The sequence below is a fragment of the Notolabrus celidotus genome, chromosome 12 (assembly GCF_009762535.1).
Source record: "Notolabrus celidotus isolate fNotCel1 chromosome 12, fNotCel1.pri, whole genome shotgun sequence".
Classification (NCBI taxonomy): domain Eukaryota; kingdom Metazoa; phylum Chordata; class Actinopteri; order Labriformes; family Labridae; genus Notolabrus; species Notolabrus celidotus.
In genome coordinates, this window is record NC_048283.1 from 32238422 (window position 1) to 32345439 (window position 107018).

A 107018-nucleotide genomic window follows, 5' to 3' on the forward strand; every position below is an offset into this window, starting at 1 on the left:
TTCAATTGTTGCCAAACAGGCTCCAGGGCGCCCAAGAAAGTCCAGCAAGCGCCAGGACCGTCTCCTGAAGGTGTTACAGCTGCGGGATCGGGCCACCACCAGTGCAGAGCTTGCTCAAGAATGGCAGCAGGCAGGTGTGAGTGCATCTGCACGCACAGTGAGGCGAAGACTTTTGGAGGAAGGCCTGGTGTCAAGGAGGGCAGCAAAGAAGCCACTTCTCTCCAGTAAAAACATCAGGGACAGACTGATATTCTGCAGAAGGTACAGGGACTGGACTGCTGAGGACTGGGGTAAAGTCCTTTTCTCTGATGAATCCCCTTTCCGATTGTTTGGGGCATCTGGAGGAAGGCTTGTTCGGAAAAGACGAGGTGAGCGCTACCATCAGTCCTGTCTCTTGCCAACAGTGAAGCATCCTGAGACCATTCATGTGTGGGGTTGCTTTTCGGTCAAGGGAGTGGGCTCTCTCACAATCTTGCCTAAAAACACAGCCATGAATAAAGAATGGTACCAGAACGTCCTCCGAGAGCAACTTCTCCCAACCATCCAAGGGCAGTTTGGTGATGAAGAATGCCTTTTCCAGCATGATGGAGGACCTTGCCATAAAGCAAAAGTCATAACAAAATGGCTCGGGGAACAAAACATTAAGATTTTGGGCCCTTGGCCAGGAAACTCCCCAGATCTTAATCCCATTGAGAACTTGTGGTCAATCCTCAAGAGGCGGGTGGACAATCAAAAACCCACAAATTCTGACAAACTCCAAGCATTGATTATGCAAGAATGGACTGCCATCAGTCAGGATTTGGTCCAGAAGTTGATTGACAGCATGCCAGGGAGAATTGCAGAGGTCTTGAAAAAGAAGGGTCAACACTGCAAATATTGACTTATTGCATGAATTCTGTGTAATTCTCAATAAAAGCTTTTGATACTTATGAAATGCTTCTAATTGTATTTCATTATACCATAGAAACATCTGACAAAAACACCTAAAAACCCTGAAGCAGCAGACTTTGTGAAAATGTAATATTTGTGTCATTCTCAAAACTTTTGGCCATGACTGTATATATGTTTCTGTAATTAATGTGTATAGTTGGTGAAGATCATCTGCACTTTTTACTCCTTTTTAATAAATAATTTACAGCTCTCTCTCATTATGTTCAGAGTTAGTGAAAATTATTTGCATCTTGTTTATTTGCACTAAGTGTATTTCAATTCATTTATGAACACAGTTTCCACTCTTTGTGACCATGTTTGCATGTGTTCATGATCAGAATGTATTCATCTCAAAAGTCACTTTTGCTTCTGTGTCCTAATTTATGATATAACATCTCTACTTACTCTCAGACCTTTTATGGACACATCTACAGGGTCAGTAAATGGTATATAAGAATACACCTTCTTTTTCCACTAAAAAACACCTTAGAAAATACTATAATGAATGTCTGTAGCTTGCTCAGTAAAGGTTTGATAGTGACAAAAATGTATTTGGAAGTGTAAAACACCTAAGTACAACTTTCTAACAAAACAAAACAAAACTTCCTGATGTTTTGTCTGAGTTCACAGTAAAAAAATTACCTACATTTCCAGACGATTTTTAAAAAACTTTATCATCACTTTCATCCATTATCAGACAAAACTAAAGTAAAACTTGTACTCTAAATGCAGCACAGTGAAAGGTAAGGTTCTCCTGAATAAAATGATGTATGGCACTTGATGCTGAGTGCTTCAATAGGTTAGAAAAACAAGATAAATACAGTAGAGTCTGGCGCCCCCGAAAATGGTCTAGGTCAGGGGTGTCAAACTCAAATACACAGAGGGCCAAAATAAAAAATTTGGAGCAAGTCAAGGGCCGGACTGGTTTAATGTTTATTGCAAAACTTATTGAAATGAACTTATTGTACTTATTGAACATTGAACTAGCAAAGCTTAAGTTTTTGCCTATGAACAAAATATGTTGCATTCATTTCTTATTGCTCAAAAATCCCCTGTGGTAGTGAGAAAAAGTGCAAAAAGGAAACATATCAAAGCTCAGTCTGCTGCTCTGTGATGCACACTAGTCTAAACCAGATACTCAGAATCTCATCTTGGATGTAAGTTTATCAATGTTTGGGGTCAGGCTCTGAGCTGAGGAAATCCTCAGGATTGAGTGAAGGTGTTCATCAGTAAGACGACTCCTGTGAGATGTTTTGTTTAACTTCTTCAAAGAGAACAGTTGTTCACACAGGTAGTTTGGCAACATGGAAAGTGGATCAAGTTTTTTTACAGCATCTGCGTCTCCCACAGGCGCAGCTTGGTTTTAAAAGCCCTCACTGCAGCGTACATGTCTGTGATCACACGGCCCCGCCCCTGAAGCTGCAGGTTCAGCGCGTTGAGATGGCTCGTGATGTCACACAGAAACGCCTCTTCACACAGAAACTTTGTATCACGGAGCTCTGTAGTGTCTTTCCCTTTGCTCTCCATAAACTGACAGATCTCCTCACGCAACTCGAAACACCTTTTCAGCACTTCTCCCTGGCTTAGCCATCGCACCTCTGTGTGATGGGGCAAGTCACCATATTCTGAACCCAACTCCTCCAGAAAAGACTGGAACTGGCGCTGATTTAAACCTATGGCTCTTATGAAGTTAACTGCTCGTGTTATGGTGCTCATCACATGGTCCATTTTCAAGGCTTTGCCACACAGCGATTCCTGATGTATGATGCAGTGATAAACTGTCAGCTCACATGCGCTGTTTTCCTCCCGCATCTTCTCCCGGATCCTGCCCACTAGTCCACTCTTTTGCATGCACTTCACGGGCGCTCCATCCATCATCAGTCCCACAGGTTTATCCAAAGGCAGCCTCATTTCATTTACACATCTGGATACCTCTTCAAAGAGATCTTTCCCCGTAGTTGTGCCATGCATTGATCTTAAACCTAAAAGTTCCTTTGTTACTCACATGCATATACTCTGCCTCCCACCTGTCTTGAACCGTTCAGGGTCCACCGTTTTAGGGTGAGAGTGATAGCTGAAAGTTGACTGCAGGTGACTAGCTTCATAAGGCTGATGATGAGAGGAGTCGGGTCACGGCTATCGCGTGCGGGCCCTTGATTGACATGCAGTGCATTGTGGGACTTGTAGTTTTGTGAGTTTGACATATATGGTCTAGGTCTTTAAGGGTTAAAACTCATGTAAGCCGTTGGTTAATAATACATGGGTCAGTTTTTCTCATATCTACTGTTGCTGACTATTGTTCTCTGTTTGAGTAATATCACTTGATCAAGCCTTTTCTAACATTTCATACTACAAAATAAGTATTAAAAGTATGTATGATTCATGCTGATAGTGTATCTGATCAATATCGGCCAATACTCAAGGCTGCAATATCGGTCTCATATCGGAAGTGAAAAGGTTGTATTGGTACACCCCTAGTTTACACTTGATGTTTCTAAAAGTGTCTTGAGATAACGTTTGTTGTGATTTGGCGCTAGATTGATTGATTGATGAAGTAATTGCATAATTCATGATGCGATCAGTCGATTAATCATTGATCAATGATTGATCACTTGTCAAATGTCTAAATAGTCAGTTGTAGCTCTACGATTGGTTCAAGTTAGTTTTGTCACTACTCAAATGATAAATTTGCAAAGTTTTATACAAACGTGGACCCAGTGTGTCCCAGATGTCAATTCTCTCCAGTCACCCTGGGCCACATGTTTTGGTCATGTCCATCATTAGCCAATTTTTGGACGTCAGTCTTCAGTTCACTCTCAGCAATTGGTGGAGAAGCTATTCACCCCAACTTTCTAACTGCGATTTTTGGTGTGGTGGAAGGAGGTATAAAGATCTTTCAGTCTTACAGAGATGCAATTGCTTTTGCATCTCTGATAGCCCGCCGTCTCATTCTGCTCAATTGGAAGAGTAAGACCTCCCCGGCCTTTTCTCGGTGGATTCATGACCTGATTATGTTCCTAAAGTTACAAAAAATGAGGCACTCCCTACGAGGGTCAGTTGAGAAATACAACAAAACTTGGTCACTATTTCTTTCACATGTCCAAAGCTTAGTGCTACCATAAGGGGTGTGGCTATTTTTGTTCTAATGTAGCTGTGTATTGCATCAGTAACAGTAAGAGACTGCGTGCTGTAACATTTTGCTCACCTTTTCATGACGTTGTGTTGACTCGACAGAAGTTTGTGTATAGCGGCCTCCCCTCCAATTGTGTTTGGTCAATTTTGTATTGTTGGTGTGTATTTTGACATGTGGGTCAATTTGTGCGCCCGTGTAGATGTATATGTATGTATACTTGTGTGTCTCTGCGGGCATGTATATGTGTGCACTTGTGTGGACGTGCCTGTGCTTGTGCATGTCTGTGCAGGCAGATATATGTTGACACGGATAAGGGGGTACCTGCCTCTAGATGAGGTTTTGGTCAACTAGGCAGTCTTTTCTTTTTTCAATGGTTGTGATAGGTTGGTACTGTTGTTTTTGATTTCAGTGATATATTTTGAACCCTGACTTTACATCCTGATGGGGGGGGGGGGGGGGGGACGACTAGGGAGGGGGGGGTGTCCAATTATTCCATGATCATTCAATTGAGTATATGTGAATAAGAATATGAGAAAAACAAATAAAGTCACATTAAAGTTAGTTTTGTCTATTAACAGAACAAGGGTCTTGCACGTACAGCTGTTTGTTGTCTCAAACACTACCTCAACACTTCAGGGATGTTTATTTAAAAGGGACTAAGGTAAAATAAAAATGAGGAACTCAATTAAAACACACAGCATTATAAGCATTTTGAACTTAAGAGGAACTGGTGCAGCTGGCTGTGACTTTTATATGACTGACAAACCAATTTGTTAATGAAAATCAGAGCTGTGAAAAAGTGTGTGTGTGATACGGTGTGCTGCTCGTTCGCTGTTCTGCCAGCCGTGTTTCTCTTATCAGTGAAAATGAACATGTGTTTCAGAAATGAGTCTGTAATTCAATTACTGAAGGAAGAGTGCAAACCCCCCCTCAGTGATGCTGAGCGGAAATGAAATGAAATGATGCCAATGTTTTATCAGCATCATTTTTAACTTCAGCTACAGGACACATGAGCACAGGGTGGGCCTGTTGAAATTACCTATCATATCTAAATATTCAATAGAGGTTAGATAAATTCAGTCATAGGAGTGCAATAAATGTGTAATGATGCTGTAAAACATGCCCTAACGACCATTCAAATGCTCAACAGGCCACATTACAGGCTAAGCGGTTCTATAATCATCAGTAATCTCTGGTTGTTCGGCTCGACATGCACCAGAGAATCCTCACCCCCCGTAGCTTCACGTCGTGACCTGCCACCCTGGGTTTGCGTTTCATGTAAATATAGTGTGTAATGACACACTGTCAGAGCATAGATGCTATTATGGCCTTCCTACCAAGCAGAGGTCATCTTTGCCACCGCGCCCAAAAGAGGGGCAGCTTCACCGCCGTGGTTCAGGCCCTGCTTTCACCCAGACCAAAATGACAGACGGGAGTTTATCTGTACATTCTGAGCAGGGTTTGTGGTGGAGAGTGCTGAGAATCCTATCTGAAACTTTACAAGGATTTAGCAGATACTCACTGATTAGTGGAAATGTTTCTATTTTTTTTTTTCACATTTGGTAAACCAGCTGAACCTTGTGTGTTTTTTAATTTTCCTCCCACCGCTCATTCAGGGTGCTCAACATCACCAAACATTGTGACAGTTGTCACAAAAGGCTCGGTGAGAGGGAGCCAAACATATCGTTTACACACCATTATGGGGAACGGAATTTGGCGCGGAGGCACGCATCCCTACATTCCAGCTTTGAGCCAATCAAAGAAGGCATCAACAAATGTGTCTTTCTGATGTCTCAGATGGTGATAGGCTGTGAATACGCTGCAGAGTGGGTCTGCTCATTGTTACAGTGAAACACAGCAGATCTCTTCTATCAAAACCATTCCAAATGCATTCATTTCAACAATTCATGATTCCAAATACACGGAAAAAGCAGGAAGTCTATATGGTGTAATGGTTGTGATTTTTTCGAGACATTTTCCGAATTGCTGTTACATAAAACCTTTGGCAATCTTTGGTGTCCAGATTGGATTTCAAACCATCCTTTCAAGATGTTTGCCTTGTAGTCCACTGTTATACAGATTGTGTCACAGGAAAAACATCACTCTGTTAATCGATTTGTCGTTCTTTGAAGTCTCCTTTCTCCCAAACTCCACTGAGGGGTCGAGTTCAGCTTTCGAGACACAAATTAAAAGCAAAGACCTGGAGGCGTGGGGCCATGTGGTCTAGAAGGTCTGCCTTAACTGTAAACGTTTCATTAGCAAGCTAAGTATTTTAACCCTCCAGGCTTAAAACTGTATGAGGAGTAAATGACCATGAGGCAGCAGTACTGTACAGTCATGGCCAAAAGTTTTGAGAATGACACAACTATTCATTTTCACAAAGTCTGCTGTTTCAGTTTTTATAATGGCAGTTTGCATATACTCCAGAATGTTATGAGGAGTGATCAGCTCAACTGCAATTCATTGCAAAGTCCCTCTTTGCCTTGAAAATGAACTTTATCACCAAAAACACATTTCCACTGCATTTCAGCCCTGCCACAAAAGGACCAGCTAACATCATTTCAATGACACACAGGTGTCACACACATTAACACAGGTGTGGGTGTTGATGAGGACAAGGCTGGCGATCAATCTGTCATGATTGAGTGACTGGACACTTTAAAAGGAAGATGGTGCATGACACCATTGTTCCTCATCTGTTAGCCAGGGTTACCTGCAAGGAATCACGTGCAGCCATCATTGCATTGCACAAAAAGGGCCTAACAGGGAAGTTTATAGCAGCGAGTAAGATTGCACCTCAGTCAACCGTCTATCCAATTATCAAGAACTTCAAGGAGAGAGGTTCAATTGTTGCCAAACAGGCTCCAGGGCGCCCAAGAAAGTCCAGCAAGTGCCAGGACCGTCTCCTGAAGGTGTTACAGCTGCGGGATCGGGAGTGCATCTGCACGCACAGTGAGGCGAAGACTTTTGGAGGAAGGCCTGGTGTCAAGGAGGGCAGCAAAGAAGCCACTTCTCTCCAGTAAAAACATCAGGGACAGACTGATATTCTGCAGAAGGTACAGGGACTGGACTGCTGAGGACTGGGGTAAAGTCATTTTCTCTGATGAATCCCCTTTCCCATTGTTTGGGGCATCTGGAGGAAGGCTTGTTCGGAGAAGACGAGGTGAGCGCTACCATCAGTCCTGTCTCTTGCCAACAGTGAAGCATCCTGAGACCATTCATGTGTGGGGTTGCTTTTCGGTCAGGGGAGTGGGCTCTCTCACAATCTTGCCTAAAAACACAGCCATGAATAAAGAATGGTACCAGAACGTCCTCCGAGAGCAACTTCTCCCAAACATCCAAGGGCAGTTTGGTGATGAAGAATGCCTTTTCCAGCATGATGGAGCACCTTGCCATAAAGCAAAAGTCATAACAAAATGGCTCGGGGAACAAAACATTAAGATTTTGGGCCCTTGGCCAGGAAACTCCCCAGATCTTAATCCCATTGAGAACTTGTGGTCAATCCTCAAGAGGCGGGTGGACAATCAAAAACCCACAAATTCTGACAAACTCCAAGCATTGATTATGCAAGAATGGACTGCCATCAGTCAGGATTTGGTCCAGAAGTTGATTGACAGCATGCCAGGGAGAATTGCAGAGGTCTTGAAAAAGAAGGGTCAACACTGCAAATATTGACTTATTGCATGAATTCTGTGTAATTCTCAATAAAAGCTTTTGATACTTATGAAATGCTTCTAATTGTATTTCATTATACCATAGAAACATCTGACAAAAACACCTAAAAACCCTGAAGCAGCAGACTTTGTGAAAATGTAATATTTGTGTCATTCTCAAAACTTTTGGCCATGACTGTACGCACACATTGAGGCCCCGGCATGAGAGAGCTTTCCAAAGTGAGCAACAGTGAGCAGTATGCTTGTTTGAGGATGGTCAACACACTGAAAAAACTGGCACATGGAGAAAATATATAACCCCACAACCAGGAATAAATAAGTCTTTTGTGTTGACATGAAAGAAGATGGCAGTTTCCACATGTTTGTGTGTTCTAAGTGTGTAGTTTGAATTGTGTTAGTCCCAAAAAACGACATGGTTTCAGTACTGAGTGTGATTGTGTTATTTAAGTTAAAGTCAGTTTATACCATAGACTGTATTAAAAATGGATGTAGTGTTTGTGACGTCACCCATCTGTTTCAGTTCGTCAGCGTGTGCCATATTGGAAATGCTGAACTCAACCAAACTTCGCCCGAGCTCTGGTGAGGTAAAGAGGCGGGCTTTGAGTCTTTTCGCCAACAGCTACAGGGTGTCGCCTGTCAGTCAAGTCAGCCATGCCCTTATTTGGGCAAAACTGAGAAGTTTAATACCTTCAAAAAAGACAGTTATCCAAAAAAAATCACCCCGTACAGTGTGTGCAGACAGAGAAATTAGCCATTCAGACCTGAACAGTTTTTTGAACCAGACTGTAAACATGTTTATTTCTACTGCAAAGATCGTCTTCTTTGATGGGTGTGTATGTGGTTTCCGGTGTTTTTGCAGCCAGCCTCAAGCGGATGCTCTGTGAACTGCAGTTTTTAGCACTTCCGCATGTGCTTCATGTTTTAAGACTAAGGTTGCTGCTTGGTTTATACATTAAATTCAGGAGGAAAACTGCCGATTGCAGTGATTGGTCAGGACACATAGCCGAGATGCTGATCAATCAAATGCCATGACGAAGGAAACAGAAAACTTTGATCCATTTCGGGGGAAGTCCAGTTGGAAATATCAATTGCTTGTTCTAACATTGTACAGCTATATATCCAACGGGTCCATTCCATTCAGTCAACCTGGAGTCTTTCCTTCAGCTTGGAAAAACACTGAAGGCTTCATTGAATAAAAGAGAATTACAGCTGCTTCACAGACAGTGAATAATTGAACACCTGTTATAAAATCACATCGCTTCCAGGACTTTGTGATTCAGAGTGTTAACATTCAAATAAACCTCATTTGGATGCATTATTCATTCAGCTTAATTTAACATCATAAAGCTGCTTTTATCAATCCTTTTAAATCAATGGCCATGCAAGTTATGAAAGGACAGCACTTGAATGTTTTAGCAGCTCTGTTCAACCTCCTCTTAGTTTGTCTTCATCAGTACCATTCCAGCTGCAGCAAACAGCCTCTTTGAACAAAGAAGCCCCTATAACCCCACAGTGGTACCTTTCCAGCACTAAATGGCAAACAGACAGAGTAAGCCAGTATCTGTTAAGTGCACTGAAGCATGAGGAAGCTACAAAGACAAAGCTACCCTCTGATTGTAAAAGAGTTCAAAAGAGAATGTATCTAACAAATAATGATGGTGTCCGATTGATTCTGCACGCTGTGTCTGCTAATGTTAGCCATAACAACCATTTAAAATATATAATGCAGCACAGTTGTTTAGCTAACCCAAGTAGTGCAAATGATTAAAACAAGCAGTGCTTTGAAGAATACTTTCTGTGTTCACATTAAGTTAAATGATTTCATGTTAAAAGAAAACCCGGCTTCACACAGCCTCTCATCTCACTGTCTAATGCTTTTTTTTTTTTAGCATCAATCAGCAACTCTGACATCCTCATACACAAAGTGCTGTACAGAGGCTCAGAGGATGCTTTATATAACCCTTGCTGCGTGTTCTTTTGGCAGAAAGGGTCGTAAATTCCATCACGTGTTGTTTAAAAGCCCCAGGAAACGTAAATGGAATATTCAAAAATCATATAGAATATCAAAATGTAATGCGTAATCAAGCTTCAGCAAAAATCTGAGAGAAAATAAACATCCACAACTGTGAAGAAGCTCTGTTCAAAAACATCTTATTTTACAGGTCAGAGCATTTCTCAGGACTGTGTGGGCGTGGCCTAACTCTTTGATTGACAGGTCAAGAGAGAGTTCACAGCCTGCATGTTTGAGCCGTCTGACTCTGGTCTCTGAGTGCTGAGTCACAAAATACTTCAGAATCAGGACTTCTATCGTTTATTAGTTTTATCACTCCGTAGTCTCCGGGGCATCAGGACCATGGGATGCCCGGAGCAGTGGAGGCTGAAGTGTAGTATGTGCACGCAGAGGAGCTCGGCTCCGGGTGAAAGACGGAGCTGTTTATCCAAACTCTGAGCTGTTTGGGGAAAGATAGTGAACTGGTCCTGAGGAAAGTTAGTGAACCAGTCCTGAGGAAAGTTAGTGAACCGGTCCTGAGGAAAGTTAGTGAACTGGTCCTGAGGAAAGTTAGTGAACCGGTCCTGGGGAAAGTTAGTGAACTGGTCCTGAGGTAAGTTAGTGAACCGGTCCTGGGGAAAGTTAGTGACCTGGTCCTGGGGAAAGTTAGTGAACCGGTCCTGGGGAAAGTTAGTGAACCGGTCCTGGGGAAAGTTAGTGAAGCGGTCCTTGGGAAAGTTTGTAAACCAGTCCTGGGGGAAATTAGTGAACCGGTCCTGGGGAAAGTTAGTGAACCGGTCCTGGGGAAAGTTAGTGACCTGGTCCTGGGGAAAGTTAGTGAACCAGTCCTGGGGAAAGTTAGTGAACCAGTCCTGGGGAAAGTCAGTGAACCGGTCCTTGGGAAAGTTAGTGAACTGGTCCTGGGGAGAGTTAGTGAACTGGTCCTGGGGAAAGTTAGTGAACCAGTCCTGGGGAAAGTTAGTGGACAGGTGTCTTGTTTTACTGCCCTCTACTGGTCTGGTGGTGTAGTGCATTTACTTTTTTTTTCTCTCCATACGTCACTGGCCTGATTTGCACAATCTACCCTGGACATCAGCCCGCGGTCGAAACGCAGACAACAATGGGGGCACAGGAACCTTTTAGTTCAGGGTAAAGTAGTTCTGGGGACTGGAAGACCCCAGAACTCTTGGTCGAAATGCACCTTTGGTAGTGTCTTGTAAGTCCATGCAGGCTGGCATATGTCCAATGCATGACACAATGATTAAAAATAAACTAAACTAAAATCTAAAACCATTATCATTCTTATCTGTCAAAGACGGAAAACATTCTGTTAAGGCAAGCCCTGTTTAACTCAAATATATTTTTTGGTATTCTTTGACTCCAGAGGATAAACCAAAAAGCATGTGAGTGACTCATTTGAAATGGCTGTTCATCGGCACAATTGTTGTTGTTGTGACATATTGTAGACAAAAAACTCCCTTTGTCACTTGCAAGGACATAATAGCTCCACAAGTTTTTGGATGCAGTGATCTTTTTCTCTCAAGTGATCCTGAAGTCAAACTTATCATTTTACGCTCTTAAAATACATTCCTCTTTTCTCCCATTCTCTTGAGTTCTGCCACAGTTTATCACATAAACCTCTGGAGGTTAGCATGGTTTAGACTTTCACTCTTGATTTACTTTATGTGTATTGGCATTTGTTGTTGCACACATTGGTATTGTTGTTGCACACAAATGATGTTAGAATTGTCAGTCAGTTAAGGACACTTGTTTCCAACCATGTCTCTCTTTATGGAGGAATGATCTAAGCCACCATTACCACAGTTTAAGCTGCTGTTACAGGAAAAGTTTACCCGAAGTTCAAGATGTAGAGAAGGAAACAGAATTCAAAAATGGTTCTGATTCATTCTGTGACTCTCTTTATGAATGAAATCAATAAAATGTGTAGACTTCATCAGAAGATCTGTCATATTTGCAGACTTGCTTTTTGCAAATGGCACCATCAAATCCCAACAGATTCAGACCAAAGAAAGTCACCAAAACATGGGTTTTCACCAAAGTCGGATTACTTTATTTCCATAAAAACCACAGATCCATTATATTAGTACAACAAGTTTAAGTTTGTCAAACTTAATAAAAGGTTAGAGCAGAGTATAACACATTCAATCAAAAGTAACAGCACAAAGACACAGATGGTCAAACAATGAAACCTACTAGTTCCCACAGAATCCCACTCTTCATGAGAAAATTAAAGGATGCTAAAGAGGAGTTTTACCAAACAGAGTGAAGGCATTTTTGTCTTGCAAAAGAATGAGGTTCTCTGATCCAGAGGTACGGTAACTGTCCTTTAACTGGAGGACACAGAAGGACGTGGAGCCCATCTGGATGCTGCTTCCCGATTGGATGGTCAACAAAGTGTCATTTCCTGGCTGCTTTCCACTGATTGGATGAGTGAAGAAGAAAAGAAGAGTGTTTTCGACCAGAAGTTGGCTGCGGAAGAGGAGAGAGGTTCATAAGTGAAAGGGAAAAACTTGGCGATCCACGATGAATGGCAGATGAGGAGGAAAAGTTGAGCTGCATGGAGAAGGTGAGCGGCGAGCTGACGTGTTTGGATTCAATCAAATACTTTATTAATGCTACTTCCACCTTTTTCAATCAAGGCCAACGTTCTCATGGCTGAAACTCAAGATGACACCGACAATTAAAAAGGGATTACGAAAGAGTCTGGCAGAGTGACGACTCCATCTCAAAAGATGACTCAACACTTCTGCTATCAATGAAAGACAATAACATACTCTTAGTGTGAGATAGCAGTATGAGGTAACACAACTTGATGGAGCGTATCCATTACATTCAGGCCCTGTTAACACTTGGCACTAAAAACAGCAGTGTGTGGTCTGATTACAAGTCTGCAGATCTAAATACAGGTGTGAATACAGCCAGAACAGATGCTGCAGACTGTTCTGCTTTTATAGAGGTAAATTAAAATCTTTGAGCAGAACATTTGGAAAGATTTAGTGTGAAATCTCAAAAGGGAAATTAAATGTAGTTCATTAAATATTGGATCCCTATCATCTAAATCTGTAGTAATAAATGAACTCGTATCAGGTCATCATTTTGATTTACTTTCTTTTACTGAAACCTGGCTGCATCAGGATGAATACGTCAGTCAGAATACGTCATCCGAGTCACCTTGATACTCATCCCTCATGACACTGCCCCAGGTGGTGGAGTGGAAGCTATTTTTAGTTCTCGTTTTCTAATCAACCCCTGACCCAAACTTAATTATAGCTCTTAAAAAGCTTGTTCTAAGATTCTCTCAACTAGTGCACAACGAGGTTTGTCATGGTTTACAGCCCTCCTTTAGTCCTCTGTCCAGATAAATATTGTCACACAGGGTGTAAACAAACCTTCCCACCGTTTTAACCACACTCCTGATCTTGTTTTGGCGTTATCAGTCTTCCCATAAATCCTCTTTTATCAGATCACTTTCTAGTTTCTATCAGACTTTACTCCACTCAGTAAAAACGTGCTAACTAGAAGCTTGTCTGATAGTGCCGTAGTTAAGTTCAAGGAAACAATCCTAGCTGCTTTAGCTTCAGTACTTTGTCCTACCTTTATTGAGAGCTTGTATGCTAACACCACTCCCTCTCACTTTGATCAGTTTGTTGATGATGCCACGCTTTGCTGCAAGTCTTGACTCAGTTACTCCTCTTGAACAGAGTACAATAAGATGTCGGAGATTAGCTCTGTGGTATAATGCTCAAACCTGTGAGCTCCACCAAAACAACCGGAACTTGTTTACTCTGGCAAGATAGTCTTCATAATTATAGAAAAGCCCTGCGGCATGCTTGAGCTGCCTACTACTCCTCCCTAATAGAAAGATTAAAAACAATCCCAGGTACCTTGTCAGCACTGTAGACGGGCTGATTGACAGTCGTAGCGCCATTGAGCCGTGTGTTTCTTTAGCCCTCAGCAGTGTTGACTTGGAGCTTATTTATTTATAAAATCTTAGTACAGACACCCGTTAAGGGAAAGAGGTGACTCATTTGTAGCCTCTCTAACCCTAAAATCATGGAAACAACTTGAAAAACCTTATATACCTAGACTATTTCCTACCTGTTGTGACCTTCCTGAACTGATTTCAACATTTTCTTCCACCAAACAATTAACCGGCCTTTTAGACCCCAACCCAACTCATCTGCTGAAAGAAGCCTTTCCCTTAGCAAGCACTTCTTTACTCAGTATGATCAATATGTGTTTATTGACAGGCTATGTGCCTCAATCATTTAAAGTAGCTGTAATTAAACCCCTACAAAAACCTAGTACCCAATATTCTATTTATGTCTTCAGACAGTGGTCTTCTCTCTGTGTTTGTTTTGTTAGATCTTAGTGCTGCATTCGATACGATTCACCATCAAATCCTGTTACAGAGACTAGAGCTAATAATTACAGTATTACAGTTACTGCTTTAGCTTGGTTTAAATCGTATCTGACAGATCCATCTTAATCTGAACATGTTAATGAATGAAAAGTCCTCTGATTACACAAAGGTCAGTCATGGAGTTCCACAAGGCTCAGTGCCTGGACCGATTCTGTTCATCTTTTGTATGCTTCCTCTGGGTAGTATCATGAGGAAACTCTCCATAAATCTTAATTGTTATGCAGATATATTTTTCAATGAAGCCGGAAGAAACCAAGCCGCAAGCCCTGTGATTGGTCTGCTCAGCGACATTGTATTTCCCATGTTTACAGTACTAGTATTTCATCTCCTCCTCTCTATTCTTCATGTAATCATGTCTGTATGATAAACAGCAACATGTATCAGCTGTAGATTAACAGAACACGCTCTGGATCTCTGTGGAAAAGTAAACAGAGATCGTAGCCAGCCCTGAAACAGGCGACCGGCTATCAGAGAGACCACACTGTCCTCAAGCGTATCAGTGGAGAATTGCTGCACGACACAGACACATCAACGCACAAGTATGTAGTGCCCATGTCCGCATCAGCCCCTACTGCGTAGGGTTGACGCAGAAGTATAGACCAGCCTTAAGTTACAGAGATGGTTGGGTTGGGGATTCAGTCCCATGTCTGCATTGTCTTTGGGGAAGACACCGAAGCCCAAACTTACCCTGGTGGCTGTGCCAGCAGTGTGTGAATTGGATTAGTTAATACTGATTGGTGCTTGAACAGGTGAATGCTACATGTAATGTAAAAGCACTTTTAGTAATCATAAGAATAGAGCAAGGGCTATAAAAATACAGTCCATTCACCTTTTATTGATGCTGGGACTTCATACGTAACTGAAGAAGCACATGACTCAACTGTCCTTGTTAAATGTATTAAAAGAACACAGCTAAGTTAGTTTATGAGCCACCCACTCTGTTCAGGACAAAAGTATCAGTTCACGAAGGAAGCACAACTCAACTTCAATGTGGTTTAAGACAGCAACATCATATTTAAAAGTTCCCCTTCTAAACCCCTAAACACTCGTGAAATTCAACCAAACTCACAGCCAGTGAAGTCTGCAACATGAAATAGATGAAATCGGTCACTAGTGGTCAGTCTGGAATAAACATGCTTACAAATTGGCTTGCCAGGCAACCAGGTCAGAGGAGTCTCCTGCCAACATGTGGACATGAGTTCAGTGTTTCCGTGTGGAACCATATTTTTGACCTTCTTTTGTCTCAGAGATGATGTTATTCTGTCATGGAGAGGACACTTGATATGAGTTTATTGCCCCTAATGGTAAGAATATGATGCTGATGCAAACAAAACTCTGGGGCCTCAGTGATGACGCAATTGGAATTACTACCACTCACTTCAGGTGTTGACCTTGGGTGTTGCCAAATTCATCAAGACTTCAATTCTAAGGGTAACAACTTCAAGGTTTGAAAGTTAAGCCCTATGACAAACTATCAGAGAGACCGCACTGCCCTCAAGTATTTTGGTGGAGAATTGCTACGCGACACGGACACATCAACGCACAAGTATGTGGTGCTCATGTCTGCGTCAGCGCCTGCTGACTAGGGGCAATGCAGGAGTATAAATCAGCCTTTAGAGTGACTCTTTCACCTTAGATGGCATCAGTATGGCATCTAGCACCAATGAAGGAAGGAAGGACGGATGGATGGATGGATGGATGGATGGATGGATGGATGGATTTATTGATTGTTAGAGGGGAGGTGGAGGGACTGATGATGGATTGAGGGACAGATGGATGAATGGAAAGATAATGAATGGATGGATGGATGGATAGATAGAGAGTGGGATGGATGGATGGAGTATGTGATGTCTGAATAATAAACAGTATATGTTCAGAGAAGTATAAACAAAATAATTAGAGCAATGTGGAGGAAAATGAAATATAAAGTGTAATTTTACTGTCTCTAATCATGGTTGAAAAGTTTCTTTTCGTGGCAGGTCATAGATTTAATGTCAAATATTGGTGGAGTATATAAGGCAGATTATAGGGCAGTTGTTGACATGTGATAACATCCAGTGCTTGAAACTGACATGATTTCTCCTCAACAATTTAAAGCAGTTAGATCTTTCTCACCTGACAGGGTTCAGTAGTTGATCATCCTCTTAATTGCATCAAAGCACTTCCACTTGTCTGGGATGTAGAAAGGCTCAAAGATGTGAGGGAAGGGGGTGTCGTAACCACAGACCCTACTGATGGGAGCCTCCAAGTTAAGGAAGCACTCCTCCTGCAAGCAAATAAAACAAAAAACAGATGAGGACAAATGGTCTCATGAAAGGAGGAATACTGTCAGTGTTTAAACATCCCTTATTCAGACAGGAGAGCCAATTGGACATGTTGAGACTGCAACAGCTCTTATCCTGAAGTATTTGATTCATGGGGTTAAAACTGACAGAAAGACGGGGCTTTTAAAGGCTGCTATATGGAACCAGTGCGTTCAGACAAGACAAAGGTCTACTTTATACCTTACCAGTGCAAGGGCATACCCCCAGTTTCACCTGAGTTTCTTATATTAATATATACATATTAAGGGGGTATATATAGAGAAAAACAAGCATAGTTTAGTCATGTTTGAACTTGTCAAAAAAACTTGACATCTTAAATTCATTTTATTGCTGCGTTAGATTTATGTGCGACAAACCAAAACATTCATTCAGGCTCCTCAGAGCAGGCCAGTGCAGGAAATTTGGCTGGAGCGCAAATCAAGCCATGACTCGTGTCTCCATATTGACTTTTGACCTCTTCCCATGGAGACAAAACAGAATGAAGCTGGTCAAAAACAATCCAAATGGGACAAACCCCCTGACGAGTTAAATGAACACACTGTTAAACACACTCTGACCAAGCACGCAGATTTACAGGAACAGACCTAAAGTACCCTCTTTCAGTTTCAACTGACCTGCAAGCAATTCAAGCAACCAAAACAAAATCATACCAGAGGACTCGGAGGAAGTTGCACAGCACCCTCTTTGTGTATTGCTTATTGGAAAAGCAGAGTCTGTTTCTGGCAAAAAAACGACAACAGATTTTTACCCGTTTCTAGAGACACTCACAACATTTTCTTCCATGTTATCCCAAATTACCAGCTCCCCTAACTGGCAGCCATTGAGCCATTACTGCCATTTAGCATGGCAGGAATTTAATGAGTCACCGTATGCATAATTTGTATTTCTTACAAACCATCTGGAATAGTCCAGGGGAATGTTAGACAAGATGAGTAGCCTTTTGTGCTTTGGTACTTTTATGGCCCATAACACAAATGGACAGTCAGAGAAAGAAAGAGAGGTTTGTAGCTCTGTTTACTGAAGGAGTCTTGATGGTGAGAGCCTTCCTGCTGACAGGTTCTGGTTTATTGTTACAAAAGATTGCCAGGTAAGTTGCCAAGTCTAGAATGATGAAGTCAGTGTGCACAAAGCAATTAATGAGAGGAACAGAGAAGAGTATTAAAGGCCTTTATGTGGAGATTGAATTTGTCATTTATTTCCACTGTAACCTAAAAAACCAAGAATCTTATTTGAAGTGGAGTTAATATATTTAACAGATAAAACACAGAACTGTAGTAAACCTCTCTGCAGCACATGCACAAGTGCAGCTCACCTGCCCTGTGCTGAGACTGCATGCTGTCATCAGCATAACAAGCTAACTGATGCATGTTTATGCAAAGCGTGAACACTGGCACTTAGTGCTGTCCATTTGTAACCCAATCATCTTGAAGGCATGTTAATACTAGGTGAGTCCAAAGGGTCTCTTATTTCAGTGCCAGTGAGAATTAAACCTCCCTAATTGGAGGGGCTCTGACGGAGGTGCTGTGTAGGGGTCTGAGCTGGACACCTGCTTCCAAGGACTTACAGTCTGCAAATGCACAGCAATGAAATGAATGAAAACAACTAGATTTACAAACCCTTTTTTTTTCCCACTGCTGTTTCTGCTTTTCTTGTGGACTTTAAAAACAACCTGATAATCATTCTTAAGAACAGGCTGTGGCAGATCCTGACAGCAGCCGCTGTATTACTGGTGAGGTGAAAGCCTACTCTTTCCAACAGTGTCTGTTCATGTGCTGACAAATGTCCATGGCCTTCGGCTTTGTGAAACGTATTCAAAGTCAGTTTGGCTTAAAAACATGGATGGAGAAAAAAAGGAGTAGTTTTGCACTTTGTATGGCTCTTTTTTTTTTTTACTTGAAGCAATAAAAACTGGTGCCTTTAAAAGGCTACAACATAACTCAGTCTTAGGTCTCTTTGGATCGTGATCTTCAGAAGCGGAGGTTAATTAAGTTCAGTCTGGTTTTAATGTTACGTTCACCATCATTAATGCATGTCAGAGCTGGAAGAAAGTTTACAGAGGTAATTGGAGTTGTCAGCCAAGGTTCAGTCTCGTGTACTGAAAACAGAAACTTTGGCATGTTGAAGCTGGACAGGAGTGTACTTGAACTGAGCGGGCCTGGAGCAAGGCTTGATGTTAATGGCAGGTGGGAGGCCCAGAACATTTGCACTCGTAAGGTTTGGCCTTGCTCCATAAATTGTCTTCTGTGGGGGCTTGACTGAGAATCTCATTTTTTAGATAATTTGACAGCCTGATTTGCTGTGACTGAGTCTTTGTCTAAGGTTTTTCCAGCAATATCTGCATATCTCCCTTAACCCAATGCACTGATGAAACTAATGATGTAATAATCTATGCCCATCCAGATTCCAAACTTAAGATCCATTCTACACCAAACTACAGACAAGCAGTCAGACAGTATGAAGGGAGTTTGCCCTTTTGTCTGGGTCACATCTGTAATCTCCTCTAAATATATTTACTGGAAGTGGGAGCAAAGTACAGTAGTCTGACTGGCTGCCACCACCGCTGGACAGAGAATGGCCACACAACTCAGATTTCATTCAAATCAGTGTTTATCTTTTGGGAAGTGCATCATTATATGTAATAAACTTAAATGTCAGAATAAAAATATGTCAACATCCTTGTCCCAAAAAGCTTGCATCCTGCAGTGGTGCAGAATTTAAAAATACCTCACAGTGGGAGCTTGGAGTTGCAGTGATGATATTATGTCTCCTGACACAAAAATCAGAGAAACACCCGAAGATTTGGGGTTATGGTCAGGCTTTGGTGGGAAAGTGCCAATATCACTTGCTAAATCAGCCAGGCCTCTTCCAAAGCTACTTGATCTGAACTAAGAGATGGCTGAAAGTACTCTAGTTTTCTTCAACTTGTTTCTAAAGTTACAGTCACACTTCAAACATCACATTACCCTGTACTCTGCAGCCCAAAGCAATAGTCAGCTAATAACTCTTCCCATCTAAAAACGACTAAACTGACATTCAAATGTCAAACACTCTAAAAAGTATATTCATTTTCATTCCATTCTGTCAGGGTCAGCTCAAACACAGAGCAGCCACAGTTCAGATGAGGCTGACTAAGTGCAGCTTATGAGGCTCATCTTAAAAGAAAGATAAGTAGTCTGTCTATGTAGAGTTCAACCTGAGCAGCTCAGTCCAAAATCTACCCCATCATCGGACAATGAAACCTATAAAGGGTACCATTAATATACCTTATCAGTAATAACACATACGAGCTAACGCCATCAGCAAAGTAAGATTAATGTAAAGGAACTTATTACATGGACAACTTTTAACTACCATTGATGATATCTAACACTTCTACATGACTTTTCATTCTAAGTCCCAAAACCTGCCTTCTCTGGTTTTAATATGGAAAAATACATCTGTTTTTTAAGTGTACTTTGCTCCATATAACTTAACAAAGATCAATATTAAGTAACATGTTTGGATGAATGCATGGTTAACTCAAGCGATTTTTAAGAAGAAACACTTGAACTCATTGAGTTTGAGTGTTTGAGTGTATTTCAACACATTTTACATAAACGCTTCAAAAAGATTTCACAGGAGGAATCATGTATCTTTCCAAACATCATAGTTTTTATCCATTTTGAGCATGACGGTAATGTAAATCCATTTTAGCATACACTAACTGGCACAACTCTCATTTAGAGGAAATAACATAGGGCATATTCATTGATTGGCAATACTTGAAAAAGGAACTACTGTAAAAGTATTAAAAAAGGGATAGTTTTTGTGAAAGTCTTCAAGATAAACTTCAGGGTTAGTAACTCAATAATATTTTCTGGTGTGCGCTTGCATTAAGCTTCTTGCTGTCCATTTTCAGCTTGCTTCACATACAGATGGAGCTCAAGGTTCTGAAATGCATTTGAAACACACTTTAATATTCAATTTGAGACATTTAGTGGATCAAAAGACATACGTTTGTGGATTTGATATTGAACAGCAATAATGAACTCACAGACTTGAACTGGAGATTTCACTTCCAGTGCAAGGAAGGTGAGAAAATATTTTTGCATTTAACAGCAGTTGCATAAAAATTGGAAATGACTTAAACTATCTTAAAGCTATCTCAGGACTCATCTGCAATCATTGTCCATCAGAAAGGTAAAGGTAATCAAAGATGTAACTCTGTTAATCTGGTAACAAAGATGTTAATTTCAGTAACAGTTTAACTGTTGATTCTATTTCAAATTGAATGGAAGTTAACATTAAAGCCTGAAGAAAAATCTGCTCCCTCCACTCCTGCTGCTCCAGAAAGGATCCCTACAATCCAAGTCCAGTGAAAGATTGAATCCAAAGCCATTAAATCTATGATTAAATCCAATCGAGAATGGCTTCAGTGTCAGTCAGTGGAACAGTGGTGCCACATGGTGGTGAGAAGTTTTAATATCTTTCACAAATTCTCTCATCTCCAGCCAGCATTATGTGATAAAGATGCGTCAGCAGTGTGATCCAAGAAAGCGAAAATTACGTTAGACAAAACTGAGTTTAGCAGAAGTTTAAGGTTGTGATTATCGTTTGTCAAATTAACGTCCATGTTAAAGTTACTAATAAAAGTAACACCAATAAGTAACGATTAACAGTCGTTTGCTCAGCTCTGTTGTCCATAGTCTTCTGACAGTGCCATGCAATAAAAACCTGGGAACAGATATCAGCTTTCAGTCAATTCAATGTAGCCAGCAGTCAGCATTCAGTCACTACCTTTTCCATTGCAACTGCAAAGTAAACGCCGTCATGTCTTGGTCCAGTGCATCCCCTGAAGCAGGGCCAGTTCATCTATTTCAAGTAGATGTCAGTAGACGGTAAGTTACATGAATGCCTCATTCTGGCTAACTTCAGCAGTATGAGACCAAAGAAATCTATTTTCTTGTGATATGTCTTGTGAAGACGACTGTTGAACTTGCAACTAAAAAAATGTCAAGAAGCAGTTTACCGACTTATTTCGTTGGAGGAATTGTAATGTGCAATAAGATGCTACCCAGCAGACCAATCAGAGCTAGCTGTCTATGTTGCTGTGATGCCTTGTCACATTTTTGAGGAGGTGTATGCCAGGCTACCTGGTAGGGATGGGTACCGAGTTCAGTACTTTTATAGGTACCGACCGAATTCCGTCGGTACTACCGAGTACCGCCTCACGTAAAATCAAACGGTACCATGTTTCAGGTCCTGAACGCATCCCTGTGACTGTGAGGGAGTGGAAGAGGAGGCAAGTTTCCATACTTTCGCCCTGTAATAAAGTCCAAGAATGAGAGGGTGGACGTCTCTGCTCTCTGCGCTCTGCATCTGCGCGTGAGTGCGCCAAACGGAGCCTGCAGCTGACAGGCGCGCGCACTCACCGTGAGGCAGAACTGCAGGATTAAGTTTATTTTCTACAGTCTATGGTTGAGACGGACTCTCTCGCTCCGACTACCTGCCCTGTTTATAACCGTTCCTGTGTGCGTGAATGCCCAACAAGTAAGTTGTGTGTCTTGTTACTATAAGAGGCGGAGAACTGACTTTTCCCCTTCCGCGGGCATTCACGTGTGTTCATTGATAAACTCCAGAAAGAGCAATTAGACGCCACGAGCACGTGTCAGCTAATATATCTAATCACCTATATAATCCTGTTTCTGTTCATTTCATGTTAAATTAAATAAATATGTTAAACTAAACAATTAAAAGATTTCATTTTTTTTAAATTAACATTTACTACCAGATAAACACAAAAGTACCGAAAATTGGTACCATCACGTACCGGTACCGATTCCCAGGTACCGGGTATCGGTACCGTATCGGTTCAAATGTGTAAGGTACCCATCCCTACTACCTGGGAAGGCTTCTGTGTAGGCTACAGCCTAGAGCCGACACAGATGTATAAGCAAGGCTTCAGGCTACAACGCAACCAAGCAGAAGTAGACATTATGTAACTGCCATAACCCCTCACCCAACATGCTGGTATCTGTATCCAATTCTCTAGTCTTATAAAGGAGCCTTCTTGAATAAACGAGGCTTTGAAGGAAGTTGAGTGGTCCTCTTTTTGTGGAAAGACACATGTGGGGGGGGACTGCCCTGACTTTCACATTATAGCCCGATGCCCCGGGCCTTAGTCTTCTGCTTCTCATTCAGACAGGCCTGACAGGCAACAAGTAGTCTGATTCTGATTCAAAAGGCATTTAATGCAGAAAGCTTTCATCTTTAACCAACACCAACCGGGCCAGAGAGGAGACAGCAGTCTGTGAACTTTATCCCAGAACAGAGCCTCAACTCAGTGGGATGTGTCGGGTTGAATGTTGGGACTCAACTAGCGGTGCTTTCCTTAATGTATGTCTAATTTAAACCAACAACCATGCAACCCAGGGCCCCACAAATACCTTTAAGACCCCAAGTGACACAGCTATATGATTTTGTCTACTGTGATATATCACTGTGTTGGGAAGAAACTGCAGTAAAGACAACTTTACCTTCAAATCTACAGCTGTGAATACATTTTCACTGATTTATAAGAAGTCAAAAGTTCCTAGGCAAATGTTTTGGGTTTCTGCCTGTTGTGGTTTGGCTGGTAAAGTGGAGGAGGGTGAGCGCATCTTCTTTAGCCAAATTATCCTGCCAGACTCTGTCCAATCAAATGTAGTCATTTTAAACACAAGAGAGGATCAAATATATAAATGGATGTTAAAGCAAGCGACCAAGTTGGAGAGGTGGTTGAAACCACTCTTAGCAAATGTCTTATAAACAGTATGTCTATTGGGGGACAGTTTATCTTTAACCCTCTCTTGATTGAGCCTGAGAGAGCTTCAATAGGCGTGTGTTATTAAAAATAGGACTGTTAACATCTGTAGAGATGAAAAAACCATTAACAATAAAAAAAAGTCATAAAAAATGAAGATGAATAATTAATAAACGTGAGTCTGGTCCTGCTGGAGGTTTCTGCCTGTTATAAGCAAGTTTGTCCTTGCCGCTGTAACTAACTAAATACTGCAAAGTGCTCTGCTCATGGTGGATGAAGATGAGATCAGACTGAGTCTTGTCTTTGTTAATAATATAACAGAGTGGTCTAGACCTGCTCTGTTTGTAAAAGCATCTTGAGATAACATTTGTTGAGATTTGGCGTTATTAATTGTAAAGTCAATGTAAAGACGCAAATACACCCAAGTAATTGTCTGGCGGCGCGAATGGCGTGAATTTGGTGATGTGAATGGCGTGAATGAAGCAAATTATTCGCATGGATATTTGACCGACAGAGCAGGGATGGTATGGATCTGTTCACCACTGACACACCCCCCCATGAACAGATCCATACCATCCCTGCTCTGTCGGTCAAACTCCATCATCTCATCCCGAACTCTCTCTTGACTGCTGCTGGCATTATAATGCATAATATACTGTATTATAATTATCTTGCCACATTATTATTATATTATGTTATATTACATTATTATTCTAACTACAACTCACGGTCATATTACATAACCCGATTATTTTTATTTATTGCTTAATTTGTCATTACCAACCATAATCACACCATGTCAACCTGTCACTACTGACATTTTTTAATACTGCCTGTAATTACTTCTATTTAATTTAAATTCCACTGTAACATTGTATATATCTAAAATGTATTCTAGCTTTATTTATCTATTTTTATTTTTACTTATTTTATTTTATTTGTACTTATTTTTACTTATTGAAACTTCTTTCTTGATTGTACTTATGTCTGGGTTGCTGTAACAACTGAATTCCCCCCCGGGGGATCAATAAAGTAATATCTTATCTTATCTTAATTTGAGAGTTCAAATATCTGAAGATCACCCGGTGACGTATGGACCAGCGGAGATTCATTCATCTGGAATATATGGGACACCTTGTTTCTATCTTCGTGCAGCTTCCCCAAACTCTGTGACTCTACCTGTTTTTAAGGGATCAGGAATAAACAGGAGCTCACTGTGAGGACAAAGAGGGAGGAGGATTGTGAAAAACTTTGTCTGTCACTTGAATCCAGCTATGGGTTGCAGCAGGAGGTTAGTTCTGCCCCCTTATGCATAACCGGCTTCCCCATTCAATGTCTACAAGCTAAACCTTGTTTAATAACAACAGGCTGATGTGGTGTGGGAAAATCGTGAAAATTTGCGTCTACACAGGCACTCGTGTACATGTGATTTTGACGCGTGTTTTGAGCGAGTAATTCGCTTCTGGTGTTAACGCATCATTAGTCTCGGACGTCACCTCATCCAAGTTGTTCTGCGACAAGTCATCTTAGTTGTGACTGCTCTGTGGGGAAGAGCTCTGTGTAACAGATGGTTTTAAATGCTTGATTTAGGTCAGCCCTGTGTTGATAGTTGTGTTTGCAGTCAGATTGGATTCAGAGTGGTTACAATTTTTTTTTTCTGGGCTGAGTTTCATTGTGTAGAAAAAAAATCAAGGGACCACTTCAGCTGTGAAGTCTGTACATCAATATCCTTGGTTTAAACCTATGTAAGACAAGCTTAGATTTGACTCTTGCTTTACTTGTTTGTAATTTACTTGCTGTGATTATTCCCTGTAGGAGTACCTACAACATAAGACAGGGTTTCACAGTGTTACAGCAGTTCAATCCAAATCTTCTACAACAAAACTACGAGCAGCTCCAGTGGAAGGCTTTCTGCTCAGGCACTGAATCAAACCGCCTGAGCCATGTGAAAACTCCAGATCAATGCAATCAGCGAACAAACTAACAACTTACATCACCCGTACACAATGTGAAAACATGGAAACATGGAAATTAGGGGGATGACTCATCAGCCATTTCAGCTCTCTCTGACATGGAAGAGAACAACAGCTGACGGACAGAAAACGAGGAAAGAACTGATTGATTTTACAGATTCAACTCAAACTAATGCACATTAACAAGAAAACATCTCCAGGTAACACACACAGGATCATGTGTGTTATTAATTTGTACAATTTTAAGGCTTTGAGAATGAAAAACAAAACAAACAGCTCACAGATATCAGAGTGATGTTCATCTTCAGAGATCCTCACAGGGAGAAAACACCCATCATGCTGAGAATGATCATCTCACCACACACAAATAGAGGTAATTAGGATGATGGGAAGGGAATGCCTTGTCATGAAGTCATGTCACACTTAGTTAAGAATTTGTCATCATCTGTCTCTGGTATGTGTTGGTTACAGTGTCCAAGACTTTTGTATTACCAGCAAGAAGCAATATTTCATAAACCTTATGTAGGCAGTTAGAACCCTGGTACCAACAATCACAGATGAGTAACATGAACTTACAAACACACTGTGTGCAACAGCAGCCACAACTCTTAACATGAAGCTGCCCTCTCACTAGCTCCTTTCACCCCTAGTGTTCAGAGTCAGCTCTAGTTTTACACTCTGGGCCCTGTTTTTAGACCTGTATATTTCAATATTTTGGCCTTTCACACTATTAAAGAGTCCTACAACCACTTGATAAGCTTTCCCCGTGAAGAACATTTCTAAATGGTCATGTTTTAAAGGAAGATGTAAAGTCACAAGGTGTGATTTTCCCCTCTGATCTTCACAAGCTACCGAAAGAGCTCCAGTAATATTTGGGTGATGAAAAAAAAGGTGTATTATTCAAATGGAGTTGATATATAAGTTAGTAATATAAATACTTATATATTTATTTTAGGGGTGTAACGATTCTTTTTAACTATGATTCGATTCGTATCATGATTCCTGGTTGCCGATACGATTCAAGGATGATATTGGTTCATTTAGAACGATACGATATGAAACGATTCAGTGACTTGAAATCAGTTCAGTAACTTTTTAGCCAAAATTCCACCAGTGTGACTGTGAAATAAATCCCTTGATACCGGACAGTCCTAGAGTCCTGTGTTGTTGTGATGTTTTTGGCCCGAGTCAAGTTTTGTCCTAGTCTCTGGCTAAACATGCTGGTGAGGCCTGAGGCTTCTGCAGAGCTGATGTTACCTTGATTAACGCTGTAAGAGACGCCTGGACGGTCGGCGTTGTGTGAAATCCCATGGCGCCTTAGTAGGTAGTTGGATAGATTAGTGGTGTTGCCGTGGTAACTTTACTTGACCTTTACATATCCTACAACCAGCGAGCGACTTATCTAGAACATCTCCGTCTTTGCAAAAGCCAAAGTGTTTCCACACGCTGGACCACAATGGTGGCTTGATCATTTCTGGCTCTCCGGCTTCTCCTCTGCCGTCCGCCATGCTATATTTTGTTGTCTGCTGGCGCGTGGTGATGACATCACAGACAGACAGTCTAAATTGAGTAACGTTTAATGTCTTTATCATTAAAAGTGTAAAAAAGACACATCCATATAAAGTCTGCTGTGCTTAAATCCAATGTTTTATTTCCTAGTATCCATACACTCCATTTATTACCTTTTAAAACGATGTTGGATCGATACATGTCGTGCAGAAGGCCAACTTGCCGAGCACAGATCAATGTAGTCGGATCATAGGAATATAAATCAATACACCCCTAAATTATTTACACACAAAAAATTAAGATTTTTTTAAAATATCATAACATTGTTCTCATTGTTCGAGATTTGTGCTGTATAATGATTATGCACTAGTGTGTAGTTGTTTTTATAGTGTAGTGCATGTATAGTGTAGCTTTTCATATTTTAATACTGTATTGTTAATTTCACTGTGAAGGTGCCTATGTGGTTGGATAGTAGTTATGTATTGGTTATGTTGTTAGAGACATTGTCTCTGTCTCCTGCCCAGGGACTACATATGTAAATTAGCTAATAGCTAACTCTAGTACAGCGAAATGGCTGTACACTGTCCCTGTTGAAATAAACAAATAGAAAATAATAATGTGAATAAAACGTGAAAAGAAGAAAACACATTCAATCAAATTAAATAAAACTTTAAAATTCAAACAAGCATTTTTTATTTTATTTGTATTTGTTTTTTAACCAGAAAAAGGAATAAATGACAATTCCTTTTAAAGGTGGTTACTGTTCCAGTGGATATGATTTTGACAGCAAATAATTTCTGAGTATTTTTTTATACACAATGACGTAAGCGATGAATTAATTTAACATACTCATTTCATGAGGTGTCTCTTTTATATTTCTATGAAAAATGTTGAAGGGAAGTTTTAAGCAAAGGAAGGAATCAATCAATCAATCAATCTTTATTTGTATACCGCTAAATCAAATCAAACGTTATCTCAAGACGCTTTCACAAACAGAGCAGGTCTGGACCACTCTATGTCAAATTATGAACAGAGACCCAATATCAAGACAGGATAATATCCAGTCCCCTCTTACTGATAGGACTCAGTCTGAACTCATCTTAATCCACCATGATCAGAGCACCTCGCAGTATTTAGCAAGTTACAGTGGCAAGGAAAGACTTCCTTTAACAGGCAGAAACCTCCAACAGGACCAGACTCATGTTAAACACACATCTGCCCTGACTGAAGATGAAGATTTCTGGCTTGTCTAGTTGGATTATTATGAAACTGAGAATTATTGACAAAAAAATCTTTAAAAATCAAAAGGTAAGTCTGAGTTATGATTCGTAACTTTGAAGACAAATGTTGAATATTTTTGACATTAATATTGTATTGCATGTTAAATAAGGATAAATTAAACTATACTATAAGGATAAAAAAACAACAACATACCCTTTATTTTGTTTGGGACTTTGTTTTTCTTAACACTGACGTTTGACTTTCCCTCTCACTTTATGCAGAACTTCCCCCTCACATCTCTTCCTCTGTGCTTCCCGTCATGGGGAGGCGTGCCTCATGGTTTAAAAACCACTGCTCTGGGGCATTCAGTGAAAGGCTATTTTAACTTTATTACAAAGTTGGGCTTTTATTGACAAAACCATTGCAGCCTATTAAGTTCAATACCTTTGAAGGCCTTCTCCCACCCCTGGGAGCTACAGATCCCAATAAAGAAAATCATCAAATACAGTATTTCCCCCTTACATTTCTGCACACACTCACCTGTACTGCAGAGCTGATTTCAGCAGCAAAGCCTCCGGTCAATGGTGCCTCATGACTGATGAGCAGACGTCCGGTTTTCACCACCGACTGTAAAACAAAACACACGTTCCCATGGTTTTAAAGGAGTCTTTTTTTTCACCACCTTTGCAGTTTCAAGCAAGAAATCCCTTTTAATGACGTGGTCAGTGTTATCAGCGATACTTACACAGGGCAAGACAGCCTATCAGGGTTTATGATAAAGGGGAGTGGCCCAATAATAATGTTCAGAGGTGAGACTGTAGCTACTAGAGGTGCCATGTTTAGGCTGCACTTGTGCAAAGAGATGGGTCTTACCAAGGAAGATTGGTTTGCACACTGCCTGTTGTGGTATTCTATATCTGGTTACTATTCTCTGGCTACATGTGTGTATGTGTGTGTGTTCGTGTGTGTATTCATGTACAAAATGGTTGCGACAACTGTATGAGCTGCAGAGGGTTGATTTAGGCTGGTATACAGGGCCAGCAGGACAATCATGGACATTAGAGGTCTTGGACTCCCAGGCATTTGCGTTTGGGTTTTCTGTAACCTGACATTACTGCAGGAGGATGCCTCTGCTCCACCCGTTATCTAGCACAGCATAAAACCGATACTATACTATAATCTCATGGACTGGCCGCTGGTCCAGACCAGAGCTATGTCTGTTCTCTGCAACTTCAGCAAAGCGCTCCTCTCCACTACACAGTTTTTGCAGGTCTCTTTTACATCTGTGAGTGGAGTGGAATCCCTTTGCATTGCTTTTCCATGGAATATTAGCACTGAGCTATAAACGCTTAATTTAAACACAGGGGGGTAAATAGCAGATACCTCTCTCTCAAAGCCACAGACCAAGTCAGACAGCTGCCATAACTAAGCCATAAACCAGCTAAAATTAAGCCTCACATGTTCCTATCGTACTATAATGACGCCCGATGTCTTTTTCCTTTTAAACCACATAGTATCAAACACATGGACATTCTGGGGCTGCACGCTGATGCTAAACAAGCAAATGTTTGCATTACTGAGGTCCTGGGTTTTGGCCGTGAGGGCTGAATAACTGTGGCAAACTGTGCCACTATCACACGCTAATGGTGGCTTACTGAATCAGCACTGTCCTTCAGGATACTAGAAGGCTATACCTAGACGCCTCTCCGTGGTGGTGCACATTTGAAGAACTTGGGCTATTTAGAAGCTGGAATGCAAATTTTATTTATCAAACATTCTTTTAGAAAAGCTAAATTCAACACTTAATCCAGCCTACAGCTGACACATATTCAGCAATGCTAATCCAGTTGAGGTGAATGAGTTTAGGGTGCAAAAATCACTGATTATATGACACTTTGTTCAGGAATGTGGAAGTTAATAGCAACACTCGAAGACAATAACAACAGCTGGCAATCTGCACAGTGAGAAGGAATCAAGCGAGGGGTTGAGAGGAGGGCGATGTCTTGATGTGACATGTTGCTGTGAGGTTCGTCTTAGCGTGATGACTCATACAGGTGCGGTGCTGTCCAATCTTCTACCCCGCCCTGATGCTGAACCCATTCCTCATTTTACAAACACACTCCACACAAACATACTCAGGCTGTGTTAACATAACCTCCAATTTGCACTGTGACACAGACATCATCCAATATCCCTGCTGGTCATCTCCCTGCGGGGACGACCATCACAGCATTGGCTGCATGGGGAGTGCATTCCTCAGATGCTTTCGACACAAAAGAAGTCTGCCACTGTTTTTACAATATCGTGGGATAGAATTTCAGAGTCTGGAGCCTGGGGAAAACTTCTGACCCAGTTAATAGTCTCGTCCCAGAACCCTGTAGCGTAAACACAAGTGACAGCCTCTGGCAAAGTGTCCACTGGATGCCATAAACTTGTCCAGTAGGCTATTACAGAAGTAGTGTTGTATGCCAGTGCATAATATGACAGAGTGCTCAAAAGATGGCAAAATGCTGTAATGTCTGGGACAGCCGAGTGGCACTGCATGCACTGGTGATGCCGAAGAGATGAGGTTGTTGTATTCAGTCAGAGAGGGGAAAAGAATCATTGAGTTCAAACCATGACGTTTTTCTCACTGTACTGCTGCTTTAAATATACTGCCACCGTACTTCAGTGAGTTCCTACATGTTAGAATTTTACTATGCTGCACTTGCTATACATAAAATCTATGTCTAGTTAGTGTTCTAAGTGTTTACAGCAGTTTATAGGCCACCATAAAGGGTAGCTGTGACTCTGTGGTAGGTTGTCTCAGTGGTAGGGATGTAAGGATACACTCAACCCACAATTTGATTCGAATCCTGATTTCTGGTTCACTATACGATTCACTCATGATTCTCTAACGATTTTCAAGAAAACTGGATTGAACTCAAAATTTAAATAACTATTTTATTTCAATTCTCAGATATGGACAGTTGGATATATATTTGTTCTCTTATATTTCTTTGTAAACAAAGTAATCCTTTTTCATTTTTAAGGTGTGTTGCAACTCAAATAAAACCACTGCACACTTTTTTCCGCTACACCGTGTGGATTTACTGCAACAGGACAACTGAACAGAATCATATTTTGGACTCAGTGTCCAGTTTTCTCCTTCTTATTGAGAAAAATAATCATTTAAATGTGGTCAGGTGTCAGCCGGGAGCGCAACCGGGTCAGAATCAGTCCGGCGGCGGAGAAAAAAAGCGCTCGTGGAGACCTGTCACTCAGCTGCAGCCCCCAGCTCTGCCAACTACAGAGCATGGGCTACAGCTACAATGCTTTTTATGAAGGTACGGAGCCATATGAGGCTCTCATTAGAAATAGTGCAGTCTTTCTTTGGAATGGTAATCAAGCCAGAATGCGCCTTCAAAAGCTCAGAATATGGTAGATCAGGAAGGTCTACGGGTACCAATCCTACTCTTACCATTATGCCTCTTGCTAAAGACATTTGGCATAATGGTTTCTTCCTCCTGAGTGGGCACCCCCATGGTTCAGTGTCACTCCTGTTCTTTGGTAGAGCCCAAGAGTCCAGGAGAGGTCAGAGAGTCACTTTCTGCACACAACTATTTGTGCTGGAGAACTCATCCACCCTGAAAGACACAGTTTCTTATTGATGGGGTGGCGGCATAGGAACAGGTCTCCTTTTCATTTCTAGACAAGTAGTTTGCTAGTGTTTAAAACCAACACAGTCTGTTTAATGATTTATAAGTTAAATGGTTTTTGTTTTTTTCTTAGTGTCCTTGTTTATCGGTGAAGGCAGATGGCTGTCTAACATGAGTCTGGTTCTGCTCAAGGTTTCTTCTTGTTGTAAGTTTTTCCTTGTTGTTGTAACTTTCTAAATGCTGCAAAGTGCTCTACTCATGGTGGATTAAGATGAGATAATACTGAGTCCTGCCTGTAAGATGGGACTGGTACTTATCCTGTCTTGGTGTTAGGTCTTTGTTAATAATAGAAAATGGAGTATGGTCTAGACCTGCTATGTTTGTAAAGCATCTTTAGATAACATTTGTTGTGATGAGGCGCTTTATAAATAAAGATTGATTGATTTTTGTGTGTCCATACTTAAACGTTGGTTAAAACCAATACAACTGGTAAATAAAAAACAACAGTGTGGTCCTGCTCTAGTAATATGTGTGATAGCATTGGCAATGTCCCAGAATGCAGCATGCTCACACTCCCGTTTATTTAAGGGCAACTCTGATATTTGAGTAAACCAGTCCAGTCTATAGAAATCCACCCAACAGCTGGAGAGACACACAACCACAAATGTCAAACTCATTGTGGGGCTAGAGCTGAAGGCAGGCTATAACCAAATTCATTAGGATTCATCCTCTGAAAACAAATCAATGTCTTGAAAATAGAAGTTGAGTTAGAACAAGATGTGTTAGTTTTGTTGCCTACATGGATGGTTAGAACCTAAAATCCCCAACTTCTTTTCTATAACCCAAATTACTGAGATTTTGTGACACAGTTTAAAAAAGACACTCACACAGAGTCGTTTTTACATCCCTGACTGTGACAGCACACTAAAGCCTACATAGTAATTGTGGCTGTAGCCTTTAACCCAGCAGCTTCCGGTTGCTGGATTGGTTTTCAGGAGACGGTACTGTTCTCTCTCATGAGTGGTTTGACCCTTTTCTCAAATGTCATTCTGTCATCTAATCTGCCCATGACAGCCACCTTTAACTCAGTAAAACTTGGACATGGATCAGGAGCAAAGCAGTTCCTTTAAGGATAGCGGTGAGGGCACAGGAAGTTAATCAGACTCTACAGGGAGATGACCAGTTACACGTATCCAAGGAGAGAAATTATATGATGTTTCAGTGTAACCTCAGGAGGACAGGCGTGCAGGTGGATGTCTCCGTAACGCTTTCACACCGTGAACTCGTGCCTGATGAGTTTATTACTGACCCGCTGTGAATAAAACCGCCCCCCTCTTTCCAAAATTAGAGCTGTGAGAAGAGGTTGTAGAGAGTAAAGGGCAGACGAAGCACCACTTTAAGGTAGAAGGAGAGAGAGGAAAAGGGTTGACTGTGCGAAAAAGGACACTAGTGGCAAAACAAAAAAGAGGAGACAAGACATTTTAGGTGGTGAGGCTAGACAGGCCTTGGATGTGGATTTAGTTTGAAATAGATTCAGTTCTGCTAGGGAGAGCTCTGTCAGAGGGAGTTCTATCACCTTAAAACAATGAGCGCACAGTGATGGGTTATAGCTACGGATGAAAACACTGAGATTTGGAAATCATGAAGTGGAGAACTTGTCTGTGACGTGCAACTTCAATAAATAGAGAAACTGTTGTGTATTGTCACAATCTATTCACTCTGTGGGTTTCCTATTTTTCATTTGATTTTCACATTCGAGTTGCTCAGCGTTCCTCTGCTTCACAGCCCCACTTTCTTCAATTTTATCAAGTCAAGCATCAATTTGAAATGTTTCCTGACACCGTTGGGCATCTGAGAAAAAAATCAACAATCTCAGAGTAAGTCAGGATATTAATTAGTCAACTTGTCATTTACTACTTAAAGCTGCTGTTGGTAAGAAGGGTTTAAAAAACATTACTTTTTTCTGCTGGGTTTGGAGAAAAGGTCATAATACCCATCGGTACTAAGTAATTTGAGATTATGGTGAAATCTCTGTGTTCTCCAATGCCTTTGTATCGAGCAATGTTATTATTCCCCTAGTTCCCGTTATCACGGACCAATCAGAGCTACTCCCCAACCCTCTGTCGCCCTGATTGGCTGGGAAGCCATTACTTCCTCATTGAACTCGCACAACAATCTTTTGTGGGTGGGGTTACAGGAGCAGAGAGGGGAGGGGGAGGTGAATGATAGGAAATCTGGTGGGAAGGGGTAGTGTTGACTTTCAAAATCTATCTCTGAACTGATGTTTATATCACGACTACCAACAGCAGCTTTAATTTTTTCCCAGACAATAATTACATGACAAAACACGGATACACCCCAGGGCTGTGCTCCATTTAAGTGCCAGCTAGGACACCGTGGCATCACCTCAATGCCACCAGTTTCATTCCAGTGGAGGGTGGACATGTGCCAAGGTAAATCTCAGAAGATACGGTTGTAATTACTCCATGCAGCATTTAAATTAGAGATGAGATGTCAGAATCTTCATTTCTGATGAACGTTAGAGATTTAATGATTGTACCATGTTCCTAAAAGCTGGGATACTCTTCTGTGATACATCCCCCTCCCTGCCTCAGCCGTGCTGAGTGAAAATTAGGCTCCTGTTGGTGGCTGCTGCTGGTGGTAGTTTGGCTAGGCAACAGCTCTGGTGGCTGCAGCTTTACTGCTCATTGTGCAGCAGGGCTGTCATTAGACGCCGAAGTCGTTCCACTGGCTGCAACAGAAATGTCATGTTTACCACCATTCCCATACACACCCAAACCTAATGAGCAGCATGAAGCTGGTCCTCCTGCGTTCACCCCATTCCTCACAACTTTAATCCCTCTCTCCCCCACGAGGCTCCTTCCATCCTGACTCCATCCTGCGGTTTCTCATGCTTGTAAATCAGTATTCTCATCGCTTCTCCATCCCTGAAATCTTCCATTTTTCCTCCTTCGCCGTCATGAAGACTGAGCTCTCGGTCGCAGCGCTTCCCACTATGCGGCCTCACTACTCAGTGGCTGGCGGCCAATGACCTGGCGTGGCCTCAGAGGCTAAGGTCAGGGCTGTCACTCTCCCATGGCATATAAATTTGGATGCACACAGCTATATCTGCACTAGATGTAGTGCACATGGAACACCCACATGTGCATGAACACACACTGACTGATTTACATTTTCTGACACAAACAGAGAGTTAGGTTTGCTGCTGATGCTGCTGCAATATTTTGGCATTTACGTGTCCAATAGAAAAAGGAGACACCTGCAAATAAGAAGAACTAATTTAGAAAAGCAATCACGTATCAAATAAGTATACACTTATCACTCAGCATTAACTCCCTCTGAATGGACAGCTTATAGAGAGGTAATTAAAATAGACCATACTTGAAGCTAAACTAGGCTGTGGTCTGACGGCTGCAGAATCACAAACTGTGCCTTCAAACTTTTCAAAACAAATCTTTCCAGAGTAAGTTGCCAACACTTGTTTGTCAGATCTGTATTTTTATGCAGCTGAATTGGCAGAGATTATTCAAAATAGAGGTGATGACAAAAATCTAAATCTGCTGTTCCTTTATATGCACACACACACAAACACTAAACTGTAAGAAACTCCCCACTCTATATTATGCCTCCTCTCTCCTCAGGCTATCCATCAAAACGCGACAGGAAGGGAAAGTTCAATTCAGTGCCGCCACCGAGGAGTCGTCCTTGCCGCTGGATCCGCTGGCTTCACTCCCTTCTGCCGACCCTGTAATTGCGCGGCCACCGCAGGGTCCTAACTCATGCGCCACCATGTGATCTTTGTGACAAATGAGAGCTGAGACAAGGCTCAACTACTCGCTGGGGCCTTTAAAGTGGCAGTCTGCGATTAGCGGAGAGGGGTGAGTGCTGGGCGAACCGGAGGCCTTGTTAAATCGCAGCACTGAGAAGGAGGCAGGCAGGCAGGGGGGGAGGAAACACAAACATTCACTCATTCTGCCGGTGCCATACAATCACTCGCTCTCTCTCACGACAGAGAGAGAGAGGGAAAGTGAGAACCAGAAGGGAGAGCGAGAGAGAGTGAAAAGGGAGAAAGTGTAGAACAGCCTCGGTGCTGGGCGGAGAGCCAAGCCATCCTCCACAGCAGCCAGGACGCCAGAGGAGACCTCAGACAGAAATAACTCCAAACATCCCATAAAGACCCATTAAAACCAATTCATCTCAATTACTCCCTGACACACACACACACTCACACACACACACAACCTTTCTGCCCTGCAACCACACAGTACCGCCACATGTGCATCAGTGTGTACAAACAGACCCACAACTACTACTGTACACACTCCGACCTGATGACAGCTCTTTGTGAACTTCCCACAGCGTGTATGAGCACACAGAGGTAGTAAAAATCAATCAATCACTTTTAATGGCTCCATAAAACTGTGTGTAACATGACAAAGGGGTAGGCTTCTGTGAATGTAACGTCCAGACTATATGTGGTAAGGAGGACTTTTACTCAGCAGGATAACTTGTGTAAAGTCAAATGATATAGAATTTAAAGTTAATGGTGTGAAATTTTAGACTAGGTGCTGTCAAAATGTTAAACGCTCAAAGTAAGTCACTGGGGAGGTACAGTCAAAATCAGCAGTGACCTTTTACGGTGAGGAACCTGACTTGTGTCTTATTACGACTGAAAATAAAACCACATGAGATTGACAGAGCAACATAAACATATGCTTGAAACATAGACTGTATAATAAATGGACGTAGTATCCGTGATGTCACCCATCTGTTTCTGAATATTGGAAACACTGAACTCAACCTAACGTTGTACGAGCTAGTGAGGTAAAGAGGCAGGCCTAGGGATGTAAGGATATATTGCAAGACAGTAAAAAATCGATATAAATAAGGGTGGATTAAAATCCATTCAACATAATTTGTAGCTGATATTATATTTAAACAGTAGAAGGCGCTATCTGTATTATACGCTGCTTGTTCAACATCATGAAGTCTCTTGTGCTGCTCTCTCGTCACTCGCTGAGTGGAGGTGTTTTAAGTTTAATGCATGTTTCAGAATCAGCTGACTGAAGGTGTTGCTCACAGTGGAGACGCTCAGCTGGGGGCTGCAGCTGAGTGACAGGTCTCCATGAGCGCTTTTTTCTCCGCCGCCAGACTGATTCTGACCCGGTTGCACTTCCGGCTGACACCTGACCACGTTCACATGCTTATTTTTCTAAGTAAGAAGGAGAAAACTGGACACTGAGTCTGAAATCTGATTCTGTTCAGTTGTCCTGTTGCAGTAAATCCACATGTTGTAGTCTGAGTCTTCACTCTATGACCATGAGTCCACAGAGATTATTTATAAGCCTGCTCCTCACGTTGATATTCAGCGTGTTAACATTTTGAACACATTAATATGATCTGTAGCTGTTTAATACTGTCAGTAATATACACTGTGTCGGGAAGGAACATTTGATTCAGGGGAAAAAAAATTGACATAATTGATCGTTAACATTTCTAAAGATCAATCACAGAAAATACTTGAAATTTTCATCCCTAATTTTAAGAGATTTACCTTATTTGTTTTAATATTTAATATTTTCATTTCGGAATTGTTCAAATTACATTTCTCTATTATTCTGAAATTTTCCAACAAGGTATTTTTGTACGGTGATTTTAGTTTTTTGCAAGTTGCTGAAAAAAAGTGTGCAGTGGTTTAATTTGAGTTACAACACACCTTAAAAATGAAAAAGGATGACTTTGTTCACAGAGAAATATAAGAGAACAAAATATATATCCAACTGTCCATATCTGAGAATTGAAATAAAATAATAGTTATTTAAATTTTGAGTTCAATCCAGTTTTCTTGAAAATCGTTAGAGAATCGGAAAAAAAATCAGGATTCGAATTGAATAGTGGTTTGAGTGTATCCTTACATCCCTAACATGAACACATCATTGACCACGCCACCGGGAGCAATTGGGGGTTCAGTGTGTTGGAAGAACACTGCAGCATGTGACTGCAGGAGCTGGGAACGAACCACCAACCTGCTGATGTATAGGCAACCAACTCTACCCACTGACCCACAGCCGCCCAAGTACATACTAACATATAGATATATTTCAGTCTCTTTTATTAACTGACTACATCCACCAAGTCTAGAGTTGCATTTTTCCATGACTGAATGAACTGTTGACTATATATGTTTGTTTTTTTTTGTTTTGAGTAAACGATGACACTCAAAAAATATCTCATGGGCAAACCAATTATTGGCTTTATTTTCTAAGTTATATTAGCAGTACTGCTGGGCACATTTCCATTATGATGACAAGTCCTCTTCATATTGTACAACTTGTATGTCAAGCAAACAGTATTGGAGGGAACATAAATGTTACTACATTCAAATATGAGTTGAACTCTCCTTGTGCATACATGCCTCCAACAGAAACGCCTCTTACTTACACAACACTGACAAAGTGTCACACTATGTGAAAAATACTTCATTTCATTGTGTTGACGATTTATGGAAATAAAGACAACAGCAATAATGAAGAACATCGACTCTGCAACATGTGGTGCATTACAGCTGTAGTAACATCACAAGACATGACCAGAATTTCATTAAAGTCACCACAAGATGCAAAACAATATGAAGAAGCTCTGAAGAAGAGAACTAACACAACCCCCCTGCTGCAGCACTTCACAAAGCTCCACCACAGGAAGCTTGTTTAATGTGTCCCAGTACCCGCGACATTCCAACAGCAGCACACGGGCGACTGCAGCTGGCTCCTATCATAAAGTGCAAAGGGAAATTTGGAGAAGAATTCCTCTGGTGGATAAGTCAGAGTGACGGTCACTCACCAGGAAGCATAACTTGATGTGACAATTTGGTTATTAGAGTTTCTGTTGTGGGTAAAAATCAGAGGGTGTATATATGTGTTAATCATTTCCAGAAGCTGAAGGGCAAAAAAGTGATCCTTTATCCTGACAGTGTGCCTACAGTCACTAATGTTTGTAGTGATTCACTTCAATGCCTGTTTCTCTGAGTTTTGACAGTCTGTGCCCTCACCACAGCTGGATCCATGAGAACAGAAAGAGTGAAATCACTGTTGACAATATATTTTCATGTTTGAGAGTGTTAGCAAAATACTGCAAGCTTCAGCTTCACCACATTCAATGTGCAGGGGGTTGCTGCGAACTTGTGTGATGAAATAACATGAATAAAATTAACATCTGAAGGAAATCAGTGCCAGACTTAGTAGCTAGCGAACTAGCTGTGCAAGTGGAAAATACAAATAAATCAATTATGCAATTGTTGTCTCCATGTTGTTGTGGTCATTAATTGTCTTGTAGAAACGAAGAGGTCTATACTTAGGAGCGAGTTCAATGTATCCCAGACATCCCTTCCTGATCCAGGTTCTCTTAACCTGCCAAAGGGGATCGGGCTAACTATCACGCGAAGCTGCTTATCAACACGATGAGTCTAACTAGAGTTAACCTGAGCGTGTTCAAAGGAATGGGGTAGAGTAAGCAACCAATCATGACCAACATGGACAGTCTGCAGTCAGCACATATTTTTCAAACTCAGAGCACTGATATTAGAAAAATGTGCAGATGTTAAACACATAATCCAGACTAACATCAACACAGCTGTGTTTGAAACATGAAGGAAGAACTGGCAGATAAGACAAAAACACTAAGTGAATTCGTAAATTCAACTTATTTCCCATCATTATTGCGCAATAGATCTGATTATAAGACCTTCTGTTTATTCCCTGACAGTGATCTCTCTCTCTGATTTAGTCTTGTGTCGTGTGACAGTTTTAGACTGGATACTCCAGCTGCCTTTAGACTCTGTTTAAATATGATGTAAAAGGAAGAACTGTCATCAGCAGGCTAGTTTTCATGGTAAAATCATACAGGTCTTGCCCGTCTCTCTCCCCTCAAGATCAGTTAACAGATATGGAGTGATGGAGTGAGCTGATTGGTCAGTGGGCGGAGTTTTCTACAAACTGATCTTTTATTATGATTATACCATAAACTGCCCCAGAGCAGGTTAGGAGTTCACCATAAGTAACCACACTATAAAGAAGGATTTTTGTGGGTAGTAAATATAATCCATACAAATTGTCTAAATGATATTAAAAACATTAAAAGGTGACATATCACGCTTTTTTCATCAATATATATTGGTCTAAGAGGTCCCCAAAACATGTCTTTAAAGTTTATGCTCAAAAAAACACTTTGAAATCAGATTTTGGTCTGCCTGAAAAGCCCTCTTCTTCAGTCCTCCTCAGAACACTCTGTTTTCCCTCTGACCACGCCCCCTCAGGAAGTGGATGTGCCTCGGCTGTCCAGCACGTTGATCTAATGTTTACATGTTGGCTGAATATACACGGCTGCTCAGAGATCGCGTTACTTCAACCCTCTGAATCTGATCCAGAATCTGAACCTGACGGAGAGGCGCCTGTAGCAGGACCTTTCTGAAGGATTAGTCACAGATTTAGTGTTTCTTGTTGTTTTATTTATCAGTATGTCGACGTGTGTCTTGGTACACAGCTATGAACATGTAGCTATGTGGCTATGCTAACTAGCGCTAGCACTTATCCATGATAAATAAAAATCATCCACTAGATCTTCAAATCTGCAGACGTGGGGAGTAAAACCGACCTCTACCAGAAAGGCAGCGGGACCTTTTCTGAAGGATTGGTCACAGATTCTGTGTTTCTTGTTGTTTTATTTGTCAGTATGTCGACGTGTGTCTTGGTACACAGCTACAGCTACAGCTATGAACATGTAACTATGTGGCTATGCTAACTAGCACTAGCGCTTATCCATGACAAATAAAAATCATCCACTAGATCTTCAAATCTGCAGACGTGGGGAGTAAAACCAACCTCTGCCAGAAAGGCAGCGGGACCTTTTCTGAAGGATTGGTCACAGATTCTGTGTTTCTTGTTTTATTTGTCAGTATGTTGACGTGTGTCTTGGTACACTGCTACAGCTACGACATGTAGCTATGTAGCTATGCTAACTAGCACTAAATCATAATAGTCATCAACTTATTTTTAAGTTGTGAAATGTATTAAAAAAATATGAGTAGCTTTTACCTAAATAATTGTAGTATTTCATCATAGTATAACATAGGTAGTCTTCACTTGGTAACACTAGGTAAAATTTACACTAGTGCAAACTGTAACCTCAATTTTAGAGTAGAATCTATAGGTTGTTTTTTATAGTGCATGGTGATCTACCCGAGTAAAAAATTAACCACCTTCATAAAACAGGAAATCCAGAGTTAACCCTGAAGTTACCTCCATAACTGCAAATCCTGTTTGGTAGTATACCCCTCTGGTGTGGCTCAGTCAGACCACCATCACCAGTGTTTACAGTACACCTGAATGTATCAACTTACTCAGAGGTTAATGAACTCTAATGAACTCTTTCAGCCTCTTTAGTATAAATAACATCAGTGCTGGCCGGACTGTGAGTAATCTAATTAAAATATGTTTGAAAGGTATTTTCAAAATAATCCAGGAAAAAAAAACACATTAATAAATGTGTTATCTGTTAATCTTAAGATCTGATGTCAGTACAAAAACATTCAAACTTCAGATATATATTTTTCTTTGTTGAACTTTCTGGTTTTGTTTCAGCTTACATAACCGACTTCATGATTCATGACTTACTTTTACAAGGACCTGGCGAGTCCTGGGGTGACAGATTATCTGGTGGTGGTGTGTGTTATGTCTGAGAAGACCTCTTGGATGTCTCTGTGCCCTGGTGACTTCAAACGCCGCGCCTTTTCCACTCCTTTCCAGTCTGCTATCGGCCTACAGGCAGACCTCGATGATCTCAATCTGCCCACACCTCTGGCCAAGTGGAAAACTGGCGACCTGGCCCAAATAAGCTCCAACCAATCCAGGCTCTTATGCTTTTAGGGGCTTATTACATAACAGAAAACTGTCACTGCTATCATTATTAGTGTGATTATTGTATGGTAATAAAATCATGTTGAGCCTATTTCTAAGCATCTATCAGAGCTGGGGGATTCCATCATTTTCAATGTGGTTACCGTGGATCTGGCTACATTTCTCCAGTGAGTGACACCAGGAAGAATTTGAGAAATCTCCACTGCCTAGCTGTGGAATTTTAGGGCTAGCTACTGCCAGGAGGAAGACTGGAAAATAAGTCAGTAGCAGAAAGTCGAGCAGGGGGTGGGAGGGTTGGACAGGACACAGAGGCGGGACTACTATACATTAACAAAACACACACATTGAATCTATTTATATAACTCAAGTGCAAGTTCAGGGCTCTTCTTTCTGCAGTTTTGCATTACACCATACTTTCACCAGCAACACCGAGAGAGAGAGAGAGAGAGACAGAGAGAAAGACACGCTGGACACATCACCAAAAAGCAACCATGAGTAATTTTCCACTGATTCAGCTGCAGCACGACATGACTGACTTATGACACACACACACACGCACACGCGCACACACACACACACACACACACACACACACACACACACACACACACACACACACACACACACACACCCGCAAAGACAAATGTAAGGCACCCCGTCTCCCTTAATTCCCCCTCAATAGATTCCAATCTTCATCCATCTCTCCTTTGCCCCACATGTTTTCTTTCTTTTCTAAGGCTCAGTCCGCAGACTGCAGTGTTAACATTGTAATTATAGACCTGGGCTACAATAATAAGAAAGTGGGGATTGGGGTCCAAACCTCTGGCCACTTTCTTCCTGTGCCATTTTCTTCTTCTTTTATTGTTTCCAGTGTGTGTGTGTGTGTGTGTGTGCGTGCGTGTGTGTGTGTTTGCGTGCGCGTAACGGCAGGCCAAAGATATTAGGATTGATGTGGTGGGCCAGTGAGCAGATACTGGCTGAGACCCTTCATTTGAAAGGGAAACACAAGCATGAGCCCGGTCCGTCTGCGTGCTAATTGCCAGCAGGCTGCCTGCCTGCCTCATCCCTGGCCTAGCTCCAGACCGCAGATCCAGATAAAGGCTGAGTCTGCTCAACACTGCGCTGGTGGGTGTTGAATCTTCTCAGGTCTCGCTAAGGCAGCGGCCAAAACAGAGGCCTCACAATCCCTCTGACTGTGGAGGTTTTAGGCAGGAGGTGTCAGAAAAGGAACAGTTTTTCCTAAAAAAAACAACAAAAGTATATTTAAGCGCTCAAGAATTTCTAATTTCAATCCAGTTTGGAATCTCCTCTCAGTTGACAAAAAAAGGATTGAATGTACAACCAGTTCATCCAAGGCTTTACATCTGCTTTTCTCTTACGCCCAGCATCTGGTGTGTTTTTGCTAGGAACCACTATCCTTTAAACGGAGGAGATAATTATCCAGCCCATTGCCAGTGCTACAGATTAATGCTGCTCTCAATGTGTCTTTCAATTGGTGAATTTTCAAGCATTTGACATGCTAACAGATCACTTAGAGAACTGCTGTTAGACGCTTTGATATAATAGCCAAATGCTAATGGTACCCTGAGATCCTAGACAGGCACAGGCCCAGGTATCAGGACACGTAATGCCTGTCTTTTGCACTGCTTTGCATATTTTGCACAGAATAACTGTACGTTTTGATCACTTTGCATTACATTAGACAGATAACGAGAATGTCTTCAGAATTGCCAGACTAAGAACACAAAAACAAATGGGTATATGTTAAAAAAAGCATGAGTCAATCAAATCAATGATGGGCTATTGAACTATGGAAGCATATGTGTACCAAAATAAAATGAAAAAGCTAATTTGAAAATTAAATTGCATTAACAGAATGCTTTTTGATTTTCTAAATATATGTGCATTATTTGATTTAAATAAAATTAATATTCAATAATCATATTTGCATTTTAATTTTCATCTTCAACAATGCTAATTATCTCACACAATTAAAATGTAAAAGACAATGACATTTGCTTTTTCATTTTCAAAAAATGCCCCTCCTACATTATTATCATAATTCAAATTAAAAAGCAAAAATTAAAATGCATTCACAGAAATGCTTTTTAATTTTCAGAGTGAAAATTTTTTTTTTACTCAAAAATAAAATGAAAAGGCAATCCTTCCGTTCACTTTTCTGCACCGTGCACATTGTGATTTCATTTTGGAGTTGGTTTGAATATTGTGACAGAATTAGCGGGGCAGATTTGAAAACGAAAAAGCAATGTCCTTTCCGTCTTCATTTCAATTGTGTTACAAAATGTGCAAGATTGAACATGAGAGGTGAAATGAAAAAGGAAGGATTCTGTGAATGCATTTTAATTTTCGAATTTTCTTTTTAATTTGAATTATGATAATGATTTAGAAGGGGCTTTTTTTGAAAATTAAAAAGAAAATGTCTTTTACTTTTTAATTGTGTGAGATAATTAGCATTGTTTCTGATGAAAATTAAAATGCAAGCTTTTATGTACAAATGTGCGGCGGGGCTGTGTGGGTGGGCACAGGCTGGGGTGCCCGCACACACGTGTGCCCCAGAAACGTACATGTAACATATTATTTGTGTTATTTATTTCTGTCTATCAACACATGACCTATATATTTTATTTTGCTTTGAATCTGGTTACTTGCCTATCAAGTAAATCCTTTATTTTCATTGTTTTTGAGACCCTAGGGAAGGGGGAAAAAAAAGGGAGCACTGCACTGGAGATGGACGATGAAAGGAGGGACAGATATGGACACTGGCAGTCTGAACTGATTGAAAATTATATGTCATGATGATTGAGAATGATGTAAAACTGTTGGAGTCTGTCTGAAGGTGGTGCTCTGAAAATAAAAAATAAAAAAATAAATAAAATTAAAATGCAAATAGGCTTATTGAATATTAATTTTATTTATGAGTCAAATAATGCGCACATTTAGAAAATTAAAAAGCATTTCTGTTAATGCAATTTAATTTTCAAATTTGCCTTTTCATTTCATTTTGGTACATATATGCTTCCATAATGAACTACTCACTGACGTAGCTTGACTGTGTGTAGGTAAAGAGCATATCTGCATACTGAAAAAAACAGACTATGACCTTTTTAACATCACACCATCACAGTGGTGTCTTGAAATACTCCTTGGAGACATTTATACTTGGCCATAAAAAAAAATCCGGCTGTGATTTGATCTGTCCAGGACACATTCAGGTAGGAAAGAGTAAATGGGATCTTTGTCTACCAGATCCCCAAAGTCCCATCACAGCAGCTCGAGTACCTCTTCATGAACACCAAACGTGATGTTCCAAGTACTTTGGCTTGAATGGATTTAAAGTCAGACACCATCTTATGCCAATTCTGAATTTTTCATATAAGAATTTGGAACTGTGGAACTTAGGTTTAAGCTCTTCCCTTTTGTTCCTCCACAATAAGTTTGGACGCGTTGACATTGGGGCTGCTAAGACTTCAAATGGATTAAAATGTGAACATTTGTATTTTGAGAGGTATTAATAGGAATGCTCTCTGCAGTTAACAAGTCAAGTTGGTGGTTTTATTAGTCAATGTAAAAAATAGAGAAAATCACCCTATATTATAAATTTAGTATTGATGCCAAAATAGAAATGTGTACACCAATCAGCCATATCAATAAGACCTACTTCCTAATGTTGCGTAAGGCTGTTTTGGCCCTGACCTGATGAGACATGTACACCACTAGAACTGTGAAGGTGTGCTGTGCTGGCGCCAAATGTTAGCAGCATGCCTCTCATGTCTGTAAGTTGTGAGGTGGGGCCTCCATGGATCAGACTTGGTTGTCTAGCACAGGGGTTCCCAAACTTTTCAGACCGCGACCCCCAAAATAAAGGTGCCAAAGTGATGTGACCCCCACTGTCCCTCAAAGTGATTTAATGTGGCTTCATTTAGCTGGTCTGCAGAAAATTAGCTTACCTATATGAGCATGTGTCTGTGTTTCCTGTGCTGTTATGAATTAACCTGCTGCTACTGATGCTTTTGATAATTAACTGTTCACTAACACTAAACTTCGGAGTCATCTGGTAAAAAGAAAGGCAGAAAACTCATTACATTTTTTATGTTCAATGTTTTATTTCAAGTTCAGCTACTATTTTTGTCAATACTTTTTACTATAATGGGTAAATGTACTATTTTTAGATAATTAAAAAAAACATCTCATGACACCCCATTTGTGTTTCGCGACCCCCCATGGGATCACGACTCACATTTTGGGAACCCCGGTCTAGCACATCACACAGATCCTTGATTGGATTGAAATCTAGACCACTGGGGGTCCGTAAAGTCCTTGAATTTATTGAGATCCTTCAGGCATTCCTCCATTGCTCTTTGGCCGAGTTCTGGTGCTCAAATGCTGCTTTTGGCAGTGGACAGGGGTAAGCAACGGCCCCCTGACAGGTCTACGGCTAAGCAAACCCATATGCAACCAACTATGATGCACTGTGTATTCTCAGAAGTGTTAACTTTTTTGCAATGAGAACTCCCTTAGCTCTTTTGTTCAGTTGGACCAAACAGCAACAAGTCTTTGCTCTCCATGTACATCGATGAGCCTTTACAGCCAATGATCTGGTCACCAGCTTCCTTTCCTTGGACCACTTTTGGTAGATACTGTCCACTGCAGAACAGATACACCTCACAGGAGCTGCAGTTTTGGAGATGCCCCCACCCAGTTGTCTAGCCATCTCAATTTGGTCCTTGTTAAAGTTGCTCACATCCTCAGGCACATCGGCTTCAAGGACACAATGCTCACTTGCTGCCCTACATACCCCACCCTCTGACGGGTGCCATTGTAATAAGAAGATTAAAGCTATTCACTTCACCTGTCAGTGGCCATAATGGTATAACTGAGCAGTATTTTTCAAGTCAACTGAAAGACAAAAAAATTTTCCATGTAAGGCAGATGTGGCAAACGCTCAGAGGTAACACTGGTTGGGAACCACTGGTGTACAAATTCACAAGCCTCTTATTGGACCAGTTACATCTGCAACTGAAGAAGCGTGATTTATATTTTTGTATTGCATCCACATTGTGGCTAAAATGTACTGCTTTTGATAGAGACTGTCTTATGTTGTATTATACTCTTCAAAGTGTTTGACTGACTTGATTTTTTTAAGGAATTACCAATAAGTTATCAGAAACTCATGAGGTTACAATTTCAGTGCTGCTGGTTTACTCACTCTGCTAACAGTCAGTACCATTGCTACTGTAACAGAAAGTTTTAAAGCCAGTTTTTACCACAGCCCTGCTCACATCTGAAAGTGGAAACAAGCCCTGCTAGATAATATCACAGGAGCAGGAAGCAGGTCATCATCTGGAGGACACCTGTTGGAAGCTATGATTTGTTGTTCTATATCATCTTAACTATGACAAGTCTGAAGCTCGTCTTTCTTTTTGGGAAATGAAGTAAAGAGAATGGGTCATAATTTTCATGTACCTTCGTTGAATTTCGTGGAAATGCAGAGCTTGTTAGAAGCTGCAGCTGGATCTAAGATGAGAAGAGATGTTGCCAGATCCATAAGCTACCATATGCAACAGGAATACTAGGATGAGGTAAGCGTGCTCTGCAGAAGCAGACTTGTTTCAACAAATTTCCAAGCAGCCGCTCAAAAAGCTGGCTTTTTTGGATGTGTTCCAGACATTTTCATAACTCAACATGATTGTAGCTGAAACACTAGGATAATGAGGCTGCTCTCTGCGAGAGATGTCAAAGCAGGCTTCTTAATTGGTGCCATAAGGAAAGCATCCAGTCCTCGTAAAATGTTAATGTGTCGCTTTGCTCTGGCTTCTGCACAACTCAAAATTTGAAGAAGTCTGTTGATTTCTTCCACCAAGCATCTACAAAAAAAAAAAAAAGGCTTGAAGTTATGGAATTGTTAATAAGCTGACATCATTTACTCTGTAGCTGAGCTCAGGGTCTCCTGTGAATGGAGCAGAACTCTTGATGTTTATTATGAGGTTATTAAAAGCACTACTGCCAGATGTGGCAGATCAGCCCTGTCTTACTGGGGAAATGTAAAAACCTTTGGCAGATTCTTGCCTCAAGGAAAAATGATCAACAAATTGAAAGCTCATTTTACCACAATAATCCTGACACTCCAAAATTTCAAAATCAGATCAAATTTTCCAAAACATGTTCAGGGAAGGAGGAGCGGGCCTGAGGGTAAAGCTCAGTGCATGGTTATCCATTGTTTGGTTTTTCAACTGGAATCATCAGCCAGAAGCAGTCTTTGGTCATGAATACTAAACTTAGGGTTGAGGCCTCAATATGTAAAGAAAAGAAACTGTTGGAGGGTCTGTTTTTAATCATAATCAAGAGACTGTTTCCATCAAAGTCAGCCAGGATCAGTTCTGCATAAATACAGACGATTAAATGTTTTTTAACTCTCATCCTTTTAATGATTATGTTCCAGATTATCGTGTGGCTGTAATTTTTTCCATCACTCACTTGTGCACTGCTCTGCTAAAGTCTCTTTATGGCAACTGCAAATGACAGATCATTTACTCTGTATAATTACTGTAGGTGGCATTTAGAACAATAACCACCACAGCTGTCAAGACCAGAACTACACGTTGGACTTGACACTGAGCAGAAAACACTGCTGGCTCCCTCGGGCCGTCTGCTTTAATGTCTTCTTCCACCTCAGTGGAAGACAAACAAACATATCTGAGTGTCCTGTGTCCTGCCTGACTGACTGCCGCCTGCTTCCGTAAGCTGTGTTTACCTGGTGTCTTTTGGCTGTGGACACACATTACAGTTTGAAACCATTAAAAGAGAGTAGGAGGTGCAAACAGAGCCTTGATAAGGAGGTCATATCTGTGCAGTGAGTCAACATACACAAGAGCACTCAGAACATGAAGACACTACCACCTGCATCACTTCCAAGAAACAGAACAGATGCTGCGGCACAATCTCTTTTAGCCCCCCCACCACCCTCCCCTACATCTCCTCCTCCTCCTATATCAACAGTCTATCTAACACAGCCTGTGTCCTGCCTCGGTCATTTATTTTCATGCTGGAAGATACTCGTGCACTTGAGCAGTGCTTGTCCTTAACTGACTCCTCCTGCATGTGTTTTTTGGAGGGTTGAACAGGTTCAGCCAAATTAGTTGCATCACCAAAAGGGCTGGGATCCAGGCATCACAGAGACTTCAGAGGGACAAGAGACATTATCAAGGGAAGACAATGTGCTGAAGAAAAACTTTTACCAGGCCCACCAGGGACCCAAAAGCCATCCCACGTCCATGGATAGGAGCATGAAGTTGGTTTGGTTCGGTCTGGTTGAACGAATCAAGATGTCCTGATATCAAAAATGTCTTTCCATTTGGAAAGATTTTTAATAGCCTTTCTCACGATGTAAAATACTGCTTTGACATGTCATATTCTGACAGTTTTGAACAATAGCTGAAGCCACAGGGAGGCAGCTGTTGTTAAAAACATTAAACTCTGTAAGGCTTAATAAACTCTGGATTGGTCATAAGGACTTTTTGGATTGCTGATGTTACCGGTATTTTAAAACAGAGAACAGATCCAGTGTTTGAGGATTTCACCACAGCAGCAAAGGTCTACATGTGTCACAAATATCAAAATTTACAAGCTGTCTTAATGCTGCCAGAGGAGGTATTCTGGTAAACAAGCCATTACCGCTGGGCCATTATGTGGATAGTAGAGGCAAACAAATTCAATCTAATCATTGCTCTACCTCATAAAAGGACCAAATGAGAACTTTGTACATCCCCCCCTTCAAGCCCATGGGGTTCAAGCCCTCATAAGGCAGATCTTGGAGATGGGTTATGACGTTTATAGGAGCAGATGGGACTCTCTTGCTAGCACAGACCTGCAATGAAGACATGCCTTAACGTAGCTACTCCCCCGTGCTTGAAATGAGCAAAAAATCTGCAGGGTGAGTCAAAAATAGTATACGAGTGAGAGAGGCAGAAGTTATATGAAGACGAAAAGAGAGAATGACAGACAAGAGCTTTGTGCCCGGTGAGTAACTAAGAGATACCAACACAACAGAGGCTGTGAAAACACACACTCCTCACAGTGATAGCGTCTTGGCCGGGCACAACGTGTGGAGTTACCTTTTAGAGTTATTAGGGATGTAAGGTTCACCCTTTGCATACATCAATCAGAGGAAGAAGGAAGAACACTGGGCTTCTGACTCTTTTATGTAAGGCAGTGCACAGTAAGAAAGACATTAAATGTTCTTGTATCTTTACAACTTTAAACCGTATTAACAAAACTCTGCTATAAAACTTTGATCAGGAGGGATTAATGCTGTCACTTTTAATTAGAAATTGGAATGACCAATGAATTTAATTAAAGTTATACATGCCAAGCAGACGGTTTCAGACAGCTGCAAAACCTCGACTGACTGCTACACTCATCCTCACAACTTTCAGAACCCGATTAAAAAGGTTATGTTGCCATCAAGTGATTTGTTCATATGTATTTAATATATTTTTGTAGTTTAAAAAGTGACTATCCAAGGGTGTATTAAGGCTGAACAGGTCATTCTTTACACAAAAGTTCTCATGACATGATTTATATTCACTCAGGGGTAAGCATAAGCACATGGACTGTGGAGTCGCCCTGTGTGTGTGTGTGTGTGCGTGTGCGTGTGCGTGTGTGTGTGTCGTGGATACTACATGGTTTAAAACCGATGTCTGTTTCACAGATCGGCCTTGATGAGCCACTCTGATTTGTCACTGGCAGGATTCAGAATCTGGAAAAGTTGAGAATGAGGCTGAATCAGCAGCTATGGGCTAATAGAATAATGGGAGTGTAGTTTCTTTTTTTACTGCCGACTGGCAATGTCAAAGCCAAGTCAAGCAAGCAAATGTGGATTCATGTACGCGCGGATAGAAATATCAGCTAACTGGGCATCTGATGGTGAATAAAAGCCATCAAACAACAGGGGGTAGAGCAGACTAGTTAAAGAGGAGTCTAAACAGCTCCTTTGCAGTGTGTGCTTCTGGAATGAGCTTCTTACAAACTATATCTCCACATGTGCTCTGACCATTGCACAACTTCCCACAGCATATCATCAAAGCCGTTGGTCTGGCAGAGGTAAACCAGCCATTTTGTTTATCCCTTAAAGATCAACTGTTACATTTACTGGACCGCTCTCGGCAGCAGGATAAAACAAAATACACTTTTTCTCTACATTCACAGCAATTTCCGCCTATGATACCCTTTGTCAGAGAGACTGTTGAATAAATTTAGATCCAAGTATAGCTGGTGGCAGCCAGAATGAATCCCTCAGGAAACAGAGGGATGGCACATTCTGCTGCCTTAATGATCGCTCATGCTTAAATACATATCATTCTCCATTTATTTTAAATACACAGGCTCAAAAACAACATGCAGGCTGCATATAAATGTGCAAGCCACATAACACACACTCTCACACACACACACGTGTACACATCCTCGTCTGAAAGGTACGCGAGGCGAATGTGACTCACAGGAAAATTTTAATTGGCTGCCAGCAGCCGGATGTGTGTCTGCGGCCTATCTCTCCGTCTGCACACTCACCGCATCTGACGACCAGTTAATAAGAGGTACAAAAGGCCAGCTTTACTGAGATGTGTGCTTGCCGGAAAAGCTGGACACCAGGTGTACAATCTTTTGAATTAAGAAGTTGACACAGGGTCTGGGTTACTCCCTCTCTGGGGCTAGGAATAGCACTGGTCCAAAAAAAAAATTTATTCATCAAAGATGAGACGCTTCACAAAAAGAGTCCACCGTATCTCTATTGTTTATTTACTGAGCCAAAAACATGTCAGCTATGTTGAGGTTTTCATAGGACACCAGGTGTCTGGACTATGCAGTGAAGAAAATATTAATCATTGGAGATTTAAATTTGAGCTCATGTGATTGGTCAGTTCACTGATTAATCATTCTGCATACATTTTGGTCATTCTGAAGTATTTGACATTCACAATGACTAAGAGTGTTTATAGAGGACATTATGAGGACACCTTTCAACCTTTTGGATAAAGACATGTAATGAAATATTATAATTTTGTGTTACTTCTACTGTTAATTCTGTACTCCTTCAGATTGTAGTGCCAGCTGCTCCTGTCATGTTCTGGATGAGGCTACCCACCATTGGTTCATAAAAATTAACGACAGATGAATTTGTCATTTGCTTCTTTTTGCTTCATTGCTTCTGGCCCTATAAACTGATTCTCTATTTAAACTGGTGTTTATAAAATGATTGTGTTAAGCGGTGAGTTAGCAGTTTATGTCCAACAGTCAACTGCTCCCATCAGCTTCCTCTACAAAGCTCAGAGTAAAAACCTACAGTAGGTACAAAAGTCACTAAACTGTTTTCGTACTGTCTCTTTAAATCTGAAAAAATGTCTTGTTGAATCTCAAACTTGTCCCTTAAACTGGTTCTGTATCAGTTTGTGATGAATGTGATGACTGAACCATTAAGATGTCATGCCCGCCCACAAGCTGTTCAGCATCAAACAGTAAGGGTACAGTTCTGAGGGGTTAATGAGGACACAAAAGACCATGTTTCTCATTAGAAGCTTTTTTGTTAATCCACCGCTTCACTCAGCCTTAACCTCCAGGGTCTATCTTGTTGTTCTCAGATTGACACTCAATGTACAACCCCAATTACATAAGAGCTGAGAATTTGATAGTTTGCAAGTCATATTTAATAGAAAATAGTGGAAGAACCTACAAAATGATGACATTGAAAAATGTCATTGTTTACCATCGAGTTGTATCACCTCTTCTTTTAAAGGTGGCATATCACGCTTTTTTCATCAATATATATTGGTCTAAGAGGTCCCCAAAACATGTCTTTAAAGTTTGTGCTCAAAAAAACCCTTTGAGATCAGGTTTTGGCATGCCTGAAAAGTCCTCTTCTTCAGCCCTCCTCAGAACACTCTGTTTTCTCTCTGACCACGCCCCCTCAGGAAGTGGATGTGCCTCGGCTGTGCAGCACGTTGATCTAATGTTTACATGTTGGCTGAATATACACGGCTGCTCAGAGATCGCGTTACTTCAACCCTCTGAATCTGATCCAGAATCTGATCCTGACGGAGAGGCGCCTGTAGCAGGACCTTTCTGAAGGATTGTTCACAGATTTAGTGTTTCTTGTTGTTTTATTTATCAGTATGTCGACATGTGTCTTGGTGCACAGCTACGAACATGTAGCTATGTGGCTATGCTAACTAGCGCTAGCACTTATCCATGACAAATAAAAAATCATCCACTAGATCTTCAAATCTGCAGACGTGGGGAGTCAAACCGACCTTTGTGTTTATTAAGACAGCCTACAACTAGCATGCCTCCCTCCTAAGCTCCTTGTTAGCATACATTTGTGCAGGTAATGAAAAACGGAGGGGGGATTCAGTATTATTTAATACAGTCTATGGGCTGAACAAGCTCAGAGCTCTGACTCCGTGACAGACCGGATATTGTTGTTACGTAACAAAAACACTGAAGTCTGAAACGGCTCGTTTCACACACATTTACAGAAAGGTGGAGAAATCAGAACAGGGGCAGAATGGATTTTTTTCATTCTCTGGGGGTTTGTAGACATGCCAGGGACACATATTTCAGGTAGAGAACCATTAAAAAGTCCATTTTGCATGATATGTCACCTTTAACCAGAAACCATTTTCTGGAGTTTAAAAGTGAAATGTCTCATTTTTGCCTTATATGGGATTACAGGCAGGTCAGTTTAGACAAACTGTGTTCACAGGAAATGGTTTTTGCAGGTGATGTTGAGCCCATGCGTTGACTTCCACTACAGAGTTGTCTTTTTTTTAATGCAGCACTGCCTGAGGGCCCAGAGATCAAAGCCAATCAGTACAGATTTATATTTATCGCCCTTTTATACAGACATATTCTCAGATTCTCTGAATCTTTTAATTAAGGATGTTGAAAGTCCAAAGTTTTTAGCCATTTTAAGCCAAGTCACATTTGAAATTGCTGAACTGTTTGCTCACGTAGTCTGTCAGAGTGGTGAACACCTTCCAATATTTACTTCTGTTTTATATTATCTCTGTCCCAACTGTTCAAATTATTTTCAACATCTGATATCATGCCGTTGCACAATTCTAATTTAATTATTGGTTTTAACCAATAAACCATAAAACTATGTTTTATATTATCATTTTACATGTGTCCCAACTGTTTTGGAATTGGGGTGGTAATGACACTCAATGTAGGTAGAAGAAAAACATATTTCAATGTGCTGTTGAAAAATAATCTCATTTTTTTGGATGCTATATAATCAGTTCGGTTTTTCTTTCAAACCCATACATCACAGTTACACAATGTAATAGAAGCCTGCACTCATGTTGGTGTTTCAACTAACATTGCTTTGATCTCCTTTATTGAATCAATTGCACAGACATTTACCCTTGTCAAAATGTCTGTTAACTGACAAGCAGACTGATTAAATTATTGTTTTATACCAAAGAAACGATAAACTAGAGTTCATATAAAAAACTATCTCAAATCAAACCTTTGTAATGTAAGTGGAAATGTGTCTTTATCTATTTTTAATTACTTCCAAAGAATTATTAGAAAAACAGGCAAAATCAATGCAAATCACATTGGCAGTCATCCACACTTACCTCAGCATAATGTTCCAGCACCTTAAATGCATCATGGACACATAAATATTATACTGATGCCTTGTGCATCAAACCAGCACTGCGTCCTCAACCTTTTATTTATGATGATGACAAGCCTGAACACCACTGCTAGATTCACATTCATCTTTTATTGAGGCTGATGCACACCTGGATGTTTGCCTACATGAGCCAGATCAATTAAAAGATAGAATAATATGTCCTTTACGCTCATTCCCAATGCATTAGTCTGGATGATATGCATCATGATTTGGCACAGAGTTAATTCTGTGCCTTCAATGAGATATGTTAATAGCTCAATGATAAAAAAAAAAAAGTTTGTTTGTTCTGTGCTCAGCCAGCAAAACAGAGAAGTAGAAAATCACCAAAATGTAAGAGAAGTACTTAAGAGAAACCAGTGTATCAGTTTAATGCTGCATTGACTTTACTGCCAAATATGGGAGAGGGAACACGAGCTGTGTGTATCGGAGTTGAGGGGAAATTTGTTTATGGGTTTTTATAAAGGGACAGACATTCAAGAGGGCGTTTGTCTGGAGGACATGACAAGGGGAGATGTTGTTGACAAGCCTGAGGTGGCAGGCCAGGCTTCAGGCAACTAGGAAGCACATAAACACTCTTGTCAATTTCATGGCAGTTGTTTTAATGGGGCACTACATTGGGGAAAAAAAACTCCACGTTCATTTGTGAAGTCGTCCCTCTTTGAGCAAACCATCTGAAACAGACTTCAGCTCATTGGGAGTTGTGAGTCCTTCAGCGACAGCACAATACTTCAGTCACTGCCATCAGTTCCAATTGACTTCCTATTAAATTACTGCTCTCTCTCACACGCACACACACACACACCTATTTTTTCCCGTGCTGTAACTGTTGGTTAAAAGATTTGCTTGGCAGCAGGAGCAGCACGGCCCCCGCCGACAAAGTCAAATGTCTTACCAGAGGTGCATGAAAAATTGGATAATAAATGTGTCAAATTAAAATGTATTTGGTTATTCATCTGCATGCTGAAACAAGGAGACAGAATGTGTTGTGTGCAGGGGCCACGGAAAACAAGCGTCATGAGAATGGAGAGGATGCACTCACACTGTTTAATCTACCGTAACTTGCCAGTGGTTACCAGGAAAGAATCCGTCTATGCCACTACTTCCAAAACTGTTCATTGCGTGCTCCTTCTCCCATTTCAAAATAAATAAGGATGGAGTACCCATTGGAAAGCTTTTCCTTTCCCAAAGTTGTCCCAAACAAATATTTTGCTTTGGTGAGCACCATAGCCTTCATGAGAGCTGAGGCTCAACAAACCAGTGATCATGCCTTACCAGTTGTTGAAGGAATCCTGTTTATCCTGCACCGAAGAAAACCACACAGTCCAGAGAGGAACATTTCCTCTGAACCACAATAACAACATTTACAGTAGGATTAGGTACGGTCGGTTCCGATGGAATACAGCTCTTCAGTGGTGCTAGAATGATGGAATAGGAAATACTTATATATTGCTTTCTCTGGTCTTCCACCTACTCAAAGTTATTTTACATTACATGTCACATTCACCCATTCACACTACATTCATACACTGAAGGCAAGCTGTTCCATAAAGCTACAGTCGGCATTAACTGATCCCATTCATACACCACTTGCACAGCCACCAGGGAGCTTTTTGCAGTGTCTTATCCAAGAACACTTCAGCATGTGGAAAACCAGACCTGGGATTGAACCATCAACCTTCCAATTGCGAGACAACCCACTCTTCCACTGAGCCACAACTGCCTTCATATAATGTATGCCAGACTTTTAGGATCTACTTGTGTTGTTTAATTTCTACATATACATTTATTACATCTCTTTTCGGCCAACACGAACCTGGTTCTTGTTCAGGGCTGGTGCTCACGCTGGTTCGGAGCTGGATGAACTTGCGAACCAACACGGCTTCTGTTTGTTTTTCCACCCGCTCGAGCCCGTGGAAGAGGCACGTCATGACGTCAGATTTATGTAACCAGCAGCGCTAGTGTGAACTTTTCCTCACAACAACAACGATGGCGGACAACGGCAGCTTGTCTCCTCGGCTGACCACTGCTTTGCCTTGGAATCCATTAGTCTCTTATTTTTTCACTGCAGGACAATGACGGAAACGGTGTTTTTGATCACGGCAACCCTGCCCCCCAACCCTCGCCCCTGACGTAGGCAGTTCCCAGTTCTAGACCAGTAAAGAGTTGGAGTCGCCTGGAACCGGTTTTCCCAGCCGGGAGCCGGTTCACTCGCAGCCGAAACATGAAAAATTGGTTCTCAATGGAGCTCTGGCTCTGAACCAGCCCTTAAACTGCCTCGGTCGAAAAGGGGTACCCACTCTGCACCAGTTTGTTTTTCCGACTGCATGAGCCCGTAGAAGAGCCACGTCATGACGTCACTTCTCAATCAATCAATCAATCTTTATTTGTATAGCGCCAAATCACAACAAACGTTATCTCAAGACGCTTTTACAAACAGAGCAGGTCTAGACCACTCTATGTCAAATTATATCTAATCTATCAGAATATATATCAAAAAAAAAAAATGTTCATCAAAGTCGACAGCTTGGCCATAATCCTCCTGTCAGCCACCACCTCCACAGGGTCCAGGACTGAGCTGGCCTTCTTCCCCAGTTAGTTCAGTCTTGCTCTCCTGTATCCTGTCCGCCCACAGCAGCTGAAATCCTTCTAATGTGGCGTTCGTGTCCTGTGTTAGCTCTGTTAGCATGATGCTACTCTGGTGCTGGGTTAGCTTGTCCACCTCATCGTAGACAGATCCCACAGTCCCCATAACGGTGGGTGGAAGGACAGGTCCATGTCGTCTTTTCTTAGCTTGCACCTCAGTAGCAGCACGTCGTCCTTGCCTCCTTCTCCTCAGCTCACAGGGAACATCGGGCCTCGTATCGTTTAGCATCAACATGCTACGGGCAGCTAACAGCTGATCTCGTATGTGAACAATGTTACCATGGATACACGCAGGATCTCCGGACACACACAGGAACAGAAATAGCAAAAACACCACTGCAAATGTAGCCAGTTTGGTGTCTATGGCTAACAAATGAGTCATTAAAAGACATGACAGGCTCCAAATACAAAGAGAACTAAACAGATATGAACAAAAAGTTGAAAAAAGAACAACGAGAAGAGAGAGCTGCTGCAACAAGCAGCCACTCGAGCGGCGCCAAGTATAACTTCTACGTGACCGCTTTTCCCTGCAGCGCTAGCGTCAACTTTCCCTCACTATAACAACAATGGAGGAAAACGTAGCATGCTTGCTGGTGTTGCTCCAGCTTGTTTTGGATCTCCTGCAGACCAAACCACAAGGAACCACTGCTTAGCCTTGGAATCCATTGGCTTTGTCTTTGTTGTTTTTTCGCTGCAGGTAAATGGCAGAAACTCCTTTGGTGTGTCTTTTTGGTCACGGCAACTCCACCCCTTCCCCCTGCCCCCTCTCCCCTGACGTAAGCGGTTCTAGACCGGCAAAGAGTCAGTGTTGCTCTGGAACCTGTTTTCCTGGGCGGAAGCCGGTTCTCTCGCAGTCCATACACAAAAAACTGGTTCTGAATTGAGCACCGGCTCCCTGAAACTGCCTCGGTGGAAAAGGGGTAGAGGGAGTTTCTGCTCCAGGTGCTGTGTTTGTGATGGTGCACATGTGTCTCTTTTACCTTACAGATTGTTTCAGAGTCCCAGGGCACAATGGTCTGTAGATCAATGAGCTCACAGGACACCCCCAGTTTCTCTTGAGCCATTTCAGCTACTTCCCTCATCACTTGGACCTGAATGAAGAAAGAGAAGAGAAAAAAAATGCCCTTAGATCTAATGAGCCAGTGTAGTGTACAGACAGCTAGAGTGTCATGCTTGATACACATTAAATCTGTCATGCGTTTGTTTTGCATTATGTCTCTTTATTCTAACACAGTTAACCTAGAAATTCAAGGGCATACACACAGAAGTGTTGAATACATTTCCGAGCGGTTGTGTAAAGCCCTAAAACAAATCACAATATGGTTTGAATCCCAAAGAGTCATTCCAGGGTTCCCACTCTTTACCAGGGATCATTTTCCAGGACATTTCCAGGACATTTTCATTGATGATCAAGCTGGTAAGACAGTCTAAATTGAGTTCCTAATTTAGTTACTAAATAGTCTAATATGTTCCTCTCAGTGGAAGTCTACATTGAAAGACATGTAGTCTATGGCTATCAATGAAATCATCTCTTACATACTTAAAAATGATAGCAAATTGATAATAGAATACTGCAACCACAGATGTACAGCACTTCACTTTATTAGTGCAACCAAGTAACAATGATGGGCAACATCTCAGCTTTCTCTTTTCTCAAAAAATATAAAATGAGCTAAGAAAAAAGCAGGATCAGTGCATTAATGACATAAATAGATCTGAATGACAAAAATGGCCGCAAATGTTTCTCAACTCAACTCAAACTCAAAATATACCTTCTTAATCCTGATATTCATCCTGCTAAGTGGTCGATATAAAAAATGTCACGTTTTTTTATTTGAGTTACCGTAAACTCTGAAAAATCTCACCGGTGTAAAGACGCACTCTGTATTTGAAGATCTCTCAGAGAATTAAAAAATGTAAACTGTCTTCCTGCATGGCGATGTCTGTTATGATCAGGGATGTCTACAACGTGGAGTTTCTGTGCAGCTGTGTCGCTCTTTCTGTTCCGTTTGTTTTCACTATCAGGAGTTGCACTCCTACTAGCTAGAGCAGGGGTTCTGAAACTTTTTGGAGCCAGGGACCCCTTACAGGTGAGAAAATTGTCCAAGGCCCCCTCATAATTGTAACACTAAGTACATTAGTGATGTGTCATGATCAAAAGATGTGGCTCTGAGAGACAATGCTTTATAGTGAAACAGAAGAGCCGGCTCGCATCGAGAGAGAGCCGACTCCCAGTTTTTTCCTTTCGCTGCTTAGCTCTCACAGTGCTCAGCCCCAGCTCTGCTCACAGCAGAACTTTGTTTTGATTGGTCAGCATGGCGGCCATGCGGCCAATCACATGTGAGGATATAGGATACAGGTGATGGAGGGGAGGCTGTGTATCGTGGCTTCATCTGTTCCTTAAGAGAGAGTCTTCTTGAAGACCGGGCAAATACTCACTGAGAGGAGAAATCAGATCAGCCCATCACAAGCTGACGCATCAGATTTTTCTCAATGCCAACCTGAGGACATTATTAATGTTTGCTCCAGTTTGGTTCTGGTTCTGGTTCTGTTTGATTGAGTTTGGTTCTGGTTCTGATTCTGTTTGCTTGAGTTGGTTCTGGTTCTGGTTCTGTTTACTTGAGTTGGTTCTGGTTCTGATTCTGTTTGCTTGAGTTGGTTCTGGTTCTGGTTCTGTTTACTTGAGTTGGTTCTGGTTCTGTTTGCTTGAGTTTGGTTCTGGTTCTGTTTGCTTGAGTTAGGTTCTGGTATGGTTCTGTTTGCTTGAGTTCGCTTCAGATTCTGTTCTGTTCTGGTACGGTTCTAGTCAAGTTCGGTTCTGGTTCGGTTCTGGTACGGTTTTGGTTCGGTTCTGGTATGGTTCTGGTTCGGTTCTGGTTCAGTTCTGGTACATTCCTGGTTCGGTTCTGGTTGGGTTTGGTTGGGTTTGGTTCTGGTTCTGTTTGCTCGATTTTGGTTTTGTTTGCTTGAGTTTGGTTCTGGTTCTGTTTGCTTGAGTCCGGTTCTGGTTCGGTTCGGTTCTGGTACGGTTCTGGTTCGGTTCTGGTACAGTTCTGGTTCGGTTCAGGTATGGTTCTGATTTGGTTCGGTTCTGGTTCGGTTCGGGTTCAGTTCTGGTACGGTTCTGGTTCAATTCTCGTTCGGGTCTGCTTGGGTTTGGTTCTGGTTCTGTTTGCAAGAGTTTGGTACTGGTTCTGTTTGCTTAAGTTTAGTTCTGGTTCTAACCCTAACCCAAACCCTAATCCTAACCCTAACCCGAATCCTAAACCAAACCTTAATCACAACCCTAACCCTAACCCTTATCACAACCCTAATCCTAACCCTAACCCTAATCATAAGACTAATACTAAGCCTAACTCTAATCACAACAAATTGAGCTCTCAGCCTGCAGAGAAAGTTGTGAGGCACAGACCCCCAAGCTCTCTGCCCGACTCTACTGGTCACACTATAACTTAAATATAAGACTCTTTGAATCAAAAGAGCACTCTACAAGGTTCATGTACCATAAAACATAAATAATAGACCCCCGTTTTCTGTGAATGCATGATTATGAAGTGAAGGAGAAAAGATGTGAAAAAAGTTGCGCAGTGTCTCTGTCTTTTCCAGCACAGTGTGCACTCAACATTCAATGAATGGGGATGTGTTTAGTTAATAGGGTCAGGTCGCACGCAGCCATGTTGGAATCATTTTCCAGGACTATATGGGATTTTCCAGGACATTTGACTTTTTCTCCCATTTTCCAGGTGTTTTCCAGTACTGGAATTCACACACAACAATGATTGTTGTCACATTGGCCTTGATTTGGAAGTTTCTGGCATTTTATTAGTCAAATAAGTATACAAGTTGTATTTGTTGATTTTTAAAAATGAGAAGAAAAACAGTTGAACTTAAATGAAATATTTAGACAAATCTATAGCCCTACATATCTGAAATAAATGCTAAATTATATATTATATATATATACAGTTTTCAGGCAGGTATACTGTTCAGTTTAAGTATTAAGTTATACGAGGAACTGTTTCAGTCCTTAACATGAAGTTAAATAAACCGTTTTCAGAGAATAACTTATATCATGATTTTTGCTCCCACAGCCTCCCACAGATCAGTGCTGAATAAACAGAAAGTGAAAACAGTGATCTCAAACCAATATGTTTGAGTTATTCCCATTAATCCCATTAATCCCACTACCAATAGGCCTCTCCGATCTGTGGATGCACCAAGATCACCGGTCACCTTATAACAAAAGGTGACCGGGCTTTCTCCGTTAGAGCTCCAAGACTGTGGAACTCCTTGCCGTTATCAATAAGGCAGTCCACAACCTTAAAGCTGGGGTTGGCAGTCTCGGAAAACTAGCATGAATTTGAATGTAGCATTTCCTCATGACTCCGTCTAACCCCTCCCCTCCTCCCACTGATTTTGCAAGTTCTCTCACTTAGAAAGATGAGAGAGGTCTGTCATTTTCATCAGAGGTACACTTCAACTATGAGAGACACAATGAGAAAAAAAATTCAGGAAATCACATTGTAGGATTTTTAAATAATTTATTTGTAAATTATGGTGGAAAATAAGTATTTGGTCAATAACAAAAGTTCAACTCAATCCTTTGTAACATAACCTTTGTTGTCATTGACAGAGGTCAAACGTTTCCTGTAAGTCTTCACCAGGTTTGCACACACTGTAGCTGGTATTTTGGCCCATTCCTCCATGCAGATCTCCTCTAGAGCAGTGATGTTTTGGGGCTGTCGCTGAGCAACACGGACTTTCAACTCCCTCCACAAATTTTCTATGGGGTTGAGGTCTGGAGACTGGCTAGGCCACTCCAGGACCTTGAATTCTTTTTACGGAGCCACTCCTTCATTGCCCGAGCGGTGTGTTTGGGATCATTGTCATGCTGGAAGACCCAGCCACGTTCCATCTTCAATGCTCTCACTGATGGAAGGAGGTTTTGGCTTAAAATCTCACGATACATGGCCCCGTTCAGTCTTCCCTTAACACGGATCAGTCGTCCTGTCCCCTTTGCAGAAAAACAGCCCCAAAGCATGAGGTTCCCACCCCCATGCTTCACAGTAGGTATGGTGTTCTTGGGATGCAACTCAGCATTCTTCTTCCTCCAAACACGACGAGTTGAGTTTTTACCAAAAAGTTCTATTTTGGTTTCATCTGACAACATGATATTCTCCCAATCCTCTTCTGGATCATCCATATGCTCTCTGGCAAACTTCAGACGGGCCTGGACATGTACTGGCTTAAGCAGGGGGACACGCCTGGCACTGCAGGATTTGAGTCCCTCTTGGCGTAGTGTGTTACTGATGGTAGCCTTTGTTACTTTGGTCCCAGCTCTCTGCAGGTCATTCATCAGGTCCCTCCCTGTAGTTCTGGGATTTTTGCTCACCGTTCTCATGATCATTTTGACCCCACGGGATGAGATCTTGCGTGGGGCCCCAGATAGAGGGAGATTATCAATGGTCTTGTATGTCTTCCATTTTCTTACAATTGCTCCCACAGTTGATTTATTCAAACCAACCTGCTTGCCTATTGTAGATTCACTCTTCCCAGCCTGGTGCAGGTCCACAATTTTCTTCCTGGTGTCCTTGGACAGCTCTTTGGTCTTGGCCATGGTTGAGTTTGGAGTCTGAGTGTTTGAGGCTGTGGACAGGTGTCTTTTATACAGATAACAGGTTCTAACAGGTGCCATTAATACAGGTAACGAGTGGAGGACAGAAGAGCTTCTTAAAGAAGAAGTTACAGGTCTGTGAGAGACAGAAATCTTGCTTGTTTGTGGGTGACCAAATACTTTTTTTCCACCATAATTTACAAATAAATTCTTTAAAAATCCTACAATGTGATTTCCTGGATTTTTTTTTTCTCATTTTGTCTCTCATAGTGGAAGTGTACCTCAGAAAGATGAGAGAGGTCTGTCATTTTCATCAAAGTAGGAGAACTTGCAAAATCAGTGGCTGACTAAATACTGTTTTGCCCCACTGTAAATACAGTTTATTATTGTATATTATTATATAATATAATTTATTGAATGAAGTACTTCAGTTTGCTGAGTCCATGTTTACTGGCAGGCTTTATTAGTCGCTTCTCTTTTTATAAATTTATTTATTTTTATTTGTATTTTATTTTATTTGTATTTTATATGCAACAGTGCAAAGATATAAAAGTGCTCGATATTAAACAGAACATAAAAGAAAAAAAAGGTAGTTTTGAAAGCAATAATCAAATAAAGTCATCAGGTATAGACTTCATTACACAGAAAATGTTTTAAAAAAAAGGGTTGGACTATAAATGACAACCACAAAAAAAACATAACAAAACATAACAAAACAAAGGAAAAGTAATAAAATAAAATAAAATAAAAGTATAGACTTTTATGGTAGGGAATAAAACTATTACTCCATTAAATTGTCAAGAACGAGAAACCTAAAACAATAAAAGACAAACAAAAACTCATGTGATCAGTTGAGTCAGACGGAGGGATGAGGATTCAGGCCTTGATCCCCTTCTATGACAACATGATGCTATCTAACATGATGCTTTTATTAAAAGTGATGGCTCCATAGTGGATCTTATTGAAGTGGGATACATTAGAGCAGTGGTGTCCAAACTTTTTTCAAAGAGGGCCACATTTGATGTTGTCAGAATGCCTCGGGGCCAGCAGCTCCTACCGAGACTTAGGAATCCTAAAAGTTATATATGAAATTTCCATTTAATAACAATTATTTAAATTTTTTTCTCAATAAAACAGTAACTAGGTAGTCCTCACTTCTCCACAAACTGAAGTCATTATTTTCCTATGGCAGGATCACGATCTGGATTTCATCACACTTCTTTTTCATGTTGTTTTTAAGACTTTTCTGACCAGCAGACAACATTTTATAACAAAATGATTATTTTCCTGAGTTCTGTTTTAATTTTAGTTTTATGCACCAAATTTTGCCTTTTCTGCACAATTTCATAATTTTGATCTTGTCTTGTGTTCTCTTTTGTGTCTTCTGAACTTTTAGTGTTCATCAAGAACATTTTCACATCATGATAAAAACATTCATTTGAAAACCTGTCAGCTTTAAGAGTTCTTGTGTTTCTTCTTTATTGCCGTCTTGAACAATTGCCAGTGCTTTGGTTTTATACAAGTTGTCCATATGAAGCTTTTTGAGACATTTCTGGATTGACTTTAGTTTTTTTTTGTGCACTTGAAAGAAACTACAAATGTACAGATGATTCAGAATGGGATTAATTTCTGTGCTATAAATAACACAATTTAATATGGAAGCTTGGGGACATAAATAAATGGATCTTGGGCCGCGATTGGCCCCCGGGCCGTACTTTGGACACCCCTGCATTAGAGGTACTGTTAACGCTACTCTGCCTCTTAGTCTCTTGATAAGTCGACCAAAAGTTAGGTTGAGTCAGCACTCCCAATATGGCAACTTCCATCACTCTGTATCAAAACTCAGACTCAGAAACCAAAGGCTGATGTTACTGAGGATACATCCATGTTTTTTTCAGTTTATTGTGGGCACTCATTTTTTTTAATGATCATATGGGTCTCTATGAATAACATGCTGCTGAATCTGAAGTCTTAAAGCCTCAAAAATTGAGCTGTTGTCTCAGGGTTTAAATCATTGTCAGATGATAGCTGATGTGTTTGAAATGAACTCAGCACAGAGCTGGAAGGTACTTCAGTGAGAAATAAAGCTGTGTTTGAAAAGGACAGTAATACTTTCCACTATTTTACTGAACCTTCATTTTTCTCCATCCACCACTCAGCACTAACACGAGCTAGGATAGATTTGGGGTTTTCTTTGTAATGCCCTCAGGCCCCCTCCCATGCTGCAGGCACATTACAGCCAGGTTAAGCCTGTCAGAGTGGCTGTGTCCAATCAAAGCCCTGGATGACTCCTGGTGAGCCTGTGGCATCTTAATACTGAGCTGCAGAAATAAAACCTCTCGGAACAAAGAAAGGAAACAATGGAAAGTGTGCAGCATATATTTAATGTTACCACACAGAGAGCCAAGAACAGTGCTAATGTTGTGAAGATGTCTGGAAAGATAGAGCCACAGACTGCCAGCTATAAGACCCTGCTGGGAGAGAGGGGGCTTGTATCAGATTTAAAGTTAATCCACTGCTCGCGTCTGTGGCTTTAAGCATCACTTAGAGGAGAGGACACGGGGCTGCTTTTTTTCCTGTGGCCATGGAAAACGATCCAAACATAGATGAGGACTTGAAACTGCTCAGGTCACCCACTGAGAGTCTGTCAATGATTCACAGGATCACCTACCTGTGTCCCCCAGGCAACCAGAGTGACATCACTTCCTTCCAGTAGGACCTCGGCCTGCGAGAGAGGGGTGGTGTAGGCCTCCACGGGAACCTGCTCCACTGCGGAAACACAAACGTATCAATAACACATTAATAAACCCTCAGAGCTCACACACAATCACATTACATGCAAGCTCACGTAAAATAAAAGAGGGTCTGTAGTGTACGGAACACTCAATGATCTTTTCACTAAGTGCCCTGTGGTTTCATGTGAAATATTCAAATCCTAAACTGAGCAGACCTCGAAGTGAAAGACTAGAACACAAACTCTAAGTGCAGAACATTTTGTCTGGTTATTTTCAAATACTTCTACACGTTTTTTTTTTTCCAGAACCTCATCTCTTAAAAGACAGAGTGTACTTTTATCAGCAGAACCTAAAGTATGACCTCATGTTATCTCCTGCCAGCTGCAAGCCCAGAACCCTGATTCAAAATGACAACAACACATTGGTGGGATGGGACATGAATCAGAAAGGGGCCACAGAAACAGGACATCCATCCAAAGTGGAGAGTCCAGCAGCCAACATCTCTTTGAACCAAACTCCAACAGAGAGTGTGTGTAAGTATATGCTTTGAATAATAGTTAATAACCGCTTGGAAAGCTGAAGCAGCCATGGAAACCATTACAATGTAAGCTTATCATAAACCAAAACTGCCAACACCTTCAAACACACACGCTTATTATTAGCACTATTTATACTGCCAGGAAACAACATCGAATCATAACATGCATTATTAACTTTCTCTAAATGTTATTCACAATACTCAGAGCCGGGCTGTAACTCACACAGATCACAGGATCGTTACGTGTGAGGGGGATTCTAGGTAATCAAACTACCGAATGCTTTCCCACATGGCAGCAAATTAAGTCAGCATTACAATTAAGCTGTAATTATACTCTGCGGAGACACTAACATTAAGACCTCTCTGGAAACCTTGAATGACTCCCATGATCCTTTTAAGCCATTTAGGAAAGAAAAAGTAGCCGTCCATCCGTCCCCCACGACTCACTTTGTTGAAACAACATGGAGGATGAATCATCAGCAACTTTCAGAGCAGACAGAAAATAGGCCACTTGAGTGGAATAATAGCATTTTAAAGAATCTTAAAATTGAATTCTGAAAACTAGGTTATGGTTTAATAAGTAGAATCTCAGGCCTTAGCAGGCTCGATGAGACAAGTGTGTGGTTTCTATCAAAAGAGAGGCCACAGCAATTAAACACATGACTTCATAACCTAGGCAGAGATCATCAGAGGCATGTGGACCGGGGAGAGCTGGCTGCCTCCGTCACCCTACAATAGCTGAGGTGTTGGCACCCCTAGAGGAAATTTGGGAAACTGCACAAGGATTTGCTCATTGATTTTAGGATACTTAATAAAATGATAAAATAATTGAGTAATGCATGATTCTTAAAACACCTGAATTATACTTATACATTAATAATAAATGTGCTTTTTAGCTCATTTTAAGTTTTCAAAGTGAAGCCAAACATCAACATCCTAGGAAAAGACAGTTACCATCAAGTAAATGCTTGTTTTTGATTCAATTGTGAAACTGCCTTAGAGCACATATTAACACTGACTGTACCATCAAAAACTAACAACATTGACTTATGGTTGCAGTAGTAGAGGCTGAATGTATGGAAAGAAAAGTGAAGACAGCTCTTAGTTATGCTGCTATAGGCTTAGACTGCCGGGGGAACTGGTGCACTGACACACTGGGATCCTATCTCACCCCCTTCCCCCAAACCCCCTCATCACTTACTTTAACTCTACCTGTCCCATTAAAGTTACTAACCATAGACCTTTCTAGAGTCCCTGTGCTCCCTTGTCTCATAGGTTTTTCTGAGCTGCCGTAGACTACAGGTTCCCAAACTTTTCAGCCAGCAACCCCCAAAATATAAGTGCCAAAGACTTGCGACCCCCACTATCCCTTAAAGAACTTGTAGCTTCACACTTCGTTTTGCTGGTCTGCAGAAAATTAGCAACCTACATGCATATGTGGCTTTGTTTCCTGTGCTGCTATGTAGGGGTGACCCCAAATAGTTGAATATTTGACGATTCGTTCTAACGAGTCTTAGTCAACTGCCAATCTCATAGTCTAATATTTGCATATGAAACGTGGATCATTCCATTCAAACCATGGGGGTGCTCAATGTCTAATTTTACATTATTTTCCTGTTTCCCTTAAAAATAGTGTCTCATATATCCTATTTGGATATAAATATAGACTTATTTAATGTAATTCTGAGAACAGCTCTTGAAGTGTTAAATCTCCTTAAAGTGGTAATTAAATCTCCCCTGGTAATTAAAGGTGGACTCTCCCATTTAGCGGGAGCTGTGGAGCAGACGTACCTCAGCTGGTCTTTAAATCTTTCTACGTTCATGGTAGCTCAAAATGTCAGGAAATAAAACTTCAGTTGATCTAACAAACTAGTGATGAAGATGAGGAGCAGCTTCATGAAGAGGGCTGTGAGATCAAGGATTACCGGACCACACAAAAACTGTACGGGGCCAAAAGAACAAACAGGAATACCCAAAGCTGTCCGAAGCCTCAAAAACAATCCTCAGCATCCCATCCACCTCCACGCCATCAGAGAGGATATTCTCAAAGACAGGATTTACAGTCAACAAATCAAGGAGCGCACTTCTGCCCGTACACACGATGGTTTTCCTCACGCACAATGTGAAAAGACTCAAGCAGACAAAGACGTGATGAAAGACTGTTTTAAAAGGTTCTGTTAAGAGATTTAAAAACCCTTTAGCTGGTTCAGGTTTGATTTTGAACATTATACAAATGTTTAGTCTTAAGTTGGACAAACTACGCTCTGCAGTGCTGCTCTCTGCTGTGTGAACACTGTTTAAATATCTCCTGATTCCTTATTCTATAACGGCGTGTTGTTCAATGTTTAATGGATGGTGGCCTTATTTGAGTTTTCTCTCCTTCATCACCTCGTTGTTTTTGCAATATAGATTTAAAAAATCTAAGTTTTATACTTATAATATTCTGTTGTCCCTTTTACTTTAAGCTATGAGTCTCTTAATTGTAAAGGGTTATGTGTAATATTGTCATGCGGTCACCATCATGCAGACTTTGGGTCAATAAGGAAAAACAACAAACATTCAACTATTCATCCACTATGGGCAAAATCTGATGAATCAGATTCAACTAAGCAAATCCTTAGTCGGGCTCACCCCTACTGCTATGAATTAACCTCTGTTACTGATGCTTTTGTAACTAATTCTCCTAAACTTAGGAGTCATCTAGCAACAAAGAAAGGCAGAAAACTAATGATTTGCTAGGTTTTAATTTCAAATTTAATTACTTTTATAAAAATATATTTACAGTGATGGACAATCTACAAAATTATAGGTTACTTAAAAAAAAAAAAAAACACCTCACAACTCCAAATAAGTGTCTGGTGACCTCCACTTTGGGAACCCCTGCGGAAGACGTCCTCCTGCTGTGGACGTTCAAGACTCCAGCTGATACGGACGTGCTGGACTCCAGCGGCAACAGCTACTACTACTCGTCTCATCACTATCACCGCTCCCTCTCTCTCTTATTCTCCTCTATCCCTCTTTCCAGACCCAACTTGGTCGAGACAGAGGTCTGTCTAACATGAGTCTGGTTCTGCTCGAGGTTTCTGCCTGTTAAAGGAAGTTTTTCCACTATCACTTGCTAAATGCTGCAAAGTGCTCTACTCATGGTGGATTAAGATGAGATCAGAATGAGTCCTGCCTGTAAGAGGGGACTAGATCTTATCCTGTCTTGATATTGGATCTTAAATAATATAACATAATAAAGTCTACACCTGTTATCTTTGGAGAGCATCTTGAGATAGCATTGCTGTAATTTGGCACTAGATAAATAAAGATTGATTGACTAGTTGAGGTTATTTTTAAAAAGATCACTTTGATCATTATAAAACATCTTGAAGTGGGACAAATAGTTTTAGGTACACTGCTCCTACAGCCTGGAATCTGCTAACTTCCTGCTCTTGAGGAGTGCTGACGCTTTTTTGCTTGCTCTTGCTTATGCTTGCATTCTTTTCATTTTAACTATTTTTTCTTCACTGAGAGACTACAAGCAGTCACTCCAGGATACTTAGAAACCACTGGGACTATAATCTATTGTCAACAAAGTAAACTACTGCCTTATCTCGACATTTTATCGAAACTGCAAACGTGGCCTACTGATCGGCAAAAGCCTGTTAGCAGCTAAGCTAACTGGAACCAAAATGCCTCCTTTCACTGTGGACGATTTTCAGAAGATCCTTCAGAAAATTGCTGTGCTGGAAACAAAGATGCATCGGATAGAAGTGAATGTGGAAGTGAATGGACTATGCGGGAATGACACCACTCTTCCATGGGGTCAGAGCAGCAGACATGTACCTGCTAACACACGGCTAGTTAGCCCAAACAATGACACTCCAAAACAGGAGGACTGTGCAGTTGGGACCAGCTGGAACACTCTTGGCGCTAGGCCTAAAGATAAAACGTTTCCCACGGACATGAGAGAACGGGTCTGATGGAGCGGGTCTTTTAAAATGTTTTGAAAGCTTTGGAGGAAGATGCATCAGCTTTTAGATGCTTTGATTGATGACTTTCCGTTATGTGATCCAGGATAAGTTGACATGCTTATAAATTAAGTGTTGTGTTTCTGTAACTTTGTTGAAATGTGCTGCTGTTGATGTTGGCCAGGAAACTTGTGTAAAATATGTTTAATCTTAATGGAGGTTTTCCTGGTTAAATACAATTAAATACAATTATTTGATATTCTTATAAACACTACCTGGAAAAATGCCCAATTTGAGATGGACAAAAGTGTATTTTTGCATGATTTTGACATTGCTGAAGTTGTTGAACTCAGTGAGAAAAAAAAGGCAACATGTCCTGACCTGAGTTGATGCATAAGGTGATATATGTTAACCAAATCTTGACAAAAGCAGCTGGTTAGAAACATATCTTCTTTCAAATCTATGTTAACATATGTCAGGGTTCCCACTCTTTTCCAGAGATCATTTTCCAGGACATTTCCAGGACATTTTTAGTGATGATCAAGCTGGTATGACAGTCTAAATTGAGTTCCTAATTTAGTTACTAAATAGTCTAATATGTTCCTCTCAGTGGAAGTCTACATTGAAGACATGCAGTCTATGGCTATCCATGAAATCATCTCTTACATGCTTAAAAATATGGCAAATTGATTATAGAACAATGCAACCGCAGATGTACAGCACTTCACTTTATTAGTGCAACCAAGCAACAATGATGGGCAACTCTCATCTCAGCTTTCTCTTTTTGCAAAAAATATAAAATAAGCTAAGAAAAAAACAAAAGGATCAGAGCATAGATTGACCTAAATAGAACTGAATGACAAAAATGGCCACAAATGTTGAATAGAGATGTGTTTTTTTTTAACCTTGTCAGGTCGCACATAGTCATGTTGGAATAATTTTCCAGGACAATCTGTGATTTTCCAGGACATTTTACCTTTTCTCCCATTTTCCAGGTGTTTTCCAGTACTGGAAAACTGGTCAACTGTTTTCCAGGTTTTCCAGTTTTTCCAGGACACGTGGGAACCCTGATATGTGTTGAGCTGAGTAACTGTCCTATATCTCCTCAAAGGCTCTTGAAAATGGATCTCTTATAGATGGTATCAGTAGGGTTGCAAAATTCCTTGAATTTTCAAAGTTGGAAACTTTCCATAAGAATTAACGGGAATAAATGGGAATATACCAGGAATTTACTATATTGAAGGCTGGCTCTTAATAAGGAATGCATAAATATCTATGGTATTCCTCAATCACATGCACATAGCACACTGCTTACTACAGGGCTATTGAGACCACGCCCCCTACATGCACTGTGCATTCCTCCATCACATGCACAGATGATTTCTAGAATCCTGGACCACACTTTTGATGGAAAAAATGGAAAGTTTCCAAAATTCCCCAGCTTTACTTCCCATGGAAATTTACTGGAAACTTTACGGAAGTTTTCCACCCCTTTGCAACCCTAGGTATCAGTCGGGTCTTGAAATCCTGCAAGAACTTGCATGGCAAGCAAGACATCTCTAACATTCACCGTAGCATAGATACACGATCTCTTAACTTCTCATGATGCTAAGATCGGTATCAAAACCGACCCCTGGCAGTCTCTGTGTATCACCACTCTGTTTTCCCCTGATATTGTTGTTTCCAGATCTTCATCATCTCTTTGAACCAAACCTGGCTCTGGTGTAGTTTTTCCTACAACTACCCAAACCTTCTGGGAACACTTTCTCTTCTACTCCTGCATGTCATGTCCTTTTTGTTCCCCGCAGACATTTACAAACTGTCACATATGTTCGCACTTCCACTTGTTGATTGATCTTCATTCTTCTATTTTTTAGTTGGTTGTGCAAATAAACTAATTGTTGTCAGATTTCAAACTTGTTTGGTCTTACAACCTGTTGCAGGCTAGAAAAGCAGCAAACACCAACATTCAACATGCAGAAGAAAATCATTGCAACGTTTTTGTGCCCTGAATTTGTCATTTTCACGTGACGTCACACAGTCATGGAACGGCCCCCCTGTAGGGCAAAATAGGCCTCTTACTGCTACAAGCTACAGAGAAATAATCTGACTCTGCTGCCAAACTTTTTTTAAAAGCTTTTTCTAAATGCCGGACGCTGGTTAATTATATGCTGGCTCAATTTTATGCGCAAGCTGATGAGACAATCTCGGGTTCTGCTTCTTAATCTTAACATTCCCATTTGAGAAAGAAAATCCTGAGAGGAGGAGATGTGGATTCATTATGTTAGACGCTCCACTGTCCCTACTGAGGGAATAAAACAACAACAATGATAAAAGTCCACACGACTGTGAGTGAACATTTCATTCATTGTAAGTTGAAGTAAACACAGAGTACTTAATTATAGTAATAACGTCTCTGTGTTCACAGCCGGACACTTTTATCCTGACATTCTGGTGATAGAGTTCTTAGGTAAGTTGAGGAGAAGGTTAATATTTAGTGTAGAGTTACAAGCACTTAGACCCAAAATTCAAGCATTTTTCAATCCAATCCAAACACAACATTAAAGGTGACATATCATGCAAAATGGACTTTTTAATGGTTCTCTACCTGAAATACGTGTCCCTGGCATGTCTACAAACCCCCAGAGAATGAAAAAAATCCATTCTGCCCCTGTTCTGATTTCTCCACCTTTCTGTAAATGTGTGTGAAACGAGCCGTTTCAGACTTCAGTGTTTTTGTTACGTAACAACAATATCCGGTCTGTCACGGAGTCAGAGCTGGGAGCTTGTTCAGCCCATAGACTGTATAAAATAATACTGAATCCCCCCTCCGTTTTTCATTACCTGCACAAATGTGTGGTAACAAGGAGCTTAGGAGGGAGGCATGCTAGTTGTAGGCTGTCTTAATAAACACAAAGGTCGGTTTTACTCCCCACGTCTGCAGATTTGAAGATCTAGTGGATGATTTTTATTTGTCATGGATAAGTGCTAGCGCAAATTAGCATAGCCACATAGCTACATGTTCATAGCTGTAGCTGTAGCTGTGTACCAAGACACACGTCGACATACTGACAAATAAAACAACTAGAAACACTAAATCTGTGACCAATGGTTCAGAAAGGTCCTGCTGCCTTTCTGGTAGAGGTCCTTTTTACTCCCCACGTCTGCAGATTTGAAGATCTAGTGGATGATTTCTATTTATCATGGATAAGTGCTAGCGCTAGTTAGCATAGCCACATAGCTACATGTCCGTAGCTGTGTACCAAGACACACTTCGACATACTGATAAATAAAACAACAAGAAACACTAAATCTGTGACCAATGGTTCAGAAAGGTCCCTGCTACAGGCGCCTCTCCGTCAGGATCAGATTCTGGATCAGATTCAGAGGGTTGAAGTAACGCGATCTGTGGGCAGCCGTGTATATTCAGCCAACATGTAAACATTACATCAATGTGCTGGACAGCCGAGGCACATCCACTTCCTGAGGGGGCGTGGTCAGAGAGAAAACAGAGTGTTCTGAGGAGGACTAAAGAAGAGGGTTTTTCAGGCATGCCAAAATCTGATTTCAAAGTGTTTTTTTGAGCATAAACTTTTAATACATGTTTTGGGGACCTCTTAGACCAATATATATTGATGAAAAAAGCGTGATATGTCACCTTTAAAGTGCAAGCATTTTCAAGGATTTCAAGCACTTGTACATACCTGAGAATAGAAGAATGAATGGCAGAGGATACTTAATTTAGCTGAACTAGACGTAAAAGGGGAAACCAGGGAGGGGTGTCTTCAGGCACACTAGCTTGAGTCAATAGGAATAGGTTTAAAAAGTCTTTGCTTGTTCAGGGCACAACGTTTTAAATTTAATTATCAGGGAAAAAACACACAAGTGTGAGGGTCCATGAGGGTCAAAACTGGTTGGCATTTCTTTGGCTTGAAATGTCCATCCCTACACTATATTACAATACTACTGTCCTGGTCTGATAGTCATGATAGGTGGATAGTGAAGCTCAAGTTGTTTCCATTTTGGGTTTTGTTTTTTCCATGTTCTCTGAGAGTACTCAGGATGTTACTTATTGTCGACAACCAAATCCTTTTTCACAAACAGATGAATTTCGTTCTCGATGGTCCTTTGGCGTTTTACCTTTTGCTGCAAAGCTCAGGGAACAAAAGGGAGCTGTGAGTAATAGATCCATGTTCTTTATGCTGATGAGTGGTTTGAGTATCAGATGGCAATGCAACAAGAGAAATATTTTGGACAACGGTTACTAACATATTGACTTAATTGAAACAATTGAAGCAGTCAACGATAATATTTCACAGGCTCATCTGGCTCCTATCAAAGCGAGGAAACCAACAAAACTTGTGAAAATCAGAGGCGCCCATTCAAGGCTGGTAGTGCCAACCTGGGTCTGTCTTTCATTACTTTAATGAGCTCAAACATCTTATTTAAACTTCTGCTTTAATCACAGGTATCAGAATATTATTATTATGGAGCCAAGGCAGAGCTGTTTCCCCACAGTTGCCAACATATGCTAAATAGTTTATAACCGCAAGGCTCGACACCTTTGGCACAGCTGTCTGCACAAAGCAATGCCGTCCTCAAGTTTAATCAAGCTTCCCCGCACAACGATGGGGAGAGGATTCAGCTCCACACTGTCAACACTTCACAGCCCATTTGGAAGGTCTGCTTCACACTCGGGGTCATGCTGATCTCATATTGTTTGCAGAGATGGAACAGTGTTTGTTTGTCTTGCATGACTTCTCTAACAGGGGGAACATTTGCTTTCAATGAAAGAGACCGAGCGGACAGAACAAGAGCTAGTGAGGCACGATGCTGGAGGAAGGCTGCACGTCAGGGGGTGACAAATTAAACAAGTGAGCAGTTACAAGTAGACTTCAGATGTATTTTGCACGCTCCAGCTCACCTGCTGCTCTGTACAGGATCTTGGGTTCGAAGAATATGCAGGGGTTGTTGTCTGCGATGCAGGAGAGGAGCAGTCCTTTTGCTTGAACTGGGCCACGAGGTATGACGACCTGAGGAGCACAGGATGAACTGTATGAGACCCAAGATGTATCAAAACTGGATTCAATTCAAATTACAAATGTCTTTTTCCAAACTTAACCCTTGAGCTAATCTCTCTTTTCAAAGAGCAGCTATTTTTACATTGCCAATTCAAGTTGGGACCTTTACGCCTGTGAAGTCAAACTGTAAAAATAGAATAAAAACAGTAGAAAAATTAACTAATCATAATTAACTAGGCTTTAAGATATTAAAATATATATTTATATTATATATTTATAATATTAGAAATAAAATGTACTCTATCCTAGGTGAGTTTACAAAAATAAGTATCTATTTAGTATGACTAAAACGTATGCTGCTATGCAGAACACACAAATAAATAAATAAACAAAAGATATGTTACAATAATGTTGTCTTATTTATTCCTTTATTTAAAGGTTTTTCACCTAATTATTGGGAACTGTGTCTGAAAAACTCTGGGATGAAAGAAATCAAATAAAAGGAGGAAAATAAGATACACGTTGACTAATTTGAGTGGAGTCCAGTCACTTTTGGTCTGATTGTCTGTCTGTCCTTTCAAGTTGGGACGCTGCATAAAAATGAAAGAACTTGACAACGCCCCTAATACATCCCCATAAATGTCCCAGAGGCAGAAAGGTGGGACTGAGCCACTATCAGAGGTAGTGGCAGAGATGTAAGGGAGGACAGCGACACTGTAAATGTCGGAGCTAGCAGGGTGGAATAGCTCTCTGTGTGTGTGCCTCTCGTGACACTGCAACACCATGATGTGTCATAAAATCACACACGGGGACCTCGATATTACTCCGTCACAGATTCAGTGTAAAAGTGTAAAAAAAACATTTGTAGGATGAGCTGTGATTTGGCAGTGTTTATTTATTCAATTAAAGGGACAGTGCATATTAATGAACATTTCAGCATAGCATCCATGTTAATATTAGGGATGGGAATTTACAGTAATCCTTGTACTCAATTACTCAAATTTCCTAATGAACGATTACTTGAGTACTCGCAATTTTTTTTTTTTAACTGTAAACAAAAATAAATATTGTAGTAAGTTCTGCTGCCTTTTCTTCAGACATCTTTTACACTCTTGTAGCTGTTCTCTTTGATGGTAGCTCAACTAACGTGATCAGCTCTTTGAAGCCTTCTCCTTCCACAAAACTTAATGGGAGCATATCTCCAGTTACCATTTTGGTTATTAGCAGGCTAATCTTCTCCACTCTGGTTTCATCACACCGACGTGTGCTAACAGGGCGAGCAAAAGACGAGACTGCCTGTCATCTGTCTCCGCTGTTTTCTCCTTGTGCTTTAAGCGTATGTGGTTAAGCATCAAACTAGTATTTCTATGGTATGCAAGTTTAACACCACATATCTTGCACTGCACATTAACTTCATTGTTTTTTTCGAAGTACTTCCAGACATTACTTTTTTTAACTGACATGTCTCAGGTGTCGCAGACGGTTCTGTGTCTGTTATGCTTTTGGTGGAATAATATGTTCCTAGAGAGTTGCTGTAGTTGCTGTAAAACTGTTGTTTTTGCTGAAATCTGGCTCGGTGTGTTCTAAAGCTGAAGCCGTGGCCGGAGAAGTCATATGTTTATAACCCGTTAATTATTTGCCTACCTAGTATATTCAGTTAGGTGAAAACAAAAAGCACATGGTCACACATGTAATGCTGTATGAGTTCAAGTTATGCTGCCAGGTGGGCGAGTACCAAAATGCTATTCGAGTAATGGGGTCAATGGCGAGTACTTGAGTAATCGTACCCATCACTAGTTAATATACCAGAGTTAAGGTGTCTGATGAAGGGCAGCAGCCCGAAACAACACTCATGGTGATACTTTTTCAATAAATGCTATTTGGAACAGCTTCTGGTGTGTGGACTAGGGATGTCAACAATTTATCAATTATCGATTAATTGATTGTTAAGAACGTACTCGAACACATGTTTTCGTTTCGATTTTCTATCACGTGGAACAAACATCATGTGGTCTCATATTTGGTTCAGCTATCAGGGAGGTGTTTGAAGTTTAAAGCATGTTTGGATGTGATCAGCTGACTGAAGGTGTTGCGCACAGCGGAGACGCTCAGCTGGAGGCTGCAGCTGAGTGACAGGTCTCCACGAGCGCTTTTTTTCCCCACCATCGGACTGATTATGACCCGGTTGCGCTCCCGGCTGACACCTGACCACGTTCACATGCTTATTTTTCTCAATAAGAACGAGTAGACAGAAAACTGGACACTGAGTCTGAAACATGTTTCTGTTCAGTTCCCTTGTTGAAGTCTGAGCCTTCACTTTATGACTGTATGTCCACAGAGATTATGAGCCTGCTCCACACGTTGATATTCAGCGTGTTTAACATTTTCACCACCTCAATATGACCCGTAGATATTCAATACTGTCCGTTATATACATTGTGTCATGAAGGGAAATTTGATTCAGGGGGAAAACGATAGTCGATAATTGATCGTTAACATTTCCAAAGATTGATTACAGAAAATCCCTAGTGCGGACTCATCTACCTTCCACATCTGCTACTTCTGTCCAGCACCCAGTACTTCAGGACCTGGATGTGTGCGCCTACCTTTAATATACCAGAGTTAGCCACTAGGCTAATTCTCCTCTGTAGTCCCAGGCATAACAAAACTCTGCAGACTTGCACTGTGTAATGGGTTAGTAATAGAATAAAACTGACCAATAAGCTTTGACATGGTCCACCTAGTACACTAGTACAGTTTGCTGGGAGTTCAACACAGACCTCTTTCATCTACAGACCATAAAAAGTGCACATAACCCTTTGTTTGATTGACTACAATGCAACTGTATTGTTTATTTTAATTCTATGGCGTTTGAATGTGTCTAATATTTCCTCTCTAAATGATCTCTAGCTCAGAATCCAGGTATCATTTTAACATCAGACAGACTCTGAATCCAGCCGGTGTGTCTGGTCTGATAGAGCTAACTGTGAAAGCTGATAGTTTACACAACATTAACATTTATCAGTCTGACCTTTGCTAGCAGACAACATGTTTACTGCTCTCAGCAATAGACAGTCCATGTGGAAGCAGTGATTCCCAGTGTGTGGGGTGTGAGAAACTTTGATGATGATGATGATTATATGTACGCTCAGTGAGGGGAGGTTAAATCCTGACATTTTAAGACCCACTTGTTTACTTTGAGCACATGCTGTTATGTCCATGTCAGTCATATAAAAGCGTCATTTTCCTTTTTATGCCCTTTTCACACGTACAGAGTCGGAGTAGGAAGCTGTCTCTCGTCTTTCACAAGGCTGAAGCTTGTGTGTTTATCGTTAAGCAATGACATTTATATACAACTTAATTTATAGCACTGAGGAGTTGTCACAGCACTGAGGCACAATATGTTTGTGCATTTCCCAAGTCATCCATCTCTATACATAGACTGTCACAGTGCTATCATTGCAAATAGGGAAGCCTTCGACCACAACAAGAGCAGCTTTCTTCACATTGTGGTTTGTTTATGCTTCTGTGTTACAACACACTGTACAGTGACAGTATTGTTTTAAATGGCTGCTGTTTTTAGTGGAACTGTGTGTGGGATAGGGGGACCGATTTTGCAGGTTTCATCAGATATGTCTATATTTCAAACTTATCTTCGCCAATACAGATACTGATACCGGTACTGATAACAATACCCATACGATAATGATGCCTGTAGCGATAACGATATCGACACCGATACTGATAACGCTAACGATACCTACCGATAACAATACCAATATGATTATAAAGATGAGCGATAACAATTAGGGCTGGGTATCACCAGGTCCCTCGCGATACGATATTATCACGATATTTTGCCCACGATAGCGATACTATCACGATACAGCGATTCTGCGATAATCTATATATTGCAAGAAATATCATCCACGATACATCACGACATCTGTGTCACTGAAGAAATTCAGAATGTATTGACTGCACTGAATCCATTTCACAGGAATTACAAAACATTGTCAATCAATTTCACACGAACGACAGCCAAGTAAAACAAAGTATCTACTGTACACATGGGCAGCTTGCTTACAGGATTAGCATTAGCGTCGTGAACCGTCCTCTCCTCCACGCTAAGCTCTGCAAACTCTTTATCAAGTGTTGTTACATTGTCAGAATAGTAAAAGCCGAAGTGGACCCAGACTTAGATTTGAAATTGGACGGTGCATCTTTCAGGTGTTTTTCTCTGCTGCTAGTCCTCCGCCTTGCATCATTTTCTTTTTCTTCTTCTTTTTATTTCCTCTCAAAGAGTACTCTACCGCAGCACCCACTCTTGTTAAGCGCCATCATGTGGAGGCTTGAAATAGTGACTCTGTAAATCAAAACTGTAGCAGGCTTTTGTGAGAGAATCTGTTTAGAACATCTGTATGTTTATTCTTTAAATATCAATATTTGGTGCCAGTGTATCGATAACGTATGGCATGACGAAATAACGCGATATATCGTAGTATCGCTATTTTGGCAAACCCCTAATAACAATACAGACACCGGTACCGATAACAATAACGTTAACAATGCGGATAAGGATATCGATACCTCCAAAAACAATGCCGATAACGATAGTGATAAGAATACAGATACCGGTACCGATAACAGTAACGATAATAATGCCTATAGCGATAGGATGACGGTTCATGAGATGCACAATTAAACCGCTAGTGTTACAGAGAGTAACACTAGCTCGTGTTATAGAGTAATTTTGTTCCTCTTTTTATCAGCTGTGCTTTACAAGCATGTCTGTCTGTCTGTCTGTCTGTCTGTCTGACTGTCTGACTGACTGACACCGACACTTCAAAATACTTCCAGTCAACATGCTGTCATTGTGTGTGCAGAATTAATATGGCAACATGTCAGCCATAAATAGTATAGAACATTTTCATATCTGCCAATATCAATAGGATGGGAATAATATTGTGCATCCCTGGTGTGTGACAGAGTGAAGGCACAAGCATATGTACACAAGCTAGAGGCTCAATGTGATACATTGCACCTCCAGTTTTTCAGATTCATGTATTTTCTGCACGGCTCTGATGCAATCAAACCGAATAAACTGAACCAATATGTCTGCTGCGGATTTTTTGGCTGCTTTAAATGAACTATAAACTTATCATTTTCATCCCCAGGAATTTTTTTCTGCTACTGTTACTACGGTTAATAAAAGTGATATAATAACACACACCTGGAGACTTGTAACAAACACAACCCATCACATTTAAAAGTGAGCAGTCTTGGTTGGGATCAAATAAATGAAGTCAGTTTAGAGGAAACTGCCCTTCTAGATTCTGTAATAGCTCTGACCTTGATGCCAGGGCAGTGGGCGAAGAAGGCCTCGGGGCTTTGGGAGTGGTAAAGTGATCCGTGACCGACACACCCCCACGGAGCTCTGATGGTGAGGTTTCCACAGTCAAACAGGTTTCCAGAGCGGTAGCGGTACTTAGCTGCTTCATTGACGATCTGCAGAGATGCATGAGAGAGGGGGGAGACAGGTTAACACACATTGGTCTACATAGAAAGATGAAAACGCTAGGATATGAAGAAACTATCACAGCAATCTGATATAAGTACTAAGTAGTTGTTTAGGTGTGTCATGGTTCAACTAGATAAGAATGTGTCTAGCTCCCAAACAAAAGGTAAAAAAAGAGCTTTCTTTTGTTTTTCTGAAGAGACCACACCAGTGGACACTTGATTTAGGCATCATTTGTGAATCACCCTCTCTTCGGATTTCCTCCTGATGCTTTTAAAAACACTACTTAATTTTTAACGAGCACATTCACCTCAGGTGTTTGGTTTCTTCTAACTTCTTCTACAGTTTTCTTATTGTAGGCTTTCTCCAAAAAGGTGTCCCAAGTTTTCCTTCCTGAAACTCAGGTGGGCTGTTAATTCAGCTTTTATGTCTCTCTGGGGTCAGTTTGGACTGCACCATCTTAAGTGAGAGCACAGACAGTGTGAGAGTGAGAGAGAGAGAGAGGCAGCATACTCGAGGCCTAACAACAGATTTAATACCCTGTTTGTAGCGCCGCAGCAGGAGCTTCTAAGTAGCTGCCTCCATTGTCACATATTCTGTTTGACGTTGCCTTGACAAAGCAGGGACTCCCATTCATCATGAGCAGAGAGTACACAGAATGACACTCGAGTCAACATGGTAAAACAGCAGGGATGTTCCCTGCTCCGACCGTTCATGCTGTTTATCTTCCTGAGGAAAGAAGGGCTTGTTCTGTTGAAATGATATTACAAAGCTGGTTTGTAAAATACAAACTGATAGACAAATAGAGGTCTGTTTATTAAACGCCTGCATGAAACAAGCAACATGCTGAACAAATATGACAGAGGACAAGTCAGGGAAATAAATACAATCACTTATATTTGTATCTGCCAAGCTAGGAAAGGGAATGTATTTATTTTCCTTCCTTCTTCTGAGGGTAATGAATCTTGCGTCACATCTCTGTTACACAAATAAAGCTACACCAACTGTTTATCATTGTTGTAGTACAAGAAAAGTCCAATTGATACAAACCACACATACAGGTATGACACTAGTACACTGTCTCCTGTCAGGACGGATTCATCATTTGACTGACATAGAAACACAGACTGTATAATAAATGGATGTAATATCCGTGACGCCACCCATCTGTTTTGAAGCCCATCGTCGGCGGGTGCCATATTAGAAATGCTGACCTCAACCTTACTTATGTTGAGCTAGTGAGAGTTAAAGAGGCGGGTTGAGTCAGGCCTTTAACCTCTTTGCTATCAGGAAAACTACCTTTTAACAGGCAGAGACCTCGAGCAGAACCAGACTCATGTTAGACAGCCATCTGCCTCGAACGAGTTGGGGTTGGAAAGAGGGATGGAGGAGAGTAAGAGAGAGATAATAGTGGTGAGACGAGTAGTACAGTCATGGCCAAAAGTTTTGAGAATGACACAAATATTACATTTTCACAAAGTCTGCTGCTTCAGGGTTTTTAGGTGTTTTTGTCAGATGTTTCTGTGGTATAATGAAATACAATTAGAAGCATTTCATAAGTATCAAAAGCTTTTATTGAGAATTACACAGAATTCATGCAATAAGTCAATATTTGCAGTGTTGACCCTTCTTTTTCAAGACCTCTGCAATTCTCCCTGGCATGCTGTCAATCAACTTCTAGACCAAATCCTGACTGATGGCAGTCCATTTTTGCATAATCAATGCTTGGAGTTTGTCAGAATTTGTGGGTTTTTGATTGTCCACCCGCCTCTTGAGGATTGACCACAAGTTCTCAATGGGATTAAGATCTGGGGAGTTTCCTGGCCAAGGGCCCAAAATCTTAATGTTTTGTTCCCTGAGCCATTTGGTTATGACTTTTGCTTTATGGCAAGGTGCTCCATCATGCTGGAAAAGGCATTCTTCATCACCAAACTGCCCTTGGATGGTTGGGAGAAGTTGCTCTCGGAGGACGTTCTGGTACCATTCTTTATTCATGGCTGTGTTTTTAGGCAAGATTGTGAGAGAGCCCACTCCCTTGACCGAAAAGCAACCCCACACATATATGGTCTCAGGATGCTTCACTGTTGGCAAGAGACAGGACTGATGGTAGCGCTCACCTCGTCTTCTCCGAACAAGCCTTCCTCCAGATGCCCCAAACAATCGGAAAGGGGATTCATCAGAGAAAATGACTTTACCCCAGTCCTCAGCAGTCCAGTCCCTGTACCTTCTGCAGAATATCAGTCTGTCCCTGATGTTTTTACTGGAGAGAAGTGGCTTCTTTGCTGCCCTCCTTGACACCAGGCCTTCCTCCAAAAGTCTTCGCCTCACTGTGCGCGCAGATGCACTCACACCTGCCTGCTGCCACTCCTGAGCAAGCTCTGCACTGGTGGTGGCCCGATCCCGCAGCTGTAACACCTTCAGGAGACGGTCCTGGAGCTTGCTGGACTTTCTTGGGCGCCCTGGAGCCTGTTTGGCAACAATTGAACCTCTCTCCTTGAAGTTCTTGATAATTGGATAGACGGTTGACTGAGGTGCAATCTTACTCGCTGCTATAAACTTCCCTGTTAGGCCCTTTTTGTGCAATGCAATGATGGCTGCATGTGTTTCCTTGCAGGTAACCATGGCTAACAGATGAGGAACAATGGTGTCATGCACCATCTTCCTTTTAAAGTGTCCAGTCAATCAATCATGACAGATTGATCGCCAGCCTTGTCCTCATCAACACCCACACCTGTGTTAATGTGTGTGACACCTGTGTGTCATTGAAATGATGTTAGCTGGTCCTTTTGTGGCAGGGCTGAAATGCAGTGGAAATGTGTTTTTGGTGATAAAGTTCATTTTCAAGGCAAAGAGGGACTTTGCAATTAATTGCAGTTGAGCTGATCACTCCTCATAACATTCTGGAGTATATGCAAATTGCCACTATAAAAACTGAAACAGCAGACTTTGTGAAAATGTAATATTTGTGTCATTCTCAAAACTTTTGGCCATGACTGTAGAAACACAGACTGTATAATAAATGGATGTAATATCCGTGACGTCACCCATCTGTTTTGAAGCCTATCGTCGGCGGGTGCCATATTAGAAATGCTGACCTCAACCTTACTTATGTTGAGCTAGTGAGAGTTAAAGAGGCGGGGTTGAGTCAGGCCTTTAACCTCTTTGCTATCAGGAAAACTTCCTTTTAACAGGCAGAGACCTCGAGCAGAACCAGACTCATGTTAGACAGCCATCTGCCTCGAGCGAGTTGGGTTTGGAGAGAGGGATGGAGGAGAGTAAGAGAGAGATAATAGTGATGAGATGAGTAGTAGTAGCTGTTGCCACTGGAGTCCAGCGTGTCTGTATCAGCTGGAGTCTGGAACGTCCACAGCAGGAGGACGTCTACGGCAGCGACTAAGTACTGTCTGTGAGTGGTACTGCAACTTAAAACTGAAAGCATAGCCTCAGCATTACTACTACTAACAATAATATTAATAATAATATTATTATTATTAATAATAATAATAATAATAATAATAATAATAATAATAATAATAATAATAATAATAAAATTAGTAGTTATCATTATTATTATCATCATTACAATAAAGAATATTTCTTACTGTCTTTTCTTCCACTTCTGTTTATGATTATTATGCTCTGATTTTTCACAATACAGTTCTCATCATGCTTTTGGTGATGCAAACAGGACATACATAATGCTGCCATGGAGACAGCTACAGGACTCATTCAGCCTCTTTTGTGATTCAGATGAAAAGAAGGTTTTCATTTGATGATTGTAAGAGACGAGATGTCCTGAAGTCATCATCAGGATCGCCCCTGAAAAGAATTCCTTCCATGAGCTTGGAGAAAAAAAAAAGCAGCCATCACAGGGAGGAATGAGCGACCTGATTCCAGTAATAACTGTGTGATATCTTTGTGTCCCGGGGTTATGACACTGGATGGAAGGACTTTTGATGCTAAAAGCAGATTTTCAGATTTACGTGTGTGAGCTTTCGTCCAACCATTGTCTCTTTAACCTCATACCTACGGAGATATACCTTTCAAACAGAGGTTTCTCTTGGACCACATCGGTGCCATAACTGTAAATGACATTTGATTTCTAAGTGTTCATACTTTGAGGGACTTCTGGTCTCTACGGCATGAACACGTGGTGTCCTTAGGCACTGTGAGCTCAATGGAGGACAGTAGACTTTAACCTTGAAGCTGCAGCAACCAGTCAGACTTCTGATTTATTATAAAAGACAACATTTTAAGAAAGAGATTTGGCATGCTTAAAAAAATCCACAACGTTTTCACCTCTCTCACCGTCAATAAAAGAGGTTGTTAAGAGACATTTGCATATTCTACTGAGTGACCCCCTTGTGGGCCATGAGTTTGTCAACCCTCTAATTTTTGCTTCCAAAACACCCAGTAACTTATTGGTAAAGTCTGACTTCTATGTAAAACCTTCTCGCTTTCTCAGCTCTCCACCTGATGGCAATTTCACATGTTTTAACCGTGCAGAATGAGGAGTTGTCTTTCTCCTGTTTTCTGTAAAATTTGTAATTTTGTATTTTGGTAATCCATTTTCTGATCGCACAGTGGAGAAGTTGTCAAGGTTTATTTTAATATTTGTCTTTTGTTTGTGTATTTTGAGTGTTTGTTTTTTTTAACTATTTTTTTAATTATTTTTTATTTTTATTTCTGTTTTTAGTGACTTGTGTTAATTATTTTGTATCATTTTTTGAGTCACCTGGCAGCAATTGTGATAATTTGGACACACCCACCCAGTTGGTGAGACGCTGAAGAAAGCCTAGGGCTGACACGGGACTTCCACCAGATCCGTGTCCAGTCCGACTCTGATCTGCTGTGGTCCGGCTCCATCCTCTCTCATCCATCAACACCCACCGGTTGTGTTTTCGGAATGCAGCACGGAGCAGGACCGCCGGACAGCTGGAGACATGTGACGGAGGTTTACCCGCGGTAATCAATGAATCAAGGATTCTCCTCCTCCTCCTCTCCTCATCCATGTTGTCTTTCTGGTCCTCTGAAAACCTCTGACCTGTTGACTCCAGGCCTGGCTCCGCTCATCATGACGGTTTGTTGTTGTAGTTAAGTGAAATACGATCTGGTGATAACACAGAGTGTTTTATTCTGAAAATTAACCGGATGTTTCATTTTGTTTTGGTGCCTGACTTCCTGTCCCGCTCCATCTGCTCTGTTGAGATTGATGTGTCGTGCTCCGGCATCCGGCAAAAATAGAAGTCTAGCATATCTGATCCTGAGGGCTCCAACCTGCCAGATCAGAGACGCAGCCGGAACGCAACAGAGTGGATCCAGTGGAAGTTAACACATTGACTAGAATAGAAACCTATCAGATCCGGTGCCATGACAGATCGGAGACAAACCAGACACGGATCTGGTGGAATTTGGCCGTGAAACGTGTTTGTTTCTTTTCTTTTTGCTACTGTCAGATTTTGGACATTAAAAGTTTTTCAAATGAATTGCGAGTGCTGACATTTTTCAATCCTACAGAAAAAATTTCACCAGGTGAATGATTGAAGTAAGTCTCTTTTTAACCAAGAAAACCCTGGAATGGTTTGTTACATTGACCAATGCTCCTGCACGGCTGTGGCTCTCCTTACCTGGTCAAATGCAGGGTAGATGTAGTCAGCAAACTGGATCTCAGCGATGGCGGTAGCCCCAGCAGTAGCCACACCGATACCAAATCCCACGATCCCCTGCTCACATAGCGGAGTGTTAAAGACTCTGTCCTTGCCTGGGGAGACATTAGAAGAAGACAGGAGGGTCAAACAATGAAGATGGAGGCGAGCACTGGCTGCTGTGTGGGAAACAAAGCTCATTTTTGGATCTAATGAATAACAGCCCAGTGTGTATCTCATTGACTTAGGACCACTGACCACAATTGTAGAGGGTGTCATATGAATAACAGGGTTTCCTGATAACACAGTCAAGCCCACATCCCACACTTCAGAGATGAAATAGCAACTCATTCTCTCTCTTCAGATGCCATGCAGGCCTAAAATAAATGAAGTGACAAAATGACAACTCCTCCTCAGCTGTAACTAACCAACCCTGGGATGCTTACACAACCCCCACAGAGTCAAAACTGAAGATTTTTTTCTTCTTCTTTCCACCCTCCACCCTGTAATTTCAGAGAGCCGCAGGAGTGGGACTCTATATTTGGGGTAGAGTGTGTTATTTTTTGCTCTCATCTTTGTGTATTTGCCAGTCCGGTCTTTTTTCAGTTGTGCTGGGAAGTGCGCGTCTCTGCAGTAAAAGTTGCCCTCATTTGACCTTCTGCATGCTCCCGAAAGTTTAATAAGCCACCACAGTCCTTCAACCCCCTTTAGGGAATTAACAATGAAGGAGCAGAATGCCATGCTGTGCCGCTCAGAGTGAAGCCGACCTCAAATATGCAGCTTCATGAGAGTGTGACATATGTGACGAATAAAACCGACGGACGTATTTTAGTGTGTCATCAAAGCAGAGAGTAATAAGCAAAGTAATGACGAGAAAACTACAACCAAGCTTTGCCACATAAACATGCTGTGTGATTATCAGATTCTGGCTTGTGTTTATTTTTGCCACTCAGTAGTTCACACGGGTGAAGAATGCGTCTTTAAATAGACACCAAGTTTGGGTCACTTTTATAGTCAATTCTGTCTGACACAAACGCTGCCCTCCATGTAAAAGGCAGCACACTCAGACGCACACACACACACACACACGAGTGGTAGGGAGAGCCAGTCAGCGAGTGGGGTCAATGTGTGCTCCTGTTTTCAGGGAAACATCCATCAGATGTAGGCAGTAGCCGGTAGCCTGCAGCCAGCGACGGGAGGGCTGAATCACCAAGGTGAATGCATCCGCCCCCATTCATATAGTGTGTCCACTCTGCATTAACCTCTGCTCTGTATAATAGCAGCGGCTGGCAGAGGTGTGCAGCATCCCTTTCTGTGATGAGAGGGATAAAAACAGCTTAGTGCTCGTCACTGTACACAAGGATGAGATGGAAAATAATGATCCCTCTCCAAAAGGTCAACAATTCTGACGTCAATGAAAACAAAAAGCAGAGCTCGCTCCTGTGGGCTCCATTTCAGGCTCCTCGCAGATGAAAAGGAAAACACACAAATTAAACTCAAAATGAACGTCAAACAAACTTTCTCTTGATGCTGAATTATTCTGTCCTGTTTTTATACAATAATAAACAAGAAAAGAACATTTTGGTGGCGTCTCTGCGCTGTAATGTGTTGAGGCAAGCTGTTTTACGGGACGAGCTGAGGACACAATGAGCTGCTTAATGATATTAAAAAGAGGGAAAAATCCAAAAATTGGCTGTTCCCAGATTACCAAAACACACAGAAAACATTGTGTTCGAAAAGTTGCTAACTTTTCCTAAAAGTGGATTTTTTAAAGCCACAAAGATTTCTTCAACTCAGCATCAGTTTCCAAAAGCCACTCAGATAAAAACAAAACAGTTTGATGCTATTGTCAAGTCTTTTTTTCATTCCTGTCACCCTTGTGATTTATGTTTGTTGTCTGACTGTCGACTGCAGAATGAAACTGGACCTTCCAGATTCTCCTGAAGGGAAAATCCTCACTGCCCAATACCAAAAGGAATCTAAATGACTACATTAATTAACTGACGATGCATCGCTCTCTGTGGGTTCAAACTTCAGAAGGAAGCTGCATTAGAAGCTACATGTCAAAGTAGGGCTGGGTGATATTTCCATAACAATAATTATCGTGATATCATTTTTCTCAATATAAATTTTAAAAATGTTTGATAAAAATTTGATATAAATAAACATGTGACAACGCCCCCCCAACCACTGGAAAGGGAGGGGGCGCTAATGAGCCTTAAACGCTAATTGCCACCATAGACTGTAGAAATAATTGACATATAAGTCGGGAACTTCACACATATATTTTGGGAATGCCCAAAACTTAGTGATTTTTGGAAAAACATCCAAACAGAACTCCAACAAATCTTTGGGATCACATTTTCTTTAAATCCTTCTCTCTTCATACTCGGCATAACCCCTGATAACATTAAAGATGCAGACTTAATATCTTTACTAAGAATTTTGCTTTTAATTGCCAAAAAAACAATTACAATGTCCTGGTTGAATCCGCTTCCTCCCATCATTTCGCAATGGAGAGGCAGAGTTAAAGCTGTCCTTATAATGGAAAAAAATCACAGCAAGGTTACAGCTGAAGACAAACAAGTTTCTCAATACATGGGCACCAGTGATACAGGCGATGCCTGAGCTCTAGTCACCTCTTGTTTTATTTATTTATTTATTTACTTATTTATTTGATTTGATTTGATTTATTGATTCCAGTTCAGTTTTTCCCTAAATACACCTCTGTAAATGTAAACTATAAGTAATGAATCTATACTGTGAATTAAGATAAGAATGTAATGACGACGATTCTAGTTATAGGTCATTTTCTCATTAAGATGTAAATATTAAGTGCAAGGGAATACATCTCCTGTATGTATGTGTGCTTGTTGTGTGTCAATTGAAAAAAGTATATAAATAAAAAGTAAAAAAAAAAAAAAAAATTGACATACATAACGGACGTCACCCATCTGTTTCTGAGGCACTGTTTTGAAGCCAATAGTCAGCGGGGACCATATTGGAAATGTTGAACTCAACATAACTGCTGTCAAGCGATTGTGTAACGTAAAGAGGCGGGCTTTGAGCCTCCTCGCCAAAAGCTACAGTGTTCCCTCCTGTCAATCAAGTCAGCTGTGCCTCTCGTAATGGAAAACTCGTAATCTAAATATCTTTGAAATTGCAGCATTATGATCTATCCAGACTACACTCATTTTTTGAACCAGGCTGTAAACATGTTTATTTCTGCTGTAAAGATCGTCTCCTTTGAATTGGTGTGTATGTGGTTTCTGGTACTTCTGGACCCAGCCTCAAGTGGACACTAGAGAAACTGTAGTTTTTAAACACCTCTGCATTCGGCTTCAATTATCACACCTGGAGGTTGCCACTTGGTTGCCACCCAACATTAGACGGAAGAAGAAGACGGCATTGAACAGCCAATCATGTTGCAGGGTAGAGGTAGGCGGGGCTTAAAGACGTTTCGCGAGGAATATAAACACAGCTGAAACAAGCAACAGCACCGCGGAAGAAAACGCAAAACCTAGCAGCTCAAAGCAGATTTGTAAGTCTGACACTGTGTCGACTCTGAGTTAACTATTCACTTAAAACTAGGGATGAGCATTTCAAGACAAAACACTATCCGATAATCATTGGCATCTATTCGACGATTATTCGAATAGCGTGTGTTTATATTTTACAGCCATGCTCGGTCTCTGGAAATACGTGTGTACAGTCATGGCCAAAAGTTTTGAGAATGACACAAATATTACATTTTCACAAAGTCTGCTGCTTCAGGGTTTTTAGGTGTTTTTGTCAGAGGTTTCTATGGTATAATGAAATACAATTAGAAGCATTTCATAAGTATCAAAAGCTTTTATTGAGAATTACACAGAATTCATGCAATAAGTCAATATTTGCAGTGTTGACCCTTCTTTTTCAAGACCTCTGCAATTCTCCCTGGCATGCTGTCAATCAACTTCTGGACCAAATCCTGACTGATGGCAGTCCATTCTTGCATAATCAATGCTTGGAGTTTGTCAGAATTTGTGGGTTTTTGATTGTCCAGCCGCCTCTTGAGGATTGACCACAAGTTCTCAATGGGATTAAGATCTGGGGAGCTTCCTGGCCAAGGGCCAAAAAAATCTTAATGTTTTGTTCCCCGAGCCATTTTGTTATGACTTTTGCTTTATGGCAAGGTGCTCCATCATGCTGGAAAAGACATTCTTCATCACCAAACTGCCCTTGGATGGTTGGGAGAAGTTGCTCTCGGAGGACGTTCTGGTACCATTCTTTATTCATGGCTGTGTTTTTAGGCAAGATTGTGAGAGAGCCCACTCCCTTGACCGAAAAGCAACCCCACACATGAATGGTCTCAGGATGCTTCACTGTTGGCAAGAGACAGGAGTGATGGTAGCGCTCACCTCGTCTTCTCCGAACAAGCCTTCCTCCAGATGCCCCAAACAATCGGAAAGGGGATTCATCAGAGAAAATGACTTTACCCCAGTCCTCAGCAGTCCAGTCCCTGTACCTTCTGCAGAATATCAGTCTGTCCCTGATGTTTTTACTGGAGAGAAGTGGCTTCTTTGCTGCTCTCCTTGACACCAGGCCTTCCTCCAAAAGTCTTCGCCTCACTGTGCGTGCAGATGCACTCACACCTGCCTGCTGCCATTCCTGAGCAAGCTCTGCACTGGTGGTGGCCCGATCCCGCAGCTGTAACACCTTCAGGAGACGGTCCTGGCGCTTGCTGGACTTTCTTGGGCGCCCTGGAGCCTGTTTGGCAACAATTGAACCTCTCTCCTTGAAGTTCTTGATAATTCGATAGAAGGTTGACTGAGGTGCAATCTTACTCGCTGCTATAAACTTCCCTGTTAGGCCCTTTTCAGGCAATGATGGCTGCACGTGTTTCCTTGCAGGTAACCATGGCTAACAGATGAGGAACAATGGTGTCATGCACCATCTTCCTTTTAAAGTGCCCAGTCACTCAATCATGACAGATTGATCGCCAGCCTTGTCCTCATCAACACTCACACCTGTGTTAATGTGTGTGACACCTGTGTGTCATTGAAATGATGTTAGCTGGTCCTTTTGTGGCAGGGCTGAAATGCAGTGGAAATGTGTTTTTGGTGATAAAGTTCATTTTCAAGGCAAAGAGGGACTTTGCAATTAATTGCAGTTGAGCTGATCACTCCTCATAACATTCTGGAGTATATGCAAATTGCCATTAGAAAAACTGAAACAGCAGACTTTGTGAAAATTAATAGTTGTGTCATTCTCAAAACTTTTGGCCATGACTGTAGTAGTGTGAGATTCAGAAACGGAAAAAATCACCACGACTGTCACTACTGTTTTTCTTCTTCTTCTTTTGCTAATTAATGCAGTTAACATTCTTCTTCTTCTGTTTCCTAATGCGGTTAGCAAACAGCTTTAAGATGCTCTATAGCCACCGTCTGGCGGGAATATTGTATTACAACCAGACACCGGTAAAACAATGAAAAAATGTACTTTTAAAATGAGAAAATATCCGGAGTGTATTTGAATATTCGAAAATCATTGCCCATCCCTACTAAAATCAATACACTTCATTAAATATACTTTCAGGATGTGGGAAAAGGAAGTGCATTTCTAACAGCGACCTTAGTACAACTGAACAGTGAATAACCGTGATGCATTCACTGCACTGTGGGAAACAACATCACTCTGTCCATAACCCTTAGTAACCCTAAAGGGGAGTGCACTACTCAAAACAATACTCTAACTGATACCAGTATACAACACAGTATACAGTTTGACTGCAAACATTCATAAACAGATGCTTACGACACATCCTAGGAATCTACTGGCCTAACACCATCACAAACGAAGAGCTCTGGCAAACCACACAACAAGAACAAATAGAAACACAAATAAGACGCAGGAAATGGGGCTGGATCGGGCACACCTTGAGAAAACCATCCTCCAACACAACCAGGCAAGCCTTAACCTGGAACCCCCAGGGGAAAAGAAAGCCGGGAAGACCCAAAAACAGCTGGAAAAGGTCTGTCGAGGCAGAACTCAAGGAGAAAGGAACATCTTGGAAGGAAGCAGAGAAGATCGCTCAACGCCGAACCAGCTGGAAGAAGTTCATAAATGACCTATGCTCCCCCAAGAGCGAAAGGGTTTAAGTCAAGTAAGTCATACAGTTTGATATGCTTGTTAAGAACCTGTAAACTAAAACGTCACAAAAATCTGATCTTACATTAAAGACCTGCTTCCTGTTAGCAGCGTCAGAAATGATGGATTCAAGAAGTTCATCAGGAAACTAAATCAAGATACAAACTAACAAACTGTCTTCAACTTTCACTCAGGAGCAAAAATCTGCCTTCACGTTTAAATGAGATAATGATTTGATATTTATCATGATAATTATCGATATCGACTCATGAAATATTTTAGCATGATAACACAATCTTCCATATCGCCCAGCACTATGTCAAAGAGTATTTCTGTGTTTTTCATAGGAGGCTCTTTGGATCCATTAGAACAGAAACAGCTCAGGTTAAAATGAATGATGGCTTCAATCCATTCAGTTTCAGGGTCCTGGTTTTGTTTAGACTGGTGCACTGTCACAGTATCAAGACTTAGTAAGTAAGAAAAGAGCCACTGCGCTCTTCCTTGAATTGCAAGATAAAGAGTCTGTTGCTGATCAGTCATTTCACAGCACAGGAAAAAATCTGCTGCATTGATAGCTTTGCCAGTTGTTCGTGCCAATTTGGATAAATCTTTGAAAAGCTCAGATCTTCTGCTGTGACTGCATCCTGAAGAACAGAGCCGCATCAGTTCATCTATAATTCAGAGCCAATCTACTTCCCATCAAACACACTTTGAGAGCTTCTAAACATCTCCAGAAAGTGTATCCATTTTATTGGCATATCATTCAAACAACATCAGATAAAATCTCAGAGACCAAAACAATACCAACCATCACAAAGAGGCTTTTATGACATAATAAAAAGCTTAAAATAAACTGACAGTGATTAGCACCGACGAGCTACGTCAAAGAACTATTTCCAGTTTATGAAGCTGCTCTAAGTGCAAACAGATCCTCCTGGTCCTCTTGGTAAACAGTGAAAAGGGGAATGGAGATTCTCTACAGTCCTCTGCTGCCATCTAGTGGTGAGGTAATGTGAAGCAGACAAAGGAGCAGATTGCTGACAGTTTGACTTTGATTGCTCACTCAGCAGCTGAGGCAGTAATGGGAGAATCAGAGGAGGAAAGATCTTACCGTATTTGTCTCTCAGGCCCACCGTGCATCGGAATACTCCACCGAAGGCGACATCTTCTCCAAAGATCACTGCAGAAGAAAACACAGAACAGGGCTGAACAATACAACACTAACACTTCTCGACCTAACAGCAATAGTGGTAGAGGGAAAAATATATGCAATATAGTATCACCAGAGTTAACAATTGACTCTTAATGTCAGCCTGTTTGGCCAGAATTCCAGCCATACAGAACAACTCTCAGACATCCACTCTGAAAGCCTGATCTGCTTAATAACTTACATTTACCAGCAATACAACACTGAAAACACTGACATGGTAACCCAGAAAATCACATTTAAAATTTGAAATCAATCAATGAATAAATATCATCCTGTGAGCCCCACACTTTTACTCTAACCTGAGCCTCCTCTGGTCCATCATCCTGTGAGCCCTGCACTTTACTCTAACCTGAGCCTCCTCTGGTCCATCATCCTGTGAGCCCTGCACTTTACTCTAACCTGAGCCTCCTCTGGTCCATCATCCTGTGAGCCCCACACTTTAACTCTAACCTGAGCCTCCTCTATCCATCATCCTGTGAGCCCTGCACTTTTACTCTAACCTGAGCCTCCTCTGGTCCATCATCCTGTGAGCCCCACACTTTTACTCTAACCTGAGCCTCCTCTATCCATCATCCTGTGAGCCCTGCACTTTTACTCTAACCTGAGTCTCCTCTGTCCATCATCCTGTGAGCCCTGCACTTTACTCTAACCTGAGCCTCCTCTGGTCCATCATCCTGTGAGCCCCACACTTTAACTCTAACCTGAGCCTCCTCTGGTCCATCATCCTGTGAGCCCCACACTTTTACTCTAACCTGAGCCTCCTCTGGTCCTTCATCCTGTGAGCCCTGCACTTTTACTCTAACCTGAGCCTCCTCTGGTCCATCATCCTGTGAGCCCCACACTTTTACTCTAACCTGAGCCTCCTCTGGTCCATCATCCTGTGAGCCCCACACTTTTACTCTAACCTGAGCCTCCTCTGGTCCATCATCCTGTGAGCCCTGCACTTTTACTCTAACCTGAGCCTCCTCTGGTCCATCATCCTGTGAGCCCCACACTTTTTCTCTAACCTGAGCCTCCTCTGGTCCATCAACCTGTGAGCCCTGCACTTTAACTCTAACCTGAGCCTCCCCAGTCCATCATCCTGTGAGCCCCACACTTTTACTCTAACCTGAGCCTCCTCTGGTCCATCATCCTGTGAGCCCTGCACTTTAACTCTAACCTGAGCCTCCTCTGGTCCATCATCCTGTGAGCCCCACACTATACTCTAACCTGAGTCTCCTCTGTCCATCATCCTGTGAGCCCTGAACACTTACTCTAACCTGAGCCTCCTCTGGTCCATCAACCTGTGAGCCCCACACTTTCACTCTAACCTGAGCCTCCTCTGGTCCATCATCCTGTGAGCCCCACACTTTTACTCTAACCTGAGCCTCCTCTGGTCCATCATCCTGTGAGCCCCACACTTTTATTCTAACCTGAGCCTCCTCTGGTCCATCATCCTGTGAGCCCCACACTTTTACTCTAACCTGAGCCTCCTCTGGTCCATCATCCTGTGAGCCCCACACTTTTACTCTAACCTGAGCCTCCTCTGTCCATCATCCTGTGAGCCCTGCACTTTACTCTAACCTGAGCCTCCTCTGTCCATCATCCTGTGAGCCCTGCACTTTTACTCTAACCTGAGCCTCCTCTGGTCCATCATCCTGTGAGCCCCACACTTTTACTCTAACCTGAGCCTCCTCTGGTCCATCATCCTGTGAGCCCCACACTTTTACTCTAACCTGAGCCTCCTCTGGTCCATCATCCTGTGAGCCCTGCACTTTTACTCTAACCTGAGCCTCCTCTGGTCCATCATCCTGTGAGCCCTGCACTTTAACTCTAACCTGAGCCTCCTCTGGTCCATCATCCTGTGAGCCCTGCACTTTACTCTAACCTGAGCCTCCTCTGGTCCATCATCCTGTGAGCCCTGCACTTTTACTCTAACCTGAGCCTCCTCTGGTCCATCATCCTGTGAGCCCCACACTTTTTCTCTAACCTGAGCCTCCTCTGGTCCATCAACCTGTGAGCCCTGCACTTTAACTCTAACCTGAGCCTCCCCAGTCCATCATCCTGTGAGCCCCACACTTTTACTCTAACCTGAGCCTCCTCTGGTCCATCATCCTGTGAGCCCTGCACTTTTACTCTAACCTGAGCCTCCTCTGGTCCATCATCCTGTGAGCCCTGCACTTTAACTCTAACCTGAGCCTCCTCTGGTCCATCATCCTGTGAGCCCTGCACTTTAACTCTAACCTGAGCCTCCTCTGGTCCATCATCCTGTGAGCCCCACACTTAGACTCTAACCTGAGCCTCCTCTGGTCCATCATCCTGTGAGCCCTGCACTTTAACTCTAACCTGAGCCTCCTCTGGTCCATCATCCTGTGAGCCCCACACTTTTACTCTAACCTGAGCCTCCTCTATCCATCATCCTGTGAGCCCTGCACTTTTACTCTAACCTGAGCCTCCTCTGGTCCATCATCCTGTGAGCCCTGCACTTTTACTCTAACCTGAGCCTCCTCTGGTCCATCATCCCTTGAGCCCCACACTTTTCACTCTAACCTGAGCCTCCTCTGGTCCATCATCCTGTGAGCCCCACACTATACTCTAACCTGAGCCTCCTCTGTCCATCATCCTGTGAGCCCTGCACTTTAACTCTAACCTGAGCCTCCTCTGGTCCATCATCCTGTGAGCCCTAAACTTTTACTCTAACCTGAGCCTCCTCTGGTCCATCATCCTGTGAGCCCCACACTTTTACTCTAACCTGAGCCTCCTCTGGTCCATCATCCTGTGAGCCCCACACTTTTACTCTAACCTGAGCCTCCTCTGGTCCATCATCCTGTGAGCCCTGCACTTTTACTCTAACCTGAGCCTCCTCTGGTCCATCATCCTGTGAGCCCCACACTTTTACTCTAACCTGAGCCTCCTCTGGTCCATCATCCTGTGAGCCCCACACTTTTACTCTAACCTGAGCCACCTCTGTCCATCATCCTGTGAGCCCCACACTTTTACTGTAACCTGAGCCTCCTCTGGTCCATCATCCTGTGAGCCCCACACTTTACTCTAACCTGAGCCTCCTCTGGTCCATCATCCTGTGAGCCCTGCACTTTTACTCTAACCTGAGCCTCCTCTGGTCCATCATCCTGTGAGCCCTGCACTTTTACTCTAACCTGAGCCTCCTCTGGTCCATCATCCCTTGAGCCCCACACTTTTCACTCTAACCTGAGCCTCCTCTGGTCCATCATCCTGTGAGCCCCACACTATACTCTAACCTGAGCCTCCTCTGTCCATCATCCTGTGAGCCCTGCACTTTAACTCTAACCTGAGCCTCCTCTGGTCCATCATCCTGTGAGCCCTAAACTTTTACTCTAACCTGAGCCTCCTCTGGTCCATCATCCTGTGAGCCCCACACTTTTACTCTAACCTGAGCCTCCTCTGGTCCATCATCCTGTGAGCCCCACACTTTTACTCTAACCTGAGCCTCCTCTGGTCCATCATCCTGTGAGCCCTGCACTTTTACTCTAACCTGAGCCTCCTCTGGTCCATCATCCTGTGAGCCCCACACTTTTACTCTAACCTGAGCCTCCTCTGGTCCATCATCCTGTGAGCCCCACACTTTTACTCTAACCTGAGCCACCTCTGTCCATCATCCTGTGAGCCCCACACTTTTACTGTAACCTGAGCCTCCTCTGGTCCATCATCCTGTGAGCCCCACACTTTACTCTAACCTGAGCCTCCTCTGGTCCATCATCCTGTGAGCCCTGCACTTTTACTCTAACCTGAGCCTCCTCTGTCCATCATCCCGTGAGCCCTGCACTTTTACTCTAACCTGAGCCTCCTCTGGTCCATCATCCTGTGAGCCCTGCACTTTAACTCTAACCTGAGCCTCCTCTGGTCCATCATCCCGTGAGCCCTGCACTTTTACTCTAACCTGAGCCTCCTCTGGTCCATCATCCTGTGAGCCCTGCACTTTACTCTAACCTGAGCCTCCTCTGGTCCATCATCCTGTGAGCCCTGCACTTTAACTCTAACCTGACAATAAGTTGAATCTAATCTAATTAATTACTGATACTTTTTTTTGTTAATTGCAAATGTGAAATGAAGTCTTTTGTGACAATATAATAAACTGTTTTTTTCCTCCACTTGGTGGTGCTGTTGACTTTTTTTTACCAGCAGAGGTGACATTCACAAGGAAGTTCCATTTGATCGACTCAACATGGAGGCACCAGAGGAAGAAATAAGGAGAGCATTGTCTGCGTTAATCCAATGAGGACTTTTTTTTCTTTCCTACTTAATGTGCAAAGACTTGTAGCCATTCAACATTATGGAAAATGAGAGGCTATTTTTACATGACAAAGACAGTGGAACCCAGGAATTTGACTCGTGGCAATGTTATTTCACTGACACAGGTGTACTGAAGCTTATGGGTAAGGAAGTAAATCAGTTTCATTAGATTGTGAATTTAAAACGCCTCTGAATCTGAAATGATGCATCTGAATTAAACTCTTTGAATTGACGTTTGATCTAACGTTAGCCGGCTGGATCTTGGTTTGACTTAAGGCAGAATTGACTGCTGTTCCTCGGGTGTGCTGATGTTGAATCAGAAATTCAGTATTTTGTATCTGAATTTTGACCGTCAAATTTAAGCTACTTCAAAAAAAAAAAAATGCTAGAAATTCAACATTTTAAATTTCAAAATCCAATGAAACTTCCATTTATGGAGAAAAGCAGCTTTAAGTTGAGGAAAGTTTGGTCACAGCAGAAAGGGACTGATTAACTTGCGTGGAAGTGATAGCTCACTTTGTGACAGTTGACGTCTCACATTCTCCAGACCAAAGCAGGACATGAAAGTCACACAAGGGCAAAATATCCCTGTTGTAGACTGTAACACACACAGTTCAGTTTGTCAGATGTGTGTAGCCTGTGTCACAGAGCTTTGTCACAGTGGTGGTCAGCCTGTGTGCTTGATTGTGCAGAGGCTGAAATGACTGAAGTGACATAAACAGACTGAGAATTCTTTATCCTATAAAGACAGCTTCTGATCAAGTCTTCTTTTGTGGACATGATGTGCAGTTCAAAAAGGTAAGAAATCATGATAAATCAGAATACATAATGTCACAAAATGTTTAAAATCACTACCACATTGTTTCATTTCATGATTTAAACATCAATATGATGCTGCGTTGGAGAGCCACTAGTGACTCCCACCCCTAAAAAGACATGATTATCTTTGTCTTATAAAAATCACATTTATCCTTTTTCAGAAACTCAATGATTAGCGTTAAAAAAAAGTCTACATGGAGGATGCAGATTAAGGTTTGAAGTTTCTTTGGCCGGGCTTGGACTTCAGGAGTTTGGGGTCAGTTCATACCTGATTAAACCTTCACAGCAACCCACAGAGTAATCAGGCTTAGGCCTTTGGACAATACCAACAATCAGCCCACATTTTCATTAACTGTGAGAGGTTTACAGATCCAGTCTTCAATCACTCAAACTGCTTCAAAATAAACCTATCTTCACTTATTATATCAAACACAGTTAATAAGTAATCATTTGAATCATTTAATAAGTAGTTATTTAAATCTGGATGGTTATTGCAGTACTTCCTGAGCAGGATTAATGCTGGGTCAATCAGTATTTTCCATTGATGCCCCTAAATCATGAAATACCCTCCAACAGACTTTAAAGCTGATATCATCCCCTCTTTCACAGAGGTTAAAACTTTGATCTCAGACCACTGTGTCTCAAACTGGATCTGTTTTAATGAATCTCATGTTTTGTGAATGACTGTGTTTGTTTGTTGTCTCTAATGTGCCTGTGATCTCGACGACATTGGAAATGAGGGAAACCTTAATGTCTTATCAAGAATAGTTAAAGGTTTTGAATTGTATTGAATTATAACAGCCAATGAGACGAGGAAAGAAGGAGATATGATGTTTCCAAACAACATTACACATTCTAACCCTTAGACTTACTTTAGCCAGCTAGCATACGTTCTTATTTACTTATACAGTTCTTGTTAAATGAAGCCCTCTTTAATTTGTCATCCAGACTTGTTCGTCCTCTTGCATTTGTTTTTTCTCATAGCAAAGCGTCACTACAGTTGATCAGTAGGTAGGATAATCTTGACTATATTATATTACAATTGGTGCATAATTTGCACATAACAAAGTTTTTGAGTTGAACATAAGGTTACAATGTTACAATGTCATTTAGCAGACGCTTTTATCCAAAGCCACGTAGGTAATACTATTCTCCTACTGAGTTTAGCAGCCTATCACATGGCTCCTCGTGTCCCCCACAGCCTGAGATAGATAGGACAGATTGGCAGTGAGAGCCAGCACATCACTGGGGTTTACAAGTGGGCACCTCCCTTCACTGAAGTTTCACTAAGGTAGGCCCACGACATCCCTGAGAGGCTTTGCAGTTAGCTCCAGAATCCAGCAGCTACCCCTTTCAATGCCAGCTTCCACCCATAGACTGTGTAAATAATGGATGTAGCATCCGTGATGTCACCCGTCTGTTTCTGAAGCACTGTTTTGAGGCCAATCGTCGGTGGCAGCCATATTGGAGATGCTGAATGCAACCTAACTGCTGTCGAGCGATTGTGAGGTAAAGAGGCGGGGTTTTAGCCTCCTAGCCAACACAAAGTGTTCCCGCCTGTCAATCAAGTCAGCTGTGCCTCTCATAATGGAAGACTGGTAATCTTAATATCTTCAAAATTGCTGTGTTGTGAAAAAATGTACCCCCCGTACAGTGTGTGCCGATCGAGAAATGAGCTGTCCAGACTACACTTGTTTTTTGAACCAGGCTGTAAACATGTTTATTTCTGATGTAAAGATCAGCTTCTTTGAATTGGTGTGAATGTGGTTTCTGGTACTTCCAGAGCCAGCCTCAAGTGGACACTTGAAGAACTGCAGTTTTTAACACTTCCTCATTGGCTTCAGTTCTTGCTTCCACCGTGCATCATATCCACAAGCAGGACACCCCAATTTAACCACCCAGCCCGTACAGTGTTGGGGTAACAAAGTGAAGAATGTCAGTGAAGTTTCTCCTTGTAAATGTGATGCATCCTGAGTTTTGGTCATTTGGGGATTCTTCAACAAAGATCCTCCTTGTTACATCCACTTAAAACTGTTTCCAGTGTAAAACCTTATGTTACATTAATAGTCCTTTTTATATAAAGAGGTAATCTGCTTGGGTGTTGTTCACAGAGTTTTAGTTTTAAAAAACATATAAAAACAGTCATACATTTCCTGTTTCCTGTTTAGCATACCTGCAGTTGGATCGCTTGCAAGAGTGTTGTCCAAGGCACTTGTCACTGACTGGAACAAGTTCATCTTCTGGGTAGGACCTGTAAGATGTGAAATGAGGTCAAACGTTTTTAAAAAGAGCTGGACTCAAACAAGTTCTTAACAAAAGTTAAGTTTTAACTGAAAACAAAAATATATTAACCATCTAACAATGTGCTCTGTTCATTCAACTTAAATCATTCACCTCCCATCCAGTCCCCGTCACCCCAGGTGAGCCCTGGGGCCCCTGCTCTTCATCATCTACCTCCTCCCCCTTGGTCACATCTTCAGCAAACATCATATTCATTTCCACTGCTATGCGGATGACACCCAGCTCTACCTCTCCACCAAACCCGACTCCTCACTTCCTCCTTCTTCCCTAACCAACTGCCTCCTTGAAATAAAATCCTGGTTCACCTCAAACTTCCTCAAATTAAACAGCAATAAAACTGAACTTCTTCTAATTGGCACAAAATCTACATTAAACAAACTCCATAACTTCTCTATTCCCATCGACAACTCTCCCCTCTTCCCCTCACCTCAGGTTAAGAGTCTGGGTGTCATCCTCAACAGCACCCTCTCCTTCACCACCCTTATCAACCACGTCACCCGGTCCACCCACTTCCACCTACGTAATATTAACCGTCTCTGTCCTTCACTCACTCCCCACTCCACAGCCTCGTCACCTCCCATTTGGACTATTGTAACTCTTCTGTTTGGCCTCCCACACAAACCCCTGATCTACAACTGGTTCAAAATTCAGCCGTCATCACATGCACCACCTCCATCCACCACATCACATTCTATAACAGCTCCACTGGCTCCCCATCACAGACCGGATCAACTACAAAATACTTCTCCTCACCTTCAAATCCATACACAACCTCGCCCCTCCACATCTCTCTGACCTCCTCCATACTGCCACACCCGTCCACACCCTCAGATCCTCCTCCTCCATCGACCTCACTGTCCCCCCCTGCTCACCTTGTTACCTTCAGCCGCTCTGCTCCCCAGCTCTGGAACTCTCTCTCCCACCTGACCTCTGTAATACTGACACACTCCTACATTTTAAATCCAAACTCATCTGTTTAAACTGGCTTACTCCATCTGACCAGAACTCCACTGTGCATTCACTTAAAACGATTTAAACTGTATTTAATTTACTGTTTATTATTTAAACTATGTTTGTTTTAATGTTGTATGGTGACCTTGAGTGTCAAGAAAGGCGCCTATAAATAAAATGCATTATTATTGTTATCATTATAATGTAGCTGACGTCACTAGGAGTGGTGGCGTTGGCACAGATTTTAGTGTTACCCAATGTTGCAGAAAATATGTTGATTACAAATCACCTGGCTTAGCTTTAAAGCCCTCCTCCAATCAGGAGTGTGTTTGCTTTGCTGACTTGGATGCTTGAGCTTCAGTGTTTAGAATGATGTTCAGGATGTAGAGTTTTTAAACCCATCCACATCCACCTGCTGCAGAGTCAAGGGGCTTCATTACCCAGACTTAACCCACATGTGATGTAGAAACTTTAACATCCAATGCTCAAACATAGGCATGTGTCTTTGGAAAGTAAGAAGTGTTTCCGTATAAAGAAGGGAGGAGGTGAAAAGTGATGATTACGTTATTTGACTGTATAGTCTAAAAACATAATATAAACAAAGTCGTGTTCAAAGCCATCATGTTCATGTGTGTTTAAAGTGTTGTCCAAACAGGAGCTTTAAGAGCTCCAGAAGAACCCACTCTGCCCTTCCATGGCTGAACTATGACAGCCAGGCAAACACATAAAACACCTTCCATACCTCCTGTCCACCCCTTGTTCACCATGCTGGAGGATAACTGGTTGTTTTGAAACCTAACTTGTGTGAACTTCTAAGTGTTCTCTGTCCGGTTATCGAACGTTAGCCGGTTAGCCGTCACTCACCGTGTTGTGTCGGGACGGGGTCAGGGTGGTAGGTGAAGTGGGCTGCATTTCTCCGTTGTGTTTTAGTTCTGGAGCTGCAGTTTGGAGACAACTTCAGCAATGTGGCTCCAAACGAGGTCTGAGACCCGGTGCCAGCGCCGGAGAGAGAGAGTTTGGAGCGGACGAGGAACCGTGCTGCTGCCGCCATCACTGTTGTTACTGCTGAGCAGGAAGGGCACGATGAATCAAAGAGTGGAGATCGTCTATTAAAGAGAGGATGTCGTCAGCGGTGGAAAGAGGCTGGTAGTCGGCTGAAGACCTGCCTGACTTCTGGGCGGCCTGATCACATTTTAGTCATTACAAAATGTGTCCTTATTGTTTTCGGTATTTCTTACACCTCCCCATTGATCCAGGCGTTTTGAAACAGATTTAAAAACTATTTCCCTGCAGTACTTTTTTAAAGAAACCGGTGATGATGAACCATTTACGTCTTAGGACAATGGGATTGTGTCTTCGTGTTTGTGATTTAAAAGTTTTTAGAATATGTTGAAGTCAGGTTTATGATCTTATGATGAAAGTTGTATTGTAAAACAAGATTTTCACATAATTAAACAGACAAGTTCAATAAAGGCAAAGAACATTGGCTTTCTATGGTATCTGGGGAAAGTGTCGGAGTGGGAGCTCTTATCTTTCCCTCTCCTTGCCAGCCTCCAGAGCAGATGAGCCCTGTGATTGGTCAGAAAGGAGGGTGGTGTTCGTGGTACACTTTTGACAGTCCGTGCATATTATGCTGATAGCTAAAGTCATGTCACCATAGAGAATAGGGCCCAATCTCAATATCCTCCCTAAACCCTGAGCCCTTCTTGACTTAATTGACGTCACCTGGAGAGTGATTGAGGACAGGAGGCTGTAAGGGCTCAAACCAGTAGAACTGGAATGGGACAGCACTTTGAGACGTAAGTTACCTGCATAACATCACCAGCTATACAACTCTAAATATATTAATAGGCTATGTAACTATTTTATATAAATTATACTATATACACACATATGTGTGAAGATAAATAGATTAAGGCTGTTTTCTATATTTGTACTTACAGGCAAACTTTTTTACCTGTACATTTCCTTGCAACTTTCATGCTTCTTTTTTACTGTCGCCCTTTTTTAAATTTCCATGTTACGGTGTTCGTTTACCTTTCCAGGCCCGCTGGCTTCCCCTGGGAGTCCCATGTTTCACACCACAATGCTATGAACTCTGGGTAATTCCCTTACGCTAAGTCTGCAAAAATGCCCACATACAGAAAGGGGGTATAAAGGGCTCAAAAAGTCAGAGAGAGATCCCTCACACACTTGATGATTTGACAGTGAGACCAGCCCTAAGCCCCCACAGACTTAGCGGGAACACGCCTCAAAGTCAGTGAGTGCTTGAGGGTGGACATTGAGATTGGGCCTGGGCGTCTGTGCATGCCACAAGGAGCAGCTTTTAACGTAATATCAAAGCCTGATTTGATGTTTGACCTCTCCACCACATATCTGGTGATGTGCTGTATTTGTGATGCTCAGTATGATCGTCAAAAAGTTCCAAAATGTAGAACTGTGAGATCATCTAAACACCAAGACACAGTGTTATTATATCTAGAAATGTTGCGAAATGTATATTAAAAACTCAAAGAAGAAACTTAATAAGTGCTGCTGATATTTTCTTCTTTTACTTTTTCTTTTTTGCATCAAAAATTGTACAAATAACAGTATACTGAGGTCAGCCACTATGGTTATATAGCACTGTGATTGAAAGGTGACAATTTTTTCAATCCAGTCATCATTCAGGAAACAGACTGCCAGGGTGGGGTTTTAGCAGCAGCACTGCTCTAAATATTCTCTTTTCAATTTATCCCCATCATCATCCAGATGCTAACCTGACAGCTGCTTGTTCTCTTCTGACGTGAACAAATGTCAAAGAAACAAACTGGACAAAAACCCTCTGTGACCTCTATATTTTTATTTTAGGTGCTGGGATAAAATTGTGTTTCTACAGAAAGTACTATAGCTTTTAGAATGGGTTGAAAGGTAACTTGATACACAGCATTGTGTTACCTGCTGATCTGCAAAAACAGATCTTATCATTCTAAATCCAATCTCTGTCAAGCTTTTGCATCTACATCAGTAACCATGTTGGAGAATTTGTCTGGGTGAAAACACCTTCACTGCAGCTTGCTGAATGTACCTAATGTATCATGTGAAAGCATGATTCCATTAGATTTTACTGTACATGCTTTCATATACAGTAGGAAGAAAAAGTTATTGTGAGCTATATTTGTGTCCTTTTGACTGCCATTTGTCTCTCAGAGTGGGGGCTTTATTCATATTGAGATTTAGCCTTTTGGCTAGTCATATTAAGCAGTTTCTTCAAAAGCAATATACTGACAGATTTTCAAAATGCAGATGTGAAAATGTGCCCCAGGACTATTTTACTTTTTTGATTCACCCTACCATATTTAGATGTTTGTTGGATATACACTACCGTTCAAAAGTTTGGGGTCACTTAGAAATGTCCTTATTTTTGAAAGAAAAGCACTGTTTTTTTCAATGAAGATAACATTAAATTAATCAGAAATACACTCTATACATTGTTAATGTGGTAAATGACTATTCCAGCTGCAAACGTCTGGTTTTTAATGGAATATCCACATAGGTGTATAGAGGCTCATTTCCAGCAACAATCACTCCAGTGTTCTAATGGTACATTGTGTTTGCTAATTGCGTTAGAAAGCTAATGGATGATTAGAAACATCTTGAAAACCCTTGTGCAGTTACGTTAGCACAGCTGAAAACAGTTTTGCTGGTTAGAGAAGCTGTAAAACTGGCCTTTCTTTGAGCTAGTTGAGTATCTGGAGCATCACATTTGTGGGTTCGATTATACTCTCAGAATGGCCAGAAAAAGAGAACTTTCATATGAAACTCCACAGTCTATTCTTGTTCTTAGAAATGAAGGCTATTCCATGCGAGAAATTTCCAAGAAGCTGAACATTTCCTACAACGATGTGTACTACTCCCTTCAGAGAACAGCACAAACAGGCTCTAACCAGAGTAGAAGGAGAAGTGGAAGGCCCCGGTGCACAACTGAACAACAAGACACGTACAGTAGAGTCTCTAGTTTGAGAAATAGACGCCTCACAGGTCCTGAACTGGCAGCTTCATTTAATGGTACCCGCAAAACGCCAGTGTCTACGTCTACAGTGAAGAGGCGACTCCGGGATGCTGGCCTTCTAGGCAGAGTGGCAAAGAAAAGACCATATCTGAGATATATAATAAAAGGAAAAGATTAATATGGGCAAAAGAACACAGACATTGGACAGAGGAAGATTGGAAAAAAGTGTTATGGACAGGTGAATCAAAGTTTGAGGTGTTTGGATCACACAGAAGAAGATTAGTGAGATACAGAACAAGTGAAAAGATGCTGGAAGAGTGCCTGACACCATCTGTTAAGCATGGTGGAGGTCATGTGATGGTCTGGGGCTGCTTTGGTGCAGGTAAAGTGGGAGATTTGTACAAGATAAAAGGGATTTTGAATAATGAAGGCTATCACTCAATTTTCCAACGCCATGCCATACCCTGTGGACAGCGCTTGATTGGAGCCAATTTCCTCCTACAACAGGACAATGACCCAAAGCACACTTCCAGATTATGCAAGAACTATTTAGGGAAGAAGCAGGCAGCTGGTATTCTGTCTGTAATGGAGTGGACAGCGCAGTCACCAGATCTCAACCCCATTGAGCTGTTGTGGGAGCAGCTTGACCGTATGGTACGCAAGAAGTGTCCATCAAGCCAATCCAACTTGTGGGAGGTGCTTCAGGAAGCGTGGGATGAAATGTCTTCAGATTCCCTCAACAAATAAACAGCTAGAATGCCAAAGGTCTGCAATGCTGTAATTGCTGCAAAGGGAGCATTCTTTGATGAAAGCAAAGTTTGAAGGACAAAATTATTATTTCAACTAAAAATCATTATTTCTAACATTCTCAATGTCTTGACTATATTTTCTATTCATTTTGTAACTCATTTAATAAATAAAAGTGTGAGTTTTCATGAAAAACACAAAATTGTCTGGGTGACCCCAAACTTTTGAACGGTAGTGTACACATAATTATTTTGAACTAGTATCTTAGTTCAAGCATCCTGGATTTCTGAGACTTTCAAATTGGTGAAATGTGGGTTCCTGTGACTTCAAAAGGCCACAAGATATTGCTGCTCTCCAACCAATTCCAGAATCAAGAAATGTTAAGTACCCCAAATAATCCAAAACGTTCTTACAGAAAAAAACTGTTCCATTTAGCAGCTCTCTTTAACTATCTACAAGTTATTTTTGGTTAACTTTAAACTCATCAAACTTAATTCATTTGTGGTTTTTCTATTTCTGCGTCTAATTATTATTACCATTCCATTGTATGAGTTCACCACCTCTGATATAGCTTGTTTTAATGTATTTCCCCCTTTGTTTTCTTTTTGTCTTTTTCAGTTTTATACAAATGCAAAACCAGCTCTGTACACTCATTTATGACTCTGTCCTTCTTGTCAATGATCAA

The 107018-nt window shown here is 41.5% G+C and overlaps 1 protein-coding gene across 2 annotated transcripts; it reads right to left on the minus strand.

Annotated features, from left to right (window-relative positions):
- Positions 1–11771: 11771 nt before the first annotated feature.
- bckdhb (branched chain keto acid dehydrogenase E1 subunit beta) lies at positions 11772–102709 on the minus strand. Of its 2 annotated transcripts, none has more exons than XM_034698359.1 (11): positions 102460–102709; positions 100517–100594; positions 93175–93243; positions 85917–86050; positions 80124–80279; positions 74675–74783; positions 65193–65290; positions 57888–57998; positions 28520–28606; positions 16292–16437; positions 11772–12220 (listed from the first exon to the last, which is right to left on the minus strand). In XM_034698359.1, the coding sequence occupies exons 1-10, from the start codon at positions 102644–102646 to the stop codon at positions 16297–16299; spliced, it is 1170 nt and encodes a 389-aa protein (XP_034554250.1). In that variant the 5' UTR covers positions 102647–102709; the 3' UTR covers positions 11772–12220; positions 16292–16296. The 2 variants fall into 2 exon arrangements, with proteins under 2 accessions (XP_034554250.1, XP_034554249.1); XM_034698358.1 differs by having other exon boundaries at positions 11772–12217; positions 16287–16437; positions 102460–102708.
- Positions 102710–107018: the final 4309 nt, after the last annotated feature.

What these genes read in the sequence shown, in the direction of transcription:
- bckdhb (XM_034698359.1), bottom strand. Translation starts at nt 102,646, where the DNA reads ATGGCGGCAGCAGCACGGTTCCTCGTCCGCTCCAAACTCTCTCTCTCC. An exon ending in CCCCGTCCCGACACAACACG is followed by an intron (nt 100,595 to 102,459) that starts GTGAGTGACGGC and finishes CACATCTTACAG; the next exon opens with GTCCTACCCAGAAGATGAAC. An exon ending in TCTACCCTGCATTTGACCAG is followed by an intron (nt 80,280 to 85,916) that starts GTAAGGAGAGCC and finishes GCATCTCTGCAG; the next exon opens with ATCGTCAATGAAGCAGCTAA.